General features: G+C 33.7%; 6 protein-coding genes and 1 pseudogene across 7 annotated transcripts; 6 read left to right on the top strand and 1 right to left on the bottom strand.

The window, feature by feature from the left end:
* The first annotated feature begins 61,612 nt into the window (after positions 1-61,612).
* LOC132544560 (AP-4 complex accessory subunit Tepsin-like) lies at positions 61,613-69,511 on the top strand. 2 transcript variants are annotated; one of them, XM_060208178.1, is made up of 12 exons: positions 61,613-61,670; positions 62,025-62,097; positions 62,606-62,697; positions 63,005-63,098; positions 63,581-63,648; positions 64,981-65,068; positions 66,049-66,120; positions 66,613-66,807; positions 67,207-67,345; positions 67,550-67,745; positions 68,067-68,201; positions 68,427-69,511. In XM_060208178.1, the coding sequence occupies exons 1-12, from the start codon at positions 61,614-61,616 to the stop codon at positions 68,706-68,708; spliced, it is 1,491 nt and encodes a 496-aa protein (XP_060064161.1). In that variant the 5' UTR covers position 61,613; the 3' UTR covers positions 68,709-69,511. The 2 variants fall into 2 exon arrangements, with proteins under 2 accessions (XP_060064161.1, XP_060064160.1); XM_060208177.1 differs by having other exon boundaries at positions 66,049-66,162.
* Positions 69,512-71,888: 2,377 nt separating this feature from the next.
* Positions 71,889-84,309, bottom strand: LOC132544555 (D-erythrulose reductase-like). The gene is made up of 7 exons (XM_060208167.1): positions 84,228-84,309; positions 81,853-81,950; positions 79,945-80,099; positions 78,769-78,811; positions 76,532-76,696; positions 74,907-75,024; positions 71,889-74,108 (listed from the first exon to the last, which is right to left on the bottom strand). Exons 1-7 carry the CDS (start codon positions 84,277-84,279, stop codon positions 74,005-74,007), a joined length of 735 nt encoding a protein of 244 aa, XP_060064150.1. The 5' UTR covers positions 84,280-84,309; the 3' UTR covers positions 71,889-74,004.
* A 183-nt stretch (positions 84,310-84,492) lies between these two features.
* LOC132544543 (uncharacterized) lies at positions 84,493-91,358 on the top strand. Its single transcript, XM_060208154.1, has 4 exons — positions 84,493-84,583; positions 85,519-87,279; positions 87,987-88,167; positions 88,811-91,358. Exons 2-4 carry the CDS (start codon positions 86,020-86,022, stop codon positions 88,945-88,947), a joined length of 1,578 nt encoding a protein of 525 aa, XP_060064137.1. The 5' UTR covers positions 84,493-84,583; positions 85,519-86,019; the 3' UTR covers positions 88,948-91,358.
* Positions 91,359-95,213: 3,855 nt separating this feature from the next.
* LOC132544591 (uncharacterized) lies at positions 95,214-100,894 on the top strand. The gene is made up of 3 exons (XM_060208208.1): positions 95,214-96,395; positions 96,838-96,877; positions 100,458-100,894. Exons 1-3 carry the CDS (start codon positions 95,214-95,216, stop codon positions 100,892-100,894), a joined length of 1,659 nt encoding a protein of 552 aa, XP_060064191.1.
* Positions 100,895-111,426: 10,532 nt separating this feature from the next.
* LOC132544590 (carboxylesterase 1C-like) lies at positions 111,427-117,877 on the top strand. The gene is made up of 3 exons (XM_060208207.1): positions 111,427-111,438; positions 111,852-113,425; positions 113,596-117,877. Exons 1-3 carry the CDS (start codon positions 111,427-111,429, stop codon positions 113,846-113,848), a joined length of 1,839 nt encoding a protein of 612 aa, XP_060064190.1. The 3' UTR covers positions 113,849-117,877.
* A 2,139-nt stretch (positions 117,878-120,016) lies between these two features.
* LOC132544589 (carboxylesterase 1C-like) lies at positions 120,017-122,402 on the top strand. The gene is made up of 2 exons (XM_060208206.1): positions 120,017-121,569; positions 122,249-122,402. Exons 1-2 carry the CDS (start codon positions 120,017-120,019, stop codon positions 122,400-122,402), a joined length of 1,707 nt encoding a protein of 568 aa, XP_060064189.1.
* A 5,166-nt stretch (positions 122,403-127,568) lies between these two features.
* On the top strand, positions 127,569-129,457 carry LOC132544588 (cocaine esterase-like; annotated as a pseudogene).
* Positions 129,458-144,179: the final 14,722 nt, after the last annotated feature.

Raw genomic sequence — 144,179 nt, 5'->3', positions numbered from 1 at the left:
AAAATGTCTGGCACCTAAGAATATCCATACTAATATGGAAACATCACCAGGGAATGATACCGTTTTATATGCTTCATAGTTGTGTGGCGGAATTTAAGCGTGGCAGGCAGAGCCTTGGGGATGACGCCCGTCCTGGAAGGCGTGTCACTGTTTCAACACCGGAAATGGTCAATATAATCCATGATATTGTTATGACTGGCTGGCGAGTTACAGAGAGATATACAGCCAGTGCAAATGGGATTTCACAGGAAAGAGTACATTCCATTCTTACAGAAAATCTTGCAGTGTGATAACGCACAACCTGTTGGGTACCATGACTTCTAACAGTTCATCAAAAATACACCAGACGGACTTTGTCGCGTGCTAATCCGAACCTTTAAGAGGCAGATCCTGTTACCTTCCTGCAAAGGTTTGTGACTATAGATGAAATATGGGTCGATCATTTCACTCCAGAGGCCAAACAACAGTCTAAACAACGGAAACACCCTGGTTCACCCCTGTCATGTAAGGGAAAGAGTGTTCCATCAACTGGAAAGGTTATGCCCTCGGTTTTCTGGGATGTTGATGGTATTCTGATGGTAGATTATCTACAAAAGGGTCAAATAATCAATAACAGTAAATGATGCATCATTGCCCAGGCAGTTCAGAGAAAATACAAAACTTAGGCGGAGAATTCAGTGAAGATGTATTGTTCCACCAGGGCAATGCCCCTGTTTACAAGTCTGCCATTGCCATGACTGCTATTAACGGTGATGGCTTTGAATTGATTGAACAACCACCTTATTTGCCTGATCGCGCCATCAGACTTTCAGCTCTTTCCAAATAATTATAAAATGGCCATTTATGGGACCAACTTTCGGTCAGATGATGACGTCATACATGCAGTGGAGGACAGTCAAGGAAAGGACTTCTTTAAAAATGGCACTGAGGAGCTTAAACATCGCTGCCATAAATGTACAGAAACCGAAGGGATTATGTTGAAAAATAATGCAATAAGTCCGCAAAAATGCAAACCCTTAAAAATGAGACTCACTACTGTATTGGCTGTAAGGCTGACTGCTGACAACGTGCTTTTGACGACACACCTATATTAGCAGTAGAAGTGACAGCTGGCAGACAATGTGCTATTGAAGACAACACCTTTAACAAGAAAATAAATTAAATCAAATTAAGAAGGATTGTCTATATTTTTCACGGCTGTCTATATTTTTCACGACTGCAGTTATATCTAAAATTTTGACAATAAATGCATAAACAAGAAGAAAACAAGTTTATATAAAGGATCTTTTGTATTGGGCTGTCAAACACACTTCTTCATAACAAGACAAAATATTCATCAAATGAGATTGTAATCTTAACCCACACTCAAAGTCATTCAAACGAAGACAAAATGTGAAAAAAGAGTATAAACAAATAAAAATTAACCAACATAGTAATTCTACTTGAGAAACAAAAAACTCAATTGTATTGTCAAATTATACAGCTGTCTATCTCTAGTACAAATAGGATTGATCGTAACTCATTATAGGACACTCAGCGTTTTTCTAAGTTCGTGAACAAAACAGAAATATCACCATCCTGGCAGGAGGCCCCTGACTCGTCTGGGATAAACAGTCAAAGATTTCCTGAACTGAATAAACGAAGGGAATTATCCTCTATCGAAGGATCTAGGAGGAGAACCTCCTCTGAAGAATACAGAGGAACGATACTCCTCGGAAGGATCCTAGGGAAGAGAAACGTCACTGAAGGGTCTACAGGAGAGATCCTCGCCTGAAGGATGTAGGATGAGGTCTTTGAGAAAGGAAGTAGGATTTAGAAATCCATCTCTCTTGATCACGAACTTTTCAATCAATATTCATGTTAGTATATAAATTGAGTGACTATATTTTCTCATCGAAATATTCATATCTATTCATACACAGCTACAGATATAACTACAGATCCGGCATATCAGAGAAAGTAAGAGCTCATCCATTTCTTAATTTTCTCAATAATCTGGGATTTTTTTCTGAATACAAAATATATTCTGGAATGTATTTTAAAGCAGGATACGATAAAATTCTTCACTCTTGATTGAGGAAGTGTTCTCTTTGCTTGTCTCTGATAACACACATACACAGTTTTAACAGGTCGTTCGATAGGTTTGTAGTAATCTTATTTCATTTTTACCCTATGGAACTAGAACCTACCTACACACATGTACACACAGAATATCTGTTGTGGATGATGATAGAGGATTATTTAACTCCACTGTATTGTAAAGTGTCGAAACATGTTATTACCTTTACTTGAGAGCCTTTTTACAGTCTTTGTATTGAACAAGATGTTATTCAATTCATAGTGTATATGAATTTTTACTATCATTTGAACAGTTGATCAGTGTGAAGTATGTTCTTATTTTCACAACGAATATTACATTGGCTTGTTATGTTTGCTGGTTTTCTCATCAGCTGTGGTACAACTGAATATCATTGATAATTTTCACAGGAGAGGAATTTAAACATACTTAAACAGCTGACATGCTCTAACACTCCGTATAATACATCATTTATAAAATGATACTCTGTTTAGCGAAAGAAATGACACGAATAAAGACATTTTAAGCAAATGCCAAATCATATACATATATATTAGAGAAATGCTGACGTAGGCAAGCGCGAATTTCCTATAGATGTATAAAGCATGTATCAGGTTTCCTGAAGCCTCACTTTAATTGGCTAATTCACGATTCCAATTATTTTATGGTTTGTTTATAAATTGATAAAATAATTGAATCATTACCGGCAGTGCAATAAATACATAATGAGGTAATACTATTTCCCCTTAAATGGCCTCAAAATGATTTTTTTAGTTTTTGTTTCCACAAAATGTTGAACTGGTAAAACGAAATTCTTTTCTATCCACAAAAAACGCCATTAAAATGCCCAGAATTAAGGTCACCAAACCTTACGTAGTTTTAGTGTAAAAACGGAAGTGAATACTTGGTATTGTATTTATCGCCTTCTAAACTGTACCACGTAATGATATAGTAAGAGGAATCAACAGAACACTCACAATAAAACAGCATTGGTTATCATCTAAACCATCTACACAAGATGAAGAGGGTTCTCCGGAAGAAAATCAAATGACGTCATCTTTAGTAAATAAGCCCTACTTAAGGCTACTACAATTTGGTCCTGATCATATAAGATGGAAGATAAATACTTTTTCTGTTTATTTTGACACCTCTACCGGTGTTACGTTTGCTTTCAGAGAAAAAACATCAACTACACTAACATGTTACAAATTTGTATTTGATAGAGTAAATGTACACATTTCAGCTTTACAATAATTTCTCACATTGCTGTTTAAAAAATTAGGACATAAATCTCGAAGAATTGAAATATTGTTTTCTTGAAAGCTATCTAATGCATGTTCCTCCTTTAAAAAACACAGTTACCTTCTTTTTCTCTCTGTAGCCTCTCATTCTTGGGTTTTTATATTCTCTATTTATTTCTTTTTCATACACGAGCATTCTTTTTTTATACATCGGCCTTCCATTTGTATCGTACACCACGTGGGTACTTTCGTGTTTATTTGTATTGTTTCTCTTTTTAAACAGGAGGCTGAAATTATCGAAGACTTTGTGAAATCGTTTAATTTCACTTTAAAACATATTGATGGCGTCTTGTCTTTGAATAAATTTATTGACCACGTCCATCGTATATACTTACCAGAACTGGAAATGATGGACACTACAAACTTTTTCTACATCAGCCGCTTATCTTGATATTTTCTTACACCAAAACCAACATGCACAACTTTTCATCAAGCTTGATGATGTTACATTTCCCATGGGTGAATTTTCAAACACATGAGAGCAACTCACCTGCATCCCCATTCTATGATGTGTACATGTCGCAGTTGACTCGATACTGACGGGAATGTTTTTGCAAGATCACGAAAACTGATAGACAAACTTACAATACAGACGTTCGATAGACACAGTTTAAGGAAAATTATGTGGCGGTTTTACGGTCGTCATAGTAGAAATATTTCTTTGTCTGATATGAAGCTGGACGTGTTTGATTTTCGTTAATTCAGCTGTTGGTTCCGGTGTCGTTTACGTGTATCTTATTTTCATTAAGGAACATGGCATTACTTACTTGGACTAACCGAGACTTACAAAGGGGTGTCGTCAATGAATAAGAAGACGTTTACTCTTCTGAAGCACTTGGTGTTATTCTTCTTGTTAATGTTTTGTAGTCTCTGTGTGAATCTTTGTCTGTATTTTATCCTAATTTTATTCAATTTTAGTTTGGATCTGTTCACATGTGGTTTTTCCTTGATATTTTCATACACATGCCTTTGTGGTCCTTCAGTTTCATACATGGGCGTTCCAATCCTTTCGTCGACATTCACGTTCATAAAATGTTCTTCCATCTTGTTCATGCACGGTCGTGTAATTCCATTTCGTTTTAAGACCTTCAATTTTATACATGATCCTTCAGTTTCAGACTCGAATAGCTGAAACCTAACTGAAGTTCTGGCACCGGAGAGCGAGTGTCTGTGCTGGCCTCCATTCCAGTGTGACTTCCGGACCGATTAGTTTCGTAATTGATATAAATCTATAAAATCACTTACTATGATAGTAACTTAAATGATTAAATTATATCTTCAGTTTGATCTCTGATTGATGAGTAAAATTGTTTATGATAAAAAGGAGAAAGCCTTCATTAGCTTTACCTGTTCCCAAAGTATCTTTGTATGTAAGACCCGTATGTAAGGAATATTAATAAGATATTGCACTTTAACTTTTATACACCAGCTTCATTTGATATAAAATCACATTTTCAAGTGGATTTTTATATCAAAACAAAACATTCCATATAAATAACAAAATATACAACACGCCCAAAATAAATAAAATTTTGAAAAAAGATACATGACAACGTAATGTTTCAAAGGGTGACGATGGTGTTGGGCGTCATCTATTGTTGGATATGTGCCAAATTCCGTTGTCGCTGGCGACTCGACCATACTCGAGATGCAAGGTAAGTTTTATGACAAAATATTGTTATCAAAGTCATTTACATGAACGTTATATGACATAAACAGTTACCATCCATTTGTATTTCACAAGTTTAACAATGAAATCAACTAACTACTGGAACAACAGTTTTCCTGTATTTGTCTGCTAAACAGACACTTATCTTTATCTGTGTACACTTTAGATATACTACGGTTGGAATGACCGAAATGGATCATCAAAATGATGACCAACACGATCTAATATATATATATATATATAGCAATTAGCGGCAGTATTGAAGAGCTTACATCGTTGTAGATTAACTGTTAGAAAAAAACGATGATCTACAGATTCATATATTTGTCAGGAAAGATGATTACGTATGCCAATGTGGCCAGGGAACGCTTACTTTCTTTTAATATCTGGTCTCGTCTACACTTCGTGGCATATTCGCTTTTGTCTCCTCGCTCTGTGCCTTATTTTAGTCTGATGCTTACCTCGTCTTTTGAAAAGGGTGTATTTTTGTATTTGAATTCATGTTTTAAGTATCAAGGAATCCCCAAAGATCGACATCAAACGATGATTGTCCTAGTTACATATTAGTGTTCTTACTTTCTGTTTTTGTTATTTTTTATTTGTTTTACAGAATTAAGATAAAAAGTATGAATACGCTTTACTATATTTTATGCAAGTTACACCATTGCGAAATCATTAATTTTTGTTAAGGTTTATTTTCGTTCATTTGTAATTTTAATCAAAGAATTCATATGTCAACGAATTGTTAAAACTAAAATAAGTTAATTTACGGACATACATTTATCCAACAAATAATAGTTTAAAAAATCGCGAAGATATTGAGCCCCGCGAAAGTGTCTGTTTCTACCGTATCGCTGGTTTACTATTTCACAAAGGTGATCTTACTCTGTCGCTTTATATAGACTTTTATATGTAGATAAAATAAACAAGCAAACACAGTAAAATTCGATGAAACTAAGACAAAATGTAATCCTGCTCGCTAGAAGGATTTACGTAGAAACGTCTGACAAGGTGTTCCGAGAAGGTAGATGTAGGTTGTTGGTACATGAGACTTTTATATGTAATCAATAAATTTAAATTAAAATAATTAATAATTAAAATGAAATAGTGAATATCTTAACTATTTTTATCATTTCTCTGTACTCGGTAACTTTGCTGTATAAATCATTTGTAGCGACCAACATCAACATATTGTGTATCTATGTATATATTTGTACTCTGTAACTTTTTAACTTTTACAAAAAAAGCATTGTATCCACTAATTAAAATTTTTGGATTATTTATTTTTGTAGAAAATGAAAATTATAACTAATAAGTAAGTACGTGTACAAGCATGGCAGAGGTCATAAAATACAGTAAAAAGGATTTATATATAAACAGATGCCACATATATATGTTGATGAATTATCCGTCATTGGTAATTGTTATGTTTTAATGTAACAAATTCTTAATTGCTACGTTATGATCAAAGACAGAAAAATTCTACTTCAAATCGATAATTGTAAAGTCTCCCTGCTTTATCATATAATTAAACCTTTTGCTAATTTTAAGATATCAGTATTTTTCTAAATCTTACATAAGACGAAAATCATTTAAATCTATTTTATTTTCTATATAAATACTTGGGTTTCTAGTTTCGAAACAGACAGTTTGAAGAAAATGGATTCTGGATTTAGATTTATATAACACAAGGTGGTCTATTTTTTCCGTATATTGATTGGGAGTTTTATATTTAGCCAGCCAGTGAATGACATGCTGTGCCAAAGTCAACATTGCGTGTTCAAACCTCTCCGTCTTCTAGTTTTAAGAATTTTCCAGAACACCACTGTGCATTGGTGACATTTTGTCCAATCCACATTAAGAATTTCAATCACTTTATTTGTCGAATACGTAATTTCAAAATCATTTGTAGCATATAGCATTGCATGTGTTCCTTTTTAAATTCAAGAAATCATAAAGACGAGTTTTCAACTACATAACCGGACAACTCTGTTGTAATTATTGCTATTATGTGTCATATTTTGTCTTATGCATACCTAAGGTATTGAATAATTTCTTGATACCGTAGTAATATCTTAAATCCTGTTTTGTTAAGTTATTTCTAATTTCATTGGTCAAACATACTTTCACAAATATTTTGTATAACATTTGTTTTGTCACTTTTCGAGATGTAATATCATTAGATATGTGTATAAATTGTTCGCCAATTAAATTTGGTTAAAGTAATAAATCGATCAGTTACACTGTGTGACATCAGTTCAGTTTTTCCTTGTATGGATGGATTGGATATTTCATAGTATCTTTTATTGTTAAGTATAAGTGCTGACTGTCCGAACACAAAGACAGCATTGCAGAAACATATCATTAAATACACAATAGGCAAGTTGTATACTGGACCATTTCTCTCACTTCTAATGTTTAATGAATACACAAGTCTGAAGTATCAACATCATGTTATTACGCACACACTTTTAAGTTCTCTTGAAGCCCAATAAACCAATATCGGTTTATATAATTTGTACAATCATTTCAATGTTAATATTTTCTCAGGACTTGTATTGCAGTTTGTTATTATTTGAAGTTTGTCATAATATTGCTAATTACAGCATGTTGCATTAATACTCGATATGAGTGCTTTATTATGTACGTTTTCACAAATTTTTCATAGCTCCAAAGAGTGTAGGTATTGTAAAATCAAAATTGTCAATGGCACATTCAGGGAACAGCGATAGTGTTCGTTTCAGATTTTGAGATTGTTATACACAAGCAAAGCAATGCAATTTCTGCATACTTTGCATGTTAGGCCGAAGACAGAAGTTTTTGAACAGTTTACAACCACCGGTTGTAACATGACATCCCGATTGACTGATAAAGTAGGACAAAGGTCGAGACCAACTGATCAATGGTATGTTGCCACTCCTATGGCCGGGCAAACCCGACTCTTCCCGACACCCCCACATGTTCGATATGCCACTCCTTTACCGTCGTTGTTGTTGACATCTCTCTTAAGCCCATTACTCAAGAATTCACCGTGATAGCAAATCAGTAATTTCGTTGCCGTAGACGTTGGCATCGTATATCTTAATGTCTCAGATTCGCTAATTTAAATGCACGGAATTCAGATAATGCAATCAAGCCTGTTTTCACCTGCTTCTATGTCACTTCTTTTGCTTGATTTTTGCATACATTGACGGGCAGTAATGCATTTATTTACTGATATTCTAGATTAGATACATATGTCAAAATATATAAAAGAATGTATGTTCCTATTTTTTCTTTTTTTTCTTCTTCTTTTTTTTTTTTTTTTTTTTGTAATTTGGTATTTAAAAGGTTACCAATATTTTTTTGCAACCGATTTCTTCTATATTGTTATGGCGATGACTATAAACCTTGTTGGTGCTGATTCCAAAGAATTTATAAATGCATAGTCTTGCAGTATGTCAAATCGATAACAGGAAACTATGTATCACTGCATATCTTTCGTATCGTCTTAAATTCGTGGAAAAAATATCCCCGGCCATCACTATGTTGATAGCCTTGTCCTCTGATACAGAGGAAATTTCAGTAGATTGCAGTTTATCATAAAATGACATTATGAAAAATGTCCTGTATTTATTTCTGAATTAAGGTCCTTATTATAGCCGACGAGTCATAAAATAACGAAACAGCTGTATGATGCAATTTGATTTACGAATAAATTGATTTCTGTGGGTTACAAAAAGCAAAGTGAAATATAGGGCCACTAACATTCGTGTATTGATTGGATTGTATAAACATGTCAGTATGAACATACACCATTTGCTTTTTCAAAAAGAAAAAAAACATGCTGACGGATGTATACACGTAACAATTGGTTTGGGATGAATTGGTCTAGAGTACATTAATCGACATCATGCATAATTTAAAATGGTTTTCCCGGGATGTTTTGCATAATCAAGCGCTAAACTCATCTTTCATATAAACTATTTTATTTTGTGTAAAGGCTAGAATTAATTTCGTACAATGAATGCAAGTTGGGTATAAAACTAAAATGAAGATAAAGGACGTTACAAGTAGATACTGGGACGTAGTTTGGGAATAGTACGTCTAAAGCCTAGACGAAACACCATGATGATGAAAGCGTAATAATTAATGACTTTCTAGAAGGTAATGTCTGTATTGAATTTGGTAAGAAGGATACTATTTACATACCTGTGGGAATAAACTGTCGCTATCTTGACTGACTTAATTTTGGTTCTATACGAGGCCGAATTTATCGAAGAGCTAACCATCTTATGGAAGCCGTAATAAATATTATGTTTTCATCTAATTAATATCCGGAAAACATACTGTGGCTTTCCGTTTAACTGTCCAGAATTAGAATTCATAAGAACATAAGACTAAAGCGATTCACTGAACGACATGATACACACAATGATTTCAGTTTCCTTATTATGAATTTTCCATTTATACATTGTTAACACCCGCTTCCCCAACTCACATTGTTAACAAGTGGTAGTGGGTTCCTTATTCAAATTTCAATATGTGAAAATATACGAAAACATCAATAATACAGAATTTCAAGAGAAAAATGCTGATGAAAATGATGTAAGAATTTCATAGTCGGCATGTTATGATGTTGAAATATTCTACTTCCGTGTGCGAGTTGAAACTAGATGTGTTCGTTGCTTGAAAATGTTGCTGGCGTGTGCGTTGTGATAACGGTTATTCTCGTTTGAGAATGCAATGTTACTTTGATTGACTTAAATTGAATCAGAAGGCCTTTACTCCTCTGGAATATATTGCCTTACTTCTCTCTTTGTCATAATAGTTCGTCTTAAATTTTGTCGCTATTTTGCCTTCCTTTGGTCTAAATGATTTGCTGTTGGATTTTGAATGGTTCTCACCAACATGATGTTATGAGGAAAACCATCGCCATGTCCTTCGCTGCCATTTTCATGTAAATAAATATCGATCTTGTTCTCTATCGGTAAGCATGTTAACATCTGTTCGTGTTAGACGACTCGTTGATAGTTTAAACGGTAATAATATCTGCTTTAAAATCTTTAAAAAGGTAACAGAATCATAATACAAATTCAATGAAACAAGGGCAAAATATAGATAAAAGTACAAGAGAATAATACTAGGTGCTCTGGAATAGTCTTCTGTCTCCACCATGTAAATCTTGATTAAATGAGATCTGAGTCAACAGTTATACTAACGACATCAAACACGTCCAATTGGATATAAGAAAAAGTGAATTTCTTTTCTGTTCAGGAAAGAAAACACTAAAGTCGAAACAGGCACCCAGTAGGTCAATTTGATAGTACCTAAAATAATATCACTCAACGTTAAGACAGATCGAAATCTGCAAAGAGCGGGCAAAAAACGTATTGAATATTACTTAAAATAAAATTTAATCTGAGAAGTATTTAAACTAAGTAAAAAAAGAAAGAAAGAAAAAATAAAAAAGTAATTTACCCAAATGTTAGATATCAATACATTATTAATAAGATTTGTTTTCTTTCATCGACCAGCTTAAAAATTGAACATATGCAACATTCTTTACTTAAAATGTGTTTATTTTGAAAATACTCCAAAAATACTTCAGAAAGTCATATTGGGATACAAATATGAAAATTTCGTCACGCGGCTACGATCACTACCGTGATAAATAACTGTGATACTTCAGTGTATAACTTGGGTTTCTTCACTATGGAAAACATGAGGGTTGTATTGTATTGAAGTGTGTAAAATAAATGAATATACTGATGATAGGACGGCCCTCCGATTGATCTTGAATAACTTGTGACTTACTACAGGCACGATGTCAGTCAAGATCGAAAAGTATTCTTATTAAGTTCATACAAAATATCTGATATTGTATTATTAAGGTCAAAATTGAGCGGTTTTTTAAATAAGCGTTTCATTAAAATTGGGAATTTTCATGACCCTTCAAGTGTTCTTCATACCAACATATGTACTTGTATTACTTGTTTATGAGAGAAAAACATGTGAATGATATCAATAACTGATAATATGCTTATATCCTCTGTAATTGGTGTTTATCAGATCATCAATTAATCAGAAAACCAAAGCAAACTAAACATACTCACTAAACATAGAAATAGGAAATACACTGGATTAGTCCTGTGATGATAGTATTTTTATATTTCTTTCATAGGGCAACTGCAATGATGGTATTCTACGAGGTGCAGATGAAGCCATGTGCCGATATTCTATTTCAGAAGAAAATGGAATTCTACATACATGTAAAACAATCAGAGCTAAGACCAAATAACGCAACTGAAGACATCATAAGGTCCCATTGATATGAGTATCTCTTGTACTACATATGGAGCATGTCTTGATATGTTTTAATTCACAAACTAACTCAGTCGCAGTGGAAGTTCGTCATATGGTTTCTTAATCTTAAGCAACATATTTCAAAGGGGAAAAATACCTCTCTTCTCACGTATTATTAAGATTAAATCATGAATAGGTTACGTAAGTTTATTTGATAATATTAATTTCTAAGGTTTATATGACATACGAGTACACATATAAGTTTTAGTACAGGATGTTTTGAAGATTGTATAAAAGACAACCAAGTGAAATATATTTTGGAATACATTTTTCTCTCAAATTTGTTCACCATTTAAAACCACTTTTAAATATATTTTTTGTTATTATGAACATATGTAGCATGTAGTTACAGAAATGACGTCAAATATCCTCAAAGTCATTTTGATGAAAACATATACTTTTAGAATATACACTTACTTGACAATAATGATATTTTCCGTAAATGTGACATAATATACATGTAATAAGGAACTATTTAGTTTGAATGTTATACATAATTTTCAAGAAATGTCATACCTAGTAATCGGCTTTAATGCGAAAACGTTTAGGGTAAGCAAAATTGTCGATATTTTTGTGTGGTTGTCTAGATCTCTATTGGTCTCTATTAAGGTTTTCGATACTTAACCACTAGCCTTACCATACATGTTGGATATAAAGACTTCGTCACGGGCACCATTTTGGCCATAACTCATTTAAATAAAAATTACAGAAGGACACTTGATTTTACTCATATGTGTTTGTTAAACGGAGACCAATTAGTTATTAATTTTGTCCCCTATTAAACAACTGTTTAACACATTTTGGAAATTCACTAGGAAAACAAATGGCGTTGGGTTATTGCGGGTTGATGTGACATCTTAATTCTTATGCTCTATAAGACAATTTTTCGCAATCAAATATCATTTCGGTACATTCAATAACAAGTAATATTGGAATTCTTCAAAAACACAAATATTAAGATTTGAACAAAAATAAAGAAAAACCATATTGTTCTGAATTTTTCTGTATCGCAGAATTGTAATGTTTCAAAACTAATCAATAATCTAAATATACGTTTATGATAATCAAATAATTATGAAACTATATTGTGTATTATCCCTCTCAATTCTTCTGTCTCTTTATTTATTTATTTATTTAATCAATATTCCAATAGAGATTTGATCTATATAATAATTCAAATAATGAATGAAATCGATATTGCAGGAAGGCTACTATATAAGAACTTATGAAGAGGATGGTACAAAAAATTGTTATAGACACATGACACTTAACATGTCGACAATACAGGACATTTTTCTTAATCTCAAGTATGAAATGTAATGGATATGTTTTCTTTTGTCATATAATATACTATAAACCTGTTTAAAAAATCTGGTTGCGGGTGGTTTCTATGGGCAATTTGGCATTATCTGGAATACAATCTAAAATTTGACAAAAGCGAATCATATAGCTGTTTTCTTTGTTTTTTATAATTTGGTTTCTTATCTCTTGAATCCATCTCATTTCATTACAACATATAACACAAATTCACATGTAAAAATATATGTATGTATATATGTTTGATCGGGATAACAAAAAAGGTGGTTTACGACTATCATACAGTAATTTGAAACTTTTTTAACGTTCTGTTTATCCGGTTGCTATATAACATATGAGTTTTAACTTCCCCAGAGAAGTAGGGCTTGTAGTATTTTGCAATAGTAAATCGTGAGTAATCAGTGTGCCTTTCCTATTCATAAATTTGTTGTAGGGTATATAAATACCCTCAAATGGATTGGGCCGCCACTGATTGGTTGGATTCGAGGTTGGATTAGGTATATCCTACAGCACGGAGAAAACCTGGAGGTGATTTTGAATTCAAATTAGAGCGATCCTGAACGAGATCTGTAGGCTTCTCGGTAGTGGTAAGTGATTACTTAAACTTGAAGTCGAATGCATGTTGCTGTCTGCATCTTATATTCAATGAAATATATATTATGTTTTTTATCCATTTCAATTAGAAATGTCTCAGTGATATACCTTTAGGGTAAAGGACGTAGTTTCACGAGGTATTGAAATACTTAACGATTTGTATTGATGAGTCTGATTGGATCGGTTTTATGAACCTATATAAATATTTCCATACATGAAATTATGCAGTAGTAATGTGACTCAACCCTTTGAAAACTTGCGTGATTTAAAGATAGAAAATAGTCGACACGACACAGAAGTTAACATGAATAGACTTGAGGTATCGAAATGACACATGACGTCGTTCTCGAACTTTCAAACCATGACGAGTTGATGGTGCAATTTAACTGAAAAACGGCGAATTTATCGACTAAATAAACAATTTAAGGTGGTTGCGTACGAAGTGAGAATGGGAAAGGAACTCATTGTATAGCTAACATACTTATGTGTATATTCAGGGGTGTAACCTTTATATTGGTATCATTTAAGTCCAGTTTCTATTATTGCCTTCTTGCCTACAAATTACAACAGGAAATATTTCGCAATAATATTCACGTTTCCTTGTGCAGTGTCCAAAATATTGTTGTTAAGACATCTTGTGATGAGAAGTGATTTGATTCGGAATGATGACAATGCTTTTATTTATTTGTTAATTTGTTATCAATTTCAAAACACCACGCGCTATTATCCTATTAATTAACCATTTTAACAATGCTCATAAGTTATCCTCTTTACTCAGGATTTTTTTTATTGTTATCGTTCAATGCTTTTCATTTCCTTGATCCTGTAGTATGAAGTGTGGCTGGTCTGCATATCATGTATAAAATTACTATATTTCCCTTTTGTCAGACTTATTGTTGATGGATACATTGTGTGTGTGGTACATGGCTTCTCAATCATTTGTACAAGGTAATTATCTAAAATAATAATGACGATATTGTATTTATATCCTGTATATCCTGTGATATCACTGTATATGAGGGTAGTGAGCTACATTTTATAGTATTTATTTTTTTCCTGTCATCAATACTATTGATTGTTAGGAGGATCACTTTGTTATTGCATACAGTTATATTTTGTACTATTGTTGACGGTGGATCTGACGTCTTCGTTAAAAGTAGTAAAAGAGGGTGATTTATACATATGTTTAACACAGATACAAGTTTTTATACAATATATTCCTGTCTGATATTTAATAATGACCATTACACATATGTGAGAGTTTGATGTGTGTTTTTGTCTTGAATTCTATAATGAGTATGCAACGTTTTCTTTCTAGTCACTAATTTCTGTTAATGTAATACGTTTTTGTAGATACTTATGTTACATAATTCAATATATTTCCCTCAGCTGAATTATATCTTTGACATGTGCATGTATGTGTGACTTTTACACGTAGGAACTTTTAATGATAATATATCGATGCCTCTCTGAAAGCTGCAGTTGAGAGTTAGATATCGACTTAATTAATAATTTTGAAAATTTACGAGTTTTTTTTAATACTTTCGTATAGATTTGTCCATACACTAGTTAATTTTGATTCTTAATCATGTTTATTTCGCATTGCTTCTATATCTACGATTCTCTTAATGTACAAGTGTGGGAATTATATAAAAACAATGAAAATATAATAATGCCTACATAATTTGTATGTCTTATCTGTTAACAATACATCAAACACTAAATATCACCTTCGACGTTTTAATGCATACATAACTTTGCTCGTAAAATCTTTAACATAGGGTCATTTCTTGTACGATTTGGTTTATTGCTTTAAATAAACCAGTTCAAAAATACGACATATTCATGTTAAATTGTCAATCCTAAGGTTATTTTTTTCCAATTATGATTTTTACATCAGCATCTAAGTTTAAAAATAAAGTGGAATAGAACCATTACCTTTTTCCCTATGATAATTTGATTGTGAAAACTGTATATGTTTATTTTCATTAACTTTAAACATATAAAAACTTGTTCTTGCACGTAGAATGTATAAATACAATACTATTTCGTCAATTGTATAGAACAGGTACTACTAGCCTATAGGGTTATGTTTTGTGGATGGTAATACATTAATTTCATTTTATATCCAGTCAAATATTGATCAGCATGTTCAACTTTTACACAAAGAGATACGTTTAATTAATATATATATATATATTATCCACATATAATTGTAATAAATAGAATCTATTTTAAGACCAATCGTAAAATTTGTGTTCACATCAAAGACTTGAATGGTACACAAAGATGAAAATAAGATAATCAATAACAATGATATGAAGATGTCAATGTGGTGCTCATCGAGATGGGTAAGGAATTAGTTAGCATGCTTTATATAGACATCATTGTATATTGAGTAGTGGAATATGTCACAGCATCATCGGAAGACAGTCATTAAAGATATGCTAAATCAAGAAACAGTTGCTTAATAGATAAGGTATTTCCTATGATATGTAATAGGCGTATATGGTTAAACAGGAGTATAAATCACCTTAAATTGCATCCGAATATTTAGATACATATCAACAACTTAGTGTTTCATAGTAAAGTATAAGGCACATCAGGATTAAAACATACAGACATCTTTCACAAACAGCTATTATATCTGAAGTATTGAAATGTATTGAAATATATTAATTAAATTGATGTAAAAAGTCGACTGATAATTACAGGTGATTCGATTTTATCTTGATATCACCACAAATCATATTCAATTGAGTTTTAATGAAAATCAATTTTACCCATTTCATTAATACTGGCCGTTATAAGTGATTTCACAACTATTATATGACATTCCCACTCTTGACTGAGGCTAGATTTGTTCTATCAAATCATTTATTAGAATGAAATGTCACAAAAATGAGAACTAATGTATCTTATATATATATAGCTATGGAGACGCGCGCTTAAAATGAATTCCAAATAATTTCATTGTTGTTTTGCTACAACATTTGATTTATGACAACTGCACTTTTCCCCCCAGACAATATTTGTGTCTGAAGTGTGCTAACATTGACCGGTATGTATTTAGTTTTAGCTGAACGATGTTATATAGTACTGAGATTTCCTTTACCCGGAAGCAAACACCAAAACTGAAAGCGCGCCAAAGTGTTCCAGGTGTCGCTGGGTACAAGATCTATGCGCACGTGAGAGATTTCCAGGAGGCTCTCGTCAGTGGAGGATGTTAGCGTTGTAAGTATTTGTAATACAATTTCATATGTAATATGTGAGGAAGGAGGGGGTTTTGTAAGCGAAGGTTGTAATATCTGTCTAAATAATGAAGGAGCTTTGATAAACTAACAATGTCAAAAACCTGTTTGCAAGTAAAGGACGGTCACCAACGACAGGTTGATTATAAACCAAATCATGCCGAGAGTTAGCACATGGTTGACTAATATATATGAGTCATTGATAATATAGAATTTTGTACATTTCTTTGTTAATTTAGGAAAGTTTCATGAGATGTTGTCTAAAGATTATTTTCTCCTATGTTGGGAAAATAACTGGAGAAAATATCATAAATTTTCAGACGTTTATTATGGACAAGCTGCGAGAAATGGAATTAATCTGTTCTAATTGAATGTTTCATTTAGTCATAGGATCAATTTATGCTTTAAATCGCCGGATAAATATATTTAAATTGAGCAATGTGATATATATAATTGATTTCGTGTTACTGCTTGTCTGCAATGAATGATGCATGCATCACAGTTTAAACACGGATATATAATCGTTTTATAAGCATGAATCTTCATACCAACTGAAACATGCCTCTACAGACTTAGCAAGTGTCACATCAATGACTCATAATGTAGCCTGTAAAACTTCATTAAATACATTACATACAAACTGATATATACTAATCTGTAATCTTGAACACTTTGTTTTTACCACTCAGTGTTTTTATTATTATTTTACCTATCTAGAGGAGCTTTGTATGTTTGTGTGTTTTATTTATATCATATCTACCTGTTTGGTTCTCACGGCTATTCACAGGTGAAAAGATTAAAGCAGTTTTACTTTCTTTTCATTTGAAGGCTATACGTCTGTCGGTCCGTATGTGTATTGCTTACTTCGTGTTAAATACACACGTGTGTGGACGTCTTTATCCAATTATTGATTAGCTGTAACTACAAAACACATGGCTTAACATATACATGTACTGTATGGTGACGGTCACGCTTGCGATATCAAACATATTTCGAAATAGCTATGCGTGGCACTGTGTTACTAGGCTCGTTTCAGGGAAAACCCATGTATCCGGCCAATCATAGTTCAGCAACATGCCCACTGATTTCTGGTCAAGTTAAAATGTTATAGCTCATACCACGTGCTCTGGTTACGGATTAACTATTAATCAAGTTGTCAAGTAAATTACCTAAAATGTTTCATTATTACAAAATGTCTGTCCAACAGCAGTCATGTTAGACTACTGTAACACCTATAAATAGCATTGATATCATCATACGTGGACGGCTTACATAGCAAATTTGAATGTGACGTCATTAGACACACCCACACACGGGCATGTGAATGGATTCTACTACACTTGACCTTAAGTGACATATGGAGCATTATGCTAGGCGGGAAATATTGTCTTTAACACATAAGTCTTTCGTAAGCACTGCCTTACCAGCACCTGGCGTGTGACGAGAGGTCCGAGGAACATTCTAGTTATTCGGGTGTATTACGTCAATAACTTATATTTATTTCTGATGGGATTTTACACACGAATACAGGGACTAAGTTTCTGATCGAGACACGCCGTATTTTGTGATTTTTGTATATGACATTGTAATGGAATGGATTGACTAAGTTTACTTTTTATAAAAACTTGATGAGTACTCATAGTCTGGTTGGTAGGAATTGACCGATAAATGGTTAGATCTGTCCGATTACTGGTCCACCCATATGGCCTTGGTATGTAGTTACCAATGTGTGGGTGTTCAACTTTCTAGAAATCATCTAAATTACATGGATAAAACGACGCTTGCTTCATGGGTATTGACTGACAATGGCACGTTACGTGATGTTTGTTTTAATATATTTTCCTCAGATTCGACAAGGTGAGTTATTAAAAAAAGTTCTTATGACACCACCTCATCGTGCGATATATTGGTATGTACCTTTATACTGTCAGCTATTTTATGTTTAGTTTTAAAGATGATAAGATATCGATACGCACTTTCACGAGGTTTTAGTATGCCTGGAGATCTCTGCTACTACTGTTACACACCTACCAGTCAGATGTAATCTAGTTACCCTTCCTAGCTGGCGGATGGAACACGGAGCCAATGGGAGTGAAAGTGACCACATCTAAATTTGTGAATCCTTACTCGTTGGGGCCTTTGCGTGCCTGTCATGTTTAAATTACCATACTGGCCTGCAAAATCCCAAATGGAGTAAGTTTCTTTCTACAATGTGATTCGGATTAACTGTTTTATTTACCTCAATGATCATTGGAATTCGTGTGTTTCTGTTTCTACGCAGTACTGCATGTTGATTAATTGTGTGTGCAGTCAGAGTTCTATTTTAAGATATTGTGCAATGATTGATAGTCCTAGTAACACTTATAACGTCCAATGTGTTTTACTGGTTGATTTTTCAGTGTGAATCGTTTAGTCTCACTATCTGATGTCTTTAACTCTGATCTCTGCATACCGTCTCTAGATTTTCCTGTCTTTATTCCTTTCCTGTTGGTCTGTTTTCTTCTCTTGTTTCACAGCATTTTGCTGATTTTTAGCTGTTCATATCTCCTTATCTCTAGTTGAATGAAAGTGTTTATGTGTGTTGGTAATATTTTACATGTCTTTTAAAAGTTTTGTCTTAATATACTGTCAATGTGTATTCGTCTTTCTGTTTATGATAGATTTCTGTCTTTTGTTTCAATCTCTCTGTCCGTCTGTCTGTCTGTAGTCTCTATATTTCTATTTGTTAACCACATTTTTCTTGTCGGAGCAGATTTGTCATTAAACTATTGTTTATTTTGGTTCTATCAGTCTAATTTCACAAAAATACTTTTGTAGGTATATATAGCAGTATCATTTGTTATTAAATTGTTATAAATTATCATGATGTGATATTGCTTTTACCGTTTGGGCGCATTTTCGAACACGTTACATCACTGTTTAGTCACAGGAACACTTAAGATTTTGTTTCATCATAATTTTATAGCTGGAGATACCTGGCCTATTTATAGCACCAACAGGACACCCAATATGGCGGATGCATGTGCTTTAGCATTACATAACAATTAAAACTAATAAAACAGGATTCCTGTCGAAATGTGTGTTTGAATCATCAAGTTGTAGAAACGCCGACTGTTTATGTAATAAAATCACATGATAGAATAGATAGTGTTACACTCCACTCAGTGTTATATAACATATATTGCCAAGATCACTAATTATTGAGGTGACGTTCTGGGTTATCGCCAAAGGAACGTACCTGGATATGTTTGTATAGTACATGTCCGATGTTAAGCAGGTGAGGAACTGGGACAATACATTAGTAATCAATATATACGTCCGTGTTTCTTTATGATACACACACACACACACACACACCGTGTGAATGAACATGCAAGTATGGTTCAAGGTGTATGCTTTAATATGCTTCATCATTACGGATGTTTCACGTGGCAAGTATACAACATTCTTGTGTATTCTTACAGTCGAGTGAATAATACACATGTGACTTTATAACCTCGGAGTGAAATGAACACGAGGAACTGCAGTGGTCGCCCATGGTTACCACGCCTATTTGTTTGTGTCGTACTGTTTTGTTTCGGTCACCATAAGCGCAGGAAAGAGCGATACTTAATAGATTAAAATAGTTCGTGCCGAACCAAACGGCTTCCCATTAAAGAGTAAATAAGTTTGACGTCATGTCCTTAAGATATCTAAAATTAGTTCACTTTGTTTGATCTGGTGAGTTTATTGTAGTAATATCGTTATAAAAAGAGAGCGAATGTTAAAAGTGTAAACAGAGACGCACGGCGTCGTGTGATTGAAATGAACACGTCAGATTTTTTGTGTGAAAGGTGACGAATGTTGGTGCATCATGTGACTATTGACAAATACCATATACATGCAGTACCAACAAATGTGTATAATACCTTATACTTGTTTACAAAACTTCCATCTTTATTTATATAATACGTATGTGTATAATGTATATGAGCTTATTAATTAATGTAATATATAACCTCTACAAAACACTGCTCCGTTCCTACATTATGAAATGCTTTTTTCTAATTTATAAATTTTTAGTTATAAATACAGGTCTTTAATTATTTAAATATAACTTTCCCTCCCCTTGATTATGTCTGTAAGCGTGGGCTGTATCGGACGAATCTTCATGCTGTATAAGCAGGTACGTCAGGCATATTATATCTTGTCTAGTTAGGACCACTTAGCGACTGATAATCGTGAATCTAGCGTTAGTCGGGTAGAACGTCTAATACAAAACGAGAAGATCCTTGACAGATAATATTTCATTAAACACCATTTTCATTGGCCTTTTTGATTACAGAAGTAATTTGATGGCAAGAAATTTAAACAATAAAAGTAAATACCAACATGTATGTACACGAGAGGCAATTTGAAATTTTAAAAGTTAAGAAAGCCTTTTTTCCCTCACTTCTAATGGGTGTTTTGTGACTAAACAAGAGTCCAGAAACAGGATAGAATACAATCTACTGTGGGTGATGATGAATACAAAGAGGCGGGGGTTTAACTTATACAATGTTAATTTGCGTAGATATCAGGGGAAACACCCAGAAACATTATCTTGTTTAATATAGAACCATGGAGGGAAGATCAGTTCATGTTACGCTGATTTCCAGTACTACTTGAACACTGATAATAATCATGTTTTCCTTTTAAAAGCCATTATTATTTTGTGTGTTTTATATGATATAGTTTAGACAAGGAAGGATTTTTAACATGTAATTGAAACATTGTAAACTTCACCTCTCTGTACGGCAATTACCACGGTATACACTGGAGGTCACAGGGATGTAATTCGCACGGGAAATTTGGAAAAGGAAGATCTTCAGCTTCCGTCCTAGTGTATAAAATGTATTATGTTAATATCTGATGATATAATTTATACTATACACTCACTAAAGCTCTCATCACCAGCAAACTATAATAATATATATATAAATATTTGAGAGATATTTTGAATTGCTGGGTGTTATCTTTATCAGATCAATCTTAAAATTGTCTATTTGATCTGTATTTCCATCACATCAGTTGTCTATTGGTTCACCATTCTCTTAACGGAAACTAGACAATTGTCTATTGGTTCACCATTCTCTTTACAGAAACTAGACAATTGTCTATTGGTTCATCATTCTCTTTACAAAAACTATATCGTTGTCTGTTGGTTCACCATTCTCTTTACAGAAACTAGACAATTGTCTATTGGTTCACCATTCTCTTTACAGAAACTATATCGTTGTCTGTTGGTCAACCATTCCCTTTACCGAAACTTTACCATTGTCTATTGGTTCACCATTCACATTACAGAAACTTTACCATTGTCTATTTGGTCAACCATTCACATTACAGAAACTTTACCATTGTCTATTTGGTCAACCATTCACATTACAGAAACTATACCATTGTCTATTGGTCAACCATTCTCATTACAGAAACTTTACCATTGTCTATTGGTCAACCATTCTCATTACAGAAACTTTACCATTGTCTATTGGTCAACCATTCTCATTACAGAAACTTTACCATTGTGTATTGGTCAACCATTCTCATTACAGAAACTTTACCATTGTCTATTGGTTCACCAATCTACACCTCCTCGGTATATTTGACACAGAAACATTGATATTGTCTACTGGTTGATTCACATGAAAGAATGAAAGAAACAACATGATTGTTTCGCTAATTTTGTCACAAAGAACATTAGTTATTATTCGGCATTCTCATATGGAAACGTTTTTTCCCTATCAATCAGTTTTCCTATGTTATCATGAATTGAAAACATTTCAATTATCATTATGTTTTGTTGTTTAGCCTTGACATATTATCTTAATATAGCTTGACTTATTGCTAGGACATTTATACGTCATGTTTTAGATATCTTTTCATTTTTCTTTTGAAATTCAATTTTGTTTTCACATGAGAAGGTTATCAGAACAATGGTATATCGGTAATGGGGTTAAACTGGATATGTCAGAGTTTTTAATTGTCAGTGGCAAAAAATCTCAGTATGTCCTTGTTAGATATACGAGGAAACATTTATATACTACTCGCACTTCCTTCTTCCTTAGTAGAACCTGTATGTAGGCAAGCTCATTGATGTCAGAGCCTAGTAAAACGATTGATAGAAGTCAACATAAAGTCATCACAATTTGAAAATGCTACCAAGCTACTCATGAGCATTTTAAAGTACAGCCATTACTCGTTCTACAAATTTTCCAGATTTAAAGTTATATTGACCTATTTACCTCTCACAGGTTGCGACTAAACAATTCAGAAACCTACGCTTGTAGTGCGTCCATGGTTTCATATCTCTTATTATTGACGTCTTTCTTCTTCGTGTTGTTTGTTCACTTTAACGACAGATTCGAGATTTCATAGAGCCAGAATACCAGAGATTGTAAAACTTTAAGGAAAAGAATATACTTTGAGTTGTCATGGCAATGTCAGAGGGGTATAAGAAAGACACGCTGTGGTAAGAAATGTTGCCATAAAGCCACGTACGCCAGAGAAAATAGGGCTAATATATCGATTAAATTGGTAGGTAATGATGCTGTTTTGACAGGTGTATTGGCAGAGTAACCGTATGCTCAGTGATATTGACACAGTGTCGATGTTTGATTGATTTCTGAGTGAGTAGTTCGCCATGGTGTAGAATGACACGAAATTATCAGTAAAGCACATTATCCCAGACAGCTTGTTCAGACTAATAATGGTTGTACCTGATCATCAGGTAATAGAATCAGAACATAATTGCGAAAGAAGTTTACTAATAGTGTTGGTCTCTTGACGTACATTTACCAGAACGTTGGAAATGAATAAGTTTTGTTTGTTTTTTTTGCTTGTCTTTTTACAAATGTTGAGAAGCTAACCATGCTTACTGAAGTAGAACAGTAGAATTTCATAGGCAGATATATAGCCATTATATATAATAACGAATTCGTTTCATTAGTATCGATTAGTGATGGAAGAACAATGTGTACGTGACAAAATAGTAGTATTAAGATTTTTATAGGATTAGTTTGAACACATTCATGTGAAATCCATACCTTGCCTAACACCACTTTATTTGTAATCCAGTGTATGAATAATATATTACTGTTTCTGTTATATTTTGTTATTCTTTCCTCCTATAATAAACTTCTGCGTCTGACGTTGTTAGTATATATGGTTTGACTAGCTAACTTGGTAAGTCATACTTATTGTCACTGGTCCTTCACCTGTAACGCTGTGTTGTAGCCGTCCTGGCGTTATGCAAGCTCATCAGTAAATATATTGTACCATTTACTTTTTGAATACGAATGTCACGAACCAAACTGTTTATTAATGTATCACCCAAGATTCAAGCTGTCAATGAATACAAAGCTCTACGCCAAAAACGTTTAGCAAATTCGTGAACGCGCTATCAGGAATTCAAAATAGAATAAAAGCAAGCTTTAATTTGCTCGTCATTAAGGAAATCGGACTAGATAAGGCCAGTGTTATCTTATTACGTAGATACAACTTGTTTCAAGCTGACTTATCCGTAATAACAAAGAATATTTTATCGTTTGAATAATAATATAAAACAACCACTGAAACAGCATATGGCTAATCATGAGTTCTAAGTAATGTCGTAAAAAGTCTAGCCAGTGTAAACAAGACATGTCGGCAGATACGTTTCTCAATTGGCGCTGTGTTTACTTAATTGATTGTTGACGTCAAAGATAGTTCACGGAGCCGAAGCAAGAAAAATACAAACTTTTGTAGTAACAGCCATTGGCATTTTGATAAGAAAATGCCCAATACTAATTTATTTCCAATGAGTGACCGAAATCGTTGTGTGCGTGATGACGTAGTTCAGGATGCACGCTTTCGTAATAACAAAGAGTCTTTCTCATAGGCATTCGTGTAGATTGTTCTTTCATTCGGCCATATACTGATATATTTCTCGAAATACTTGTTCTCATGATCAGGTAGATCTGGTTGTACGACTACCTTGATAACACTGTCTTTGTCACGAGTCTCTGTGAAGGCTTTATTTCGTAATGACACATACTAATTAATTTATAAAGAGTGAACAAAATAGTTGTTTCCATGATTAGGTAGATCCGGTTTTGTAAATTTCTAACCAATAAAGAGACTTTTTCATTGGGTTCTATGTTTTCTTTCGCCATTTTTTGCCCTTGTTTCATTTCAGTTTAAATCCGGGTTCTGTTGACATATCCGAATTTCCTTTACGAACTTGTATTTTCCTTAATACAAAAACACAGACGCTCCAAATACTGGTGCATTTAAAGGAGTATGATATCAAAATAATACTGGATGAAGAGCAACGTCGTAGTGTTTTTAGGGTGTGAGAACACACGTATCTAGCTGTTTTAATACCTCATGGCATATATAATGTTTGATTAACAAATATGATTTCTTGGTAATGCACAAAAAGTATACAACTGGTATGTATGTCATGCAACACGATAGAGTGTTACAAGGAAGTACAGTATATAGTAACAAAGCACATTATAGTTCACCCTATAGCCTTGATATGGCCACTCAAGTTAATGCCAATATCATTACCACGACAAACTAAGGATAAAGGGTGTTGTCTGAATAATACGATTAACGTATCATTTTACCGCCGTTATAAGGCCGTTTGTTACCTATTGTTATTGTTGTATATACTAAGATATTTTAGTATTGTTTTAAGATAACACTGTTTTACCCGCCAACAATTACCTATCGAATGGATGCTCAACTGCTGACGTCATTATCAGGATGATTCATAATCATAGCATTATATAGCTCTATTTACTCATAACCAACATATATATTGTATGTTTGTAATGTCTATATCCTACAGCTGTATGACAACAACCATACCGATAAAAGGATAAAAAGATCATTTTTGATAAAAAGAAAATGGATGCAAAGCAACCGTTTTTTTTGTCAGAATTTTCTTCACAACAACAGGTGCGCTGTATGTATAAAATTTTACTACGTCTCATATTTATGTTATTACTTACATCACTTTTATTTTACAGTCCCTGTACATATTTCTGAGACGTTCTCTGTGTATATTTTGTCTTCTGTTCACATTTTCAGATATAAGCTAGAATTACTGATTCGTCACATTTTGATATTTTCCTGAGTTTTGGATATTTCCTTAGTTTTCAGTGAAGATTGAGCTACAAAAACAACTTCGATTGGAGGACGCCCGAAAAGACACACAAGAAAAAACAATACAATACAATTTAATCCAGATTCAGAATTTAATACAGAAGCGCCAATCAAAGAATTAACATGGGTCATACAAATGTTTTGTTCTTCTGTGACTCCTCAGTAGTGCTTGAGGCCTTTCATGTTGAAACATGTAGAAATAATAACTAATGTTACATAATCTGAAAAAAATAAATTGAAAATAGAGAATACTGGAGTGGAAACACGGGGGCGACATTTTATATCGGGAAACGTTTGCCATCCTTTAGTTTTCGCCATTTTCGCCTCATAAAATTACGGCGAATTTAACAACTGTAAAAGTATCATATGATTAGGGTGAATATCAGGCTGGTCGCAAAAGTTTTCTTATCAGAGGGAATAAGCTGACTTTTTTGCATACAGTATATAAAGAAATGAAACACTTCACTACAGTAATAAATCAGTAATGTTAGGACAAGATGTTAGAGAATGAGCGGTGTCTACATTAACGACACCCATATATCAAGGACATCTCAAGGAATGTCAATTTCATTTCTGAAAATAAAAACTGAATGGTAACACGACATAAAATTGTACTTCCGTTGGTTTGTTTCTGAAATAAAAACATTGTTTGACTTTGGAATTAGGTATAGTACTCTTCAGAGCAGTAAAATTGAATGTTCTTATAATTAGAAGTTCTCCTTTCTGTATAAGATTGGAGTCCAGCAACAGGAATCAATATAGTAAATGCAATCCTTGATTCTGGACTCGAATATCCATATTTACACATTAAGAGCTCTCGTGATTTATCATTTATCAGGAGTGGATATTCATAATTGAGCAAAAAGACTTTCGGGGCTATTTCAAAAATCCACATACCATTTATTCATTTTCTAGAGAATATGAAGGTAGGGCTTCCTCGATTATTAAGAAATTTTAGGTCTTTTTACAAGCATGAAATGTAATACTGACAAGTATTGATAGTAGGCAAGGATAAAGTTATTAGATATCTTACCCACAGACATATCACGTACGTATTATACAAATCGTGAAACGTTCTCTTGACATCGGGATCAACAAATACAGACTTGTGTTGTATTTTCATTTCGAGTTTTAAAGAGGCCCAGTACATGAACTGGTCTTTTCACCTGTATTTCAGATTCAGTCCGATATGTTACGACGTCGAACAATTCTTTAATGTGCTGTCAGCGTGTATTACGTAAATTTGTACGAAATTCCAGTTTCGAAAAAATTCTACTGCTTTATCAACGAGTAAGTGACTTAAGTGATTGGGAAATTAAGCGCTATTTTTGTTCAATATTTGGTGTCTTCTGCCATTACTAAATGAAATTTCTTAATTAGTGTTACCAAATAACTAGTTATTTTTCTGTATAAATTTCACGGTATGTCACCAATCCTGACCTATCATTGTAAACATTCATTTCAACATGGCTATAAACATTTTCTTTGCTATTGTCTCAAGATAACAACAAAACTAATTTCTAGCATTTTCAATATTACGTATAATTACATATATTGAATTGTATAATGGTTCGTATTTTAGTAACAGTGATATGCTGGAAAAAAAGAGAAAATGTATGTTACTAATCCGTTTAGAAAGATACCTAAAGAATGTTCTTTTACCTAAAACGAAACCAGTGCAGCTTATTACTGTTTAGTCTCCATTTAACGTAGTGTTTCATTTCAAACAAGCTAATAATAGCACTTTGAAACTGATCTTCTCTAAACCACTATCACAAACCAATGAAATATTCCTTATCCTTTGTTTCTAAGTAACCAGCTGAATTGAGAGTTGCTTGTATGTTCTTAAAATATCCATGGTAAAGTTTTCTTAAAACTGAAAAAACTGAAAAACGTGTTAGGATTAACTTAAGAAATAAATGTGATTCTTTTGTAGCTGGTGGCGTGTTAGCTTTTACAAGCCTGTAGTTTAGGATATTACTAATGCTATTGGCCAAGATACTGGAGACACGTGGCAGTTCGTAGTGACTAGTTTAAAGAGTGTATTTTTGTCTCAATAACACCGTTTAAAGGTATTGTTTAGAAATGTTTGTACTCTAAGAGTGAATACTTATACGCAACAGCTATGTTCAATTAGCTATTTTGGGTATGGCGATCAGCGAGAACATATATGTGTTATTCTTATGTACATGTTTTTCTTTAATCGCACATATTTGAATTCAATATTATTTATTTGCTTTTTAAACTTTAAATAAACCAAAGTTCATGATAATTAAAACATAGTATCTGTTTTAAGATCAGCGAGTATCTGCCTAAACACAGCCCCCTACCATAGGATTGTCTGTATTTGAAATCAAATTTTAAAAATTACCTTTAGGCTTGATTAGTATTTTAAATATATATTGTCATTATCTTTGTGGATAATGGTTCTAAACAAACTTACTAACGACGACTAAATCAATGTAATGCCAAAGTCTATGACAATTGTGTGACCTTTCCCTGTTGTGTGACGACCCGATTAAGAACAATGCTATAGACATTACCAAAACAGTTAGAGATAGGAAGATTCACACTCGGTCAATCAAAGGCTAGTGTCCAGGACAGTACCGGCCGATGGTGTGTATGATCTAGTAAACGACATGTACTTTGTAAGACAATTTACGAGGTTTTTTTAGTATTACAGGATGGTGGTTATTACTAGTGTGGCCGTCGTGTCTACAAAGCGGGAAATGTCGCCTATTGTACGAGGTGTTGGGCCCTGATTGTATCTATTACGTAACCATGGCGAGCGATCTACACCGCCAAGTGCACTAGACCTCCGATGAGTTCGTGATGAACGATCCGGTCCCGGTTTGAGTTATGTCAACAAAGCTCTAACATCGGAATACGAATATTTGTACTAACGATATATTTACATAATCGATTGATATTTTCATAATTCATGACCTTTGAAAAGCGGTAGTGAAAACGTAATGCAACCTGTTAGAGATCATGTTTGAAACGTGTTTCTGGTCGAATGCAGCTTAATGCCTAATACATGGTTGTGTGACTATTCGGAATGAATCAGATAATTTGCTATAATTGCGTCTAATGTCTAGATATAAATTCAATTTTGGTATACATGATACATCAACACAATACACTGCAAATCTAATGAGATAAATCTGTTGCATTAGTTTACAATAACAGTCTAAAGTTTAATAGAAATATACTATCTTAGCATGCTTAATTAACCACAGATGATTGACAGATTGCGTGAACATAATACAAATGATTAAAAAGCACTATAATGACTTGATAGTTTCGGATCATAACAATCGAATGCCGTGCCTCTCTCCTAAATTTCAGTAGTATATCTTCTTGAAGGCAAACTGTAATGTGTATGGTTATTGTGCTCTGGGTATTGACATTGCTTGCATAAGAGTATGATTGGTAAACATAAACTGGGAGTGTGGATATTGGTAAACATAAACTGGGAGTGTGGATATTGGTAAACATAAACTGGGAGTGTGGATATTGGTAACTGTTCGATGGGAGAATGGATGTTGGTAACTGTTAGATAGGAGAATGGAAGAATGGATATTGGTTACTGTTAGATGGGCGAATGGATGTTGGTAACTGTTAGATGGGCGAATGGATGTTGGTAACTGTTAGATGGGAGAGTGGATGTTGGTAACTGTTAGATGGGCGAATGGATGTTGGTAACTGTTAGATGGGCGAATGGATGTTGGTAACTGTTAGATGGGCGAATGGATGTTGGTAACTGTTAGATGGGCGAATGGATGTTGGTAACTGTTAGATGGAAGGTTGGATGTTGGTAACTGTTAGATGGGCGAATGGATGTTGGTAACTGTTAGATGGGCGAATGGATGTTGGTAACTGTTAGATGGGCGAATGGATGTTGGTAACTGTTAGATGGGAGAGTGGATGTTGGTAACTGTTAGATGGGAGAGTGGATGTTGATAACTGTTAGATGGAAGAAAAGATGTTGGTATCTGTTAGATGGGAGAATGGATGTTGGTAACTGTTAGATGGGAGAGTGGATGTTGGTAACTGTTAGATGGGCGAATGGATGTTGGTAACTGTTAGATGGGAGAGTGGATGTTGATAACTGTTAGATGGAAGAAAAGATGTTGGTATCTGTTAGATGGGAGAGTGGATGTTGGTAACTGTTAGATTGAAGAAAAGATGTTGGTATCTGTTAGATGGGAGAATGGATGTTGGTAACTGTTAGATGGGAGAGTGGATGTTGGTAACTGTTAGATGGGCGAATGGATGTTGGTAACTGTTAAATGGAAGGTTGGATGTTGGTAACTGTTAGATGGGCGAATGGATGTTGGTAACTGTTAGATGGAAGAGTGGATGTTGGTAACTGTTAGATGGGCGAATGGATGTTGGTAACTGTTAGATGGAAGAGTGGATGTTGGTAACTGTTAGATGGGCGAATGGATGTTGGTAACTGTTAGATGGGAGAGTGGATGTTGGTAACTGTTAGATGGGCGAATGGATGTTGGTAACTGTTAGATGGGCGAATGGATGTTGGTAACTGTTAGATGGGAGAGTGGATGTTGGTAACTGTTAGATGGAAGAATGGATGTTGGTAACTGTTAGATTGAAGAAAAGATGTTGGTATCTGTTAGATGGGAGAATGGATGTTGGTAACTGTTAGATGGGAGAGTGGATGTTGGTAACTGTTAGATGGGCGAATGGATGTTGGTAACTGTTAAATGGAAGGTTGGATGTTGGTAACTGTTAGATGGGCGAATGGATGTTGGTAACTGTTAGATGGAAGAGTGGATGTTGGTAACTGTTAGATGGGCGAATGGATGTTGGTAACTGTTAGATGGGAGAGTGGATGTTGATAACTGTTAGATGGAAGAAAAGATGTTGTTATCTGTTAGATGGGAGAATGGATGTTGGTATCTGTTAGATGGAAGGTTGGATGTTGGTAACTGTTAGATGGGCGAATGGATGTTGGTATCTGTTAGATGGGAGAGTGGATGTTGATAACTGTTAGGTGGGAGAGTGGATATTGGTAACTGTTAGATGGGCGAATGGATGTTGGTAACTGTTAGATGGAAAATGGATGTTGGTAACTGTTAGATTCGAGAATGGATATTGGTGTTTATTAGATGGGATTATAGATGTGTGGACAGAATTATGAGTTATTTAGTTATTGTTAACAGGATGTATAACTATCGTTTACAGTTAACAGGATGTATGACTATCGTTTACAGTTAACAGGAAGTATGACTATCGCTTACAATTAACAGGATGTATGACTATCGTTTACAGTTAACAGGATGTATTACTATCGTTTACAGTTAACAGGAAGTATGACTATCGCTTACAATTAACAGGAAGTATGACTATCGTTTACAATTAACAGGATGTATGACTATCGTTTACAGTTAACAGGATGTATGACTTTCGTTTACAGTTAACAGGAAGTATGACTATCGTTTACAGTTAACAGGATGTATGACTATTGTTTACAGTTAACAGGAAGTATGACTATCGTTTACAATTAACAGGAAGTATGACTATCGTTTACAGTTAACAGGAAGTATGACTATCGTTTACAATTAACAGGAAGTATGACTATCGTTTACAACTAACAGGATGTGTGACTATCGTTTACAACTAACAGGATGTGTGACTATCGTTTACAGTTAACAGGATGTATGACTATCGTTTACAGTTAACAGGAAGTATGACTATCGTTTACAGTTAACAGGAAGTATGACTATCGTTTACAGTTAACAGGAAGTATGACTATTGTTTACAGTTAACAGGAAGTATGACTATCGCTTACAATTAACAGGATGTATGACTATCGTTTAAAATTAACAGGAAGTATGACTATGGCTTACAATTAACAGGAAGTATGACTTTCGCTTACAGTTAACAGGAAGTATGACTTTCGCTAACAGTTAACAGGAAGTATGACTATCGCTTACAATTAACAGGATGTATGACTATCGTTTAAAATTAACAGGAAGTATGACTATGGCTTACAATTAACAGGAAGTATGACTTTCGCTTACAGTTAACAGGAAGTATGACTTTCGCTTACAGTTAACAGGAAGTATGACTACAATTTACAGTTAGCTAGGAGTATGGCTGACACTTACAAGTGGGAGTTTTGGTGAGTGCTGCCTGCATGTAGGACATAAGAACTGTACAGAACCCACTAATTCCATTATCGTTAGAGGCAATTTTTTTTCTGATATGTTTACTTTTTTCTAAACGACTTTTTTTGTCTCCTTTGAATCCTTGACTATCACTAGGAAGTTTACACAATCATCAGTTTAGATAGAAATTCCGTCCTTAAATAACCATAGCTGTTACTGGGACCTGAACAATTAACACACATCCTTTAAAACATTATAAAATATATCTCCTTCCTTACAAACGGTATACCCATATTCAAAATTTTATGAACATGCCATTTTTTTTAAATATTACAAATATGTGTCAAATGCTTTGTAAAAAAGTTTTCAAAGAGGAATTTTCAGCTAGAGACAAAGGATTCACTATCAAAGCACCAGTAATAAAAGATATCGTGAATAGCGTATTGGTCTGAATTCCATATCACTGTGTATAGATTCGGGTCTCGTATTACCACTTACGTAATTGCCTTTGTGTGATTTTAAACTGTTGGTACTTTTTCAAAACTTAAAACAACGGAATGTGTCTAGTCGGGCAATATTTTTATTTTGATGACACCTGCAAATAACTAATAACTAATCACCGGGAAAATTCAACAATGGCCACATATGTGTAGCTCGCCAATTAAACTACAGTAGTTAATATTCTCGGCTAGTTGTATCGGCGTACGGTGTAACGTGTTAAATAGTAACAGGGTTCAAAGTACACAAGTATACTCTCCTTAAATGCAAAGTTATAAAATTCAGTTAATTATATGGTAATTTAACTTCCACATCTATATTTCAACCTTTCCTTGTTTTGCATGCCCCGATGGTGAAACGTTAGCCAGTGGTAAGTGAAAAAGCAAATTGTTGCTATTGGAAAAAAAGCAAGCGTCTTAAAGGCAAAATTAACACTCAAAATAGTTCAATATGACCTTTCTTAAACAACATTACTGCTAAGATAAAAAAAATTGAGACTTGATTCACTTCAAATGTTCACTAAATACGGGTTATCTCTAACCAGCCTTTCAACAGCAGGACCTGAGTGTCGCATGAATCACTTTAGTGTTTTTTGTAATTATTTTGGAACGAATGGAAATTTTGGTCATCACTGTATCGCATGATATCTGAAACTGAGTAAAGAATATGTCCATAAATTCCAGAGACTATCAATAGTAACAGGTTAAATCCATCCAAATTAGACCATGGTAACGTCAGAACGAATTTTTTGATAGAGTAGGTATCTCATGGAAAACAATGGTGTCGACAAAAAGTCTAATAAAAATAACTCTTACATGATGATAATAAGTATCGGTTTTTCATATGTATAAACACTTAACCAAGAATAGACATTCCACAAACGACCGGTGTTCTTGTCAGATAGGTAAACGAGCTACGCGGTAAAACCTTTGGTCATTTTCTAGATTTTCAACCAAAGACATCGCGTGTGTATACGAATTACTTCTAAACATCACACACACAGGTAATTCAACCCCGTAACTTTTTAAAACTGAAACCATGAACTATTAATGTGTGCTTTACATATCACTTTACAAGGCAAAACAAAAGACGGTATACAAACCAGCTGCATCACTGTACCATTTATCGTATTGTTCCACCTTTTTAAATCAGGATACGGATTTGACTCTATTTGCCCGTTTTCATTTTATTTTCTTTCCATGGAATGTATTCTTATTGATAAACGTGTGCGGTTTGACCAAGTGTATTTATAATGATATGTCCGTATAAGTAATATACATATTCACATGAGATTTATTGAAGGGTATATTACATGTATATATATTGCCAGTAAATGGATATCACCTGAATGTTTGTTTTTTAACATGAACAGGTGTTTCTTTTATCTGTGACGGGTGTATGTACGGTTTTTACTATGGTAGACGAGATGACGACGATGATACTCCGTCAGGACAATTGTTTGATGTCATATTAAGAATTCAGTTAGGTCACGTATGCAATTAAATAACGTGACATCAGCAAGCATTGAGACAACAACATTAAGGATTTATTATTTTTTGTTTTCTTGCAAATTCTACCACTCGAACGCGCACTCAGTTGGCCCATCAGTACAATAAAGAGTCACTTTGTAACATTGTTAGAGTTAGCGACGTTTAAATGCACACTTACGGAACAGCTGTTAAAACTAGCTCCATTAATCACCAGGCAGCAAAGATATACATAATTCCATAACACGTTTTAAGTAGCCCAATGCAGATATGTTAAACTCATATAAACAGGTGTTTTAGGTCTTGACAGAGTAGACAAGTACAGTAGTGCCACAAAACGACGTACCGTTGTATCTTTTGGTCCAAAACAAAAGCACGACACCCGCTTCTATCATTGGGAAACGAAAAAAAGATAACCATTATCATACCCCCACCCACCCCTCTCCTCCATCACCACATCACCCCCACCCCCACCCCCACCACCACCACCACCACCATCACCATCATCACCTTTGACGGCGAGTTAGAGTAATCTCTTTCCCCCTGTGTATCCCTGTAACACATGAAACGTTTGAGTTATTGTGTAAGCATGCTGATAGATACATATATCATGTATATGTATCATTCACCTCTTTACTACAACGTAAAAATTAAGGGCGTAGCGTAAGAGTTCAGTCTACAGGGGGTTTTCTGTAACACTTTTACAGCAAAAAAAAAAATGTCAGATCGTTTGATCGTTACGCTATCCCGTTCCACAAGTATGATTCCTCTCGCTGGGACATTCGGGGATCACATTTGTCAATAGCTCTATCAATGAAACTCTATTTACCAAACTGAACCGCTTAACAAAATACCTGTATAGACTAGGGAAAGTAAAGAAATTTCTATAGTTGAACTTTTGTATAAGTCACTGACCGTTGACTTTTACACGATCGGCACTTAACCATGACATACTTATCAATATATTAAAGGCTGTATTCACAACTGATAGAGAGTGAAGATAACTTAATTTAAGATAAAGTGAAAACTCATCATTTATGATAGATAGCGCGCAGCGTTCTCCTTTTAACAAATTAATCAAATATCGATAGTGTGGACTTAGTATCATGAACTGATTCCGTGACGACCTCTTCCCAGTAAACAGTCCTCGAGAACCCGTTAACAAAAATATTCCTGGGAAACCTTCCCGTAAAGGACTCATCATATTTGTAAACGATACGTAGTTAACTAGGTATGAATACATGAAATAATACTATGGAATTTGTTTCATAAAAACATTACAATTTTAATTGACGTGGATTGACGAGATCTAATCGGTCACACCTTTTGCTTCCCGTCCCGTCAGGACATTTGTTTGATGTCATATTAAGAATTCAATTAGGTCACGTATGCAATTGAATAACGTGACATCAGCAAGCATTGAGACAACAACATTAAGGATTTATTATTTTTTGTTTTCTTGCAAATTCTACCACTCGAACGCGCACTCAGTTGGCCCATCAGTACAATAAAGTGTTACTTTGTAACATTGTTAGAGTTAGCGACGTTTAAATGCACACTTACGGAACAGCTGTTAAAACTAGCTCCATTAATCACCAGGCAGCAAAGATATACATAATTCCATAACACGTTTTAAGAAGCCCAATGCAGATATATTAAACTCAGTATTATATTATAATTTTAATTGACGTGGATTGACGTGATGTAATCGGCCACACTTTTTGGGTAACGCCCTTTACCTTAATGTCTTCAGCATTGAGGTTGTGTGGTAAGAAATAACACACTCAATATGGTATGCATGTTTATTTTGTGCTCATTTATAATTAATAACTATTCAACAATGATAGATGTTATCTGAGCGCATCTGCGCACATCATTTTATTGATGTAAGTAAGATATTTTATTACTCTAGTTAAAACCGTCGGTTTCTTATAAGCAAAATAATTAAGTGTGACAATTGATACGTGGTAAATCTCTGGTTATATAAAATTACCATCTATCTCGTACTCAGTAAACAATACCTTTATAAATATGATGGAAATATCAATAACTTATTTGAAACAAGGTCTTTGGAGCAACTGTTTAATTTCCGGGTGCTGCTTTCGTCCTTTTAAAATGATAAATACATATTGATCTTCAGAAACAAAATAAGAATTATTTCAGGGTTCTTCAATTTCTCCTCGAGGTTCTTTGATTTGATGTCTCCTGGCCTCATTTTGTACACAAAGTTACAGTTCTTGTTGCCTTTGTGACACCTTCATGGCTTATTTCCTACTTGTTTGTTTACTTGTGACTCCACTCATATTAGTTTTGTATGGTAGCTTAATTTTTTTTATCATATAAGTGTTTGTTATTTGTGCAGTATATCCTGTTTGCATTTGGTGGATTAATCAGTTTGGAATGTTTCCATGAATTGAAGTGCATCGTCTTAAAATAAACCAGCCTGATGTAATTTTTAACTTATTTTCAACAATTACGTCATAGGACATTGAATTACATTTTACTTGAGTATTTGACCCGGATGAATGCATGCTTCCATAGAGAGTAAAACCTGTCTATACGGACAACATTGAATGAACAACCTACCGTCAGGGGCGATAACCTCACGACTTTCATTCAAATCGTCATGTAAATACTGAAACATACTCCACCAAATTCTCGTTAAGACCTGTACTGTATGTCCTATTTGGTAATCGTTAATACTATATAGGATCCTTAATGAGTTTTTATTTAAGTGATGTTTTTTGGATAGCAAAACTTAATACTGCGAGACGAAATTAATAAAACATTAGAAAAATAACACATTTTGACACGTTTTAAAGGCAGAAAATGTTGCTGACTAAGTTAAAAGGGGAATAGGGATGGGTTTGGGGGCTGGTGGGAGGAGGTGAGTAAATTAATTCACGAAAATAAAACAAATATCAAAATATCAGAAAATATATCAACCTCATTTTCACCAGTATATAAAATCAAAATATAACCAACCTCATATCTCACCAGTTAGCAATGATCATAGTATCAAAATATAACCAACCTCATATCTCACCAGTTAGCAATGATCATAGTATCAAAATATAACCAACCTCATATCTCACCAGTTAGCAATGATCATAGTATCAAAATATAACCAACCTCATATCTCACCAGTTAGCAATGATCATAGTATCAAAATATAACCAACCTCATATCTCACCAGTTAGCAATGATCATAGTATCAAAATATAACCAACCTCATATCTCACCAGTTAGTAATGATCATGGTTTCAATAACATATTATGTTGAACTTCCTAGTGAGATCTTATACTTAATCTTTGACTCTTTGGCAGACAAATCGATGACCGATCAATGTTGGGATCGGGCAACATTTATCGAGCATCCAGATATATGTGTACAGCATAGCTACAGATTCTGATTTCACCTTAAATTAGTAATCTCGAAAAGGAAAATTGTTTTCATTTCAACTGAATCAATCATGCTGGAAAGTAGACGGAATTTATCACTTCATAATTATGTATGATATACAAAAAGCTACGTACAGAATGCGATAATACAACATCGAACGTAATTATTAGATTGTTATTAAACCATAACACAGATAAAGCACCAAGCAAAACTACTCCATTATTCTGTACCATGGAACATAAACATAAAAAAATAAATAAAAAAAACAATATATAATTTAGTCACATATTGCTACATTTATATTCTTTTATGACGATTTTATTCACTTGATAATTGATTTACCGCCATATTGCCAATCAAGCCTGGTGTTACAAAATGACGTAGGTGGTATATATTATCAATTGACAACATAAACGACATGGCCAATGAAAATGCTTGTATCATAGCGGATAAGATTATACAGAAATAATATTCCATAAAAGTATTCATACCATTCATAACATAGTGAATGGGTCAAGAAATCGAAATACTATAGTACAGAATAGTTTAAGTGTCAAGGTTCACACGATGTCATATAACTGAGAAGAAATGTACCTTCTATATATCATATATACATATCTTGGGTACATTATGTACATTTTAGGTCCAAACTTGTGCAGTAGTTTGAACTAAATATATACATTTTACATTTGAAATACATTTAATTTACATGCACTACTGCACTAGTTTGCACCAAATAAATATCATTATGATAAATCAATGTTATCCAAGTATACCTGTTCATGTAAGATATTTGAGTTGAATTCAATCCACACTGGTTATCTTTAATATGATATCTTATTAACCTTAGTGTTGAGTTACTACTAGATAATTCATATTTCATAGAGCATAAACATAATCTACTTATGGGAAGGATTTTGTTTATGGTGTTGTTTAAAACTAAGGCACGGACGTCATAACACAAACAGATGAATAACGCACTTGCTTCAGAATTGGTCAACAAAAGCATTGTACAACTATGAATACATGTTGAACAAAACACTTTTTGACAGCTTCATTTGATAACGTATCTCTTAAAAACTGCACCAAATACTGTTGATACTTGTTAATGAAATTTCAGTGGTATCTATAAACCTTTTGTTTTGTTAAAGATTTGAGAGTTGCAATAATTTCATTCTTTCTTATGTTTTTTTCATTGTAAAGAGACCACCAACAAAGCCTTCACAACAATGTAGGAATGTGTTACTGGAAAAACCAGGAATTTTGTGACCATCATTGTCGGACATGACCTGTATGATCTCGTCTACACGTTCAAAGAAATAGATCTGTTATGACAATCAATGAACAGAATCCTCCATTTAACTTCACTGTTATTGCAATATAAAGTAAAACTGAGAAAGACTTGCATTCTGTACGTCAAATGGGATAATTGTATGCCATTAAGTTCTTCATATATTAACATATTCACATATAAATAAGACATACATATCATTTGTTTTGCACAAAAATAGAAACGTATAACATTTAAACGTAATTTATGAAGATCAAAGATACAATTGGAGCTAAGTACAATACTATTTAGCTGACAGCCTGTAAAACTTTACTTCAGTCCTAACAATACTATCTGTAAACTGGTTTTTGTTTACGCAAGAATAAAGAACTCGTTATGTGGCTTACAACATTGTCATATACACAATTTGACACATCTGTGCCGGTGTTGGAGCGTAAAAACAATATACAATGTAGTTTTATTTCTTTTGGATTCCTGTGTAAACAAGTTGAGCAAGCTTATAGGGTAGAGTTTCATGCCTACATGACAGCAGAAAGTTACTTAGCCCCAATTTCTAATAAGTTTGCAAATGGATCAAACGAGGCAAACGGGATCCAAGGTCAATGTAATTTAATTAGACCGAGTGGTTCTGCTCTTTCACAAGCAAGACAAGTGACTTTTAACTGTCATGAATAGGAACAAGTTATAGCATACTGTCTCAAACTTATAAAAAATGTCATAAATGTGATATAAAGGTGTTCTTTCATAGAAATGATTTATTACACCAAAAGTAGTGTTCTATCACAAGTAGGAACAAGCTACATTTATGATTTATTTGTTAATTTTGATTCAATAATGCCTCAACAAAAACTGTTTATGATGTATAAATGATGAACAAAGAAAAGTCAAAAATCAGAAAAATAAGTCTCCTTGCAGATTTACAGTGTATTGTGGTTTCATGAAATATATAGTAATTACATCTGCAATGTTGATGATACTATAAAAAAGATATGTAAATAAATAAATAAATAAAGACAGTTCACGAAGTGTCCTGATATCGTTATCACAACTAGCAATATTACTCATGCGTCCTTCTACTACAAATGATGAATTCCTATGGATCAGAGCATCCATTTACAGTTCTATCCTATAGATTACCAATCTAACAGAGTCGGTATGTAACACATGGAAAAATAACAATAAATATGACTACAGAGAACGATTTCCGGACTCAACAATGTCTTTTAGTTCATTTGAAGGGAGCGAACTCCCATATTCAGGAAGTCAATGCCAATCAGCACATTAGCTTTGTGACAAAAACCGCACACAGAATCGAGTTTAAGTATGTTTTATTAAAGAACACCAAAGTGTAATAGTAGTTACAACATCATGGTAAGCAACAGATTACCCTTATTTTCTCTCATATAAAAAGTACAATTTAGTAATGTAAATGTATTTGACGTTTACAAAAAATGGGTTAGACAACAAGAAATTACTAACATTCAACAGAATGATAATCAAAACTCAAATTCAATAAAACTAGCTTAAATATCAACAAAAGAATGATTACACGAAGACTCGTGAAACACTACAGGGAGAATTAGACCTGGTGTGGCAGAAGAGAAAGCGTTTTCTGTTTTAATGTCCACACAATATAAAAATTTGTGAACCAAAGTCAGTAATGTCAAGTCCCCAAATGAGAACACTGTAAACAACAACGAAATCAACTTGTTTACTAACGAAGATCAAAACACACCAAACTTCATATTACATAAGGAAACTGAATATTTTCAAATGAGATCATTGCGACGACTGTAAAACTTCTCCATTATTTTCAGCAAGCTAAAAGATATAATTTCTATTCATCTTGACCGAAAATTTATCTAATTCATTTGGTACGATCTTGAAAGAAAGCTGGCGTATGATCTGGTGTCCTTCATGAGTTACATTAAAAAACACGTCATTTTTAAACAGTACAAAACATTATTCATGCTATACTAGTAGTTAACAACAATAGAATACATTTCTCTCACTGCTAATACAAGAACTCGCGCTTTTATTAAATGTGAATGTTCTAAACAGTGTCAATATTCGAATGAGTTGACCCGGGGAATTCAGGTTCCAGCAAATCTCGAAAACTTCAATAGCATTGTCTACCACCTGCAATCTTATACATTGTCCAATAGACTCACAAGTGATTAACACCTTTCAATTCAAATTTGTAATATGTACATGAGACTAGGGTCATAGATTTTTAAATCTTTATAGTAGGCTCAATCTGTCGACAAAGAACGCAATAATCTACCAATCCATTACAGAAAGAAGTCCATTGCAGTCAACTAAACAAGATAAACTATAATACGTCAGCACCCAACACATCAAATTGTTAATTAACACACATCTAAGGACCATTTGAAGGTCGATTGGGCGTTAAATACAGCTTAGATGTTAACTTTTATCATCAATAAAAAGCGTCCTTGCATATCAATTCATTTTGAACCATATTTGTCCAAACAAAGGAAAAATGAAGTATTCTGTGTCACTGTAAAATATCAAAACATACTTTTTTCATGACCTTTCATTTGGGAACGTCACATTATTTGCTTGGATTGATCAAGATTTGTACAATGGTCGGTGGTCATCGATGAATAAGAAGACACTTAACAATCTGGAACAGCTGGTTTGATTCTCATGATCATCTGCGTAACTTACTAATGTTTCCTTTATTATTTATTAGAGTTGGATTGGGTGCTTTGTGAACAGGTTGGTATCGTCCATTTTTATGTAGACAGAAGTCTCGAAACAGACGCTGGCTTCATTAGTGTGTTGTCAGCTAAGACACATGGTATGTAAAGACTACTAACCTTCAATCATTGGTAAAGCTGTTGAAGATAAATAATCAGATCGATCATGATTACTAAGAAGCAACGTACAAATAAAGCTAGACTCGAAAAAGAAAATGGTATGTATTGCCGTAAAGTTTTAAACAAGAAATTTTCAACTCCTTTACCACATGTTCATATTAGATTAGCATATAAAGCATAATAAAATTATCATCAGACACTAGAATGACATCAGGAGGAAGGTGCAGGGTCGGATGTAAGGGAAACGTTATTAATAGAACATCATATAATACTACTACTTGTACAGATACGCTGGTGGCACTTACATGCCACACCGAATGACCAGTGTTTCATCGATGTCTCTAACAAACAGAAAATCAGGTACTTGTTCAAATTTATGTTATTATAACTAAATAAGATCTGATGATGCTTAAGAAGTAGTGATGAAATGTAGGATTTACAGGAAAACAGAGATTGAAACGATGGATGACGTGGATTTATCTGTTTAGCTGTCCATACAAGATAATGTATAAAACAAAATGCCTGCTCTACTTCCGAACGAAGGAAAAGTTTGATACGTTTTGTATAACTGCATGACTATTGTCAGTTTCTAAACATTGAGGTTATTACAGTCAATAGTTATATAAATAGATATTGGTGATGATTATAGCTGTACATCTTGATGTATGGTGACTAGTACCATCAATTCTGGACAAAAACATCGATAACATCAAATGTTCCTTCAATAAGTGTGATTAGTGGACCAAATACAAGTTATGAACTTTACAATAAATTTCACATAATAAATCGTATTGTTAGAATAAATCTTATCAGTCCTGTATGACATGTTTTGAAATCTTGTGATAAATATTATAACAAAACCCTTTTATCAACATTTAAGGTGTTGTTAAATGCACTCGAAACTTCTTATGCATTTTGTATAACCTTTGATGACTTTTTATATAAAAGTCAACTTTTTTCAATACAAGACTCAGGATCTGGAATATGTATCGTTAGCTTTTTTAAATTTTGTAAGTGTATGTAAATTATATAGCGTCTGAAAAGACAAAACTAATATTTCGATATAATTTCTAGGACGTAGGTTGGATTTTAAATACTGCAAATGATACGTACTTGTAGAAAATATTCTTATTAAACCACTCGTAAGCTCCAGAAGAACGCATTCTGACAAAATGTAAAATAAAACAGCTAAGAGTGCGTGATGTAGATAATCAAGGTTTGAAGAGTTGTCTCCCCTCCACCGCGTGAAGGGAGGTCACTCCTTTTTGCTCCAATATTTGGATGTTTACAGCTATTGTATACAGTAGATTTAATACATGATTAGTTTGTTTATTGTGGTTTCCATATGATTTTCGATACATTGGTTCGTACAGCTTGTTTTGGTTAACAGATTCATAAGTTTACACTAAAATAATATCGTGCCTGGACGGATCTGGGTTACAGAACAACAGTCTCGATTTTAAATGGTGTCTAAACAGAGCAAAATAACGTTAATCATTCGGACATATTTTCATTTTGTTTTTACATTTGCAAAGTGTTGAATCAAAATGATCTTATGCGCTGTATGTGTAGCTGGGGTCTTTTTCGGGAATGTTTTGAAGAGTTTTCCCCTTCTTCACTGCTATTGCTATTGATGAAGTCAACATTATGTAAACCATTGTTTAGAGATAATGTCAGTCAACGAATATCCGCGTCAGCAACTGTTCTGCAGTTTATAATTAGAAATACAACAGAGTATAAACAAGTTTTAAAACTTAATCTATAGTGTTTAAATTTATCAGTTTTTGAATTCAGCGGGGTCTGGCTTTCAAAATTTTTGTAACGGTTATTACCTCGTTTTTGAAACTGTATCCTGTAATTGCTAAGTGACGACTAACCGGAATTTACACAGCTACACAGCCCGGTAGTCTTCCCAGCATGAAGGTCACGGTCATCCTCGGTGTCCGATAGTCTCCATCCATGGGGCAGGAAACAATCCCAAGAATATTGAATCTACTTGACAAGACATGTGAACACCATATGTTGGAGAAGCTTTGATATCACTATCAAGAAATGGACAATTTACAAAAGTAAGATTAAAATCATCAGTTCATTGATGATCATTGTTATCGTACAGCTCTGTAAAAAGCTTTTTATTGTGTTTAAGTGAACGCAGAAGACTATATCATGTCTTTGATCTCAGTGATGGTGAGTATATATCTGATGATAACGGCCTTAGGTGTTTTAATGCTAAGACACCAATACATTACTTAAAGTGAAACTAAAACGTATTTGTTACCTGATTCGGCGATAAATTCTACTATAAATGCATTCTTATGCGAGGGACACAGAACGGTCCCATGGGTGTGTTTGTGTTGTTTTTAGGCGATCTAACTACCAAATAATTATTTTGTCAGCAGGGTATCCAGTCAATCTAACACTTAAACATCACAAAATAAAACTGTATGTTCGTTCAATTCGCAACCATGTGCTTGTACCATTATTCAGCTTTCTTTAAAAAATCAACATATCGTAAGTAAGGGTCACACCAATATACTCAAATATTCTAATCGAAGACGTGTGTTTTTCGTATGATTTATTAAATATTCTTTTAATTCTTCAACATTTATATTTTATCTATGGAGAATAAGACTTGATTTGATCGATTTGACAGTATTTCAAATGAAAATAAGACGTTAGAATAAATATTTGGTTGAGAAAGTCGGACTTGAATACGGTAATACTGAGTTACACTGCTCGTCTGTCTAGATATAAGATACATCGAAAGATAATTACTTTAATTTCAGCATATCCTATAGTCGCCCATGCAACATTTCTCCATAAATAATCCAATAATGATTTGTTGCCCCTGCCTTTTACCAAACATATCGACAAATAACCGTAAAAAAAGAAATAAAAATGATAGTTTAGAATTCCCTATATCAAAAGATGTTTCATTTTCCAGCAAAAATAAGGTCTAATGATTTACATGCAACTTTTACTGGCAAACGCAAACGCTACAATACCACATTGGTGTAAGTCGTTCTCACATTACATCATACATTTAACATAAAAGAGATACAAAGTTATAAAGTAAAATTGAGAACGAGCAAATTTAGGTGTCTCGATAATCCCTGATGGACGCCGAAGTCTCTTTATAAGGGTCAAAAACACCCAAAGTTGTTGTATAAAAGGTGGTGATTCAAATATCAAAAATGTTTAATGTAAATATCGGTATATTGTGCACTGTAATAATGTAAGACTGTCATTCAGTAAATATAGTAATAATCATATATCTGACAATTTTTGTATGAACGTGCAGTGCATGTATTTTAAAACGTGGGTTGCAGATTATGGCAAACATCAGGGAATAACATTTTACCAGCAGTGTCTATTATCAAGAAAAAATGGCCGACTGCAGCTAATGAAAACCAGGTAACCGGAAAATACCCGCTTCGTGAACGATTATTCTTATAAAACATTCTCGACAATATGCTTTGATATGACGGAGTAGTAACAGAAAAACATGTTCGCTGTGTCCACTGAAGTATTCCTTATTTTGAATCCAAATCATATGTAAACAAATTTACAAAACATTGCTTTAATCTAGATAGCCTAATATTGTTATGTACATTTACCACCAGTATTATAACACATCAGACTGAATAAGAAGGAAACATATTAATGATACGTTAAGTGTATTATTTTAACAAGAACATTGTATATTTATCATTGCGTTATGACATGATTTCCTAACACTGTTATCAATATCTTCCTTGTATGATTTTAGGTGTTTCCTTCCTTTCCGGAACAACGTGCATCATTTCCCGCCAGGTCTCTATGAGTGCGAGGACATATTAGTGGCTAAACAATTGGTTGCTGTATTTATGTAGTATTTTTTATTGTCTTTTCTATTATTCCAGGGTTTTGTGAAATATTTTTCGAATAGTTGCCATTGTTGCGGTACGGCAGTAGCGTATCATACGTAAGTAGTATATTTCTGACATATTTTTTACAGAAAATTGTGATTTAAAAAATGCACCTATAACCTTTTTTTATTTCTGGAGTGAAAAATAATGGATATTTTCAATAGTACGATCCTGATGACAATTAGAACGTGTTGATTTGATAAACAAAATCTGTATTCAAACTCATAATAGATGACAGGACAGTATAGCATAAACAAAATATGATAGCAAGCAGACGTTTGTAAAAGAGCAAGGAGAATAAGACGGATGTTCCAGAAGGGTAAACGTCTTCTGCTTCATCGATTTCAACGCTCTATGTAAATCGATTCAAGTTAGTAATATTGTGTTTTACACACGTCTGTTTCCTGTATCAGATCAACATCTTACTTTGTGTGATGGCTTTCCAGAATCTGATGTCCATTACACTGGAGACTGTGTAGAGTTTTTGTATTCCCAAAACCATAACTAGTTCATATTATGTAAGTTGTTTGAAAGCAAAATATCCTATGTACGGAAACTGTATTATTCTTGGGTAATACTCTTCTGTCCATCTTGATAAAAGTTTTAGATGTAAATCTTACCTTCTTTATAGTATTTATATGAAGGTCAATGTAAATTATATATATTTGGTTCACACCTATTGGTGTCTATTTGTATCATATTGTGGAAACAGAAGAAAACAAAGATAGTTAACAGAACACTCAGTCAGAGAGTCAGAGATCAAAAGTCAAAAGTCAAATAACTGAGTAATAAACGCATATAAGTAAAAATTGATGTCAGAACGAAACTTAACTTAAAGGTAGTTTCATTCCAACGTCTGTAGCATTTTTTTTTCATTTCATTTCAGAATATTTTATTGTCTTGATGTTGATGACAAATGGAATTGGGCAACAGGCAGAGCCTATGAGCCCTCTCCGTCTGTAGCATTGAACTGCTGTCTGTTGGCATTCATGTATAGTATGAAAGCAGCCTGTTAAAGGGTAAATGCTTGATTGCTTTCTATTCAGTAACTTTTTGTAATGTTTATATTTGTCTATTTTGGTATAAGGATAGGCAACCTCATTCTTTCCCATTACCTACAAAACGACCCTACGCCATTATCAGTTCATGGGGTGGAAGGACACATATGACAAAAATAAGGTTTCATCAAAGCAAAGCCGTACAATATGTTAATATTCTCTACACATTAAGATGATAATTAAATTAAACTTACTGACCTTTTGCGATTGCAGCACCCATTTTAATTTTGAATCATTGGCGCCTTTAAATGGATGGGAAACAAAGAAACAAAGATAATGGCCACGTGCTGAATATTATTGTTTGTTATATGTATAAAGGTAACACACACTAAAAAATGTATTTCTTAGTAATAGGAAAAAACGTTTTCAGATACAATTAATCTTCCTTATTGGTCACTTGTAATAGATAAAACATAATCGTTTGATACTGATAATTTGTATCGCGTGTGAAACATTATAAATGCAAATGAATTAATATCTATAGATAATTTTATATATGTACAGGAAAAGTTATATAGTACTTAATATATTATTTGTTATGTACATATTCAATATTATGGTAACCAGGTTTAGATTTATTGATTGAAAGTTTAACCAACAAAGTATACTTCACTTTATATTATTCTATTCTATTATTATGAATATTTTCAAATCAATTATTAATGTTGAAATACTGAAAGTCATTCTCTAGTGACAACCCAATGTATATAGAAGCTCCCCCGACATGCGATATCATGAACGCCAATGTACATTCATGGTACGTTAAAGTTAAGATCATTTAAACTGGTGCTATAGTTTGGATGATTTTCGAACGTGTTTACATAAAAAGAAACTTGTTTAGGCACGATCTGCACATAAGGGATTTTTCCGAAAAAATGAGAACATGCATTAGAGTTATTCCGCGTCAATTCAAATATGTATTATGTCATAGGACAAAGAATGTAAGGGACTGCAAACTGGGTCAGTATTGACTACCTATGTGACTCATTACAATTCTATACCATTGGTACTATCATAAGTTTGTTGGAAGGTGTACAGTTCGAATATGATTTCAGCATAAAACATCGGACTTTCTTAAAGAAACAGGATTTATGCTTGGATGTCTCACTGCTTGAGTAAACATCCACCCTGATAGTCCGATTTAAATAAACGGTGCAAAAATGAAACTAACCGGGTGCGGCGTATTTCTGTGAAGACGGTCTATTGTTACATTTCAGAGAAAACCATGCTTTAGACAGTTGTGTTAACTTGGAAACTCCACGGACGACTTCAGGAAGAATGTCTGTTAAAACAAAGATGTACGAGCTTTGGGATTTCTGTTGGCATTCCTTTCTTTAATACGATGAAAATGCCCCCAGAAATCCTAAATGATGCGTATTAGAATCGACGGTGGGATTCCCCGACACTTGTAAGCCATGGTTGATAAAACGGCTGTCGCACAGAGTGTTTAATTATAGCAACAAGGGAGACGAGTAAGTATTTAACGTCGAAAAGATTACAGAAAATAATGCAGTTTTAATATTTTATCAATAATCATCGACAAATTTTCCCAACATTTTTCACTTTAATCATTTCAATATATAAATGTATTTTTTTTTGACTGATAGAAGAGCTAGTATAAATATTTTTATTTAAATCTACACTATATATATATATATATATATGTGTGTGTGTGTGTGTGTGTTTGTGTCTGCGTCTGTATATGTATATATGCACAAAAATTTACTTCCGCGTTCCAAAATTCTGATTGGCCAATCGAAACGATTTTGATTGGCTTAGCGTTGGATAGTGTGTCCCATATATTGCCTTACATGTTCGGCCGTGCGAAACATTGACAGAGGAACTAAACTGATACTGTAATCAAACAGAGAAAAATAATGAACTAGACTTGATTGAACAAAAGACAAGTAATCTGACACACAAACGGACTACCCTAATGTGGCTCTGAAACGAAGCAATATGCAGATACGTTTGTGTGTACGTATGCATGTGCTTAAGAAATTACAATGTTATGGAATTGTGTTTAAATGATTAATTCTGTTATAAATTTATGAACTGCTATTCATTGGCTAAATGCTTGAAAATATATGTTAATATAAGTATAACATGTCATTGGAGGTAACTCCGTATAGTCACATTATATATTTACACATTAAGCATTTTCAAAGTAAATTAGAAAGTATTTTATTAAGTTTCCGTCCTTAAGTAATATAGAATACAAGACTGGAAGGAAATTACCAAGCAGATTTCCTTTCGCTCAGGAAATAAGGAAATGATGGTGCCAGGCATAAAATAGAAAAGCACAAAGTGATTCTAGATATGAAATCTAGGTTACATTTTCCTGTTACTCTTTCAAATGCCTACAAGAAAATCGAAGAAATCTTTCTTTTCTTCATATTCCCTCGTTTCTTGGACTTTGAATTTTGATTTAAAGATATGTAAACACGTCGGTATAATTTTCGTGACAAACCGAAATGAAATGGTTTATGAATACATATATCTATAACTACATCAGTGAAATACACGAGGTGTCACTGTAGTGTTGATATAAGCGATATTTAGACTTCAGTCTCCTACTGTAAACAATGTTTATATCCATCGTATTCAGAAATGTAAACGTGTGCATACATATTAAAACAAACTCGTAGTTCAGTCCTAAAACAACACAAGGGTGTGTTTAACACTAGGTTTGTATTGTAGAAGTTTATATCTTTATGTTGTGTGATGTGTGATGAATAGATAGGAATAATCGTGATTGCAGGTCATAGACCTTATGTGAAATCACGGCACATTTTCCAATAGGTTAACAACTTTTCACCGTCTGGTACTAGTAGTTATGGAATATTCTGTATTCCTAATTTATCTAATAGAAAGAAAGTATTAGTGTGATCTGCTTGTAAATTTATGTTTAGCAAACAAGAACAAAAAGCAGGGGTGTTATCAAACAAAATAATCATAAATTTAATTTCTAAAACGTTACAGAAAAGAAAGTATTAATTGAATTTGCATAGAGTATATTAAATAGATATTAAACATGTTTATACATCCAGTTATATATGAAATCTAGGTTAAGGTCATATTAAAATATTGTGTAAATGTGGAAAATATATCATAAGAGGTAACATTTACGGCTAAATGTGTGTAATATATATGATGATCTTTTATGCTTGAAATATGCAAATTAACCAAAAAACAGGTTTTTTTTTCATAACGTTATTTTAATATTTTACAACAAAATGTATAAAATATAGCAGAAATATTTACATTTACGTGAATGTAATATCGTACAATCTAATGTCTAAAATATCTTTATAATATTCATTTCATTGTTATTCATATTACCTTACACTTAAATGTGTGAAATACAAAATAAGTATTTATATATTTATATATGATATATTGCACCTAAATGTGTGAGATGTAAAATCAATATTTAGGTATGGACATCTATCAGCAGTATATATACACATGTATTTATCTCGCTTATATCTAATAAACAGGAAATAAGCGGTATAATTTAAATATCTAATACCTTACAACATAATATGTGAAATAAAGATTAATATCTCTGTATATGATACATCTTACATTGATTACATAAAATCTTACTTTTTAATACGTGAACATTATTTTTCTCCTGAATGTACGAAATAAACAGTAATGTGTAAGTCTAGGATGTATATGTTTTAATCTGAGTAGCATATGACATAAACAACGGTGTATATATTGTACCTACAGTGTACATCCAAATAAGCATTCAATAGAAATACCATATGCATCTTACTATTAAATGATGTGTATTTGGTTTTAGATAAACACTTATTTAAATCTTACATCTTACGCCTACATATGTAAAGGTTTTAGCATTATTGTTGTCATTCAATCTAATACATGTTTAAACTTGATCTCTTATGTCATGTTCAAGATAAATAGGTAGATAGATAGGGTTATGCCTTACATCAAGCTTGTTTAACATTGTTGATATCGATAAGACATCTAGGTTTAAGTCATTGGTTAGATTCATACTCAATGGTGCCTTAACGTATCAAGAGATTTTCTATGAAAAATATTGATATCATTGTGGTTAGTAACATAAACATATGTATACATGACAAAGTTTAGTTTAACATTTCTTAAAATTAAAAAGAAAAGTCCAATAATATGAATAAAACCATAGTTAGTTTGGAAAACAAGCTAGAGTGAAAGAGGGGGAGGTAGATAATCTCTTTTCCAAAGGCTTGACCTGCTGTCATGTGACAGCATAGTTTCATTAGCGGACACGCGTTCCTGAAGGTGACTTTTTCAGCTGTTTACAACATACCTTCACGTAGGCTTTTTAGATAGGTAGGGACGTTATTAGAACACTGACGGTGAGACAGTACCACATAATAGAAGAAAATCATCTAACATACAAGCAATCAATAATTTTTCGATGAAACACTTTAGGTTCTTAGATATTGAAAATGTTAATATTTTAAACAAAGTTTTAATTTCAACTGAGAAAGTGGATATTCTTACAATATAAAATATAATCAAAGGAGTAGATGCATTAAGGGTCAATTTTGGCCCCAGCATAGATTTTCTTAATTTTTATATCATGCAAACATGGACATATGACATTGATAAAAAAACAAGTTTTCAATAATTCTGACAATGCGTTGCCTAGCAACGGGCCTGGAAACCAACCTACTCTTTACCGTCTATTTGCATATTTTAGTGATATTTCACTGTTTTTTTTATTATTTGGTGAAAATATTTAATCAATTTTGACATATCAATGGTATGATTTAAAAATCATATCATATTTGTGATCAACCATCATATATTACATGTTTAAGATTTCCTAGCAACACAATAGCAACCAAACTCTCTCCATAGCAACGGATTGTAATAAATACAATAATGGACACAGAAAATTGATGATAATACTCAAGGGCTGTTTAGATTATGATACATCTTAAAAATGTAAATATGATGATACAATAGAGCATATAGGTGGTATTCCACAGTAACCATGTCTTACCATAGCAACTAAATATTTCACCATAGCAACAGTACATGCAATAATCAGTACATCAATTTGTCAATACTTCCGTACACGGTTATCTTTATATTCTTGGTTAATTTGAAAAGGATATGAAATCAAACATGTTACAGTTAATGATTCTTACAAAAGTTCAAAGTTATTTCAAATAAACATTATGCACTAACAAAATACATTGTCATTCGAGATTAAAGCCAATTCCTCAGTCGATCAAGTGACCATCGTGCATTTGTATTTACATTTTTGGAGATTCCGAAATTTATATGTAATTTACATGGCTACATCGGCAAAGCTGTGCTGTTTTATTCCTCCGTGTTACCTTCATCATCACTCTCATCAATACTGATTGGGTCTGGTGTATAACTGGCATCTTGTAAATATTGTGTCCAGTCCTTACTAAAGTCAAAGGACTTGTCTAAATGACGTGCAAATCCCATATACCATAAGATGGATGCAACATGGGAGCAAGTCCCAACCACCCTCGCCCCAGCACGGCATGTACAGTACCATCCTTGCACATTACAATCATCAAATGATACCCACAATTGGTAAAGTTTTGAGGAAAAATGTCGGCTCTGTATCTTGGCATTGCTACTCTCTGTCTCCTATTACATCACTAGTAAACCTTAAAGAATGAAAATAATGAAAATAAATAATCTATTAAATCTTAAGTTCGGTGAAAAATCTGATTTTTACAAAACTTTATTTTAAAGAGTAGCTAATGTATATTATGCCAGTGTCAACACGTTTATATATACATGTAAGCATGTACATGTATATACTTCATTTAGTTATTCAGGGATGTGCCATTATAACAAGAGTTCTCCGAAATATACAAGCCAATAAACTAACTGCAGCCAAAAATGAAGCTAGGTCAAAAATATCAAATAGCCACAATATAATAATGTTCGATTCATTGTGCTGACGAAACTTACAAAGCAGAAGACTTACGTTTAATTTCTGAATCAAATGTATCCATAAAAATATTTGAATTCAGGTCCTCAGGATCGTTATGTTACTGGGATTCTTCAAAAGAAAATATACATGGTAAGATTTTTCATCGTATTAATTTTATAATAGTATAAATGAGAGAAATTATACCCTAGCCCATAAGATTAACACTTTAGTTTCTGCACGTATATGCTGATTATTTGATGCTAGCAAAAGTAAGTCCGACGCAAAAAATATATATAGAAAAAAACTACCCTAGGTCGATAACAATTCAGCAAAATGACATCTAACGCGATGTAAGAGTTACAATATCTCCAAAAGAAATATTTGTAACACCAAGACTATCGATGCAAATATAATTGTTTGTATTAGAATGCAAGGATATTTATATGGAAAAATACATGTAGCAACATGATTTAATGTCCTGAAAATATTCTAATATTTATAATTATTAATTCTTTCAGTACATTATTGATGAATATAACTATTAAAATCGAGAATAATTGAGGTGAAAGTTATAGAAAAAAAATAAGAATAAAAAATAATATGTTGTGTGCCCGCGATTTGAACTCGACACGGCAAATCTACATCTCCAGAGCATCGCACCTTCACCATTACACTACAGCGACTGATTACGTCACAATGACGATTTTGTTAGTAATATAAATCAAAACCAACACACTTCGGATGTACACAGATTTTATTATGGGTGTGTGAATTGACACTTTAGTTTATATCTCGTATATAGGAACACTTTCTCATTTTTATATGTTAGTGTATGTTTTGAAAACAACACTGTAGCAAATACAGTTTTGCCATTATGTTTTTTCTGACGATAAATCCCTGCATTTTGTTTGGTTGCAAAATTCTATTTTTAGACGCAGACTCAGACAACGTTATTATGGAAAATACCGTTTACAAACAAAAAAAGAAAAGGTTTTATTTTATTTTTTATACTTGTTATTGTATTTTTACTTACTGCATACTTATCAAAATACTAGCAATATCTACAATGACTATTTTTTCGAAGTCAGATCTGACGTCTGCTCATATGCACAAACGTAAACAAATCGCGACAATGTTGCGAATACACAACATGGATATCTTCTACATAATATTGTTACATACCTGTTAAAGAAGTAGACAACTTCTACAAGATGTGCAGATGTGTTGACAGCTCTTCTATGTATACATGCTTCAAATGTAGGCTGAAACTTGCAAGATCTTCTATGCGAGTTTAGACTAACGTACAATGTAGCGCATTAGACTCGGGCCTAGGAGATTGCAAAATCTAGGAGTTGTTACCATGGATATTTTTGTCATTTTTCAAAATACATTTTTTTTTCATTATTATTATCTAATTTTATTAACAAACATAAGTCAAGTCATTTTTCATGTTTTTGTCTTTTATTTCAGCATCCATTTACTTCCGCAATCTTGTAGTCGGTCTCGACGCTAACGTTACGCTGGGCAACGTCAAAATCTCACCAAAATCGTGAAATGTGGTTACAAATTCAGAAGATATTTGTTATTTTAAATACCTCCCCAGGCATGTACCAAAAAAATATTTGAGCATCGCAAACATAATGTGGAAATTGTTCTCACTGATAAATATAAAATTGGTACACCCTTGGGGAGGTAGTTAATTTTTCGTTCAAAGGCATAAAATATCGAAAAAAATCGTGACTTTTTGTAAACGTGACGTTTTCCCGCGAAATTTGTGACGTCATCACACGCGTTATGAACCTATTTTTATCTGCATTTCAACTGATAAGTTGTTAAATAACACAAATGGGTACATGATTAAAGAATTTTCTAACAATTAAAAAAAAGATTTTTTGAGGCCAATTTTGAGCCAAAGTGCATCTACTCCTTTATTAAAATTCGTGAAATAAAATGAGAAGCCAAACTTCGTTGTGCTTTATTTTCTTGTTATATAAATGTCTCATATTTCTGTATAATAAAGGGGAGGATACGTTTCACAATGTTTTCATCTTCTTTTGTTGATGCTGTCTTCACTTTTTCACTTTTGTTGTATTTTTGCTTTCAACTATATTACAATATTAACGTATATTTTCGTAAATTTCATAGCCCATAATACAAATGAACATAACCTATTAATATAAAAATTATATAAAACATTAAAGTGTTTTCTCAACAGTAAGAACAATAATTGCTATACTAAGGTCCATAATAACGTTGATAAAGTTGTTCCTATCTACATGTCACCAACATTACTGTTCTAAAAATAAAATTACCAAGAAATAGACTGTTTGTGTTCATGTGTCTATATTAAACCAGACGGTGCAAGGACAGCCATTGTTTGTCCCTGTATACAATCCACGATGTGTTCGATTAACCATCCGTGTATGTTTGCCGAGACAGATTTTAACCACGCCTGGCTAACAATGTTTTTGGACAAGTAATTAGTCCTTGTCATGCTATATATTTGTAGAACAACACAAATCCCTCACTAAAACATGATTGTCAGCGCTACTTGGAAATGTTCATACTTTTCATTATTTTCTATTTCCTTAAATATCTAATTCCAGTTAGTTATGTTGGTTTGCTTCTATACAGCGATGTAGTGATTGTTGATTATATACTTTACATGCTGTTGAATATGAAGAATTTCGTTCAATGATATCTTCATCCCGCGTCTGTTGACCTAAAGAGGTAATTATTTATTGATATCAAATAAATCCTTACAAAACACTCATTTAGTTTTCTATAAAAAGCAAAACATTTTCTTTTAGAAAATAGTCATATTCAGTGTTGTTTAGTTCGAAAAGTGGCCCGAATTAATCTGTAAAACACACAAACTAACTTTAACAAGGATGTTTTTTAAAGAAATTAACCCGGCCACAACTAAGAGACCTTCTAGATTTTGTTCTTATATCACGATATAACAGATTGGCTATAAAATTGAATATTTTATTAAGGTTGTCACGTTTCTTAATATCTTCTTATTACTACATTTATTTTCCGTTTGACAGTTAAACGATACTTACATGTCTCAAGCATAAACCAAGAATACAATTCCTCGGATGGTAATATTACAGAAAAATGATAAAAAAAGATAAAGATCTGAAAACCTTACATCATATTTGATGAAAAAGAAATAGTCTAGTTATTGTCGGTGTGAAAGATTGATGTGTCATTTATTATTCCAAATACTCAAATGAATTTGCTTGATTTCACATCAATTTCAAAAATAGCTCTCTTGAAATTCTGTACTTTTCATCTTTTTACTTTGGGAGATGAGGTTTGATCAATTTTGGAGCAAGCGGTAACAAACTTAAGCAATTATCGGTTTGAATACACGAAAAAAAGCCTCAACTTGTAGATTTTTTTAAAATTATGAATTCTATTTGTTTATGTTTTAAATGATTTTAGTTGTACTATGGATGTTAAATGAAAATTTTTCATAAATGAAATAATAGATGTGTTGCATTTATCTTGAATTCCGACATTGAATAAAACTGTTTCACTTGAAAAACAAAGTTCGTTCTTTTTCGGTATTTCAGAAATTGTTTGTTCATAAGTTACCAAAGACTTGCCGCTAAATATTATGTTAAAGTAGTTATGCATATTCGGCCTTGCAGATTTCAAATGAGCGTAAACTTGTCACTATAAGTTCTACTTTATCATATTTGGAATACACATTCTTACCTAAATTAAACAATATTTGGAATTTGTTTGAACTTTGAAGGTCACTTCCAATAGTTAAATAGCTAATGGTCATTTTGCCTTACATTCAACCTTATTGTATTTCAAAATTAAAATAAAATGATAAAAAATTACGTTTATTTGAAAAAAATATCAAAATCATACAAAAGACACGCAAGAGAAGAGTACTATTTAATGCAAATTTGTAATTAGAATTAAACTGCATGGAACAGCCGTTTCGTCCTATCAGAACACGTCAGAGATGCTAATGACCGCTGTGAGGGTCAGGATTCATCTTTCTGTATATTAGAATTCAGTTACTGTGAGGTGCACAAACATGAATCCTGCCTTCGTCTGTTTGCTTCACTCCGCTCTCAAAGTTAACACCAAAGCAATCCAAACTAGCTACACATATAGATGTTAGGTAACATTAGAGGAGACTGAAAAAATCCTGGTTTCGTTTTCTTCTTCTTCTTTAGAAGAAATAAAGGAATATTATCGACTTACAGAATATCGAAGCGGTAATTCCCTATGATGTAAGTATGGCCTTAATACGGTGTCATTTTCTAATCTTTTTATGTCACTGATATTAAAAAACAACTAATGTAGATCTACTGTACCTGTAGCCAAATGCTAACATTTGGTGAATAAACCAACAAGCCAAACCTTTTAGAAATATGCTGCACTATACACCATATATTAGATCTAAATTAAAAATCGAAACACAATATCTTCAAATATGCTTTATTCATCTTGAGCAATTCATCTCATCGGTATATAACAAAGCAATATAATTATATTAATATTAATACAGGTCAGCTTCGTGTGAAAATTCACACACAAGTAATTAATGTAATTAATATGTATGCATGATCTAATGATTAATAAATGTACACATATCGTAATTTGTGCTTCTATAATCAATATAGCACAATGTAATTATTCATGGCCACATCTTTACAAAAAAGACATTGAACAATATTACATGTCAATAGACTATTTATTAGCCATCAAAGTGGATCGCAGTAAAACACAATATCAATAATATATGAATGGGGGAGAATACATATGTACGAGTAGATAATTGTCTATCCTTGTACATTAGACACACTGTGCAAAAAATATCGATAATTGTTAATATCTCCAGCAATACATAAATTATCACAAAGACAAATAACAATATTAATTTCACAATTGTTATTCTCTTCTGCTAAGTAGAAACATGTTCGTCTTATTTCTTTTAAGATGTGTTTTGAAATCGAATATGTTTTCTAATAGTCACGTATATCCATAATCTACACATACATTGACTATTTTTAACAACCGACTTGTATTACCAATTAAAACTGGAATTGGCAGTAAATGTAATTTCGATAATTTTGTCCTTGAAAGTCACATTTTAAAACTATACACTGAGACAAATACTGCCGATTTACCCTGAAAGAATATAATTCTGAATAACCTTACACAAAAGCTATTTATGTGTAAAGGCAAAAGTGACCGTATGCTTGCAGTCGACTCTCACATAATTACAAAAAATTCTGACACAAACTTTTAAAATACTTGTACAAAAAACGAGGTTTATAAATATGTGTAATTTAAATAAGATTAAAAAACAGAAAAATAATTTAACTTAATAGCACCAAGAATATGAAATCACACCTCATTTAAACCATTATACCTGAAATCTCAAGATTAATGAGATGTTCAGTAAACAAGGTTCCAACAGGCCAATTAAGTGGAAATATTTCTATCATGAAAGCCACTGACGTACATGTATATACATATATATCAAAAATGTCAAGACGGACTCACAAGGATATGTTTGTAAACATAAATGTATCACTCAATTTCTTCCTAGTGAACACTTGACTTACAGAAAACCTATAGATCAACGCGAACATGGTGAATCAATATTGACAATAACGAACATTTGATGATGAGCGAAGGCCTGTCACAGTAATTAAAAGAGTAAACGAATTTCAGAAGTGTAGTTTTAGATCTGCATATCACAATTGTACATTTATCTGTAATTATAAACGGCTGCAAACTAAATATAAAACATGTACAGTAAAGCTAAAGCGGCGTTTTAATATAGCTAGGAAACTGACCATTTAAAAACTTATAAGTAAAAGTTAAACATTTGGAGAAAATTGATCAAAACTTACAATGGTTTATAAATAGGCTGCCATAATTATTGGTACAAAAAATGTCCATGAGAGTAGTCAAGCTGAATTGAAATCAACAGAAAATCAATTAAATTTCAAATGCTCTGATAGGAATACGTAAAACAAATATTTCATGTAACCTATATAGTTATGGAACGTTAACAAAAACAAGTTTACAGTTGATTTAGTTTCTCATTGTACTAAATACATATCAATAAAAAGATAATAAGAGGAGTGCTGCATGGACGTATATAGAGTGACTATGGCAATGACTGTGGAAATATCTTCGGCAATATGTTGAAATATCACCTGGAGCTGGAAATATCACAGGCGTTACATAAAAAGTTTTTTAGTGAATTTGACGATTGTATGTAAATACACATGCATCGTAGATAAAGCAAGCTTTAATTAAGCATAGTAACAGATATGTGGTAATCTTGTCGCTTTGCTAGGAATTGATTTTTCCCCGTTGAATAACTTTTAAAAAATATCCTTATAATTCATTAAAATTGAATTCCAGAGAAGTACTATCTGTACCTGTATCGGTCAGTTTAAATGCATTTCTCGGAAAACACACACGAGTCTAAAATTCTGAAATACCGGGCAAGTCATATCCTGTTTACCTGATGATAACAAGGCCTCCAAACAAGCTTTAGGTGCTATCTGTGGTGGTCGCCGCGCCTTTACTTCTCGTTACTCTACAATATGTGTGAGAAATCGACATATACTTGGATTTGACGTTACAGTCAATTCTATTAATCATAAGTCACGCCTTATTTTTTTATCACCCATATATGGTGATTGTGAAGAAAAAAAAGATGTAACGTCATTCCGACACCTGTAACCAAAACGTTTGTCAAAATCATCTGAACATAAAGAAAAGTTTGCAATTATCACACCCCAACCCGACAAAAACGCATAGAAAAAAGAACAAAGTGAATATAAATATTGGTAAACAAAATCATATTTTGTACAATTTACACCATCATATACTTTCTTTCAAATCGTTTCTCATCATTATTGGGGGTCTTTAAATGAACCTTATTCTTCAAATACTTAAAGATATATTTCGCTGCACATGAACGCATAGTAATAATGCATTATCAATTTACAATGCCTCGGGGTTTTTTTTTTTTTTTTTCTGTAAAAATAGAAATAATTATTTATTTTAATTATGTGGTTGTTACACTTTCGGAAGATAAGTGATTATTCACAATGGCCAAAGTAAACAAAACATGGTGCAGAGTCTATGACAATAACAAGCTTATAATGTCGGTAAATGCATATGTTATAATATGCTCATAAGTAACATCACACGTGCAGGTTACTAAACAACCAAAAATAACGACGCATGTACTATCGTATTAATTAGTGTCCCGGTGGCAAAAGTGGGAATATGTAGGTGTGTCTTTCAGTCCTAGCTCAGTTCTTCTGGAAGATGGATACTGAAACACAAAAAAACTGAAATTTTGGTTTTTGGCTTCGTGATAAGATGTCCAAGATCAAAGTGATGATTTAGTAACTATCATTTTTAACAAGGTTATGGCTTTTTCATTATACATTTTATAAAATCTCTGTTTTTTCTAATTTTATTTGTTTCGTCTCATGTCCACCAATAATGAGCTGAAATGTGCCTTTGTGTCAACTAGTTGCAAATCAAAATAAACATCCAGTTTCCTTTAAACTTTAACATTTTACGAAATCTCATTTCCCGTGAATTTCGTGTCTGCAGATATTCAGAATCATTCTGTGGTTTTATCGACTCCAAACCGAGATAAGAAATTCGATAGAACATTAGAATAATTCAAACTATCCTATGGATAACGAGCTTTGAACGTACCTCTGTACTACTTGCAAATAGGTACAGACATAACTTAAGTTTCAGTTCCTTATCATTACTATGGAACACTAGTGACGTGCAATTCCAACAGTGATACACGTTTTTCTATCAGGCACAAAATGATTTCATCATATGTGTTGCTTTCATGATTTGAATTCCCAACATCGCGATTTTCGTTGAAAACAAATGTCGACAGTCAACAGTTGACAAAATTCCAACACTGGGTTTGAGAGATGCAGGTTGCTGAAGAATATAGGAACATTTCATGGTGGCCACCATAATTTCGTTGAGCAAATGTTTCCTTTTCCAGTGCTCTTTAGTATGCTAATTAGTTTCGTTGGTGTTTCCCTTGTTCTAATTAGGAAAAATTCGATTTTCTCGTCATATGTAAAGTTAGATGTATTCTTTGCTGATTAATGTGTCTGGTGGTTTCGTTATTGTTCGTTGCGTACTCCTAACTGAAAATGTGACGTTATTTTCTTGCACTGTCAAAGATTTACAACGCTACGTACTGTACCTGTGAGAATAGCTTAGGGTGCATATCAAGAAAACAAACAACTGATACGTTTTAAGAACACATTATATCACCCAGTCTTGTAAGAAACCACGAGCATGTGAAATCGATACAACCTAGTGGGTAGGGACGATCAGGTATGTAACTGATGGGTGTTCAAATTAAGTTCCTATACCACCTGCCCTTAACGTTGATAAGTATAATGCTGCACATAAAACACTAAGTTTAGCTGATACATGTTTGTATTTTGGGAAATTAGTGTCTGGGGTATGTTCGCCGATTAGAAGCACAAATGTACTTGCTAAAACCCAAACTGTGAACGGGCTTCACATGTACTCGCGCATGGCCTGGATATTGATATTTTGCCAGTAAATCATGTATCGATCATTAAATTAGATATCAACATCAAACAAAAAACTTGTAAACAATTAACATACAAGGATCGCGGTTGTAAGTTTAAAATGCATCATACAGTTTCCAAGCTTCTAGTTGCAATGTGAAAATCTACGTATGTAACATGTAACAAAGCACCCCTACAAACAGTGTGCTTTTATTACACTGGTAAACATGTTAGTTTAGAGAAGACGACAAATTGTGGACTTGATGCAGCCATACTGCATGTCTTCTCGTAAAACAGGTTGATTTCTGTCGTTTTATCAATTATTGACACCTAGCATTGTATCAATTCGCTTTGTAGCCCCTAAATATGATATGGAAATTAGAACACCTTTAATAATGTCTGAACGATCTTCAGTCAACAAAGTGGTTGATCGCACATGTCGTTCCAGTGTGATCTTTTACGAGGCTTTGATAAGGCGCTGCTTCTAAGTGGAGATCTTTCATGTTCGTTCCAACAACCTTTCCCAGAAAATAACAGGCCAATATGTTTATGTGAAGTAACTTCAGTAATGATATAATATAACTTATCAACGTGTAACTTATCAATTGTTTCACCATTTCAAAAAATGGGAGAGGGGGATATTTTCTAATTCCGGAACTAGTATGAGGTAATGTGGCCTCTAATTTTACAACTTTTCAGCAAGTTCCTGTTTACATTTTCTGCAAAAGACGAACGGGATAATGTCGGAAAGTCATACCGTTAATCTAGTATTTGAAAAGGTCTCTTTCGTGAACAAGGTAAGCTTTTCTCTAGTTAATTGTGAAACAGTTGAGCAACTTAACGGAACGGACATTTGTGTTGTGCTTGCTTTAAGATCCTATATGTCATTCATATTATAATGAGATCATGACTCGTTTCAGTTATGAATTTATTATTTTTTTTGTTCATCATTCTTTTCTTGTGATATTTGACCTCATGTCAATGAGTTCGTAAAGAAATGAATGAAAATACATGTTTTAAACCTGTATTGTTGGCGTGATAAGGACGGCAGTACTGTTACTATGAATAACTGACTTTCGTTTTAGATATAGTTTGCATTGTCAAAGTCTAGAACCGTATTAAATTAATAGCATGACATTTGTTTCTTTCAGATCAGCACAATATTGAAGGCAACTTCAGATGACGATAGGCCAATACCTGGCTATCTTTACCAAGAAATAAGCAGTATCCTTGACTAACTACCAGATCAAATGCAGTCTGCATAGTACCATAGATGTACATTGTGTCTGTTTGTACATCTAGGCACTGTAGATTTTGTACTTGCACTAGATGCCGGATTCAAACCCCAGTCTGAACATGCATCTTTTTGCTCCTCTTACACATTGCTGATTTCTGATGTAGAAATTAATTTGTAATAACTGAAAACAATCATAATATTACTATCAATATTGTGTTGTTTACAGTCATTATTGTTTAGTGTTAAAATTATAGATTTAGTCATGCATCATAATCTGTATTTTCAATATTACATTTATATTCACATATATATTATTAGTCTGAGCAATAGTGATATACAAATTTGAAGTAATTTTCAATATATACATTTTCTTTCTACAACCTTTGTAATACATAAATCTGCTTTATGAAAAACACAACTTTCATATTTGTAACTACAGGTGTAAGTGTATAAAGATAACCATGTTTCAAGTTTGAAATTCCTTAATCATGTAAGAAATTACCCATGAATCTGATGGCTACTGTGAAAGTACCCTGGAATACCTTGTTGACAGACTGGAGAGAAACTCTTGTCACATTAAACTGAAGGTTTTTTTCTTTATACAATATGGCACATTCATTAACACATTCATTAATCATGCCCTACACTAGTACATTATCTTTAAATTTGTTTTCTTCTACATGCATGCATAGAAGGATATATCAGCTTATTGTCCTTACAGTACAACTTTTCTTTTAATCAGTTTGATAGTACAGTATACATCAGTCTAGAACGTATAAGTGTAAATCTACATCAAAATGTAATTTGTAGTGTTGCAAGCTTTGTGCAATGATTTTCATTTTCGCAAAACTTTTATGAGTAAGTGAAATTTTAATGCAAGGTGTTAATTTACAGGTGATCAAAGTGATGAAATATTTGCTAGAAAATGGTCATAGAAATTTTCGATTTGGTTTATTGAAAAAGTCACGAGGAATAACAGCGGCTACAAGTAAGTATTGGTAATATTCATGCTATTATTACTGAGACATCTGTATGTATCAAATAAATGAAGTACATTGATGGATTTCTCATCAGTATCATGGTCATTTTTGATGATATGCATATATATGTATATTTCTTATGGTTATGTTTTTTAATAACAATGCAGTCAATCATACATGTTTATTAAAAGATTCACAAAAATTTGAATTTATTGATATTAAGTATAATGTAAAAAAAATATACTTTACTTTTTATTCTCTTGATTTCCTTTTGGTAAATAAGACATATTTACCAGTTTTGAACAATGGACTTCATTGTCATGTTACAGAGGTTGACATATTCTTTAACTAGAATTTGATTTTAACCTAATAAGGTTAACAATGTAAACATTGTTATGTTATTTTCACATAAAAGACATGAAAATATTTGTGTATGGTTATTTTGTCCTAATGTAACACATTCTACAGCTGTGAATTGGTTATATGTCAGAATTCAGTGGTGCTCCAGATCCTTTGCATGGAAATGTGCCCTATCTCATGGTCCGCAAAGCTGCACAGGTAAAACTTTTAGAATAATTTCTCATTTTGAATATATTTCTGATTCAGGAGGTGACGAATAAATTGAAATTTGATATCATGTTATGTTATTTGCAAGAAGTCTTGCTAATGAGAATTATTCTACCTTATGACCCTAAATTTGAATTTAATGGCAACACAATTCCTTCAGTCAAGTCTCATAAGCATTTAGGAGTTAACATTAGTGAAAATACCAAATGGGGTGTTCTTGTTTATAGCATTATAAATAAAACTAAAAAGTATTTGTCAACTTTTAGAAAATTAAAATATACTCTAAACAGGAAAAATCTTGAAATTTTTTTTTAGTTTATATTAGGCCTCTTCTAGAATAGCATTCAGTCTTGTAATTCACCAAACTATCTTGTGTCTCTCCTTCCTCTGAAAGTATCTGACTTGTCCACTTATAATCTCAGAAACAAAGATGAATATCAAATTCCCCATTATCGTCTTAGCCTAACTATGTCTTCTTTTATTCCTAACACCTGTAATTTATGGAACAACCTGTCACTGGAAAAAAGAAATAGCACCACTTTGAAACAGTTTCATAATTGTATCAGACTAGCAAAATAATCTTTATAAGGGAAGATTTTTAAAGAGTATGGTGAAAAGAGAGTTAATATCTTACATTGTCGTATCCATGAGTGCGCTAGTATTCTTAATAATGACTTATTCCGTGTTAATCTAACTGACAGTCCATCTTGCCGATGTCGACATACTGTAGAGGACGGGAAACACTTTATTTTTTATTGTCCATGGTACGATGTAGAAAGAAATAAAATGCAGACATTTATTATGGTATGGTAATATTACATATGAAAACCTTATGTTTGGTGATAATTCCTTGGACGTAAAATTAAATGAAGCTATTTTTAAACACGCACAAAATTTTGCTATCAATAGTAAAAGATTTGTGTAAGTACATGTACATATACAGGTGATTATATTTCTACATGTTGACAGTGCCATTTGACTAGCCCTTAGAACCTAATTTGTTTTCTTCTTTATTATTTAAGCATCCATTTTCTTTCTGTTTTTTGCACCTTTATTCTTTACTGAAAATTTGAAAATTTTATTTATGTACTGATTGATTTCACCATTGCTAAGTTGTGCATATGTATAATTGTATTATGTTGTGACAACTTGCGTCCAATCCTTTTGTGTAGTATTTATGCTCTAAAATTGATTAAGATTCAAAATGAGAATTATGCACATAAGGTTTTTGGTACAGACATTGACCAGAAAAACTGAAGTATCTTAATTTTAGAAGGTGTTATGACACAGATATACCAACCAATGAATTGAACTGGATTTCAGGAGCTGTCTGAGATGTTATTTGATACAGAGGTGATGGAAGCAAACTTAGAAGGCCAGGATAAGGAGTCTGTCAAGCTGATAAATACAGGTACAGGATATATATATATATATATATTTCAGGCAACCATTTTCTTGTTATTTTCATATTAAGCTTATAAATTTTGTTTATCAGAAAAAAATATCAATTCATTTTAATAGAAATTTAGAATTATTTGTGTATGTTTATTCATTTCGATGGCATATAAAACAATAAAATTACTTTAAAAGCTTGATTTACTGACTGTTCCAAAGGTGCTCATATGCAAACAGTGCCCCAGAATGATCATTTGCTTCAAAGTGTGAAAGCTATTAAAACTTTACATACATTGGTTATCATATATGCAGAGTACTTTGATTAGTTCATAAAATTGATTAATTCTGTATTATCCAACATAGGATTTAAAAGCTTTAAGTATGTTTTTCATTGGAAACATTCTAGATGTACAAAAAAACCCAAGAAAATACCAACATGTCAACATAATCATAATCGAGACTCCATTTCAATCAAAATAGGGCGAAATACCTTTGTATATGAACAAAAGAAAGATTTACATAGAGATTCTTGCAAAAGTACAAGAAGAATAAGACCAGGTGTTCTGGAGTAGTAAGGGTATTTTGCTTCATCAATGATTTCCGTCATGTAAGTCTTGGTCAATCCAATTAAGTAATGTTTCATTCTCAGATAAGAACAAGGTATATATACAACAATGCAATGAACAGGTAAGCTAACAAGTATCAAACACGTCCAGCTTCATATCCCACAAAGAAGTAAAATATTTCTCAATAAGATTCCTACGACAACCTTAAACTTCCCCATAATTTTCATCAACCTACCAACGATTTTGTACATTAATACATTATTGCATTATATACACTGTATATTGGATAAAATATTGTTTAAAAATGGGGAATATTTTATCTATATCTTTTCTAAGCTGTTCCTTACAGATAGTGTTTATTCCTTCTGTGTGGTGTTTTATATCACATATCATTATCATTGATCAGTGAGAATTGTCTTGGTTCCTACAGGTAGCATGGGTTCATCAAATCATCAGACTGGGAAGTTAGAAGGATTTGGAAACTCTCCTGCTGTACAAAAAAGTAATAAGCATTTAATATACAATATCATAAATCAATGTACAGGTAGGTAATGTACCTTCATTTATCATCCACCTTCTACATACTGTAGATAGAAATAAATAGCATCACTTTAAATAAGCGAAAATAGTCATTGCAAAAACACAGTGTAAAACCACGTATGGTTTGATAAATGAAATGATAAATATTTCATAAAATTCATAAATAGATATACACAATTTTTTTTTCTAGTTTAATGTATTGCCTTTTGAAAGTTGTGGTATATATAAAATATTGTTAAAGTGAAATTAAAGTAGAGAAAAGAATGAGGAAAAGCTAAATTCAAGTGTATGGGCTTATCACAGATGTTTGTTACAATATTTGTAGAAACAGTAATTGACATATACTATGTACATTGCAGTAGGTACATGACAGGTTTGTTCAGATACTGGATGTAAAATAGCGATAGATATATTTGATTTTATTGTGCTTGACAATGTATATGAATTCTTACAGGTACATTTGGAGACAATTTGATTGATAATGTATACAAATTAGCAGAAAAGATTAACGAACAGCCAGCTGACAGACAGCGGGAGTTGTTAAAAACTGTACAAAATGTTGGAGAATACAAACCACCAATGAACATCACGACTGATTCATCACCTCTTGTTACACCCTTTACAAAGCCAGAAGTAAAATCCTACCCAGGTATGGCTGATCTGTATGTGGTTGGCTGACATTGACATGTTTTAACAGTATCTTGGTGGTACTGGAATATTGAGAGGTCAACAAATAAATCTGAAGTGGGATGAGATAGATGAAATCCTAGAACATATTATGCCCAGCCATTTTTATTAGGAATGTGTTGGGGGAAAGGTGTCATATTAGAGTGTTAATCCAGCAACCTGGTCCTGTCATATGTTCTCTTCTAAATAAATACAAAATCTGGTAACAGATTTGGTTCATATTTTTACACCTTACCATATCATGGTGATCATCTGTCAAGGTTAAAGTGTCAAAGGTCACTGGTCTTGATACATAAGTTCTTTTTTCTAAATAATTATTGTAATTTTATCACATACTAATTTATCTGCAATATGTTTTCAGTTGAGCCAATGAGGAAACATGTTCCTGGAAAGGCAGGTGGTGGTTGGGATGACAGTGATGATGATGTTGATAGTCGCCATGGACACAGCCAGTCATCTGGTAAAAAAAGCAGTGGCAGTAATAATGACCTTTTAGAGAGGTATGAGGCGTTTACTTGAATAACTTCTTCTTAACCAGTGGATAAATAGAGAGACAGATATTATCATATAGACACTACTCAAGGTCAAGGTCAAGTATGATAATGATAATCACTAGGACTAACATACATATTCAGGTTTTGTATTGCGTATGTCTTACATATACTTAATGAATTTAATTAAATAAGTAATGACTTTTTCTGAAGGATGGAAGTAGTGACTTTGGAAGATTGGAGTGGGGAGGAAAATCTAGTGAACAACACTGTGGACAATGGTCAATCATTTCTTCTGAAAAGGATAGAGATTAAGAATTTTGTACAGAATTGCCATCAATTAAGCTGTTATAAAATCCTAGAACTTCTAAATCAGCGGTTAAAATCTGGAGTTGATAACCACAGAATGGTGAGTCTTTTACTGTTAAACTATAAGCACAGACATTAATGTTTTGGTGAGAATCAAATGTATTGATAGGCAGTTAAAGACATTGGCTGGAAGATGTTTTGATGGAAATGTAATTAACTGATTGAAATATACTTTGGTAGAAAGAATTGATATACATTAGCATCAATTGTTGATTTAAATTTAGTTGTAACATCACAGGCTCACTGAGTGGAAAAGTTGTAAACCAAATTACCAAGTCATGCTGTAAATATTTATTCATCTGTATATACATTTCCTTTACTATGAAACATGTCCCATTTGACAATTATTTCTCTTCATTAGAGGTCCTTACTTCTGGTGGAGAATCTGCTCACTACAGATTTAATCAGCATTGATAGAGTGATTCGGACGTGCAAGGGAAACCTGATCTGGTTGGTTGGAAACTGTACTGGGCCAATAGCATCAAAGGCAAATAAGGTAGATCTGAAGGAGATATCAGGGATAAACTTAAACAAGTTTGGTTTGATTTAAGGTCATTTTTATTACCAGGTATAACATGGGAACTTCAACGTGTGATATTATACTGATCATGAATAAGTTGAACAGTGAAGGGGAGATAATTCCTTTTTTCTATCATCACAATAGTGAAAAATGTTGCATAAACATTTGCTGCTGTAAATAGTATGTGTGGTAATTTTTCAGATCATTAAAATTTTGGAGAGGCTATCAAACAACATTCTATTTCATGGATCAGCAATAGACACCAACTTGAATGGACAGGCCTTGGAATGTGACCTGCTGGGCCAGCAACATTCCAAACATATGCAAAGGCTACAGTGTGAGGACAAGGAAGAGAATGTTAATGCTAATACAGAAAGAGACATTGAGTTGCTATTACAGCAAGACCCAAGTAAAACCTTGTACAGTGCAGACACAGTGCAGGGTCAGTCAGACATGGTTCAATCTAATAATGATATTACCTAGGCATTTGCAGGATTTGATCAGACTTGAGGGTTAACAAATGACACACTTGGCTCAAATACATCACTTTTGATTTATCTATTTCTTTTATCATACATCATAGTCTGCCAGTCTTCAAATGAGATCCTTAATTTCCCCATCCAACATTTACCAGATGGGTGTCTGTGCAATATTTTATGTTGTTGTCATGGTTCATGTTAGTTTTTGTAATTTTTATTAATAATGTTTAGTTTTGCTATTTGCCATTTCCATGCTGTGCATTTTTCAGAAAGAGTATTTGAGTTTTCATTTGATAAAAATGATGCTTTCCATTTAAATCTTTGTGAAATTTTGAGTGATTTTCAGATTTTTTTGTTATATAAATAACGTAGTTAACATTCTCTTCTCCTGAATTATAACAAGTGTTTCATTTCCATTGTTGCCAACTCACCTGATTTCATAAGGTGAAATGTTACTGGCCATACCATGATCTGCTGAAATCATGAAAAATGCTAAAATCGTCTATTGTTCTTCTCTGACATAAAATCATTTAATTCATATGAATGGTATAACTATACAATAGAATGGGAAATACGGTCTTTTTGTCTAATGACCCTTTAAAACACTCTGTCACCCTTGACTTTGAAGGCCATCACCAAATATTATTAAGTAAAAGGTTGGCAACACTGTTTTACTGAATATTGATTGGCATCATTAAAGGTTGTTCAATTCATATTCCAAATGTTCCAAAAATAAGACATTGAATCCAGTGCACATGTACTTGCAATTTTAGAAAACAGTAAATCATTTCATTTTTACTATGAGAATGTGTTCAACATATAAGTATTTTTTCTTCTTAACAACAACTACCATAATGAGTGCCAGTTACAGTACATAGTATGCACACTCATTAGTGACTAGACTTTGTTCATGTGGATGTTAACCAATAAAGTTTGTCAAGTAGTAACTTGACTGTTCATTTTGAAATGCCGCAATATGAAAATAAAAAACAAATGAGAAAAAATGACAGAAGTATTTTTTTCTGGTTAAAACATATTTATTGGTAATGAAATCATATCATTCATAAACAATGTTAGATCTGCTGGCATTTAGCTTTTTGGTGTTCTAAATGCTAAGACAGCTGGTCATATATTGGATTACAATATATTGATAATCTATTTGATGTAATATAATTAAAACATATTTAAATATTTAGAAAAAGTACATAAAATATAGATCAAATATGGATACACAATGACATTATGATTTCATATTAGAATATATTTCTGTTAAATGCACACTTGTAAAACCATGTAAATGTTTGTACTGACCACTACCCATTTCTACAATGACACATTCATAACCTACATTTTTCATGAATTTTAAAACTAGTTTATTAGGAAGAATGTTAACAGGAAATCACTATAACAGAAATATAGAAATCAGATAATACAATCACAATCTTCTTAAATCACTGCAAATCTTAGTGCACTGATTGACAAGGTTTTTTCTATTGATAACCAGTTAAATTATATGATATATGGTATCTTCAACATCCAAGGGTTTCACTTTGTTTACCACATATCATCTTAGCATCCTTGTACTCTGTGTAACACATATCATCTTAACATCCTTGTACTCTGTTTAACACACATCATCTTAGCATCCTTGCACTCTGTTTACCACATATCATCTTAGCATCCTTGTACTCTGTTTACCACATATCATCTTAGCATCCTTGTACTCTGTTTACCACATATCATCTTAGCATCCTTGTACTCTGTTTACCACATATCATCTTAGCATCCTTGTACTCTGTTTACCACATATCATCTTAGCATCCTTGTACACTGTTTACCACATATCATCTTAGCATCCTTGTACTCTGTTTACCACACATCATCTTAGCATCCTTGCACACTGTTTACCACATATCATCTTAACATCCTTGTACTCTGTTTACCACATATCATCTTAGCATCCTTGTACTCTGTTTACCACACGTCATCTTAGCATCCTTGTACACTGTTTACCACACATCATCTTAGCATCCTTGTACTCTGTTTACCACATATCATCTTAACATCCTTGTACACTGTTTACCACATATCATCTTAGCATCCTTGTACTCTGTTTACCACATATCATCTTAGCATCCTTGTACTCTGTTTACCACACGTCATCTTAGCATCCTTGTACTCTGTTTACCACATATCATCTTAGCATCCATCTTAGCATCCTTGTACTCTGTTTACCACACATCATCTTAACATCCTTGTACTCTGTTTACCACATATCATCTTAACATCCTTGTACTCTGTTTACCACACATCATCTTAGCATCCTTGTACTCTGTAACACATGTCTTAACATCCTTGTACTCTGTTTACCACATATCATCTTAACATCCTTGTACTCTGTTTAACACATATCATCTTAACATCCTTGTACTCTGTAGCATCCTTGTACTCTGTTTACCACACGTCATCTTAACATCCTTGTACTCTGTTTAACACACGTCATCTTAACATCCTTGTACTCTGTTTAACACACATCATCTTAACATCCTTGTACACTGTTTACCACATATCATCTTAGCATCCTTGTACTCTGTTTACCACATATCATCTTAGCATCCTTGTACTCTGTTTACCACATATCATCTTAACATCCTTGTACTCTGTGTAACACATATCATCTTAGCATCCTTGTACTCTGTTTACCACATATCATCTTAGCATCCTTGTACACTGTTTACCACACATCATCTTAGCATCCTTGTACTCTGTTTACCACATATCATCTTAACACTCTGTTTACCACATATCATCTTAACATCCTTGTACTCTGTTTACCACATATCATCTTAACATCCTTGTACTTAGCATCCTTGTACTTTGTTTACCACATATCATCTTAACATCCTTGTACTCTGTTTACCACATATCATCTTAACATCCTTGTACACTGTTTAACACACATCATCTTAACATCCTTGTACACTGTTTAACACACATCATCTTAACATCCTTGTACTCTGTTTACCACATATCATCTTAGCATCCTTGTACTCTGTTTACCACATATCATCTTAGCATCCTTGTACTCTGTTTACCACATATCATCTTAACATCCTTGTACTTAGCATCCTTGTACACTGTTTACCACATATCATCTTAACATCCTTGTACTTAGCATCCTTGTACACTGTTTACCACATATCATCTTAGCATCCTTGTACTCTGTTTACCACACATCATCTTAACATCCTTGTACTCTGTTTACCACATATCATCTTAACATCCTTGTACACTGTTTACCACATATCATCTTAGCATCCTTGTACTCTGTTTACCACATATCATCTTAACATCCTTGTACTCTGTTTAACACATATCATCTTAACATCCTTGTACTCTGTGTAACACATATCATCTTAGCATCCTTGTACACTGTTTACCACATATCATCTTAGCATCCTTGCACTCTGTTTACCACATATCATCTTAGCATCCTTGCACTCTGTTTACCACATATCATCTTAACATCCTTGTACTCTGTTTACCACATATCATCTTAACATCCTTGTACTCTGTTTACCACATATCATCTTAGCATCCTTGTACACTGTTTACCACATATCATCTTAGCATCCTTGTACTCTGTTTACCACATATCATCTTAGCATCCTTGTACACTGTTTACCACATATCATCTTAACATCCTTGTACTCTGTTTACCACATATCATCTTAGCATCCTTGTACTCTGTGTAACACATATCATCTTAGCATCCTTGTACTCTGTGTACCACACATCATCTTAGCATCCTTGTACTCTGTTTAACACACATCATCTTAACATCCTTGTACACTGTTTACCACACGTCATCTTAACATCCTTGTACTCTGTTTAACACATATCATCTTAACATCCTTGTACTCTGTGTAACACATATCATCTTAGCATCCTTGTACTCTGTTTACCACATATCATCTTAGCATCCTTGTACTCTGTTTACCACATATCATCTTAGCATCCTTGTACTTTGTTTACCACATATCATCTTAGCATCCTTGTACTCGTTTACCACATATCATCTTAGCATCCTTGTACTCTGTTTACCACATATCATCTTAACATCCTTGTACTCTGTTTACCACACGTCATCTTAGCATCCTTGCACTCTGTTTACCACATGTCATCTTAGCATCCTTGTACTCTGTGTAACACATATCATCTTAGCATCCTTGTACACTGTTTACCACATATCATCTTAGCATCCTTGTACTCTGTTTAACACATATCATCTTAGCATCCTTGTACTCTGTTTACCACACATCATCTTAACATCCTTGTACTCTGTTTACCACATATCATCTTAGCATCCTTGTACACTGTTTACCACATATCATCTTAGCATCCTTGTACTCTGTTTAACACATATCATCTTAGCATCCTTGTACTCTGTTTACCACATATCATCTTAGCATCCTTGTACACTGTTTACCACATATCATCTTAGCATCCTTGTACTCTGTTTAACACATATCATCTTAGCATCCATGTACACTGTTTACCACATATCATCTGAGCATCCTTGTACTCTGTTTAACACATATCATCTTAGCATCCTTGTACTCTGTTTACCACATGTCATCTTAGCATCCATGTACACTGTTTACCACATGTCATCTTAGCATCCATGTACACTGTTTACCACATGTCATCTTAGCATCCTTGTACTCTGTGTACCACATATCATCTTAGCATCCTTGCACTCTGTTTACCACACATCATCATAACATCCATGTAATACATCATACTCAACAAATTTAAAGTTCTGATGCATACAACCTTGTGGCAATACATGATTATAACAGGGTGAATAGCCATGTATAATTACAGGTAAAATAATTCCCAACAGTAAGATTCTATAATAAACCCTTATCTTTAAAGATTGATGTCAGGATCCAAGGATTATAAAATAGATAAACATGAGTTTTTCATTTTGACAATGCATTTTAAGGGTTCACAAAAGTTAAAATTTAGAAAAGAACCCTTGGATTTTGAAGATGGCTTTGCAAAGCTGAATAAACCAAAGCAAAATAAAATAGTCTAACAATATATAAATTGTATGTAATTAGCATACAACACATTTAATTTCATATATTTTATATGGCACAATCCTATCATGATTTCATTTTCTCAATTAGAGTCATCAAATTTTCATTATAATTAATTCAAACTACACATGTATACTGTGTACTAAATTTCCACTCCAATACGGTTGGCAGGTGATTAGATATGAAGCAGGGATTTTAACTACAAGACAGGCCTCCTTCCAATAACATACTTGTACCATTGACCATTGCACTCTTGTCGCTCAGCAAAAACAGGGTAGCATTCACAACATCTTCTAACTCTGGCAATGAAAACATTTCAGCAATTATGATAATATGTGTGCTTCAAGGTACTGGTATTCAGAGTGAAGTGTATTGGATTCTGTAACTAGCTTTATCTCCAACCAATATTTCACTTCATATACTATCACTCCAGACACTTGTTCTACAATTCAGGGCCAGTCTGTCATGTGCATCTATAATACAGTTAATATCTTTACAACCACAGGCATTTGCATCAGCAACTTCTCTGATCACTTCTACCAGATGTAAGAAAACTTATTAAATGTTTTCTTAAGAAGTGGAAATCACTGTATGTTAAGTTGCTATTCCTTAAATGCCTATAAACTTATCAAGCACTTAAAGTTTCACAGAAACTGTACTTTACAATGGAAAGAGATGCTCTGGAATCACAATAACATGTTCTTGTTAAAAAGGTTATGTTTTATAGAAGTGGGTTGAAAAACTGAAGGAGGTTTCTGGATAAGATTAACAATATAAAAACAATACGGACCAGTAACTCAGTAATACAGTAAAATCAAAGTACTTCTCATAAAAACAGCTCCATGTTATGATGATTATGCCTACAAAGATTGGAAGAGATCAGTAAAGACAGTTTAAAACTGTGAAGGGAGATCTCTGGAAAATGAAAGTTTACAATCCAGGAATGGATGTCATACCATAAATCATCCCTCAAATTTTACAAAGAGTATAGAAAAAGCTGATCAATACTAATAGACTACCAGCTGGAGGAATATTGAAAACATTTACAATAAATGTGTCAAGTTTCAATCATCCAGAGTTTATGTGTGTTGACTTACCTACAAACTTGTTTAGTGGAATCCTTGCTAAGAGAGGACCTGATTTAGCTGGATCACTCCATCCCTTTTTACCCATCTCTGTCCACACAACAGTTGGGTTCACACAATTCACTCTTATCTAAAAATCAGACAAAATGAAATGATATCACAATAATTTGTCAATGCTGTTTTGTTTGTGGCCCATATTAAATGATATATGAAATCTAAAAGACACTTACTCTCAAACACAATCTTGAAAAGTGGAATTTAACGTTTGGAATTAAAAATGCTAGGACAGCAGGAAAGTCCAGAATAATAGATGAAATCAAATACTATGCTCATCCTTAACTAATAGTTGAAGTGTTACACCATAGATCCATTGTAATGCTGATTGAGGAGTCTATAAATAAAACATCTTATAAAGGTTGAGAGACAAAAACTTCACTATTGTGATCCTGTCTATGACAGGATACACAGAACAACTAACCTTGAAAGGTCTAAGTTTTAGATTCATAGTGGGGGCCAAGTTATAGACACATATCCTTGGTGAGCTATGCCTAAAGCTAACAAACAGATCTATATACCTTATGGAGACCAAATTCCAGACACATCACGTAGGTTAGCAATGTCTATAAAGCCACAAATCTACTAATCTTGTGGGACCAAGTTCTAGACACATGGCCTTGGTGAGCGATAATTTACTTAACAGGACTACAAACATTGTGGGGTCCCGATTCAAGACACATGACCTTGGGGAAAGATGACTAACTGCACGGATCTATTTACCTCATGGGGACAAAATTCGAGACACATGACCTTAGTAGGTAATGGCTTACTTTGAGGTTGATGAGCGACATTGATATTGGAAAGATTTAACAATGTGTCGTTGAAATGTGAAGGAGATAGTGTAATAATGATAACCTTTGTAACATATTTTGATTCATTTTTCTCTGCTTCTATTGAGTTTGAAGGTAGACCTAATTTCAGAGTGTTGAGTACCATACAGTAGACGATATTCTCAATCTGAAGATCAATTTCAGTTAGTAGTATTACAATGAAGTGAAATCATATCACATGGTACTATCTCATACCTTTACTGGATAATTCTAAAGAAAATAATACATAAATCTAAAATCTCTCCCCGCTGTCCATTGTTTTATTGATCTACTTAGGTGAACATCCTGAGATAGACATGACAATTTTGAGATAGACCAGACAAATTTTGGGTATGTACACCAGAAATCAATATAAATAACAATTTCGACTGATAATCCATGCTTACAAACCTTTTCATATGTCTCGATTGACATTCTAAACTGAAACTATCGACAACTTCATTGGTTTGAAAAGGTGATAGTATGCTTGTTTTATGCATTTAATGAATTTTGTTGTTTTAAAACTCAACTGCAACTTGTGTTAAAATCAAAATTTGTTATCTAATCTCTAGCATATGCATAAAAACAAGCATTTTATCCCCTAAATGTACATAGATTTACTAGCATTGTCTAAACCAAGTTCAAGACACATGACCTTGGTGAAAGATGACATATAACACAGATATACATGTACTTACCTTGTGGGGACCAAGTTCCAGACACATGACCTTGGTGACAGATGACATACAACACAGATATACATGTACTAACCTTGTGGGGACCAAGTTCCAGACACATGGTCTTGGTGAGCATATCAACAGCACTTTTTGAGGCACTGTAGCATGTATGGTCTTGTAAAGCCTTTGTGGAAGCAATACTGGACATGTTGACTATAGAACCTCCCTGTCCTCTTTCAATCATTCCCTTTGCACACACCTGTTGACAAGTTTATCATAACACCATGCTGCCACTACTGACTTAAGATGTACCATTTGCTTTTGCACAGAATTGAAAATATGTAGCAACTGTATATACACACATACATGATACATTATGTATATGATATAAGAAAAGAATAACATGAAAGACCGATGAAATCCTGTATCATTTTGAATGTTACTGATGACTGACGATATGATAGAGAGTTTGTAATATTTCTACAAAAGGAGTGAAATAGGATCATACATCACTAATAAATTGAATGTTCACTATTCCTGTCTTCTGTAAATACAAAGCATTGAAAGATCTAAAATCATTAAGTTTTGCAAAATCTGAAGCATTCAGATTGTTTTTTTATAATATATCAAATACTGTATCTTGTATATTAACACTATCCAGTATCAAATAATGTTCATGTGTGAAAAACTACATGGTGTTAATAAAGGATTTTCTGAAAGTTTGTAACCATAATTCAATTCATATTACTTAAGTAACTACATGTAGTTAGAAATACAGAGACTTTGTGGTAGTACTTCATTTTACCAGGTGCCCCATTGGCAAGCATCAATATAATAAACAGATGTCATACAAATTTTGAAAGTAAAAATTTAAAGGTTTTCAAGGGTTTTTCAAAACATTTTTCATAAAATTCAGGAGCAATGTGTAGTGTATATTTTTAACATAAAACAACATCTGTATTATTTTCATCTTTAATGCAGAGTTTACTCATATCGCTCAGCCTCATTTTTTTCAGTCACATGTTTCAAACATTCTATCTTCTCTGATATACTGGTTTCCAACTTCTTCAGTTCCTCTGACTTATCTTTTGATTGCTTTCTTATACATGTAAACTATGACTCAGAAACAGTGATTTCTTTATAATCCTTACATGAATATCCATTTGCTTTGAGTGAACCTTTTTATTTTTTGATGACTCAAACATTACTGAATAGTGTCTATTAATCCTCTGAACCAATTCAATCTTGAAATGTTCAGAAATGCCAAATACTGCTAGATAAAGAAGACTTTCTTTCCCATACGTAACTTCTTGTGCTATTTAAATGTTCTAAAAAAAAAACTGGTAAAAATCATGATACATCATCATTTGATTTGTATGATCTGTGTTGATATTTCATTTCATGAAAAAAAGTCACTAACACTGGCCTGAGATGGATTTCTTGTCCTTGGTAAAGATATTCTCCCTAGATCTATTAGTTTGTTACACAAACAACTGTTTGCAATGTGTTTATCTCCTTTGAATTCATGGATCAAGTTTCGATACTTTGGATCTTACGATCATTTTTGATTGAAGGTACACTTCCCCATACTTTTGTAAATGCTTCAACATATTCGATAGACCACAAGCACTGTGCTAACTGAGATTGATGATGTGAATCTGATCAAAAACTATCTTAATTTACCCACAACTACGAAAACAATCAGTAAATTTATAAAAAGATAACCTGGTGTTAAAAGTCATCACATTATCTTTAACAAAAAACCAACTTACACTGAAGGAAAGTCCATGATAGTTGTAAGAACACTTAAAATTACTACAGTTTAAGGGTTTTTCAAGAACTTTGATACTTTTTAAGGGTTTTTTGAGGCTCATAGTCATTTTTAAGGGTTTTCAAGAAAGACATTGAATTCAAGGGTTTTTCAAGATGTGTGACGCCTTGGAAAGCTTATTATTGAATCAATAAAGATATAATAAGCAAAGGGTGATATTTTAAATGAAGGTTCTTTTGAGGTCTCTTGGTGTAATTGGAAAGATACTCAACCAATTCTGAGAAATTGGTGGACTATTCAAAGGTGCAATACAGAAAATTAATTTATATGAATTTTTGAACTTCAGTATTTCATTGTCAATTACACCAGTTTTATTCAATTCCATTGTTTTACTTCTTTTCAAGTAAAGAAGATAAAAAATTATGTAAAGGAACTAGCAACAATATCTTCCCACCTACAGTCCATTCATGTACACAGTTACTAATTCAAACAGTCAAGATAAGACATAAGATATCATAGATGTGCTTGGATTCATATAACATTTATAACTGTAAATTTACCTGTGACACATTCACTATGGACTTGACATTGATGTCAAAGGTACTGAAAAGAGAAACAAATTAGTACTTTAATGAATATATTCATAAAGAAGTACAGTTATATTTTCTCGTGACATTTCCAGATCATTGAAATGAGAATAAAACATTACAATCAAAGGGGCATATTAACATTACTAAGTGAACTAGGACTGTTGTCCCAAGGCCGGAAGGCTAAACCACCCCCTCCCCTCCTCCTCCAACAGAGTTATTCGTAGAATAACAAAATTTTTATATTATCACCCATTAACATAAAAACAAATGACGTCATTTTTCAATGTCATGTTTGATTTGCGAATGCAGTGGTGTAAGAAACTGTTAAATATATGTCAAAATTATTGCACTCTTTGATTGAATTTTAGGGATTTATTTCGATCGGTTTTTTTTTTTATGTTGTCAATCCGTAACACGAAAATCAGAGCATACTCTTGAATTAAACCCTCTTGTGTTTTTTATTTAGAGTACGTTAAGAATTTTTGGGGTACAACTTGTTAACAACCACTCATATAATTGGTGAAAAGTTAGTGTTAGTCATTTAAGAAACTAAATATATTCATTAAGTGATACAGGCTAAGGGATATAAATGCATGATGACATGGAACATATTTTAAGCTGAGAGTAATCAATATGATGAATCTGATCATGTCTATCATGCAAGGGTGGCCTCCCTTGCTGCAGAAAGCTAGAACGAGCAGTTCGGGGAGTTGGGGGTTATTTATCAGCCTTATTGATAAGAATATAGACTCCATGATTTCCATCTGGTTAAATGTTTCCTCATCAAATAAATCCAAAATGCTTTCGTCCTCAAGTTGTTAGAACATTTACTTTGTTTTTATCAAATTCTGCACAATGAACAGTAATAAACTGACATCTCTTTTCATTTTTCAAAATTAACAATGACTCTGAGATGAGATAAAATGAATAAATCAAGACAATTCTTGTGAAGTTCAGATGACAAAGATAAAGTTAAGAGATACCATCCAAATGCAAGGGACTCTTTTTACTTGTCACAAATGAACATACAATGAATCCTATACACTATATCATGGCTTAGATGAATGGTCAAGATTTATCTGAATGAAATGATAACCAGTAGCTTACAAAGGATTTATCTGAATGAAATGATAACCAGTAGCTTACAAATCTAGTTCTTCCTTCTTCACTTCCATGAATGGTGCATTCCATGCCGCTCCAGCATTGTTCACCAGGAGATCAATGGGACCAAGTTGTTCTATGATTTTCCTTGATCCATCCCAATCTGCTAAATCTGCCTGCACAATGTGCATGCTGGGTACCTGTAAAAAATACCATTTCCAAAACTTTTATGAGTAAATCACAGTATGTGAAGATATCACAGGTTCCCTAAACTTTGGGTGACACACACAGGTAAGGCAGGGAGTCCAGGACTCAAAGCATCAGAGACCTGACAATATCTGTATCATGTTTACTTGACAATGCTTGTTAATGGTTTGAAACACTAATGTTTTTGAGATCAATCAGAAGGCAGAATACCAAAATTCAATAAAGATTCTTCCACAATCTATTGAGAATGTTTTAGTGATATGGGAAGATAACTGAATATAACTGGTTTTCACATCCCATCCAAAAATCCTACAAAAAAAAGTATGATGATATTAACTAATGTTATTATGTAGTTTTATTTTCGGAAGTGTAGAACACTTTACAATTATGTAGTGTTTGTTTCCTGATTCAGATTACCTGTATCAATTGGGGAAATATTGCAACTGTACATATGTGTTTTCTTAAAAATTAGAAACTAAAAACAGAACCAACACTCCAGTCATTTCAAATAGCAGTATGGAAGTACAATTTTGCGGCTCAAGAAGGTTAAAGTTAGGTAAACACTGAAACATTATGGATACATCACATTTTGACATCATAATTATCCTAGGACTACTGTGATTAGCTGTGTTATTCTATAATTAATGGCAGTGTATTAGCTTATATTCAATTGTATCTAACACATAGTTAATGTTTTCACATATAAATGCTAGAAACTTTTTAAAAATTAGGTATTCTGAATAAGAATTGAAATTAACAAGAGATCTAGCAGTCTAGCAATTTCACTAAATAGTGCACATAACAAAAATTTTGAGTTTGAAATCTTCTGTCAGTGTTCATTGTCATTTTCTGCAGACCAACTACAACATTGGTTCTCATGTCAAATACACTAGATATGTCGCAGCAAAATGTAATGGTTTACTTATAATCCTGTAGAATCATTGGGCACAAATTTCCAACCTGTCACTCCATAATCTGATCTCATGTACATTATGGATTCTGTATCATACATACAATGTATGTATGTGGACCAGGGAATTTGGAATATATAGCAAAGTTTGTCCCTGTGGGCTGACTCACTGTTTAATAAAAAAGGAAGTTCATTGTGCTAAATAAAGTAGAAGAATAATTTCAAATTAAATTAATCATTGATTCAAAATTAAACTCCTGCTATTATACCAAAACAAAATAACTGACTTGGTTGACCACACAAAAATGTCTAACTTCTGCACATGAGCAGCATATTATCAGCACATGATAAGTAAGCTAGAAATATATGCAAATTAACTTTTCCACATAAGCAGCAAGTTAGTTTGTGTTAGTGAAGAACTTGCTCACCTTAATGCTCATGTGCGATTATTTGTGGGCCCTCATTTGGGGATTTCTGGGAACACTGGGAAAGAATTTGATCTTCCTGTCATGTGAGTTTTATTTCACACATCAGCTTAAACTGGTATATTGTACATGCCCTTTTTCTGCTCTTGTGGGCATTAATTTTCTCATAGAAGAAACATGCTCACAAGAAATTAAAGCCTTGTTTGCAAGTGAAATATTGGAATCTCGTGTGCATATTCCAAGCAAATTTTGGAATAGGAGCTTCTTTATTGACAATGGACAATGTTAATGGATACTAGTGTGATACGTGAGAATGATAGATGGGAAGTACACATACATGTATTAAAGGTTTTATAATCAATTTTTGTAACAGTGATACAGTTATACTGCTACTAATCTAATAGTACTCACCTCAGACTTCAAAGAGTCCAGACCCTCTTTGGTCTTACTCAGAGCATATGTTTCTGCACCGCATTCCACTAGTTTCTTTGCAATCTCTCGCCCAATGCCTTTGTTATTAATGAGAACAACAAAAAGAATTTTGTGTTATGTAATCATCAGTAAAAGGGATGCAAATGAAAATTTATAATTGTTGAAAGGGAATAACTCAAATAACAACAGAGGAACATTAACATAGTGCCGACAAGTATTTTTTAAATCTGTCTTTTTTTGTTTTAATTTAAGGTTAGTTGTTACAATCAAAATAAACAATGAAGCTGTGCCAACATGTAAGTATATTGTCAGTTTTTCGAAAATTCATCTTTCCTTAATGTTGTGTACCTATTTTCTCGAATAATGCTTGTTCCATCCAAAAAGAAACAAAACGAAAATGTTTCTACAAAAATGTCAATAATTGTATCATTCTCAACACGAGCTGCATTGGTGTGCATTCAATTGCAGCCTTCACGACAAAAACAAAATAAACCAAACAAAATATCAGAGAAACTTGTCAGATCAACCAATAGACAGATATAGGCACATTATACACGTTATATATAAATTTGCATGTTCACTAAAGAACCATAATTAGTTTAGACTCTTTGCAAACTATCAAATATATCTCTTCTGATTATGTCTTTTGGATTTGTGTGGTGAGACCTATACAGGAAGCTCTGCAGTGCAACATCCGTACGCTGTATGGTGGCAACAAAGAAAATGTGAGTCTGGTAAGCCTTTACAAATATATACTGTTGTGTCTTGTTCTTTTTAAGAACCATGACAAACTCCACATTGCACAGTATGTACAACTTTATTCATCTATATCTAGGCAAGACCTTCTATACAAAGAGCAAAGCATCCAATCTAACTACAATGCATCTACAATGTCCATAATGCAGAGCCTAACCAATTAATACAGATTATCAGGTATCAGACTTAAACACCAAGACTTCCGAGACTGAGACAGCCAGTGACCTTATGATTATGGTGAACGTTAATCCAATTAACTGTTAGTTTGAAAATACTACATATACATTTGTAGGTGCTACATCTAAGACAAAGAACAACTGTCATTGATCGGGAAAATATCATACTTTCTATTACTGCAATAAATAATCTTCCTAAGGTTTGATTTCTGCAAGTTTTGAATTTACAGTTAAAAGATTTAATTCAATGCCTCTTGTCGGTGGTGTAACATATTTCTAAGTTATTGATATTGAGTTTGTATCTATTGGAAAAGATCTAATCGAAACGGTGCATTTTAAGAAATATTTTGTTGTTTTATAGACATATCCTTTTTCCAAACACAACAAATTTTCAATTTACTATTTTACTAAAGAAATATGATTATCCATAAACCGATCTTCAAGTGTTGTTTCTTGACAAAAGTTATAGCATGCCAAAGATTTTTTTTCAAATCGACCATTAAATTTAAAGTATGAGTTGTTTGTAAAGATAACACACATCATAACAAGAAGGGAATAAAAATTAGAAGAAATGATCCAAATTATTAGAGTGTTATGATATATATATATAGTATTTGATATACCAAAAAAGGTTGTTATTATCATATTTGCTGTTTTTAAATTTGTTGTAATCAATTTTACTTCTACTCAATGTTCAAGTTTTATTAAAATCTGATGCATTAAAACAGTAAAACATTAGCTCTTATGAGACATATAACAATAAAAGACATGCATATTTTCATAAATAAGACACACAATACAGTTTATAAAACATCACGACATTCTGTTTATGGATGTTTTGTGTGCTGTGTTTACATGTGTTGCATCTGCAGAGTGGCCCGTACCAGCTGTTTACGAGTGTTTTTGTGTGAGTGTATTTGTTGTTCTGAAGTGGCCTAGCATGGCATTTCATATTTTTGGTGCTTGGTGATCTAAAAATCGTTTTCCATATGTTGTGGTCCTAACATGTGACATGTCTGATGTGTTGTATTATGGGAATGTGTAGGATTTTTCTGTAATGTTGATAAGATCTTGCAGGTCAGTGGATGTTTGTGTGTGATCTTGTAAGGTAATTTTGAGCGGTAGAGTAAAATTTTGTATCTGCTGTCTTATTTGCATCATATTGCAATTACTAGATGGCAAAGTAAACATTGTATTCGGCTGTCGTATGATTTCAGACTTTTTAGGCCTCATATAAAGTGATGCAAGCTGTATGTCTGTGAGGTAAAACTTGTTCATTCGCAATTCTACACCCCAGTTTGCTACAACTATGTTTACACATGGGTCTGGTGATAGTTGCCAAACTTATCCTATATTTACATTTTATTGTGACAGTTTTGTTCAAAATTTCAAAAAAAAATGTCACGAAATGTACAGCGTTACCTTTCCCGGCACCTGTCACGAGTGCTCGCTTCCCCTGAAATGAGATTTCCATTTTGTAAAGGAGACTGACCTAAAACCGCAGGCAAATGCAGACGAATGCGTTCCGACAGTGTCGTCAAAGTGTTTGTAGGTACTCCTTTTTGGTAAACATTTGTTTAACTCTGATTAGAATCAGGGTCTGTGTGGTGTTTTAAGGAAAAAAGAAAAGGTGAAGCTTTTGGAAGACACAGATTAATAGAAAAATGCCTTGACGCTGGAGTTGACTGTCTACAACAAACTTGCAATATGTTTTTATTTTCTTCAGAGGAAAGAAAGACTGTAATCAAGTCAAAATAAAACGAAAGAAGATCATCACAGTAAGTTTACAATAACACATTAGTCACTTACTCTAAACTGTTTTTAATTCGACACATTTTGACCTTGTGTCAAGCTTATGAACTCGCTCATGTCACAGAATAAAATCAACATGTCAACATCCGATGATCCGATAATCATCGACAGTCACCTGTGGGGGTTAGTTATACCTAGACAAAAAACTTCAATCTGTACATGTGAATTCAACAGAATATATTTGTATTCAAAAACTTTAATCTGTTTTTGTGAATTCAACAAAACAAAATATATTTGAATTATCTATTTGACCAAATAGGTGTCGACTTGACCAAATTAGGGTCGAGTTTAACAGGTGTCGACTTGATCGGGTGTCGACTTGGCTGTCATTCTTAGCACCGTGACTGTAAATTGAGAAATAAATATCAAATTATAGCTATCAAATAAGAAAATAAGGGCATAACCCTTTTAAAAAGTTATAACAGTTTTTTAAATGATATCTATCTAGATCTAAATTGCACTCAAAATTTCAAACATCAGTACATGTATATGTGTAATCCCTTCTGGGATTCCACCTTGGGACTCATTTATGTCGGAAGTTTGTAAATTCATAATGTCCCTCAGCAGGTAATCACAATTACATTTACATCAAATTAGATATATACCTTTATCATAAAGTACATTACTGGGAGACGAAATTAATACATTTCAATGTAATGAAGGTTGGGACTGAATTCAAACCCAAATTGTACGCATGTACACATATTTATGGTGTGATAAATGTATTAATACAAGGTCTCAAAGAATTCTTTCGAACTTATTACAGCAAAATCATAATGTTGTTCAGAGATACAGGAGTTTTCCTTTGTACCTATAAAAATGAAGCATTTCAGTGCAGTTACAAAAGTAAAAATTTAATAATATAAAAAAATATACATATCTCTTTCTTTAATGTTTACAGTATCACCTATAAAGATTGAGAGAAAGAGGTTGGACCAATCAGAACATGTCTCCATCAACAAACTCTACACTAGCAACCTGTTTTGGATGATGTAGCTGTGTTGCTCGTTATTGATGATATTAAATGACCTACAGTCTACACATATCCTAATTAACATTAACAGAAAAAAGTTTTGCCAATGTTTGTCATTGCAACAAATTTATGTGATAAGTATGTGATGTTGGCTGGAAGACTTTCATCAGTTTTGATGTTTTTCTTCCGCTTTGCCTGGCAATCCAGATTCACCCTACCAAGCATCCTTGTAACAGCATGGACACTTAACATTCGAGTGAGAGTAGAGATTGAATTTCAAAATGTAGGCTGAGATATATCCAGAAATTCAATTGTTTATTTTATTGATACATTTGAATGTAAGTTATAGCTGACTGTCATAATGTAATCACTTGAAAATTTGTTTTTACTTCACATTCCGTCCAAAGAAACTGTGATATTTTAGTTACAATGAGTCGAGGTGTAAGAGACTTGCGTGACCTGATATGTGTTTCTCGCTTAACCTTTCGGGACAGTGATGATGAAGAGCCCCAATTTCTCACTGACGATGAAGTGGTAGCCAAAGAATTTGATCAGTTGTCAATCAGTAGTTCTGACTCGGTGGGAGGGGTAGAATCTACAAATGGAGGGAGGCATATATCCCCTGACTCTGGGTGTGTTACAAATGGCAGCACACCTCCAGAATTGCCAGTGGAGGAGGATACACACTTATCCACAACACCGGTTGTTGTTAAGTCTCCACCTGTCCCTACCAAAGTTGGCAGAACCAGAAGGAAGAAAAAGAGGGTTCACAAAGTACTAAGTACAGAACCCACTAGACATGAACTACCAAAACCACCAAGAATTCCTCCATTGCGCTCACAATATAAAACAAACTTTAGTTCTGACAATGATTCAGATGTAGACATGGAGTCACAGCCTTTGCAGAGATATGGTTCACAGATAGCCAATTCTAGGAAGTCACAGGCACAGGGAAACTTTGATGAAGTTCTGTGCTACATGGATGCTACTGTTGTCTCCAATTGGTTGGAAAGAGCCAACAGGATGGTAACAGAGATAACAAGCTATTGTAATAGTGAAGACAACTTTGTAACATTTGCACATTTTTGGTTTTCTGGTTTTGAAGATGTCCAGAAGATTGAATTGTTTGATTTAGAACATAGCATTTTAGTTGAGGAAATGAGCTTTGCGTTTGCTGTAGGAAAGGACCAGGGAAAAGTGAATCAAAGAGACATCAATAACTTTATTAGAGCCTTGTTCCGGGAATATCCTGACAAATTGCTTAGTGCAAAGGGACCCAATATGTTCTTGAACCATTTGGATGTTCTGTCATCACAGAAACATACTCAGTATAAAAAGTTGTTGTCAGATGTCAAATGTTCTACCAAAAACAAACAGTATGCCCAGTGGATACTGGCCACTCGTTCATTTGCCTTAGTCAGTGTGTGGTCAGCAGTAGTGAACTTTTACCGCAACCTACTAGGGAAGGTATCACCCCCAAGGCCACCCTCCAGTCGCCTGAGTGTAGAGGAGGACATCAACCTAACCAGATTAGGACAGGCCATCAGACTGGGATTTGTGGATGTGGTGCACTACTACTTTACGGAAGGTCATATCAAGCCGCACTACATTGATACACATGGCCGTACCTTCATCTTTTCTGCTGTCATGTACAACCAGTGTGATGTGCTGCACTACCTCATCAACAGGGTAAGTTTTTTACCAAAAATATATACTACCGGTACACTTAATCTCATCACTCGGATATGCACTGTAAGCTGTATTTTCTCATCAACAGGATAAGTACTGAAACTGTATTTCCTCATTGGTCTAGCTCTTCAATGGGGTAAATACTAAAGTTGCACTTCCACATTCACAAAGTATATATACCGGCATAATGGGAAGTTTTGAAGCTGTCCTTTCACAGCAATAGGCAAAGTACTGAAGATGTACTTCTTCATTAACAAGGTACTGCTGGTTCTGTCGTTTATAGAAAATCAGTGACAAAGTTGTACTTTCTTACCAAAAGGGTCAGTACAGTATCTCTTCTTATCAGAATTGTTTTTATTACTTGCCTTTACATATGTAGCTAACAGGTATTCTTGCTCTATAACACTAGCAACAATGTCATCAAAACCCACATTTGATCGTACTACATGTATCGCTTATCAAAGTAAATAAAGGAACGTAGAAAGACTAATTTATAGAGACAATGACTGTCAAACAGTGACAATAAAAGCATTTTATAGGAAACACTAAGAGTGTTTTAACTTGTACCTAGATATTGAAGGTCATTCCAAAGAGCCTTTAATTTTAGAAGGAAAAAATATTCATTTTATTTTGCTGTTTTTAATACTAATGTGATCCTACTTTATTTCAAGTGATTTAAAAATATTGAAAATTTATGCACGTATTAGGTGAAGCCTGCAATAGATGTGAACCAGGCAGCAGACACTGGAAACACTCCTCTTCATGCAGCAGCAAACACTGGCAATAATCGCCTGGTGGAGATTCTGTTGCGATGTCCCAACATCAGCGTGAACTCGATTAACCCCCAGTGTGAGGATGCTACACCTCTTCACCTTGCAGTCATGCATGGTATTGATTATTGTATATAATTATAACAAAAACTGATCTACATGAGATGTGAATTTAGGAAAATAATTGACATCCTGGATAGTCCAGGGATTACACTAATTATCACTCCCTGCACCCCTGCAAAATAGAAGGCACAAGGGAAGTCATTTGAATGACTGACCAATCACAGACTGATATGCTCCTTTGAAGGTTAATAAGGAGTGACACCTAACTTTAAAGCCATTGCAACATACTGTTACATGATCTTAAGATTTGTTTGATGTATTTAAAAAGATCAAATGTCTTCTCCTGTTATCCACAAGATGTTGCATATAGGACCTTCAATTTCACCATGAAATTTTTCAGGGGTGCAGATAGTGAAAGTGATCATAACCCCTAGAGTATTGAGGATGAGTAATGATGGTAATAACTTATAACATAGTCACATTTTCATAATGATATTTTATGTTTGTATCGGGCCTTTTGATGTAAAGACTGGTGAATATCATTATGCTTACCACATACTTGTGTACTTTTAATATACAACATAGTTTTGACCCAAAGCAGTTGGACTACACAAACCATGGATATGTATACTGTACACGATCTTTTATAGGAAAGTAATCTTTTTTTTATTTAATCATGTTTAATATTTGCTTTGCAGGTCACAAAACTGTTGTTGAAATGCTTGTTAAGGCCAAAGCAGACTTGTCTCTGAAGATGGGAGAATTGAAAGCAGAGGACATTGCTAAGCAGTTTGGTAGCTTTTCTACATTAAAGGTGCTAAGAGATTCCTGCTGACCTTATTAGCATGCTCAATGCATTATGTGTCTTATTGCCGATATGCCAAGCATTTCATGTAGTGTGAAAAATCAGTGGTCCTCGGCATTATATGTTGGTGACAAGAGAACAAGCAATTGTTCACTCTTCAATGTTTGTGGACATTTTTAAAACACAAAGTGTGGAAGGAAAGCACTATTTATAACTTGTTTGTTGACAGTTTATATTTTGTCAGAATTTTTGTATCATGACTGCCATGTTTGCTATATTTCTGTACTTCATTTCATAGACATATTCAATGAACTTACACATAGACACAGAACAATCAACAACCTATCATATTCAAAATAATGTCTGAAACAACAGATGAAATCTAGTTTTACTGGAGAACTCGTTTATTTATAGAAATCTTTGGATTAAATTTTTAAACAGATTACATTATTGTACTGAGTGCCGACAAACTGTCAGTAATATCAATAACTTTATGATAATGTGCACTTGGAACTTAATCTACAGAAAACAAAACATTAACATATGATATATTTTGGATAGATTCATGTGCACTTGATAATGTTGTGGATATGAACATATTTTACTGAGGTAATGTTGCGTTATAGCAATGAGAATTTTAGAATGACTTGATAATTAGGATGTTTTGAAGGACTGTGTGAGTTCCATGAATATTTGATGTTCTTAACATGTAAATAGATCATACACTAAGTATTTATTCTGTCACAGAGTGTAGCACAGCCCTCTGTCACAGAGTGTAGTACCGCTCTCTGTCACAGAGTTTAGTACAGCTCTCTGTCACTGTGTGTAGTACCGCTCTCTGTCACAGAGTGTAGTAACGCTCTCTGTCACAGAGTGTAGTACAGCCCTCTGTCACTGAGTGTAGTACAGCTCTCTGTCACAGAGTGTAGTACAGCCCTCTGTCACAGTGTGTAGTACAGCCCTCTGTCACAGAGTGTAGTACCGCTCTCTGTTTTTAATCATTTAAGAAATTTGCATTCCACTGTTTCTGATTCAGAATCAGTGAGATGCATTACATTATAACAATAGTCATTTTGTGTGCATTGTAATTCTTAAAACTTCATCCCTCTCTTAAGTAAATGCCCAATTCCAGAACCAGATTCATCAGAATGGAGACACATGACAACAAATTTATTCAAAAGCAAATCGGTCAGCTTAACGCATTTAAAATGCACATATTAAACCTTGGAGCTTTAGAAAGCATTGCATAATCATTTTTCATCAACAAGAGTCATAATGTATTGTACCTGGTAGTTTTTAGTAAATCTGAATTAAAACAGACCATATCTGGTATGAAATGCCTTTGATACCTTGAATTATATATTGATCTGTTACAGTTATATTTACAAACAATGTTTTGTTTCCTACATATATATTCTTAACATTGATATAAAATGTATGGAAAGTTTTCTGACATTTCTCAAACCATGGTGACCTCATTTTATCATAATTTCATACCTACCACTGACTGATCAAATTTAGAAAAAAAATCTTAATATAATTTATTAACTTTGAAAAGAATTTGTTTTCTGAATACATGATGTGAAACAGCATTGGTGCTTTGTGTGCTTTATTGTCATAATATTCGGATGGAAGTAAATATTTATTTTCAACTTACTGTGCTTACATGTTTTAGATATTGAATTCATATACTAAACAAATTTGGCAGAAAGATAATGAAAATACATTGTACACTCTAATATTGTTTGTTAGATGAAAGATATTGTCAGAAATAACTGGTAAAATAATTACCAATGAAGTTTTGAAAAATGCAAGGATGCATTTACATTAAAATGAAGGAATGTAATAAAGCTCACTACACTTAACCCACATAAGTTCTGGGTTGAAAATCGCTTTTAAACTATTTTTGCATCCATTTATACAGTAAGGGGAGAGTCATATGCAATTAATCTTTCGTGTGATTGGTCTTGGTAAGTCAGAATATTATGTAATTAGAGGATATAACTTACTGTTTGGAGAAATCATACTATTATTTTTTTGCCCTGCAAGTAATTTTGAGGAAACAATAAAAGTGTAGTTGCACTATAGACCTCACAGATCCCAAGTGGTACTGTGTTAGCACTAGTCAGCTGATTTCAGACATACATGTATGTAATCACTGAGATTTGTTGAAGCCCATCAAACCACAGGGGCATGTCAAAATAGATTTTCAAATTTAGATTTGCTTCAAAGATTTACAGAGTCAGTGATTTGTGGTTTGGGTAGATTTGAACTTTAAAGTCTATTGCCACATGTCTTTGTGATGAAACTCTTACTGTTTTGAGGAATACAGGTACATCATGTATGTACTCCTTATCTTTTAGCTTCTGTGATATATCGATTGTAAAACTGCTCCAGGAGACAAGAATTCTTTTATATAATAAAGTGTTTGTTATATTGATGTATGGTATTTTGTTGTGTTGGATGTATGACGCAGGCTCTGTCACAATTTGGTCCTGTGGGTTATCATGCCTTATATCTATTGTCAATACAGAATGACCGATTTGCTTTCTGTTCGCTACTAATTGAAGTTTTCAATGAATAACACATTCGTGGGTATTTACAAACTTTGATGTTTTTGATAGGTGTTTGACTATCTCCTGTCTGGGTCTCATTTAGTTGTCGATTTTACGTCATATATTTTATTTGAGTGATCTCCCTTTGAGCTGGTGTCAGAGTTGCTTTCACTTCGCGGTGCTGACTTTAGTCGTGTTTCTTATTTAACGTGTTAATTAATTCTTCCTTAATAAGTTATAAAATGGACTGACATGTAAATGTTTTCTGTTGAAGAGTTAAGAGTTTAAAGAGTTAAGGAGGACATCAACTTTCGACGGAGATGCGCCGAATTACCCAACCAAAAATATGCACAACTGTTGCTGGCCCGCCACGTCACATTAGTGAGAACTTGTTCTCCCGTCTGTGAGCTGCCGTGTCAGCCTAGTGAACAATTGTTCTTCCTCGGGTGAACCGTTGTTTCATCGTAAAGAGAACTTGCACTTTCGATGATGAACTCTCCGATCATCTTAAGGAGACGTTGCACCACTGAATCATTGTAGAGAGAACCGGAGCTTCTGGTGATGAACTGTGGTATCACCTTAGTGAGAACCTGTACTGCTATTGATTAAGCGCCCTAACGAAAACCAGAACTTACGTTGGCGACCCATTAAAACCACCTCATTACATCACGCTACCGAGAATTTGAACCCGTGTTGTTGAACCGCCTTAGCGAAAACTTGTACTTCTCCATGTGAACCGCCATGTCACCCTGTCAGAACTCGTACATTGTTGAGAATCATCCCATAATTCCCAAGTACCACTTTAGTGGTGATGCGTACTTATTCCGCTTTAACGAATGTTTGTTGTTTCAAGTTTAAATTCAGATGTTTTCAAACAAATGAACATGTATTATTGATTTTCATTTTTTTTGTAAGGACTAAGATGTGTTTGAAATGTGTAAATAGCTATTGAGATCTGTGTCCTTTATGAAAAATACAACCATACAATTCCATATTTAGACGACAAATAATAAAGGAAGAAGAAATATCCTCTAATTGCCTGGGAATGAAGTACTGTTGGATATCTCAAAAATTAAATCATCCTTTGTCCGTATCGATTGAATCCTTGAGATGCACTAATTACACTGGTGTTGAGAGTTTGAACGCATTATTGATTACAGCACCATTCATTCCCAGCACCCGACCACAGGCTTCTTATAATTCTGTATTTTGTGGCTTAAGTATATTTACTATTGCTTTTAGTGAAAAAGAACGGCACTAATGAAAATAAGGGACAAATCCTTTCGAACTTCTCCGGACCTGTGTTCGATCCTTGTGAATGCAGAGACGTTAATAATATAAAATCAATGTAGTGGTTATGAATACAAATCCCGAAAGTCATAACTGTTATATAAAGTGTATCTGAAGAATTATTCAATCAAAACCAAAACGCACAACGGACATTTATGTTACGGTTAGATTTCAGATACATTGTTATTAATCTAGGTACATACAATTTTCCCATTATTCTATGTCAATATCATACTAATCGGCTGAAACTCTATCTCAGATCTGGTGAAACCTTAATGCGATAGTTGTAATTGTATCCTAACTAATTAACTATTAACATTCGTCCGTCAGTAAAATCTCCTCTACAGGACGAATACTTTTGCCTGCCTGCTTTAACTTCTTCACAGAAATGGCGAAAAGTTTATTTCCCAAACCTTGACGAAATGTTCTGCTTGAAATTAAGCTAGAATTTTCAGTTATTTTGAAAATCATGAAGATTTATCAGGGATAAAATATTTTTCCTATACTAATGTGGTGTCAAACATTAACGATCTTGAACCACATCGTGATATATTGAAATGATCGTTTTTTCCAATACTTTTCAATTATGAATGATAGTGGTTTGGTTCTGAAAACAATTATTCGATCTCTTACATCGGTGTGTAAATAAATCATACCAATATAATACTTACGGCGATAACGAGACAGAAGTAGGATCAATGATTCTATTTAAACCACAGACGAAGTGTATTTGACAATAGAACATGAGGACAGCTGGCTGTGTATGATTGCACCTTGACGAAGCAGTTATGTACTTCATTGCGCTGGTCCTGTCCTCTCTGACCGGTGAGTTATTTTACTCTTGCATTTATAAGTTGATAGCATATGATTTTTTTTTCTGAAGTGCAAATTCAACGTTCATGGAACATTCTATTTACCATATATTATACGTATTTTTTAAACTTACTTTCATCATTTTTAAGTCACATGTATCATTGAGGATTGAAGAGATCATTCAAAGTCAACAATGTATACAAGACATCGCTGGATCCTTCCGTTGTATCTATGTATGTATCTGTCCCTAGAGTATCGGGGACATATTGGTGCTTCACTTTTGATACATTATATTAATGTAAACTTCTTGTTGATTAACTTTAACTTCTGATAATGTTATATCTTGAACACAATGTAAATCCTTATCTAAACTCAAAATAAATAAAATGTGGTGAAAAAGGAACAGATTGAACGATTAAAAAAATTATTACGGAAACTTGAATATTAATCAGATAGGGAAAGCGTTTTCTGTTTTATCGACATTCTCAAAAATGAGAGCAAAATGAGAACTAGACTTCTTATTACGAAACCATTTTGTATACAAACTTTTAAACTAATGGCAGTCATTCTGTACGTAACTTATAACCATGGTTTTCAAATCAGTTGTTACAGTAACCAATTGCTCCTTAGTGTTCCATACATACCCATAACTATACTATCACTTACATATACATTACAATGATATTTTTACATTTTTTTTTCAAAACGTTTGCATCTTTTCAACAAAAAAAAGTACAGTATTTTTCCGAAACGGATAGTGCACATTTTTCAAAATATGCATTGCACTTTTCAAAATATGTAGGACACATTTTCAAAATACAAAGTGCAATTTTCAAAACATTTATTGCACTTGTAACTTCTTAACTTTTTCAGTAACACGATGTGATATACGAGTTTATACAAAGAGTATAGCCTGTGCTTATTAAAACACCATTACTTAGCATGGTCATCGGTATTCAGGCTGTAACCAACCTATTAATTGTTGCCATCTTTTAAGATCTATTCCAAAGTACTCCTGTACTTGATCTGCATCACTTGATCTATAACTATAAAGATATGTACAAATCATTGTTAGTATTCATGTCTTTTGCAGTTTTCACCAATCAGAAATGTTCTTTGAAATTCACCAATTTATTTGTTCAGTCGCATATGAAACAAATGCTGACTAAGTTTGATTTACAGAAAACTTTTTGTAAACTTTAGGGGTTTCTTTGATCTAGTGTTTGATAACAGTTTCGTAAACAACCCAAATAACGATAAAACGGGTATAGCGGCTAACTTATCACGGCACCACCGTAACGTCACAACTCTCTGACATCACAAAAAAACCACCAATACTCCTCAACTGTTTTTAGCAGTTATTAACATGTACTTTATGATTAGTTTTGCTAGTTGCTTTTCCTTTAGAATTATCTTAAAAAGATCAAAGAATGGTAAACCATTTGTTATCATATATCATAAAATAATATCGGTATTCTGTCATACATGGGAAATGCAGTTATGTACATGTTTCTTAATGAAAACCATTAGATGTCCTGTCCTTGTAAGTTAATTGTTAGGTAGCTTAATCGCTGTAAACAATATCTTGTCTTTTCAGTAGTGCACCACGTGACATCCAGTTCTGCAAAATTTCGTCACATGATCGGCTTTACGGCAAACAGGTTTATGGAAAATAGTACTCTGCAGATAAATATACTTAACCCTAATACGAACACCACGAACGTGTCTTTACTCTCTGATCTACACTATCCATTTTTTGAATATGATTATCAAATTGATCCAGAATACTTCAAAACAATTACTATACCTTCGATGCTTGCGGTCAATGAATCTGTGAAATGTGCCAAAGGAATCCTGATAAACTCCGACCACCCCATAATTGTCTATGGGAGCAACAGGCAGTCGGGCTACATGGACGACTCGATGGATGACTTCCTAGGTATTCCACAGAGAGCCCTCGGAAAACAGTACTTTGTTGTCACTGGCTTAAAGAGGCCACAGATACTGGTTGTCGGCCTTGCCAGGAACACATTTGTGAACATAACTTTGAAAACAAACGGCATCGTGTCATATCAGGGCAATACTTATCAATCAGGACAAAAGATAGAGGAAATGTTGAATGAGTATGAGACAATCAATATAGAAAGTACAGAAATCGACGTGGATTTGACAGGAACAAAGGTACGGTCAACCCAACCAGTAAGTGTATACAGTGGCAGCAAGTATTCGGGATCAAGTTATCTAACCGAACAGATTCCGTCTACAATTTCTTTGGGTATACATCACGTGACAGTGGCTAACGACGGGATACTGTACTACAACAGCACAATTGTTGCAGCATGCAAAGACATATCGGTTAATATCACATGTTCAGATGGTTCAGGAAAATTTGTTGTATTACCGCGATCTGGATCCTTTCTTCGAATGAGCCCTTCAAAAGCAACGTGCATAATATCGACTACCAAACCTGTCTTGGTAGCTATGGAAATGCACAGTATAGCTCAGGACACGTCCATGACCATCGTACAGCCAATGACGAGATTTCTTGGGGATCTCATGTTCTTGGTACCCTTTATTACAAATCACGTTCACCTGGTCGTAGTAAGCTATTGTTACACCTCCCTCAGTCTAGATAATGTGACCCTGAGGACGGTGAATATTGATGGGGACCCAAATATCTGTATAGGGCGTACAAGCATCAGTGGTGGCGTTCACGTCATAAGTAGCTCAGAAGATATTTTTTTTATCTCGGGGTATTTATGTGGAGCTACAGACTACAACAGTATTGCTTTCCCATTGGTTCCTTATCTTGAAAACAGAGTAAGTATGTTACATTGTGTAATATGATCGTTTTACCATGTATCTCATCCGTCATCACATTTAAGTAGATCTTCTAAAACACAATATTTCAACATGTATCCAGGCAATCTCCATCTTTAAAATTATCACAGCTCTGATATGTCTTTAATAAGATTTATAAAAGATTTCTCAGTTAACGCGAAGTAGAAATCTTATCAAATACGTGAAATATTTTAACCTAAATATAACCGGCACACATATTTAAGTATAGATGTGGATTTTTACATTGTTTACTTCGCACCCTTATGAATTTTATTCATAGAACTTTTAGTCATCAGATATAAAATTGTTTCAACCTGTTGACGAATTGGATTTTGACAATTCAACCCTAACACTTGAAGTTACAGGAAATCATATGTTTCTTGATATAAGTTAAAGTATAATGGTTCATATTTTATTTCAGCAACATGAGCAACATAGAAAACAATGCCAAGAAACGACAGGTAAGTGAGCGAGTTTCGTAAACCAGACAGCTCGTATTACGTGTCTTACGTCATTTCGTTTTACTTATTACATTATTTCCAAAACCACGCATGAAATAACCCGCTGACAGACCGTGAAATCGATGTACATGGAGGGAGCCTTTCGTTTACGTAGCTGTAACGAAACCGGATGAACCAATAAACGAACTACCCTGTTCATTTTCATCCCAGATCGTTGACTGAGTGGGTCCAAGCGGAATCAAGATGGCAACTCAGGTTAAAAAGTAAATAAATGCAGTTGGAACTTCTTGGAATTTTACAATGATCATTTGCTATTACAAAACTAACATCGGTACAAAGAAAGTGCAGATTCCGTTGTTAGATTCCATTGTGTTTTTAACGGTAGATGACCTCCGAAACTGACGACCAAACATAACACATAATGTAAGTAGTACCAGTGTAATCATTGTCCTTGGTAATGTATTGCAGCCTTTACAGTTCAAATGTTAACTACAAGAACTTGTTTGATCTGGTGACTTTCCATCTTATTAGATTGATACATTTATTTATTCTATTAATAAGTAAAGTAGGTTACCAATTACAGGTTTATAGAATAAAGTCAGGTGAAAGATTTGAGAGTGTTTTCCTCTGTACGTTGATTACGATATAAAAGGAACTGTACAGTATACTGCGAGAAGCTTATTTCATACACGGATAACAATGACAATCTACAGTAAAGATAATTTAAGAAATAAATAATTAAATATCTACTCAAAATATATGCCGTTTAACAAAATCAACTTTGCTAATGAAATGGGAAATCTTTCAGTTCTCATTTTGGATGTCTACAAACCAAACTTCAAATACATATTACTCTAGTTCTCAGTCAGCATACACTGCAAAAAGGAGAAAAAAAGAAACATGTATTAGAGTTGATTCAAACTGAATGTATAAAACCGTTTATGATATTAAGCCATTTACATATAATGTGTGAATTACAAACACAACCCATTTTATAAAATGATATCGGCTTCATTAAAGTGACTTCATATCAAATTCCTAGAACTTAATCAACCAAAAGTTGCATGTAATTGCATTGATTGGGAACATTCACATTTTCTGAGGAATTGAAAAAAAATTCTGAATTAGCATTTTCATCTTTATGATTAATTTCCTATTTTGTCATAAAATATTCATTGATTTATGTACTCATTCGATTAACAAATAATTTATAAATAAAATGACAAATATATTACTATTTCTATCAAAATATTTACACGGCATTTTCCAATGCTCATCATACTGGTTTGTTTGTGATGAAAAAATAAATAAGACGATAAAATCAATTTCATAATGATTTATGGCTGATGAGAATGTAAATACCAATGTTTTATACATATCTTAAAATGGTCTCTCAGTGACATGTATCCGGACTTATTTGATGCTCGTTAGTTTGCCTGTTGGTTCAATTGTTGTATACCTTGCTCTCATTTAAGAACGTGACATTATTTACTTGGATTGACCACTGTTTATTTGGCAAGTGTCGTCGATGAAGCAGAAGACGATTACTCTTCCGGAACACCTGCTTTTATTCTACTTGAACTTTTTCAGGAATCTCCGTGTAAATCTTTCTTTTATTCATATTTTGTCCCAGTTTTATAAGAATTTAAGTTTGAATCATGATTATGTTGCAATGTTGGTATATTCTTGCTGTTGTTTATCTTGTGTTGAAAATGTATAAAATATGCATTATATTTAGTTTTTTTTTCTTCTTTTTTTATTATTATTTTTATTATTATTTTTTTTAAAATTATTATTATTGTTATTATTTTTTCATTTTTTTTTTTTTTTTTTTTTTCATTTTTTTTCCCTATTTCTATTTTGCTCTTACTGAAGAAAGTAATGCTGTAACCATATAATTATCATTGTCGATTTACGAAAACATCGTGTCAGAAATAAAAAGTCTTCCAAATACAAATAGTCAAAGTGAAGTGTCAGGGAAAGTCTGTAATTCTATATTGGAATGAAAACACTGTATGAGTCTGTTCTTTTATGCGGAACAAAATCGTGCCACTTTAGTGCTGTTACATTCGGAAAGGCCCCCAGCACATCCTAATATTTCATTCAGGTCAACTGAGGGCGGTGCTTAGATTAATTTAAGGAGTTATATAATACCATTTGACTGAAATCTCGTTTCACATGAACTTTGAAATGACATCCCTGGACGCTACTTCATTCTACTTATGAATCCTACTCATATCAGTGTGAAGTGTCAAGAAGTATTAAGTATCTCTTTATCACATGTTACGACTAAGGTATTTAGCCCACAGTCTTTCTCACATAGGCTGAAACTTAACTGAAATGAGGCATTGTAAAGGGAACAGTTTCGGAAGGAAATGGTAGGTTAGGATAAAAATTTTATTTATCAGTTTACTTCTACGATCATTCATTGGCTAGCGATTTAGGAATCTCTACTAAAGATTTAAACTACGGATTAAAAAAGAAAATAGTAAAAGGAGCCTCTCCGATATACATACCAAGTATAACATAACCAATTTCTCACCAGTCGTTACTAAGCAAGTACATATATTTACTGTACGATATAAATCTCAATCTTTCAAGCGAAAACAATTTGCATCTTTATTTTCTATATAGTAGACATTGTTGATAATGTATTACATTAGCGTCTGTAAAACTAATTATTTGTAAATAAAATACCCATACTTAAATGATATTCCTTCATCATACAATTATTGTGATAAAATCATATGTTGTTATATATTTTCTACAATGATGTAACAAATATTCAGTCCTAGGTACTATCTACATATCCAGTTATACTCCTTACGCCACAGTTCCACGCTCCTTCCTACTATATAAACGTTTAGAACTTACAGCAAGGTTCCTGCTTGATTCTTCAGTTCTCTTATGATTATTATCAACTTCTTTGTTATTGTCAAAACTTAATGTACTGTAATCCTTTGTAATACAATAATACTACCCTGTAAGCATTCTCAGGGATGTTCTACACCGTACTGTAACGGTCTATTAATAGAAATAGTTTTGTGGTGTTCATGCTGGCTTTTTCACATTAACATGCATGCTATAGACTGCAGTTTGAAAAGTACAGCTGCAGATATATGTGTATACATGCATACTTGCATTTCGTATGATCGTTTCCCACTAACACTGTGCATAGAAACCATATATTCAAGACAGTATTACTATTAATATGACATTTTGACGTCATGTTGACCAGCGTTACGTCAAATCTTCAGAAGTCGGCGAAGTTAGCACAGATCCTTAATATTTTAAGATATCTGAAATTTAAATGTATAACCATTGGATAGTCGTTTAATCGTGTCACTACAATCTGTTACCTCTCCCAGCGCGCACTGGGAAAAGAAACGACAACTCTGACAGAAATTGTACATTTTGACGAGCGTAAAATGATAAAATAATTCTTGCAAAACGCCAGTTGATAACCTAGTGGTAGAACACTTTACCAGTCCACCTTTCACTGCTTTCCTGTTTTAAATGCCAGCACACTTTGTTACAAAAATATGTCTTAATTGTATGACGTGGTAATTCTGTCTTTCAGAATGGACGTCCAGTGTTACCAGAAATAGGATGACCACAAGCACGCATTCCGTCAAGATTGGGTCAACTGTGCAAGAGACTACCGAACAAACTTCAACTTCACTACCTGTTGTTTCTGGAATCATCACGACCGACATACCACGCCACAATCATTCAGGAAGCTCATGTAGGTGTGTATGTTCAAGTGGACATAAAAATGTTAACAGTTCTTTAACGAAATTGAGAAAGAAACTTTCTATTCCTCACAACATGACAAATAGGCACTTCCGGTCTCTGACATCAGCCGGAGATGACAGGTCATCCTCCAAGATGCTTGGTATTGCTGGATCACTGGTCATCGGGGTAGTAGTCTTTACTATTGTAATACTGGATAGCGACCAACTTGTTTGGATTGTCAGAAAAATAAAACGCATTTCTTGTAAAATCCATACTGGATAAGCCATTAGGAAAGATTTGACGCAACGCTCATCGTCCAAGACGAAAGAAAAAGAACGACATTATGTTCAAAATCACAACGATGAAAAATCTTAACATAAGACGGGCAACATATACAATAGCGACAAGAAACTATTAAAACTCATTTCGATAATGACCATCATTACAAAATCTTCGTCTTTCAAACGAAGAAAACAAAACCCTCCTGGGATTGAAAGCCATCATCATCATGTGCTTGCAATTATATCTAGTTAAATGACAATCAACGGCTTTGACATTCAATAAACTTTGTAGATATTTATTATATCTTTATATCTATATATATATGTATTATCATAAGGTGTCTCGCTGTTTACATTAGATTTATGGAACTCGTCACAATTCTTTTTTTTTTCAAACTGGTGTCTTCAAAACGAATAAAGAAATTAGTTTCATCTTATTTATCTAAAATAAAATTTTTAATTAAAGGAAGATCATCTACATATTAACTTATCACTTCCTTGTTTTATCTCTCGTCTACCGTTTTGTCGTCCAATTGTAACGTCACCGTGAAGACAGCAATCAACTGTGTTGACATTGAATACACGGCAATAACATTATAGGAATTATCACGAAGGTTCACATTGCAGTCGATTTTTTTTTCAGTGAACCCTACTTACATTTGTATGTTGAATTCTAACACATATTGTACATTTCATTGAGGTCACTTGTACAAATAATGGTACATCTTGCAGCTCTTCGAATTGGTAAAAAACTGAAAGCACAATTTTAACCATATATTGAAAATAGCTGGGGATCACTAGTAAACTATTAGTGATGACACCCTCCATGTCGGAGACAACGCATACCAAGTAAATCTGACGATAATAACATGATACAACATTAGTATATTATCTTCCTCAAAAGTTTAAATTCCACATGCCAATTTTAGTACCTCTAACTATTAACTACCATTCACAATCAAATCTGGATTACAGTCCTATTGTGATGCTGTTTACCCATAGAGCAAAGTGGTATTAATAGTGTGTGGATTTTCAAGAACTCCAAAGAGGCTTTGACCAATCTTCAACACCCTCATCTATAACATTACCTCTATAAAAACATTTGAATTTTCCAACCTGTACACCACCATACTCCATTCAAAACTGAAAGACTACTTTCGATCTCTTGTTATGAGCGTTTTATTTTAAGTTAAATGGCAATACAGATATATGATTTTGAACTATACTGAAATATATCTCGTGAAAAATCAAAGAGGAAATATACAAGGACGAAATCATAAATATGATCGAGTCGAGTTTGGCGGGAAGATCTTCTGACGGACTATGGGCTTGAGAACTAACTTTGCTCCTCAGCCGGCTGACTTGAATTTCACTATTACAACGCTACATTCCTAACCCATCCCCAAATAGTGTTTGCATGTCACAGTTGGTTCGATAATCAAGGGCTTGTTCCATTATCGAGATTTTAGTGGTAGAAGTCGTCAACAAACTCGAAACATAGGGTTTCAAATGGCACAGGCTGATGAAAATAATAAAGAAAGTTTACGGTCGTCAAGGTGATTTCATTGAGCGATATGATGCTGGACGTGTTTGATGGTCTTTATTATGTCGGTTGGTTCCGTTGTTATACACTTGTTCTCATTTGAGAATGTTTCATTATTTGCTTGGTTTGACCAAGGTTGACATGACGGGTGTCGTCAATGAATCAGAAGACGCTTTCTCCTCCGAAACACCTGGGCTTATTCTTGAAGATTACTCCTCCGAAATACCTGGGCTTATTTTGTACATTTTCTTTAGGAATCTCCGTGTAATTTTTATTAAATCCGAGTTTGCTTTTTTCTTGTTCTTCCGTTCTCATCATTCGTCTGTAATGTGGAAGTCCTATTGCACTATTGCATAAACAAAGTTCTATCAAAATAATAGGCTGAGTTCTGATAATTGCAAGTTCATGAAAGCACACAATAAACGTGTCTGGTAAATATATTTATTGTATCAGATAATTTAAATAAGACACTTTCAATATATCAACTATACCAGGTAGTGGTGGAAAATGACCATTGCATTCTAGTAGATGTCTTTTGTACAATTATTAGATTCTCAAAAAGTACATTTAATAATCAGTTGTAATTTATCTCAGTTTAAAAATATGCATCTATTGTTGATAAACAGTACACCAAGTTGTAGAAAGAAGTTTCATCATCGCTTACCAATCAACTACCAGAACCTGCCATACAGTCAAAAAGTTTCATTTTCGCTGATTAATCAACTTCCAGAACCAGCCATACAGTTGCTGAAGAGAATATTGTGCAAAAGACACACGAATGAATAGCACCTTCTAAACACAAATTTGGACCTAGATACAGTAGAGCCAAACAAGAAATTAAACTGCACCATACAGCCGTTTCGCCCTTCTAAGATCCGTCAGTGATGATTAAGACCTATATTTTAAAACCTATGAGACAAATGAGTCTTGATAGTAGGACATAAAGAATATATCCAATCTTTCGAAATTCAAAACAAGTCATCCTTGTATGAACACGGCTGACTTGTCTCCTTTTAATTATAAAAGATATGTTCTGATGACGCTCACAAAAGTATCACCGGAAGTAAGTGATATACAGTAGTGAAATCGAGTGAAAATCGGGAGATTTCTTTGTCAAACTAAAAATGTATCTAGAACATTAATGATTCTGTCCCATGCAAATAAGTATCAATGTTAATGATTTCATGTAGCAATTGGGACTTTGACTTTGACCTCGGAACGGTCACCTTGGGATCTTGAAACAGGAAAAAGATCTGATACATTTTTATGGTTACAATTATGATTGTGATAAAAAGTCGTCGATAGCAATTATGTGGGGCGGGACGGGAAGGGACGAGACGGACCTAGGTATCACTAACAGCCAAAATGGCGAAAACAATAAAAATATACAAGATGGTGGTTTTCTTCAAAACTAAGGCAATTTTTTTTTTGTTTTAAATATTTGTGGTGAAGCATAACGCTGTTAAACGGTTAGACTTATAAGATGTATAAGATGTTCATACGGTTTCACTCACAGGTATACATTGATGAATGATCATAAGATATCGAGGTCACGAAATGTAGACATGATTTGATTCAGTTTAAATTTCAATCATTAAACGGTCTTTTAAAACAAATACACGTTACAAATTTGTTATTTGACATCTAAATGCCTAAATACTTTACATCGAAATGTGCGCTTTTTAATGAGGATTTCATCCACAGTCAGCGATTGTAGTATTTCATTGTCGGTAAAACACCTGGAAACAATTAAGGAAGTCGTTTATGGTTGGTAATTGTGCATTGAAAGTTTGAATGTTATAATTGCATGAACTAAAATGAATTATCCATTTAAATATTAATTGATTTGGACTATAAAAACATGGCTCACTTTCAGAAAAAATGGAAAAGGAAACATCATGGATGATAATTCCGCGAAAACCTTTATTCTTCTGCTGTCTAAGCCTGGCAGCCATTCACACTAATCATTATGTCAATTAACGATTGTTAATACCGCACTACCGCACCAGTCGATTGTACATGTTTGGTTCAGTTTGGTGTTCAGTATTGTCCTAAGATTCATATACATTATAAGCCAATTATTTATCTGAATCGACGGCATGGTCAACGGTAAATATACTTTTTATGGCGAAGCAACTAAGTAAGGTCGGTCACAAATTTTACTTTACTACAATTTATAAGATACGTTATAAAGATTAAATATGTCAGACATCAGGTATCTTAACATGAATAAAAAGAAATGATATATAAGATATCTCTGTTTGCTATATAAGATATCTCTGTTTTCTATATAGGATATCTCTGTTTGCAATATAAGATATTTCGTTTGCTATGTCATATCTCGTTTGCTATATAAGATATCTCTGTTTGCTATATAAGATATCTCTGTTTTCTATATAGGATATCTCTGTTTGCAATATAAGATATTTCGTTTGCTATATCAGATATCTCGTTTGCTATATAAGATATCTCTGTTTTCTATATAGGATATCTCTGTTTGCAATATAAGATATCTCGTTTGCTATATAAGATATCTTTGTTTGCTATATAAGATATCTCGTTTGCTATAAAAGATATATCGTTTGCTATATAAGATATCTCGTTTACTATGTAAGATATCTTGTTTGTTATATAAGATATCTCGTTTGCTATGTAAGATATCTCGGTTTGCTATATAAGATATCTCGTTTGTTATATAAGATATCACGTTTGCTATTTAATATATCTTGTTTGCTATATAAAATATCCCGTTTGCTATTTAATATTTCTCGTTTGCTATGTGAGATATCTCGGTTTGCTATGTAAGATATCCCTCTTTGCTATATAAGACGTCTCGGTTTGCTATATAAGATATCTCGTTTGCTATATAAGATATCTCGTTTGCTATGTAAGATATCTCGGTTTGCTATATAAGATATATCGTTTGCTATATAAGATATCTCGTTTACTATGTAAGATATCTTGTTTGTTATATAAGATATCACGTTTGCTATGTAAGATATCTCGGTTCGCTATATAAGATATATCGTTTGCTATGTAAGATATCTCGGTTCGCTATATAAGATATCTCGTTTGCTATGTAAGATATCTCGGTTCGCTATATAAGATATCTCGTTTACTATGTAAGATATCTTGTTTGTTATATAAGATATCACGTTTGCTATTTAATATATCTTGTTTGCTATATAAAATATCCCGTTTGCTATTTAATATTTCTCCTTTGCTATGTGAGATATCTCGTTTGCTTTATAAGATATCCCTCTTTGCTATATAAGACGTCTCGGTTTGCTATATAAGATATCTCGTTTGCTATATAAGATATCTTGTTTACTATGTAAGATATCTTGTTTGTTATATAAGATATCTCGTTTGCTATTTAATATATCTTGTTTACTATATAAAATATCCCGTTTGCTATTTAATATACCTCGTTTGCTATGTGAGACATCTCGGTTTGCTATGTAAGATATCTCGTTTGCTAGATAAGATATCTCGTTTGCTATATAAGATATCTCGTTTGCTATATAAGACGTCTCTGTTTGCTATGTAAGATATCTCGTTTGCTATATAATATATCTCGTTTGCTTTATAAGATATCTCGGTTTGCTATGTAAGACGTCTCGGTTTGCTATATAAGATATCTCGTTTGCTATATAGGACGTCTCTGTTTGCTATGTAATATATCTCGTTTGCTATATAAGATATCTCGTTTACTATATAAGATATCTCGTTTGCTATGTAAGAAACTCGTTTGCTATATAAGATATCTCGGTTTGCTATGTAAGATATCTCGTTTGCTATATAAGATATCTCGTTTGCTATATAAGATATCTCGTTTGCTATATAAGACGTCTCTGTTTGCTATGTAAGATATCTCGTTTGCTATATAAGATATCTCGTTGCTATATAAGATATTTTATACGTTTTATAAGATATCTCAGTTGGTTTTATGGGCCTTTTACTCAGAGGATTCGCCCATGTAATATTTGTGCATGTATATTTCCATTGCTGTGCCAGTCGGAAATCGATTATAATGTCATGATATTAACAATGAATAGAAAGTGTCTGCCTCTATATGATATTGTCCTCCAAACCTGTTATGATATAATATTTCTGATTATTTTATTACAAAAGTTCTTAATTCTGTTTTTATTTTATTTATTTTATATTATTATTTTGAGGAGGTGACTGAGTAAAAATGAAAAGAAAGATCAATATCTTGAGGAGGAGGTGCATAATGTTTCAGCACAACCAAGCTATTAACACCTCCAATTCTCATAATGTTTCAGCACATCCAAGCTTTTAACACCTCCAAATCTCATAATGTTTCAGCACAACCAAGCTATTAACACCTCCAAATCTCATAATGTTTCAGCACATCCAAGCTATTAACACCTCCAAATCTCATAATGTTTCAGCACATCCAAGCTATTAACACCTCCAAATCTCATAATGTTTCAGCACAACCAAGCTATTAACACCTCCAAATCTCATAATGTTTCAGCACAACCAAGCTATTAACACCTCCAAATCCCAAAATATTTCAAGACAACAAAACTAGTAACACCTTCAAATCCCGAAATGTTTCGGGACAACCAAGCTATTAACACCTCCAAATCCAAAAATGTTAATTCTAACCAATTTTCTTTAATTTTCGATTTTTTCTAATTGCTAGAATATACAAATATACTTAGTTCGTCATGGCTATATTTACTTCATAGGAATAATCGATTATGTATAGATTAAGTCTTGTTTGTGGCTATCGACAGTAGGCATTTGCGTTACACTTGTATGTATTTATTAGCAAAACGGTTAATTGCAATCGTTTCTGTATGAATGCTCCTATATAAGCATTGACGATCGGTGACGACAAATGACACAATAATATATATCATAAATACTGTGCCCTTTATTCTTATGTTCACGAATGATAACGGGGATGTTTTGTTCTCTTTTCCGTTTGAAGGTTGGTGTTGTTGTTTTATTGCACAGGGAGAGAGGAAGCAAACTCTCCACTACAACTGTGACTCATCAATACAATGCTTGGATTATATGAACGCTTCTTCACACACCAGTCAGCAGTCCAAAATACTTACAGCCTGTAGCTGTACGTGATGGGGAGAATATTTGCATCTTGAGATCATCTGTACAAGTAACTAAATGTTTGTTTCTCATGATATTGCCAACGTGACTTTTCACACCATTTCCATTTGTCTGTGACTATTAATTATTAAATATTTTCAAGCTAACCAGTCTTTCGTCCGTCATACATCGACTATACAGACATCCACTCTCGTCAGTAAAGTTATCCCGTACACTTGTGCTCGTTACATTAGCAGGATCCCGTTGTATACACTACACCTTCCAGACATTCTACGACAGTAGTAGTAGATATTTTAATGCACGCGCATCCCTCAATGAAATACGATACGGACGAGATAGTCACACAGCGTACTCCATATTGCACGGCAGACTGTCAGCCAGGGAGAAGAGTGGAGATGGTTGTGATTGTTACTTCTCTGCTGAAATACTGTACAGGATATATATAAATGCATATGAAAACTACAGCTTACTGATTCCGATTTGCAAGAGGAAACAGCAAAAACAGGTAGAGTATATAACAGTCAATTGTTTCTGGTCTGAAAAAAATGACGAATCTTTTCATTTTTAACACGTGTTCCCTTAATTATTTCGCATTATTTTTATCTGCTAGCTATGGATACTTATGATATGTGTAGTCATGTGTGGAATGTAATGTGTATTAGGCGTTCTATTTATAGATTTTATCACAGGTAATTACTATACATTGTTTTAAGTTAACAGCAGGAAAGTCCCGTGTTTGAGAATAAGTTACATATATTCATGTTTAACCGTTTAAGTATGTAAAACATCTTGAGAACGTTAAGTTGTTTGAACTATATATAATGTTTTCATGATCTGTATAATGATTATCTTCTCTTATACGCCCAGTACATCGCCTCTCAGCTTTCGCCTAATTTGTCATCTCGTTGGCAAGTTGACATCTTCAGTGAATCAAACGAGCGACTACCATACACAATACCGTTTATATATATATATGTATATATCTGTGACCCTGACCCCGAGTTATAATTCCGCTGTGGACATGCTTAGTGGCGATCGTTCAAGCATCATCATTGCCTAAGCGTAGCCAAGGCTATAAATCGATATTGTCGCGACTTTATAACATGCAGTGTAGTGTAGTTATAAAAACTTCCGGTTCTGTTTTAGTTGGGATCGGTGTGGTACTCTGGTCAGTTTTCAATACTTAGCAGGTCAAATAGGCGGTTTTTTTTTTAGAAAAATATGACTAGGCTGACATTTCTGCTGCTGAATGTAGTGGACATCAGTTGTGAATGATACAATTTTTACCTCTTTAACAAAGACATAGATACCACTAATGTTATTAAATCATCATGTTTCTTATTTGATCATGTCAATGAATGTTGACAATTGCATGATGATATTGTCATTTTCTTTATATCATACCAATATAAACAACGTAAAACATAAACAAAAAAGAAAGAAAAATCGAAATAGTGTATTTTTCGACACGACAAATAATTCTCTTTCAATTAAATTTTGTAAAAGCCCAATAGGCATTTAATCAGTGAATGAAAAACAGATTCTGATCCATGGTCTAACAACACTACATGCCGTCGGTAATTTTCTCACTTGCATATTAATCCCGCTTGACGATCATAAATGACTCTGGCACGTCTTGAAAATGACGTCGTGAATAATTCATTATCCCGAAAGGTCAATGAGTCTCCTCACCTCGTTGTTAATTAGTGACAATTTCTTTTTTTTTTTTTAGATATGTTTTATCGATAAGGTGTTGGAATGATTTTCAAACAGTCTGTATTAAAAGTTTTTTTCTTTTATAATTTATAAGCTATGTAATCAGCTACACAGATTTTATCAGAAAATTGAGCTCAAGTTGAACTCTAAAAAATATATAAAAAAAAGATAGATAATACATCCGTGTTCGCTTTTGTTATTGCATCGTGTAATAAATAACATCAAGGAAAACTAACTGCTATACAGACTGTTTTATCATTAATACGTCACCAGTCTACACACTGTAGTTCATTAGCATCTCGTGTCTAACAGCAGTCAATTTGCCACTTTTTAACTTCTCTAAAACTCGAATAGGTCTTGCATACATTTTGAATAGGGCAACAGATGTAGTAAGCCGTATCTTTAGAAATAATATTTACACATAGCGCTTAAACTAAACTTTCTAATAAATATTGTTATACGAGTTTAAAACAAAAATCAGATAAACGGTGAAATTTAATATATCTTTATTGATAGAATTTGTAATCGCCTGAAGTAAAATTTTATAATATTTTCAGTTAGCTGTCTCTCTTTGAAGGAGACAAACAGAGAGATGTCCATGCGCTGTCAATTATATACCGGAAAAATACGGTAAATAAGTCCAGGTGTAGCAATGTTTGTAACTAAATATGTCTTTTGAAAAAGCATCAAAAATGTCTCATATTTACATCGTGTCTTGAAGTCTTAAAATATTGTGTATTTACATTCTGTATTTACATGCTGAAGTTGAGATTGATACACATTCATACACTAAAGTGTAGTGTACGAGATTGATACACATTCATACACTAAAGTGTAGTGTACGAGATTGATACACATTCATACACTGAAGTGTAGTGTACGAGATTGATACACATTCATACACTGAAGTGTAGTGTACGAGATTGATACACATTCATACACTGAAGTGTAGTGTACGAGATTGATACACATTCATACACTAAAGTGTAGTGTACGAGATTGATACACATTCATACACTAAAGTGTAGTGTACGAGATTGATACACATTCATACACTAAAGTGTAGTGTACGAGATTGAAAACTGTAATTTACAATGATTTGGTCTGTGTAGGAATACAGCGTTGTGGGCGGAGTCTGTCTTACAAGTAATTAGCAAACGATTAAAATATTTATTTTTCTCTAGTAAACAGTGTTAAAAAATAGCAATGCGTTTTTGAAGAAAATTCAACTCTAGCTGATATCATTGTGAGATACTTACCAGAGGTGATATATCACAGTGAAGTATTTTACAAATGGAATCATATGACCAGTATTGTTATTAAAGTATGCTGTCAAAGATTAAAAACCTTTCTTTTTGAGACACCTGTATCATAAATTTTCCTTTTAAGCTGAACAAACTCAGTTTCTTTATATAGATTCTCATAATTTGTTTATCTCATTCATTTTAAATGCTGAATATCCTGGGTAAGCAATAAAACCTGTACTATCTCTTCTGAAATATCACTATTGGTCAAATAAAGTTCTACACATTTTCAACAATCAAAATATTCTTTTTCGATTCGATTAAATGTAAAACATGATTAACCCTTACTACTGAGAAACAGACCTGGATGTTTCTGACCGACTACGGTTTTATAAGCCACTCTATTAAAGAGTATATCAGTATACACCATTTTGAAGTCAGCTCGCCATAGGAAGAGGATAAACTTAGTTTTATTATCATTAAAGATTCTTCTCTATCTTACTCACGCCAGATTATTTTTTTCTGATGTCAACATTTCAATAATGAAATAAATCATTACCGAGTTGTTGATAAAGTCGGATTCTTGCTGGCTTGGCTGGTGAGGAAGATAAGGAGGCCTGAAAAAGATATAGTATGTAAATATACATAACTTTTGTACAAACGTACGGACCTGTGAGTATCGTGATATCATGTACACAAACCACAACGGGCTATAGGCCGCACAGCTTCCAAGATTTCAGGACTTGCATTTATGATATGTTAATCCTACTCATGTTTTGTTGGGATATACATGTGTTTGCGCGTGCGCGCGTGTGTGTGTGTGAATGTGTGTATTGCAAATACGTAGACAATTGCAGTATTGTCAAATGCAATAATAAAATGGTTATAGGCACGACCTAACAGAATACAGTGTTCAGTCATCTAAAGATGAATAGCATAGTTAGTGGTAAAAACAATCTGGAGAGCAAACATTTTTACACCACAAACAAGCACACGCTGTGTCAAATTAAATGTATGTGTACACAGAGAATGTTCTCAGTGTTTGTGGTTTAAACTTAAAACATGCATACTTTGTTGTCTGCATGGAAATTTATCTAATGGTCGTGTACAACATTTTAAATCAAACTCCATTTGAGGATACACAAGTATATGTCATATTGAAAAGAGTAGGAATTTACACAGTGTTAATACCTCAAGTTTGTTGTTGAATTTATTGTTACCCTAACCGTTTGATTTGCATTTCAGATCTCACAGGATGAGAGAGAAATAGAGAATTGATTCTCTTCGTTGTAACATTCCACAATCAAGTAACCAGAACATCAACGCAGCGATCCGGTAACAAAACAACTTAGAAAAAGGACAACAAGAAGTATACAATGGCCTTGTCAGTCCGCCTGTGCATCCTTATAGTGTTGACTCTGTTTTCATGCCAAGTGTCACCCGTCCAGTATCATACCCTAGATACACCTTTAGGAAAAGTAACTGGCCGACAAGTAAGTGTTGGGACAGAAGGTACAGTCTATGAATTCCTCAAAATTCCGTATGCAAAGCCACCAGTGAGAGAACTACGGTTCAAGAAGCCGGTACCCGTAGAAAGGTGGAGCAGCATACTTGACAGCACTGAACACGGACCGTCCTGCATACAAGACATTCCCACACATTTGAAGGTTGTCCTCACAAACAAGGATATTTCGGAGGACTGTCTACATCTCAATGTGTACACCTCTGGAGGGTTCGCTCCGACAACTAACAAAAGTGTTATGGTATTTTTTCATGGTGGTGGATACGTAAATGGCCAGGCCCAATTATACGATGGCTCAGGGCTGGCTTTGGATGGTGACGTAATTGTGGTTGCCGCGAATTACCGACTTGGTGTTCTTGGTTTCTTCAGCACAGGTGATCCTGTAGCCAGAGGAAACTATGGTCTTTGGGATCAAATCGAGGCACTTAAATGGGTGAAAAATAATATAAGATCTTATGGTGGAAATCCAAATTCTGTCACGATCTTCGGTGAATCCGCTGGAGGGTTTAGTGTCTCACTTCTCTCGCTCATACCAGAGAACAAAGGTTTGTTCCATCGAGTGATCATGCAGAGCGGTACATATAACTCTTCCTATGCACTCAGAAGAAATCCGAAAGGCTTTGCCATCACCTTTAGCTTCTTGGCTAAATGTAAAAATTTAATATCCTCACAACTCATGCTTGATTGTGTCCGGAATATTCCAACTGATCGTATCTTGCAAGCACAGAAAAGCGCAATTAATGTAGGATATCTTGCCGCTGATAGTTTATTCACTCCGCCACTAGCCCCCGTCATTGATGGTGACCTTATTAAAACTAACCCTGCCGTGGCTGTGACGAACACCTCTTCTGACGTGTACAAGTTTTTCCAGTCTCTGGACATAATTGCTGGCTGTGTCAGTGCAGAAGGATCTCTGATCCCGAGCTTTTTGTTGCCACCTATGGAAGATATTTACTCCTTTAATACTAGTGAAGGTGTACCAATATCTTTATTTCGTACCTATTTTGCCCGCGTTGTTACGGAAAACATATACAATAACCATAGCAATGTTCGAAAGGCAATTGTCGACAAGTATGGTTCAAGTGACAAAAGAGTCCAAGGAAGAAAAGTCGTGGACATGTATGGTGATGTGTTCTTTTATATGCCAATGATTAAGACATTGGATATACATTCCTTAAACAATAAAGTCAGTCAATCTTTCCAGTACCTGTTCAGTGAACCAAGTCCTGTCCCCATATCTGGAAAAGCACTGCCAACTTGGTTTCATGGTTCCGAACACGGAGCAGATTTAGTGTTCCTATTCGGTAAAGAAGAGCTTCAGCAATTGAACATCAGCATTTCCACGTCTACCAACAACTTTGTAAAACAGTTTAGAACCTACTGGGCTAACTTCGCCAAATACGGGTAAACATGTGTTATATATATTGTATCTATTTTAATCTTTGCATAGGGCTTTATCATTTATTTAATGTCGGTACGCTTCAAGGTAAAAAAAACACCATTGTAAATTATTTAAAGTAAATTCACAGCAATATGCGAACATGAGTATACATTGATTTTGAATTGTATTACAGAGACCCTAACACGGGAGAAGAGGAGAGTACAGTCTGGCCGGAGTATGATTCAGTAAACCGTACTTATATTGACCTGGCAGTATCATCCATCACCCAACAGACCAACATGTTCCGAGATCGAGTGAAATTCTGGGAGAAAGATTTACCACTGATAGCAAGCACTTACGTCACAGACGGAACTACATCCCTAGCTACAGCCAAATGGACTTTAATCATTATGCTAATTCTCCAGCTATTATTCCGTAGTCGTTGAATGTCAAGTGGTAAATTTAGCGTGACGGCTATCATAATGTGTGAAAAAACCTATTCTACTATAATCTGAAATCGGAAGATAGCTACAGTGTGTTTGTCGTAATGTGTTAGATGTGTGATTGATTTGTTTGTTTAAGGGTCAACAAAACACCTTGTGGGTATTTGAATGACTCAGGATCATGTTCAAATTTAATTTCAAAATGTTGACATTCATTTATTATTGTGCATTTCCATAATATCCATTTTCTAACTGTAACAGTTTTCCAAAACGCAAGATAAAATTCATATTGAAATTATCCTCAAACTAACCTGTCAATAGTAGAGAAGGTCAAACTCAGTAAATAAAGTATTATACAATCATTATGATCATACACTGATACTGAATGATGATGGTGATAAATATTAGTACTGAAGGTACAAGTAGGCAAATAATACAGTTCAGAGTTTGATTAGGAAATGCTACCTTACAGGACTTACAGGACCTACAGGACCTTGTGAATATAATATACCCTTTATTTCGGACAAAGAACATATATAAATATACATTTTGTGAAATGAAGCATATTACTTATAATACTTGCAAGATCACACGTTTCTGAATTTTGTCTTATTTATATACCGATGTAGACACCAACCAGATACTAATTATATATAATAAGCTAAATTTGTGCCCTAAATTTTGAATATTAACCAAAAGCCAAAACACAAAAATCATTTTAAATGTCACAATGTTTCGACAGATCATAGGATAAATACACCTACTCTCTGACACGAATGATATAGGTACATTTAAGCGCGAGTGTGTGAATTTGTATATACACTTCTTTTGTGCAATGCGGTTTTTTTTTATACAAATCCGTCAAGCACATTATATATGAATTGTACATTTCATTAAAGATCGTTATTTATGTTTGATTACTTTGCAATTGTAGTGTTTGCCACAAATATTATCCTTTGTTTTTCAGTCAATGTCTAAAATTAATGAAATTTTTTCTTGTGTAAGTAATTATTTTTGTTTGTTCATTGGTAGACGAGTACGATGATAAACAAGTCGCTAGCTTGATATAAATTTTCGATAGATTGCACTAATTTATTATTATGTACTTTTTAAAACGCCACTTCAATTTCTTTATATTAGAATTTGTGCTCAAATTACAAGTCATTTGCTTGTCATATACATGCGTTGAATAAAAGGAGACTCGATCACCCAGGGTTACCCCATCCATCGTACATATGATTATATTAGTATCAGAATCGGTCCACTATTGAATATGATATTTGAATCGTAATGATATATCTTTATCATACATTAAGTTTGGATAAAGAAATATCATACTCATTGGAAACAGACAATAACATACTGAGCAATGACCAGAAACGATTTAGGTGTACAAAATCATCATAATGGGTCAATGAAATGTGATGTTATAAATCCTGTGACATTGTTCATACAGTAAATTATTTAAGACAGTGATGTACACCTCAAGTACTCAACCTCATAACATCCTTTACAATGCCTTTAAAGTCTTATGTGAGCTTAAGCTTTCCTTCGTCATTTTCACGCTGTCTATGCTATGAAATGTAAAAGTTTTACAAGTGCGAAACACGATTGTATTTTCCTACTATATATGTGTAACAGATGTAGTGTCCAATGAGAACACTACACTTGTATAAAATTCAGATGCAAAATGTGAGGACATTTGCATCTGGATGTTTTGACGCCAAACTAAAATGATGCCGAAAATGTGTGTGATTTCCTCTTCGCATTAACATGTACTTTTCTATGAAAATCTATCGTTTCGTTTATTATCAAGTAGTATAGGTTAATAAATTGTCGGCTACTCGGTAGAGAAGTGGTTTATCAGATCAACCTCAATTTAATCAAGTATCGCTCCGTCTGTCTTTGATGAAAAGTATGTGTTATAATCCAGTGCGAAGACAACTTTCTGATGTATTTACGTAAAGATATAAATCTTTCATTGGAATCTGTCATTAGTGACATTTCATTATTTAAACAGTAGTGAGCACTCGTAAAATATTTTTGAAGGTGTAATGTATTCATGTTTCAACAAAATCACACATCTGATGTATTTTATCTCTACTGATGAAGTATGCGCTGGGAGAACCCAGCTATCTATAATAAGTATATCACGTCTAACCCAATACCGCTAGGTGAGATTGGTGAGGAAGCTGTGCCTCTCATCTATCTTCCCTCGCGTGTGTTTTTATCTTATTTCATTTTCATCTTGTTTTGTAATCTTGTCGGTGTATGCATTTTAGGCCCAAGTCAAACATTCGCTCGACTTAATTAAGTAACTGTGATATTACTACACCCCTGGTCATGTCTGTATTGCTTCTTCACGTATTGATTTACACAAAATCTATAGCTCTACTGCCAGAGTTGGTACTTTATCAGGAAACGCCATCTATGTAAGGGATTACTCCTTGGTATTCCATAATATCAACTAGCCCGAATTTTAGATGGTGCGTGTACATAGCACTCAATATTACAACTGTAATATTTAACAATGACGATAACGATCATAACATTTACTATATTAAACTGAGCTTTGAAAAGTTAAAATAATAATAAAAAAGAAAAGATCCAGCATTTAGAGATGAAAATATAAATATCATTGACCATGCACAAGAGAATCACTTGGCAAGACAATAACAGCAATGCAGCAGTGATCTTGATCATGAAAACTAAACACCGACAATATTAGGTATTTACACGTTTATGTACAGATCTTAAAACTTATTATCAACTCTACCACACATGCATCATTCAACAGGATAGTACACGTGATGTTAAACCATAGCAGTGTGCACGTGATCATATAATCTGGAAATACAAATAATGGTACAACATGGCAGTACGTGCGATTGTTTTTACAATATATTGCACGTAATAATACAATACGACAATACAAGTGATCAGACAATATTATAGTACACATGATCAGACTATATGACAATACTCGTCATGCTACAATATTATAACAGTACACATGAACTTTCAATATTGCAGCACATAGGATTTTACAATATGCCAATACACATGGTATATGTATGTGAATCCACCTAACGCCTCAATTCTAGTGTATATATGGTACATGAACCATGACATAACAAACCGTCTGAGGACATTCGTATTTTCAATCAGTGTGTTGCCTGGTGTTTGATCGACAGTAAGCTAGTGGAAGTTTATCTGCCTCCGTAGACACACGTGGTTACATTTGCGTGTGCCTATCTGCTCACTGACTTGCTCCCCTGAGACATGAAAGGTATCACACTGCTTAAGTGATTTAACAACTCTCCTTTCAGCATTATGTACACGTAAATAGGGAAGAATATTTCGGGTATTTTCCGTTTACTTACATCGTTATACTTCCTTATCATCAATCAAAAACTAAGAGGTGAAGATAACTTTAATTAATCAGCATGACGGATAGAGAATAAGTATATAATTTTAAATGTAAACAAGAATTTTGACCCGGAGTCCTGTATTCTTGGTTTGTTTGTACGTAGCTACTGACCGATCACAATACGTTCATTTGCATACGTTCTCTGTTATCGCAACTTTCAAAGCTTACATTAATCAATTTGATATAAATATCCGAAACAGTAAAAGCTTACTTACAATTCTTGTGTTTTATTTTGCATTGAAACATATACTTGTATAAATCACCGATTTCAATGTAGAGATGTACAATCGAAAATATATCAACAAAGGAAGCATTCAACATCTACTCGGAATACCCTGTTCTTATTTTGCCCTAGTTGCTTCAGTTTGATGTTTCAATTCTAATTCTTTTAAATGTCGATATTTTCGGTGTTGTTTTCGAACAGAAGTAAGTGGTGATAATGAAGGATGTTTGTTTTAGTTATGAATAATGCTATTTTATTACTGTGTGATAAATCGTGTTCAGGCAGGCTGTTAATAAGGTCAAAGATGATCGTAAACTTCTTATCATATAAATATATAAATATAACATTTGTGTATGTTATTATTAAACGTGTCAATGATTACAGTGTTTCTCATATTTCAAGTTTTCAATATTATTTATTGATTTATTTGCAAATTATTACATACGGTTTATAATTATTTGGAGCCGTAGATTCAAATTCAGTCTTTACAAACAAATCTTGAATTGATTAGAAACTTTCTTGTATAATACAATTATTTCAGGCTGGAATGCGAGGAAAGTATCATAATAGGGAGGACAAACGGAGAACTTGGCGAAACCTTATGTTGTCAATCAGGAAACCGCAATACCGCTTTAGTACCAATTCAATTTCAAGGGAGAGTGCTTTTGTAGGAAAATATTAGTATAGATACGATGTAACCTCAACTGTGATATACAATTCTTTTTCCATAGTGATTATATTAACGCATACCGTATATGATATTTATCATATAGTGATCAGACTGATTTTCAATTTATCACTTTGCATGATGAATACGTCGCTACCAAGTTACTCACAATCATATACACATCACATACCTATATACATAGATGTTTAACAATTGTTATGGTGAATTCTATTTAAATGTTAAGAAGAGTGTATATTTTATTTTCCATGTTGCGTAAAGACACCTGTGGAAAGTGCATACCGCTGCAGGGAAACATATATCTCTAAAAACAATCAGTGTTCTTGTGTCGAAAAAATTGTCACTTTCATATTTTTTCTTTAACAAGCTTTAACCTAACTTTAATGTTTAAAGTAGACCAAAGGAACAGTACTAAAAGGAACAAAAACTTACATCTTATGATATCAATATCGAAGCACATACAGCAAAAGATGAAGGACACTGAAACAAATCGTCACTGCAGATGTGTTTACACAATCGGGTTATCTACCTGTGATAGGCATTTCCATTCAGACAACGAGGCACTGGCTGTTGGTGACTACTGCTATTCGTGGTAAGTAAGGCGTCGTCAGGTGATTCTTTATACCAGTGATTGTCATAAATATTATATCAGAAATGTAATGAGATAAAAAATATGTAAAGAAAACGTATTGTCAAGAAGTGATAAAGCAATACACAAATCCAGTGAAATTATGAGAAAATAGTATATTTTGGGTCTATACTATCAAATATAGATTTTTATTATTAAAAAAGAATCTGTCGTTCTACCTTTAACTCCTTTCTATCAGCTTTTCTTTCTTTTTAACAAATTCGTCATTCGCGATAACATAATGCACTCAATTAAGTGTATTAACATCAGTGTCATAGTAAGTAACATCGATATGTCAGGAGAATTAATGATATAACGATATGTAAGTTAAGCATGTGGAGTTCAAAGTAAATGCAAAACATTAAGAATGAACACGAAGTATAATGGCAATGCTTGCGTACTATTATTTATAAAAGAAACAAATTTGTTTAAAGTAACAAGGCCATCCAAAGAACACAAATATTCACCCACAAAGATAACACTGAGTAAGCTTGAAAAGTTTAGAAAGAAACTTGAGCTAGACAGCATACATTACCCTCATTGATTATGAATTTCGTGGAGAAGTCATATACGATCAGCGACACTAGGTAGTTTGCATGCTTAATGGTATTGATTTTTTAACTTTATCACAACGGCACATTTTGTTTTGTTTCCTTTTTCTGTGAAGAAATGTCAAAGAATATTATCAAAACCGCAAAATGTAGGTAGCATACAGATGATCAGATCAAACAGCTTTCAACACAATCAATTTCTGCTACGCGAATTGATTTTCTTAAATAATTTACAAATTTCTCGTAATCGCTTATTTAATCTGTTAAGATAAAACATGCTTAACAATAGTTATCTGAAATACTTATCACAAGATAGCGAATGTTTACGTGGCCCAGAATTTGACGCGTTTGATAAATCCGATATCATAACAGAAGACCACGGCATTATAAAGGCTTAATCTTTGTAAAAGGCGTACCCCATCTCTTCTCAATTTGTTCATTTTCATGCAATGTCACATGTTGTCCAAAATAGAAACTTTTGAATAATACTTTAAGAAAAAGGGGGACGATTATCCACTACATTTACCAGCTTGTTAGGTTATTTTTAAAGTTTTCTTCTAATTTGTCTTCAGCTCAAACAATATTATAAAAAAACACATTTCTGCAAGTCTATGTCATTGAAAAACTAAAACCATTTTGTTCTCTTCCAGAAGAATGACGATTGCCGTAAGATGGTTGTTGCAAGTGATATGTGTACTTGCCATCGCGTCAACAATGACAAGATGCATGGATACAAAGACTATCGTAACACCGTCTGGGAAGATAATGGGTCTAAAGGTTGACATAGAAATATTACAAAACTTTGTGTACCAATTCCGTCGAATTCCTTATGCCAAACCTCCTGTTGGTGACCTGCGATTTGCCAAGCCACAACCGATTGAGCCCTGGACAAACACTTTAAATGCCACATATTTCGGACCGAACTGTATGCAGACTATAAGTAATCCAAACAGCCCGCTACTACCAAACAGAATATTATCTGAAGACTGTTTAGTGCTGAATGTGTACGTACCACCTAATACGACAGAAAGCAGCAAGAAGCCCGTGATGTTTTACATCCACGGCGGGGCCTATGTGGAAGGCACGGGTATGTTCTACGACGGCTCATACCTTTCAATCCACGGAGACCAAATTGTTGTTACCATAAATTACCGGCTAGGTATGTGGGGCTTTCTCACGACAGCTGACAGCCATTGCCCTGGAAACTTCGGTTTGTGGGACCAGCGACTAGCTATGCAGTGGACCAAAGACAATATTAAGGCATTTGGTGGCGATCCTGAACTTATTACAATCTTTGGAGAATCGGCAGGTGGCTCTAGTGTCGCCATTCATTCTATATCGCCAATCAACAAGGGTCTGTTTAAAAGGGCAATGGCTCATAGTGGCACGGCTAACTCATTATGGGCCGTTGCAGAAACTGGCTTTGCGAAAGTATCACAGGTTGGGACCGGTATTATTCTTAAATGTCTTGATGTTGCAAATAGTGTCAGGTTTTTAGAATGCATGAGAAAGAAGAGTGCTGAAGAACTACTGGAGGCTTCAGTAAGGATTGCGAACATTACATTTAGTGACGTACATCAGCTTCACTATGCAATACCATTAGCACCCATTGTAGACGGTGAATTTATCATGGATCTTCCTGCAAAAATCTTGAATGATCCGTCCAGTCCAGGAATGCAGTTTTTCCGATCCCTTGATTTTGTAGACGGTGACGTGAATTCAGAAGGGTCTCTGATTTTCCAAGAACCGCTTTATTCTTTTCAACAATCACATAATTTCAACTTATCAGATGGTATTCCCTACAAAATATTGTGTGAAAATATCATCGAAACCTTTATAAAGGAGTATTTCCATAACAACCGAACCCTGAGAAATGTTGCCTGTGCCAGGTATAAGTCGACGAGCGGGGACGGTGTCGAACAGAGTCGTCTTGCAGTTGACTTTTATAGTGACGTTAACTTTTTTACACCTGGAGTGTTGACACTGAACGCACATGTTGGTGGCGCTGGTAGTACTTATCAGTGGTTGATGTCTCGAATGAGCAGATTTGGCTTCGGTTGGCCTTACCCGAACTGGTTTAGTGGAGCGGGACATGCAGGAGAAGTTGCGTATTTGTTTGGGATTGAGAGGAATCCAGATATCGTCTCTCCAGATAGAAACCTAGCAGAACAGATGATGTCGTACTGGTCCAACTTTGCAAGAAACGGGTAAGTCCTACTGATCAAGGTTGTCATGACATTGACAAGTCGAATGCAGAAAATAAGAAAGCTGTTGACACTGTCCGAAAGTACAATAGAAACTGCTTGAAAGGTAAGGATCATAAAAAGGTCGAGAACAAAACACTTGGTATCGGTCCCATGAAGGACAATATGCAATTTGCAGATAGTGTTCAAACACTCCCCGAACATACATGAAAAGATAGGGAATCAATTGCCCGACCAAGTATGGTTTCCACGGGTCCTCCGGTTTCCTTCCATAGTACCCACGCGCGCTTACATTTGGTGAAACAAGAGTGATTGTTATCAGTTGAACTAACTTGTTTCGAAAATATTGTTAAAGAAATAAAGCTCACATTACATTTTTTTCTCCTAAGACATTTTTGCATACGAATTCATAATTGGCCTTTTCATGGAGGTCTTTTTGTTTAAGAATTTTACATTGTTCCTTAAGTTGGAGTTAAGAAGTGTCCACTAACAGATTGAAACAGCTTCTGTTGAATATGTCCTTATTGAATGTATCATCATAATTAAAAATGTCTTTGGTTATACTTCCTCTCTAAAGAATTGCCATAAATGAAGATAACTGCATTTACCTGAAGGCGACTTTGTTCCACAACAATATGACATATTTCGTTGACTTAATATTGGTTTTTCTTTACGGTTGCAGAAACCCTAACAACGGATTGCCTGTGAAAGTCCAATGGCCAGAATACGATGTCCAAGGTCGTCGTTATATAAGTCTGAACGCGACGATAAGTGTTGAGGAGGCATTGTACAAAGATAGAGTGACTTTTTGGGCACCAGTGATGCCTAAGGACTAGAACGTGAAATCAGTGTCGTCTGTTCCGTTACTATATGCTTCTTAGTTATTGTCACCTCTTTGTTTTACTCTCCGCTCTCACACGTCATGGTTGATACAGTGCACACGTCTTTACCCCTATTAAACAGTTCTGTGTATTAACACTTGTGTTGAATTGTTTATTGACTGTAAGCCGACTACTAATGCAAATAGCAAACATTTATAACAGAAATGTGTTATACACTCTGTGAAGCTTGAAATATGAACAAAACACAGTCAAGTTTTCCTCGATCTAAATCCACACTTCAAAACTGACATTACAGGTATGTTATTGTCCTGGAGATAAGGCGTCCTATAATTTAATCCTTACCAGCAAAGATTATTACAATTTTCTGCAAACAAAAAGAACGAGTGTGCTGTCTTTATATAGGATTTGCATAGTGTTGTGACACCTATAAGCCCTACTGGGTAGTCAATAGTTTTAGAGTTATCGCCCTTGGCAGGTTCTCAGAAGAACTGTAAACCGAAAGCACGGTACTATACATTTCACCAAGTTTCACACTCATGGAGATCCACACAGTGTAAGTGATACAAATAATAACATTCTGGGATTTTATACGAGTGTATAGATACTTGATGTCGACCATATATTTGTCCCATTTCAATCGAAATCAGATTTGTGTTTAACTCAAAACATCTGTATGGCCTATCGTAGGTTAGTTTACTGCAAATTACTGCATCATGTAATGTATTAAATACTTTGTTGTTTTTATGAAATTACAGGAGTGTAATTGTGGAATTTGAGATTCCAACGTTAATTGTCTCCACAACGAGAACACGTCGTTGTTCTAATTTTCGCTCTTATTATTGTGAGAAATACCATGGTATTCATTATCATTTGGTGTCTTGCAGTCCGTCAGTCATGACAGTACAAGTATAGTTAGTCTTTATGTATAACATTGAATTTGAAACATTTTGGTTAAATTTTCACGTCTAATCAAAGTACTGAGAGTACTGAAATCCACATTTTGTACTCAGTCATTTGAATATCTGTTATTTTGTATTTCCAGCTTTTACTATATGTGAGTTTACATATGAAAAGGATTTCTTGGAATATCTAGTAAAGTCTTATCTGTTACGGAGAGACTTGGTTTTGTGTGTAACAGAACAACGAGGCTTGCTTGATAACGAAGGAAACCCCACCTATGCAATATGCAATTGCTGCAAAGATGAAATAATGGCTTAACAAAAACGCTTCGGTACTACAACTATTTAGACTGCCTGATAATGATACGGACCTCCCCCATTTATATTTGATTCCTAAGCTTCAAAATAATCAATGTTAGCAACGTTTTATTTCTGACTTGTCTAGCTGTTCAACCAAGCCTTTGTGAAAACAGCTCGCAACCATTAGTACTATCAAATTTGGGTTATAATCTTATTGTAATACTGTGACCAATCTTCAACACACTCTTATTAAAACGTTTCTTTTAGAAAATCGTTTGTTTTTCCCATCCCATTCAAAACTGAAAGGACGTATTCATTCTCTTGTTACGAGAACTTTCTTCTCCAAGAAAGGCGAACGGCGGTATGGATATATGGTTGTGAGCTATAATGAAGCGTATTTCGTTAAAAGAGAGAAAGATATGCCCAAATCAAAGAAGAAATATACGAAGGACGAAATCGTAAAAATTAGTTTGGTGGTAAGATCTTTCAATAGACTATCGGCCTGGTAACTAACTGTGCTCCTTTGCCGACTGACTTGCTGAATCGTTTTGAAAAGCTTATCAAACCAGGTCGGAAAGACCTGACGAAGTCGTCTAATTTCACTTTTAAATTTATTGATGACGTCTTGTTTTCTCTTCTACGTCAAGCGATTATCCAGATATTTTCCTACAACGATACCAACATGAACAGCTTTCGTTTGATAAATGTGGTGATTTTGAATTTTCCTGCCGTGAATTTTCTATTTGTGGATAGCAACCTCCCAAGCCTATGGTGTTTACATGTCGCAATTGATTTGATATTCAAGAGCGTGTTCTCACTACCACGATTTACCAGATTGGTAAAATTATGCGGAAGTTTTACGGTCGTCATAGGGATCTCATTGTGAAATATTCCGTTTTGTCTTTGAGGTATGAAGCTCGTGTTTTCTTATTTGAAAAAAGTGGCATTACTTATTTGGATTGACCAAGTTTCACATGGGGGGTGTGGTCAGTGAAGCAGAAGGCGCTTACTCCTCCGGAACATATGGTCTTATTATCCTTGTACTTCGTAATTCTCCGTATAAATCTTTCTTTTGTTTTGCCCTAGTTTTATTGACTTTGAGTTTGGATTTTGATTATGTTGATATGTTTGAGTTTATGAAACTCTGAGTATGTGGCAGTCAATAATCGTAGCTAGGAATATCTCATTGTAAGAGAGAGAACAACGGATTTCCTAAATACCTTTTTGTGATATCAATTACTTTTTGTTTTTTTATTAATGAATCATCTGCACCAACAGGTTTCCTACAACGAAGTTTAAATCAGTGATTGAAACTGTAACACGGAGGATACGAGTTAAACATTTGATCCCACTACCTGCAACTCGTATGTCTTTAGATAATAGATACTTCATTTAGACATAAGCTCATATCTTATGAAACAAAACATTTTAGAATGGGCGAGCAAAACATGTTTTAAAGTCAAAATGTGAAGGACAAAATTCAACGTTGGTAGCTATTTTGTTTTGCTATTTTAGTTCATAGGGTAACGCCATTGTCGATATAATGGCATCATAAATCATTTCTGTAGCGACCAATGAAAAACGCTCACAGTGTATATTACACAAGTGACAAATATACCAAAGGAATACACGGGCAAATTCGCGGGATAACAAGCCGATGTTGTGTTTTTATACAGTTTGGTTATAAAAAGTGCACGGTGAATTAGCGCAATATATTAGACGTATTTTTTAATTCCTTTGTATGACAAGAGTTAGAAACTACAGGTTGCTAAAATAGAGAAAAAGATTATCTCAGTTATTGCAAATAATGAAGTCACTTGTTATATACAGCTATGAGGAGTTTCAGCTGGCGATAACCAAGCGATCAGGATACGTAGGGCATCCTACATCCTGACCGCTTCATAGTCACCATAGTGGTGGGGCACTCGTCATTTGATAGCGAGCGAAACCACCTACTTCATGCAAAATAATCAGCAAAGAAACTCGATTTGAATGATAAAAAATTTTGTTTTAAAGATAAAATTGTTCAACGGGAAACATAATCAAGTTCCCGTTATGAAGAATATCTGCTGGCGATAACCAAGCGATCAGGATACGTAGGGCATCCTACATCCTGACCGCTTCATAGTCACCATAGTGGTGGGGCACTCGTCATTTGATAGCGAGCGAAACCACCTACTTCATGCAAAATAATCAGCAAAGAAACTCGATTTGAATGATAAAAAATTTTGTTTTAAAGATAAAATTGTTCAACGGGAAACATAATCAAGTTCCCGTTATGAAGAATATCATGTACCATAGGTCGAATATTGTTGACAACCATATGCGGTCCACAGACAACAGACCCTTCTCAGTGTAACCTTTCGAGACTAAAAGCATTAGTTGGCTCTTTGTCAGTATATAGTAAATATCCAATATAACAACAGTGGATCATTCGCCAGTTTAACTTGACTTGACCATGAACAACTAGGGATATTTCGTACGTGTACCATAGTGTGACCCATAAACAGTGGACCCTTCATCAGTATACCCTAACGTAACCAACAGACAGCGATGGAACCTTCAGCCGTGCACATAATGTAACCCGCACCCCCCTCCAACCCGCAACCCCCCCCCCCACCCAAAAAAAAAAAAAAAACAAAACAAAACAAAAATGGACCCTTCGCATTATAACATAATTCCATTAACAAACAAAGGGCCATTATTGTCATACTTTTACGTGACCCATGAACAAAATTGTGTCGTGCGTCATTTTATCTTTGCGTTATCCGCAACAACACTGTACCTGTAGTTTGTGAAATGTCAGTGTAACCCACGTGTTGTTCATACAACGGTTCAGAGTTAACTACGTCAGTGTATCCTGATGTGGCCTATATCAATACAGGTGGTCCACTAAGAAACATTTGACCAGAGTTGAGTCGATGACGGCGATAAGTGTTGACGAGTCGTAAGTACATTTGCATATTTGTACACTTACTATCATATCCGCAATGTCTTCACACGGATTCCCAACCCACTGTCCATACATATTAGTAACAAGGATTGTAATAATATACCTTTTTGTTTTGATTTTCTAAGGCCGTAGTTCCTTCAATTCCTTAAGGGAAATGTTTGATCTGTCTAATGAGCGTTTGATGGACGAGATCCGCCAAATATTGACCAAGTCATGACCTGAAGTAATGGCTCGGTAGACATTTCCCTGTCTGGTTGAAACGTCCTCTCGTCTCCAATGGGTAACTCAATAACTATGCCGTAATCACAACATCTACGCTATTGCTGGTATGCAGTACCCATGACAGTGTCAACATATCATGTCCTTTAAGGCTGTCATGTCACGTACGTTGTGGCAATTCCAAATTAACATCAAAGAGTTCACTTTCTTCAACATTAGTTTTCATTTCAACGATGTTTGGTGGACACCATACCAAGATTTAAAATTTTCTTATAAAATAGATCAATGTTTAAAAAAGATTGACACATTGGATTATTTTATTGGAATTTCAGCGTTCAAATTTTCACCCCTTAAAAAGCCGCCGTTATAAAATGGGATGTACAATATACATCCCTGATATAAACAAATAAGAAAATGTAAAAATAAAGTATATGTATGATTATTCCATCACTTTCAATGAAAACTGTTACTAGTAGTTGTGGAACAAACATACCATATGTACACCATCCATTTAAAGTTGACTGTACGTCTGTCACTATCTAATTAAGGACACAATACAAACGTTATAGAAATGGGTTAACGTAAACACTTGTTTTAATATCATAGACGATAGCTTGAAATGTTTGGTACAAATAGAACCCATCAGAACCTATCTGGAACAGATTAGGAACGCTTCAATGATGAGTGTTACAGCAGGTTTACTAAAAAGCTTCCATAATTTCAAAGTGAGTGTCGACCATAACATTTGATATTTTGGTGTTCTGTTTAAATATTGCGCTGAAATTGATCATGACTTTGTTAGCCTGGTTGATAATGAAAGTAGTTATTGTCCCGAGGAAGAGACTTAAAGTGGGACTGAATTGGTCTCTACTGGGGATACTTCAGGTTTCTGACCTAAGGACATGGTAAGATTCTTACCTCTATCTGTTGTAGAAAGTACGGCTATATCCCTAAACCAAACCTAAATAACACAGAAATCCCATACTATACCAGCAGATTCCTTTAATAGTGGTCACATCAAAATGAGACAAATATAAAGGTAATAACAACACTAATGAAATCCCAGATCTTAACAATAATTAAGATAAAAACTTTCAACGTTTTTTAAGGGCTATACGGGAATGTCTATTGTCTTTATGAGATTCATATGTAATGATTTCACATAATTCAATCAATTTCTTTTAATCACTGGTTTTATTCGTCAGCTCATCGAAAAAGTATGAATCAACATGTGTAACCCTAGAAAATTGCACCTCACAAAAATGATTATACGGTATATGTAATCCGTGTTTTATTATACATGAATGAACATATACAAAAAGCCCTTTTCGTGCCTGGCCATTTTCGTCACACAACAATGTCAGATTTTACAAAAGATATATATTTTCTTGCATTAAACCTATTACGATCTCAAGACTCAGCTTTTTTTCCCCCTCTTTTCAGGTTTACTGCTTCGACTTTGACGGGTCTTTTAATCCTTATACTGTTATTTGTGCCATGTTTCAGTCAGAATATTACAAAAGTTATTGACCTTCCTATACGGAAGGTGCGCTGTATACTGGTCCACGTTCCGGCCTTCATTGCATCCCTCTATCAGTATAGGAAAATGCCGTACGTCAAACCACCATTTGGAAACTTAAGGCTCAGGGAACCCATGGAAATTTTGTCATGGGCAGGTGTACAGGATTCAGTTAATGATAATGTGAGCATGTCTGAAGATTGTCTTTATCTAGACGTCTATGTGCCACTTAATACGTCGGCTTTTGAATAACAAGCTTGTGATAGTATTCATACACGGCGGTGCTTATGTATCCGGAAGTGACCAGTTCTACGAGGGATCATATCGTGCTATTTTTGGTAACGTCATAGTGGTTATTACCGATTGGGATTTATGGATCCATGAATACGCTGGACAATGCATCGCCGGGTAACCACGGACTCTGGGACCAGCAGCTAGCCCTTCTGTGGGCTATATTGACAATTTTGATGGTGATCATTATCGCATTACCATATTTGGGGAGTCCGTCGGCTGGTTCATTGTTGCCCTACAGTGTCTATACCCTCCCAACAAAGACGTGTTCCAGGCTTTGGCACACAGCGGAGTTGCCAATTCTGTCATGGCCACCTTACCGTTTACCAAACAGATAGCGAGAGCCAAAGGCACTGCTGTAGGATGAACATCTGCAAGATCTTCTGATCTTGTTTCTGTTTAAGAACAAAATATGCGGAGGAAAATCAAAATGCAACAGAGACTATAACTTCTAGAACACATGATGATAGGACACATTACATGCTAGTATTAGCTCCAGTAGTTGACGGTTCATTCTTAATAGACACACTATCGAATTTACGCAATAACAAATCATCACCAGCCTATAGCTCCCTCCGATCTATCAACTTGGTCGTCATTAATATCAGAGAAAAATCTTATTGCATTGCAACAGTTCTATGACTATAATCTTACGCTTGGGATTTCCTCTCGAATTCTGTATGGTCTAATTATCCCTAGGATAGTTCGTGACTGGTTCGAGATTATTATAAATGTGTTCTCTGCTGTTTGGACAATGTGCAGCATAAAAGAGGGGATTACAACGAAAAAGGCAAAACAGAGGAATACGGCAGTGGACATGATTGGTGACTTTTCCCTTTTTTGTCCCAGCTATAGATATATTAAATGAGCATTCAAATTCAAACACATTCCTGTTTTTGTGAACTAGAGATGCCGGAAGGAGCTTCGGTGAACCCTATCCATCTTGGCTGAAATCCCATACCTTTGGAGCTCAGGATATACCTGATGTACAACAAGAAGATGTGTAATGATCAATCGAGATGCTCACTTACCTGACAAACTTCGAACGTAGCAGGTATGTTTTATTACAGGATGTAACATGTGTTGCTTTATTTGTGGGAAACTAATATATGGCCTACATGCATGATATTACTGTTCTATCAGTTAACTAACTAGTTAAAAATCATAATAATATATTTATCAGCAAAGAGAGGATTACTAGAGCCAGGAAAGATCAGATAAAAATACGTCCAAGTTTAAAGGAAGAAATAAATATGAAAGACCAATGTTAAAATATTCACATGTACAGTTTAGTATAAAGTATAACCAGGGCATGTCATATCTTCTCAAACAGGTCAACAGATTTCAGTCTAAAATCGTTACTTTAATATAAAATTTCTATTTAGTTCTGTTTATCTAACGATAGCTCCTTTTTGGTTAAAGTTTCATACAAAATACGATTATGAAAATGCTTCTAGTCAGTTTACCCTCAGTGAAACTGAATTCCGAAGGCAAGTGTTAGAAAGGTACTGATATCATTTCAACAGGCTTGAAATAAGACACAGTGATAAGATAATTTGTTTATCCTGCTCAAGCTACAATGTGTGTGATAAATAAATAACTGATGATGCGGTTAAAATTGATCTGACCGACAGAATGCAAAGGGTATGTACTGAAGGTTAGGTTTTAATTTTCATATGAAAGGAACTTGTGCTTAGGTTACTACTTTTTACTCTTCATATCATTGGTATCACTACTAATATTTCCAATAATATCAAACTTTTGCAGGTGATACCTCTATCTATGTAATAGCAGATGACAGTCTAACACAGGCTGCACAATCTATTGACATAGCTCTTACTAACATAGCTGGATGGTTTTTCTCAAAACTAAATTTATTTTTTGTTTTTTCCAGAAAAGTAAACCTTGATAATTCTCCATTGAAAACAAAACAAAGCACATATTCAACATCACATGTGCTCTTTAACATGATGCAACATGGACACAACATATCCAAAATCTACATAAAGAAAAGATTATAATATAGACATCATCACATCCTTTGTCATATCAAAACTAGAATATAGAGTGAGTAGGAAGTCATAGTCAAATCATATGGGGTTTATAAAGCCAATATGGGGAAATAATCTGGGACAATCATCCACAACAGACCAAAGATCGTCTATGGTCATTACAGATGGAGGCAGCTAGAATTATTACAGAGACAAGACCTGGGATATCACATTCAAAAATATGGAAAGAGGTAGGTTGGGAAATATTATCAATAAGAACAAAGAGATGATGATATACACAACTATGCTTGGGCAGACAGAATCGTAAACCCCATTATGAACAATCTAAATAAACACGCTACCCACTAGTACAACCACCATTATGTTGAGCTGATAATTGCTTTGAGAGCTTATTTCCTTATATGTATCGCATGATTAAACCATCTTACTCTTAATAAACTCTATCTCTCTTGCAAGTTGGAGAAGGTATTTGAACACAAATATTTTCTCTGATGGTGTACCTTTCATAATTTTCAAAAAAGAGTGCAGCAGACAAGCTAATATTACTCTGTCAACTGACAAACTGATGTTGTAACTTAAATTATGATTTATACCATGATCACCTCAGTGATAGTCCGGTTTGTACCTGTTCAGCGGTACATGAAACAGTGATGCATTACTTTTTGGAATTTCCCTTACATGATTACCAAAGAGTTTTCCTTTTACTGCTCTTAATCGCCATAATTATTTTTCTCCCCTGTATGTGATGGGCTTATGAACGTAATCCTGCTAGAGTTTGTTCACCTTTTTATCGAGAAATCCCATTGTTTCAACGTTTTGATATCTTAGATGCCAAGATGCAAACACCAAATATTAATATATTTAGTTTGTGTTAATCTTAATTATAGATATGGGAATACTGATTGGGCATGATTATTGTATAATAAATTTACATTTGTTTATCACTGACATAAAATTTTGTCTCAAATGGCATCAGTGTTGACAGTTGTGACCGTGCAGTAAGATACATAAAAACTCTTTGTCAAAATCTGTCAAGAACTGTTCCTCATTGTATAACGTTATTAAGTGCTAATAACATAGAGATATTTGCATTATGTGTTTGGTATTATTAGATATGAGAGTTACTTCCCTTTATTTCTTATGCAAACTTTAAGTAATAGTATGGTCTACTTGGCACCTGATTGGAGAGAATTATTTCAGGCGTTGCCTGCTATTTTATCAACATTGGCTATATGACCTTGTAAATGAAATTGATTGATAGAAGACGACAGGAGAGCTACTATAATGCTGAAAAAGCCATTTAGAAACTTTGTTAAGCAAGCAAAATGGAGGTTAGGTGATACTTCAAATATCAGCCGATCATAACAGAGGATATGTCACACGAAATTTCAGTCGGAATCAAAACCAGACTTATTGTAATAGCGCGAAGCTGAAACGTTAGATATTGATGCATTAATTTAAAAAAAAAACAGATCGTGAAGATGTTAATTCCAATTGTTTACAACACTATGGAGATGTCCTTTTTATATTACAGAGACCCTAATATTGGGCAGATTCCGAATGTTACATGGGCGTCCCACACACCTATCAATGGTGCCTACCTGGATCTAGATATACCATACATAGTCAAAAACAATATAGTTGAAAAACGTGTTCGCTTCTGAAAGGAAACCGTGCCCACCGTCATTTTAAATGACAATTCATTTTCAAGGGTAGAAACTAAGTCAGTGGTCCTGCCATTGTCTGCGATTTGTTCGCGTAATCATGAAACGGTTTCATTGATAGTTTTGTCATAAGACAAATATTCGTTCCTTTCAGTAAGGTTGTACCTGAGTTGATTTCGTCGATCACTTTATTACTGGGTTTTTTTTATGCTGTAAACTTATTAAATGAAGATAAGAAAAAGCTGTTATGAGATTAAAATGTGTTATGGTATTACAGTAGTGACAAAAGGGTTTTTGTGCACTTTGTATAATTCAGACCTCTGAGGGACATAGGTTATTTAGATTTCAGAGTAATGTTTTAACAAAACAACACTCATGTCGTTATCTGAAAGGCGTTTTCATATTGTGAAATTTAGATCTTCCAAATCTGTTTGTCATAATTTACAGCCAGATGGATTGAGGAAAGGGATGTGGCTGACAATCGGAATAACCATTTGTATTTACGTAACTGAAGTACATTTGCAACATCCAGTACACTAAACATCGTGTTTCAAATACGTTCAAACAACAGACATTTACTGCCACATAACCTTACTGAACGTGTCTTATTCATCGTTCAGCAAGAAGAATGTGATTGATACCAATGATGATATTTTGCAATTTCCTCTCTGAAGGATACTCTATTTTTACCAAGGTTCATGTAACCTGTTCCAGACTCTGTACTGACCTCGATGTTATGGCCGTGTTTAGGTGTCTTTTTTTCCTGCTTTCTTTCTTTTTCTTTACTTTTTTCTTTCAAAATCAGTTTTATTTTTCATAGTTCGAATTGACAACCCGTCGTCAATGAACAGCGTTATAATTTTTCAGCAATAATATAATGAAAATTTATATATGTTTCAACCTCTTATTCACTATGATGTATCTAGTTTTGCTCTGTGTTGATGAATTTGTATTAGGGTAAATGACTTTGACCTATAGGTTTTAAGAAGTGAGAGTCGATGCCTATGATATCGGAAGAGAAAACGACGTCTTTGCTAACATAATAGTTTGAATGCCATTTTTATGAAAAGACAATAGCCTTCCTTTCACTAATTACCTCATTTGAATATTTCAACACCAATGTAAATGAAAAATAAACCAATGTATAAATAAAACAACATTTCTTTATATATATATTCGTTACTGAGGAAATCATTTCAGTTTTTAGATGTAACATCGTATTATGTGTTCATTAACCACAACCAATAAATCAGAATCGACTATCATGCGTCAGTTCATTTTTTCACCAAATTAATTTCCAACTCATGCACTATATAAACCTGTAGATACGCTTCACTCTGGTCATTTGTCTGATGAAGGTGTAAATGAAGTCATCGGAATGTCATATACTCATTTTCCTATTGGTTGTGATGGGTGAAATTCTTTTTCATATATATTCGTATATCATATACATGTATATGCTACATTTGATATCTTGTGCGAGCAAATCTTGAGTAAATGGTCAAATGTGTCATGGAGTTTCACAAGCTAAATGTCAACACGAACGCGGATGATTTTATTGTAATGAACATGGTGACTGTTGGTTATTCTATACATAGATCCGGAGAATCAATATCTTCGCAAACTATAGAGGTACTTTTTTCAAAGTTGTAAAGGCTAACATTCGAACAGTATCTTAAATACTATAATCCGAAGAAATGCATTGACCATACCACTGACTCTGTTTTTTATCTTAAAGCATTGTTAACTTAACACTTTTGAATCTAATCAAAGTAAAGGTATCTGAGTTAAACTTCACTAAATTATAACTTTCAAGTAATACAAATCAAAACTATGCTTCTCCTATCGAGGAATAGCATAACAAAGTATAACGAAAGTTGCAGAGCATAAGTAATTGGTAACAGTCCGTCTTCCTTGGGAAATTGTTTGACTTTTAAATAACTGTATTATAAAATAGATTTTTTTTTTTTTTTTTTTTTTTTTGCACTATACGGTATTTCTAGAAAAATTCTGAATTACTGAACATGTGTGACAATATGGTTTGGAAAAAAGTGGTACATTTCTTTCATCATACAAATGTTTGGATTTATTTTCGTACTTTACTATGGCGACATTGTTAAAAGAGTGTAAATGCAAAGATAAATGTCATTTCAATTAAACAACTGTAGACATATTTTCTGCGAAATGACTATAAGTGTATGTGAACGTATGTAGTAAATGTTGCTTCACGAGGTGAGCAAGGTCAAAATACTCTTAAAATACTTTTATACAGTGAACGCGGGAAAATTAAGAGTACGAAGTTCATTCTATAAATGTAAAATAAATTCTACCGTAAGGGCTGTTTTGCTAGCAAAGTAAAACTTAAATCCGACTTTGAGTAACTTCAATATTGTAATAACTATGTTGTCTTCTACTTTTGCTGAGCAATTTTATCAGAAAATCAACTGAATCGGGAAAGGCACGCTTGAAGAATGCATAGCTTCAATACAACATATAAGGCAAATCCATAACGGAAATAAGTCGCTGTCATTAATAATTTACCATTGCATAATAGTGATATTCCCGCTTTCCAAATTTTTCCGATAGTCAATGGTTCGTGCTCAGTGTCAAAAATTACGTTTAAAATGCCAACAACTGATTGATAAACATTTCGTAGAGGGATTTGAGAGATTCCGGCTGATGAATATAATAGGGAAGTTTTATAGTTTCCTTGATCTAATTGAGTATTTTAAATTTGCATCTGAAATCAGACGTTTCCGATTTTAGTATGTTTACATCTTGGCAATGTGACCAACGTACCTGAATCGTCCGAGATTGAAGCAGAAGTCGCGTACAGAATTGAAACATCTACTTCAAATCTCCATGTTCTTATTTACGGATTTCCGTGTATATATTTCTTTGTCAAAATGTTCTAGTCTCGCTTTATCGAATTGAATTTGGATTACAATTTTGTCGATATGCCTTTACTTTGTTGGATATGACGACTAAACATTTGTTTATCTTTGAGAGCAGAGAGGTTTCACAATATCATAAAGATCAGGATTGAAAGATATAAAATCCGCAGAATAAAATTAAATGATAAAGAACAGGAAGACCTACACAGGACTGCAATGATAAAAAACATAAACCTGAGAATAGATAACATCTTAAATCCATTGCTTGAAGGAGGAAATAGTCCCTAGAAGGAGAGCAGTAAGGAAGGATAACATTTGCTAGGAGCATACGGAATTTCGTCGATACGTTGTCACCACAACGAGGTGATTTGTTCGTTGTAAACCAACTCAAAAAGTTAAATGGGTGTTACCCAGGTGGCGGTATGTGATAGTGAACATTAGTCAGCTGATAATCGTCAGTCGCAGCGTTATCTGTGACATTCGATGTTGTTTGTACTGAAGGAGGCTGTCGTATTCTGTCAGGCAGGTACACTATTTTTCTTTATTTCGGTAGCTTTTAACTCGAATATGTGGTTAAAATGGATTTGTTTTTATTTTTAAGAATACTAGATATACTGTCAAACACGTAGTAATATGTCTTTCTAGTAGTAAGGACATGGCTTTATTGTCCTTTGTTAATGAAATTAATCATGATAATTTAAAGCAAAAATGTAACGAAGACTGAACAATCCATATCTATCTTTGGCATTTGCCGCAAAAAACAGCCATGCAAAAGTGTAAAACTATATATATTCAGCAATAGCATTCGGTCTACAACTTCCTGGACTTGACAAAAGATACTACTTTACTTATCGAAATATACCATTTTAAACACTGCTTCAAAATGAATTCAAACCTTTACATATGTTGTGTAAAAGTATATATCTACCATACAACTGTTCATATATAATATAAGGCAACAGTATTCATTCGTAAAAATATGCATCCGCTTCAAAGACCTCTCTATCATTTACTTTTAACATTTGATGTATACTGTATGAGCATACTGTAATCAGTTCATGTAAATCCATATATACTGTGACGGTTTATGAAAATGGATTCATTTATTTACCAACTTTTTGAGAACATACCTGTTCTATTCAACAAAGTATGCTATATAGCGGTGTGTAAAGTTCATTTATATGTATATATAGCTTTCATACTAGTATTATCGAGTAAAACTCGAGTATACTCTCTATGTAACGGTTCAAAAATAACATCGTTTAACGTAGATGTAAATCATTATGGTCATTTCTTCATGTGATTATACACGCTTAAATTTTCTTTCCTTTAATTTTTAGGGAAGGGATTGTGTTGCCAATCCCACTATACCTTACGCATATGCCATTTAAGAAACAATAAACGCCCTTAAAATGACATCATAGCTTGTACTAACACACTCCCGCATAGAGGGAGATAACACAGCCAGAATAAGGCAAGCACATGCAGCTTTACAAATCATAGCTTATTATTAAAGAACAATTTGAATTTTCTACATAAATTCAAATCTTCAGAAAGATTATTACCTTCAAGACAAATTTTCATCCAACTGGTTACCGAAAACTTTTATGCATATTTTATCAGCTATGAATGAACTGTTTGAATGTGGTTTTAAGCACACCGAGTGTTGACGGTGTTCCTTCTGATCGATCTGTTGACCACATCATTGCCGGCTTTCCTTTATCTCCCGCTTCTCCGAATGTGTGATACTTCATATCGCATATTCCTCGAACCAACATATGTTATATAATTACTATCAAATGATCAGAAATGCAAGCACTAGTTCAATGTGTTTATCTCTTTATAATATTTTCTAGGAAATTTATGTCAAACACCATCGAAAACTTTAAAGCCCAGCCTTGATTAATCCTCGATAGTCCAAGGGTTAGAACCACTTTCGATCTCTGTATCACTGGAGCTTGCCATGGCAAAATTGAAGGTTCCATGCGCGACACCATGTGGACAGGAAGAAAAGTTTGGTTTGATCCTTTGATGACAACACAAAAGTATCTCGAGCTTGTATTACGATATGTTGTTGTGGCTTTATAGAGTTTAATAACGCTCCTTTGTAATCTTCAAAAGGGGCGTATGAGCCTGTGATCGGTCAGTTTTTTTCTTCCTTGAACAAATCAAATTACTTCCCCTGTGCCTTTAATTTTGCCATGACATGTTCCAAGGGTGCAGAATGCGACAGTGCTCGTAACCTTCAGAGATTCAAGGATGGGCTTGATCAGTCATTGTTCAGTGAGCTTCAATCCAACACTATTTTTTAAGAATGATATAATCGACGACTACTTCGACTACGCCTTTTCCAAGTATAACAGATTATACATGTAATCAAGATTAATCCGCCACCTATACAGCCACCACCAATGCTGCAATCACTTCTTCATAATTCAACCAATCATCAATTAATGAATGAAGTCGATGCCTATTCCTTCATTACAACTTTAAAATTCCCAGCCGTTAATAATCCATTAATTAAACAAGTCAACGCTCATTCCGTCATCGCAACTTGAAGTTTTCCAGCCATTAATAATCCATCAAATCACCAATATTCTTTTGCGAATCCCTACGACACTTGAAGTCACTAATTCAACCTCCACTAATCTAACTTACCAATGAAGCTAATACGAAGACATCATGCTTCGTGCCACATGTATTCATGATTAACATAATCAGCACAACTGCACTGCCATTCCATCACTAATTCATTGATCCACCACATCACCATGTACACATCCAATGATTCTTAATTGGTATTATTCTAACCCCATTTATAGGATTACATCACTTTAGCACCCCATGTAGTATAGACAAACGCCAATGCATATACATCTACATTATTGTACCCACCAGGATTGGAAATTGCCTACGACGCAACTTAGAGTGACAACTTTCCATTCATCTTCATGATAAGCAGGATGATATCACTTTATCTATTGTGAATAATTTTTCTCTAGAGGATAGTATGCTGGCGTCCTCAACTAATTATGTAGATACGCTGTGGTTGATTGAATATCTAAGGGCTTATTTACATCTCTGTTTCCATGAAAGGCGTCTTCAGTTGATATATCAATTTACAGCATAAGGTTTCGAAAAGTGAAAGTTAATTAATAAATCAGGGAAGAATTTGATTTTTTTTTATCTCTCTGATATATCACTTTCTCATTGATAATCTACTTCTTCGCATAAAGTGAAGCTAAATGTGTTCGATGTTCGTGCTATTTCTTTGTTAGAAACATTGTTATCATTTGAGAACATGACTAATCTGTCTTTGACATAGATTTATATAGTGGTTGTCGTCCATGAGGCAGAAGACACCTATCCTTCTAGGTTTCATACTCATCTCCTTCCCTTTTTACTGTTGATAAAGCTATCTTAAGGAAGTATTTCATAGAACACTGATTGTGGTAGGTATACGTTATACTACCACATGTATACCTAGTACATCATTACTTTACGCGATGATACATTGTATAATTCATACAATCATTTCTCCCAAATCACATTCTCCATTCAACACATAATACTCACCTTGTGTATGGAGTCCATCCTAGTTTACATATTGTTCACAGTAATATATTGTTCTATAACTTGTACATTCATATTGTGTTAACAGTGTCCTTAATCGTGACTTTAAAATTGGAATCCCAAAAGCTACTACATTCATACATTTACCTTCATATCTTAAACATCATAAGTCGTACAGTAACGGTTTTAAATAATTAAATACTTGATTAAATGTGTATCACTTTTTAAGTGTAAAGTGTATCAGTTATTTAGAGTAAAGTATATTAGTTACTTAGTGTAAAGTGTATCACTTATCATATGTAAAGTATATAAGTTACTAAGTGTAAAGTGTACCAGTTACTAAGTGTAAAGCATATGAGTTCCTAAGTGTAAAGCATATAAATTACTAAGAGTAAAGTTTATCAGTATACAGTATATGAGTTCCTAAGTGTAAAGTACTAAGTGTAAAGCATATAAGTAACTAAGTGTAAAGTGTATCAGTGTACAGTACATGAGTTCCTAAGTGTAAAGTACTAAGTGTAAAGCATATAAGTAACTAAGTGTAAAGTGTATCAGTGAACAGTTCATGAGTTCCTAAGTGTAAAGTACTAAGTGTAAAGCATATAAGTTACTAAGTGTAAAGTGTATCAGTGTACAGTACATGAGTTCCTAAGTGTAAAGTACATTAGATACTAAGTGTAAATTATAGCAGTGTAAAGTACATGAGTTATTAAGTGTAAAGTGCATGAGTCATTAAGTGTAAAGTACATGAGTTAAGTGTAAAGTACATGAGTTATTAAGTGTAAAGTACATGAGTTATTAAGTGTAAAGTACATGAGTTATTAAGTGTAAAGTACATGAGTTATTAAGTGTAAAGTACATTCACCCCATTCTCGATAATTGCAACGTAGGCATTCAAGATAATAAATTAGAAATATTTACCTTACCAATGTAAATTACATATAGGTAAACCAAAGTTATTCATACATAGGCAAATTAACGTAGATTCAATATAGGTAAGTCAATGTTAATTTTACATAGGTAAGCCAATGTTAATTTTACAAAGGTAAGTCAATGTTAATTTTACATAGGCAATGTTAATTTTTACAAAGGTAAGTCAATGCTAATTTTACATAGGTAAGTCAATGTTAATTTTACATAGGTAAGTCAATGTTAATTTTACATAGGCAATGTTAATTTTTACAAAGGTAAGTCAATGCTAATTTTACATAGGTAAGTCAATGCTAATTTTACATAGGCAATGTTAATTTTTACAAAGGTAAGTCAATGCTAATTTTACATAGGTAAGTCAATGCTAATTTTACATAGGCAATGTTAATTTTTACAAAGGTAAGTCAATGCTAATTTTACATAGGTAAGTCAATGCTAATTTTACATAGGTAAGTCAATGTTAATTTTACATAGGTAAGTCAATGTTAATTTTACATAGGCAATGTTAATTTTTACAAAGGTAAGTCAATGCTAATTTTACATAGGTAAGTCAATGTTAATTTTACATAGGCAATGTTAATTTTTACAAAGATAAGTCAATGCTAATTTTACATAGGTAAGTCAATGTTAATTTTACATAGGTAAGTCAATGTTAATTTTACATAGGTAAGTCAATGTTAATTTTACATAGGCAATGTTAATTTTACATAGGTAAGTCAATGTTAATTTTACATAGGCAATGTTAATTTTTACAAAGTTAAGTCAATGTTAATTTTACATAGGTAAGTCAATGTTAATTTTACATAGGTAAGTCAATGTTAATTTTACATAGGCAATGTTAATTTTACATAGGTAAGTCAATGTTAATTTTACATAGGCAATGTTAATTTTTACAAAGGTAAGTCAATGTTAATTTTACAGGTGTTGTAATTTTACATAGGTAAGTCAATGTTAATTTTACATAGGTGCTAAATTTCAATTTGTTAATTTTACATTACAGTTAATTTTTACAAAGTTAAGTTAATAATTTTACATAGGTAAGTCAATGTTAATTTTACATAGAATGTTAATTTTTACATGTTAAGTTAATGTTAATTTTACATAGGTAAGTCAATGTTAATTTTACATAGGCAATGTTGATTTTTACAAAGGTAAGTCAATGTTAATTTTACATAGGTAAGTCAATGTTAATTTTACATAGGTAAGTCAATGCTAATTTTACATATTTAATTTTTACAATATATTTGAAAGTATCTAAAACGAATTCTTTTACTTGTATGTATACACGTGTATGTATATGATAATGAAGGTTATTGAGGAAGTCCAAGTTTTCGTTGATATTAGAATTATACGAAAGACAATACGTGTGAATAACAAAAAAATGTTTTACAAAAGTGTTGTCCTGTTCTTTGGTGATGTATCAAATATCTAGCATTTAGGAAAACACATTATCCATACCGAATGAGACATGTACCCATGTGCCAAAAGTATTTTCTATTCTTTCATGACCGTAACACATGAACTTATATATCATCTGTTTCATAGAACATTTGATGGTATATGAAATTGGAACTATAGATGGTCATTAATTTTTCAATCTTTAATTATTCTAGATGATGTACAAGTTAGAAATATTCTGCATTGAATATTTTACAAACTTTTCAATATTTCTGATATTTCATTAACATTTTATTGGCACCACATTAAATAAGAATAACGAAGTACTAATACCGATATTAATACATGTACTGTATATATTTCACAGTCTTTACTATCAACGCGTATACATCATTTCTACCACAAACAAAGAATATAGGGGCATGGGTTCTCTTTTGTTAATACGTTCGTTCAATGGGAAAAATATTTGATGAATGAAATTTATTGAATAATAGTAGTTTCCAGTCTAATGCGATCAGTCTTAATGAATGGTCAGGAAATGGAATTCAGACCTTTTTTATGTGAAATAGTATCATGTATTCAGTCAAGAAACTATAGTTAGTCAAGTTGTATAAAACGTGAAGTTGCCGTTTGCTGATGGATATTCACGTTTCCAGCACTCTCCCTGTGATAAAGATTGTGTTCAGTCTAACATAACTTAGTGCCCTTCCCGATCTAGATTTTGACATTTCTTTCAACTAATTTTGGTTTTCCGCATGTGCCCCCTAGCTTTCAAAATTAAGGGTCCTTATTCTGACTTTAGAATCCCAGAAGAATAGCTGTTTTATGCAGTTAATTCATTATCTGACCTACTGTATTTAATTCTAAATTTATTTTGTAAGTTGCTATTCTCTTGTGTCTTTTGTACAATACTTTACATATCCATATATCAAACACCCTTTGAAATCAATTCATTTTCTATAATCTTACACTTAATGCATTGGTTCATTCACTTTATCATTATGATTGAAAAACAGTTATGAAACTGTGATCTTCGATTTATCTATAAAATTTGAAATTTTATGACATTCGTTTCAAGGGAAGTGAAATATGATTCCAAACAATCTGCCCTTCGATTCAGAGTATTTTTCTGAAGGTGTTGAAGATTGAATACTGGACATATACAAATATTACCTTTTACTGTTTTACGTCCTTCTAGGACTCGTCACTGGTCTTGGCGGTCACTTAGCAACAATATCGACAATTGCAGAAATATCTGTTAAATATAGATAGAGATGTGATAACCCTAACATTCAATCAATCAAAGTAATGTCAATAAATCAATGCAAGCTGTTGACGTTATCAATAAAGAAAAGAAAATGAAATGAAGATAAACATCGAGATAATGCCTAACACGATGATAAATACTAAGGATAATATTAATTTATTATCCGTTCTATCTGTTTTAAAGGAATACAGCGGCAAACACAACTGGTCATACGTCACCAGGTAATACCACGGCTTCTTCACCGGCTGTAACAACCCAGGGAGTTTCGGTTTCATCCGCTGTTGTCTCCTCATCACCTGCCGTTACTACATCGTCAGCAGGTTCCATATCGTCATCAACTAATGGATTGACATCTACTGTTACTGTCATGCCAACAACTTCTCATTACAACGACACCACAGCTGGTAGCGGGACTACCTCTATATCACTGACATTATTTCTTATGTCCATGGTCATATCTTTCGTCTCATACAAAGTTAATCAGTGGTAACGTGCTGCCGTTACTTAAATAACGTTGACTGGGCGCATTCTAATACGAATACCAATTTATATATCATTTTATATTGCATTTATTGCTGTATCATGCCCCACAGATCTTTCTCACAAGTAAAAATACGGATGTGTGTATGGTAGTGAAATCATTTAGGAAATTTTTGATATTTATCTTAAACAGCGTACAGTCTGACAAAGGATGGAAATCTAATCTATCTATATTTATTGTAGAGAGTATACCGATCCTTGGCGCTGTCGGCTAGATAACGAGATAGATAGACTGGCCGATATAATTTGCTATTCAATACTTGACGTTATCGTCTCGGTTAGATTCGGCTGGAGTGTATCAACCAGGTTATCAGTTGCGAAATACGATGTGAATCATTCGTCCAACGGTTTTACCTACACCTGGCTTCCGGGTCCCACCGGATATCAATATAACGACGTAGTTATCGACATGATACTGTTAAAGTCTTCGTTACCCTTAATGATTACGATGTTTGGAACTTCGTGATAAATTAACTATTTCATTTCTTATGTCTGTATTGTAAAGAGTTTCCTTTACGATTAATCATTTTAGGGCAAAACTTGATAAATATACACAAATTATTAGGAGACGAAGAACTATGACGGAACGGTGCAAATATCACACATGATACCGGTTATCATCAGAATTAAGTGTACGATATCCCGAGTCTTCTTAAAGAATAAATCATTGACAATTAGAAAGAAAATGAGTTATGTTATATTTACTTGAGAAATAACTTAGTGGTGTCTCAATGGTATAGTCTCTTTGATGTTTCTTGTTTAGCAGCTTTGTAGTGATAACATCAATATTATCACTTCCAGCCATGTGATTTAGAAACTCACATGTCAAATACAGAGTATGTAATGCATTTGAAATCGTTAGAAATTATTTTCATAAATTGTATGATAATCTGATACCATTTTGTTAGATAAACACTGGGAAACCTATATATGAACATCTGCTTTAGATATTGTGTGTTCTAGATTAACAATAGATATAAAGTGCGATAAAACATCTGTCACTTGACATAATTCTCTATAAATAGAGCCACGTGCATGTCATGATAAGTGGAGTGACGTCATGCACTCATAATGGCAACTTTTATTCATACGATTTTCTTAATAGATTTGAATTAGCGAAAATCTATTTTAGAATATTTGACATCAGTAAACCTTTGATTATTGCACTTTCATTGAACTGTAAACAGTGACATTATCATGCATTGATTGCACATGTTTGTATATTTGCTAAAAACTGAAGTATTAATTAAATGATCTATCTAAGTTATTGGTATTTTACTAAAAGGATTTAATCATACGACTGCATTAATTG

This window comes from Ylistrum balloti, unplaced genomic scaffold (genome assembly GCF_031769215.1).
Source record: "Ylistrum balloti isolate Yb309-2 unplaced genomic scaffold, AGI_CSIRO_Ybal_v1 Utg369802, whole genome shotgun sequence".
NCBI classification, from domain to species: domain Eukaryota; kingdom Metazoa; phylum Mollusca; class Bivalvia; order Pectinida; family Pectinidae; genus Ylistrum; species Ylistrum balloti.
The sequence above is the reverse complement of the archived record's forward strand: the minus strand, read 5'-3'. Positions and strand labels throughout refer to the sequence as shown.

What these genes read in the sequence shown, in the direction of transcription:
- LOC132544589 (XM_060208206.1), top strand. Translation starts at nt 120,017, where the DNA reads ATGACGATTGCCGTAAGATGGTTGTTGCAAGTGATATGTGTACTTGCC. An exon ending in TCCAACTTTGCAAGAAACGG is followed by an intron (nt 121,570 to 122,248) that starts GTAAGTCCTACT and finishes TTACGGTTGCAG; the next exon opens with AAACCCTAACAACGGATTGC.
- LOC132544590 (XM_060208207.1), top strand. An exon ending in GCTAACTTCGCCAAATACGG is followed by an intron (nt 113,426 to 113,595) that starts GTAAACATGTGT and finishes ATTGTATTACAG; the next exon opens with AGACCCTAACACGGGAGAAG.
- LOC132544591 (XM_060208208.1), top strand. Translation starts at nt 95,214, where the DNA reads ATGATCGGCTTTACGGCAAACAGGTTTATGGAAAATAGTACTCTGCAG. An exon ending in TTCCTTATCTTGAAAACAGA is followed by an intron (nt 96,396 to 96,837) that starts GTAAGTATGTTA and finishes ATTTTATTTCAG; the next exon opens with CAACATGAGCAACATAGAAA. An exon ending in ACAATGCCAAGAAACGACAG is followed by an intron (nt 96,878 to 100,457) that starts GTAAGTGAGCGA and finishes TCTGTCTTTCAG; the next exon opens with AATGGACGTCCAGTGTTACC.
- LOC132544543 (XM_060208154.1), top strand. Translation starts at nt 86,020, where the DNA reads ATGAGTCGAGGTGTAAGAGACTTGCGTGACCTGATATGTGTTTCTCGC. An exon ending in TGCACTACCTCATCAACAGG is followed by an intron (nt 87,280 to 87,986) that starts GTAAGTTTTTTA and finishes TGCACGTATTAG; the next exon opens with GTGAAGCCTGCAATAGATGT. An exon ending in TCACCTTGCAGTCATGCATG is followed by an intron (nt 88,168 to 88,810) that starts GTATTGATTATT and finishes TTTGCTTTGCAG; the next exon opens with GTCACAAAACTGTTGTTGAA.
- LOC132544560 (XM_060208177.1), top strand. Translation starts at nt 61,614, where the DNA reads ATGTCGGAAAGTCATACCGTTAATCTAGTATTTGAAAAGGTCTCTTTC. An exon ending in TCTTTACCAAGAAATAAGCA is followed by an intron (nt 62,098 to 62,605) that starts GTATCCTTGACT and finishes TAATCATGTAAG; the next exon opens with AAATTACCCATGAATCTGAT. An exon ending in TAGCATCAAAGGCAAATAAG is followed by an intron (nt 68,202 to 68,426) that starts GTAGATCTGAAG and finishes GTAATTTTTCAG; the next exon opens with ATCATTAAAATTTTGGAGAG.
- LOC132544555 (XM_060208167.1), bottom strand. Translation starts at nt 84,279, where the DNA reads ATGGAAATCTCATTTCAGGGGAAGCGAGCACTCGTGACAGGTGCCGGG. An exon ending in TGGACTCTTTGAAGTCTGAG is followed by an intron (nt 80,100 to 81,852) that starts GTGAGTACTATT and finishes TATTTTTTACAG; the next exon opens with GTACCCAGCATGCACATTGT. An exon ending in TCCACTAAACAAGTTTGTAG is followed by an intron (nt 74,109 to 74,906) that starts GTAAGTCAACAC and finishes TTTCATTGCCAG; the next exon opens with AGTTAGAAGATGTTGTGAAT.